Genomic DNA, 144,179 nt, shown 5'->3' with positions numbered 1-144,179 from the left:
GTTCCCGAAATCACACACAGGGTTTTCTCCAGAGAAAAGGAGGGCAGTGATACAAAGTAAGTATAGGATGACGTGATTGGTTAGGTTTGGCTGACAGGACGAGGGGAGGAGAGCGCTAGGAGAGGGGCTGGGCCAGAACAGACATTCTGGGTAGGGCTTGGAACCTGTCTGATAACTGTTTGTCGTTCTAGTTTAGATTTGATGTTTTTTGTTGTTTAGATACAATTTTGAGAGGCACTGAGGAATCCAAGATGGCTTCTGGATTTATTCCTCATTTTTTCTGACTTCCATGCATTTTTTTAATAGAGCCATGTAAAATCACATGGTGCAAACTTTACTAATACATTGCTGAGGAAGACGACTGCTGTCCTAACATGTCTCCTCTGATGTTACCTGATGGTAAACACTCTTCTATCTTTCAGATACCTTACATAGTACAGCATTTATTAAGTACTGTAATAAGGAATGGTAGTATTATAACGTAGCAAAGAGCATTAAAAGCTTTCATATAGTTCATTCATCCCCTCATCAGCTTTCTCTTGTTCAAGTTGAAAAAGTTTCCTATGTTAATGAAAAGTCTGACTTAGTATAAAACGTCTCTTGGTTTTTCTTGACTGCAATGATCGACAGTTGCCTTCTGAACTTTTTCCATCACGACCTTGTGAAATTTCAATTTACAGGATAAGCCTCTGTTTGCTGTCAAGAAGTTCTACTAACAAGATCCTCTGAGGATGCTGTCAAATATTTCACTATGCTTAGTCGAAGTGCTTTCACTCAGAGACAGGATTTGCTTGAGTGAGAAACGTGTTTCAAAACTGTGAAAGGCATTTCCTTATGTCTACAAGGCCCTAAATCTAACCCACAAACTCTCCCTGTCACTACTTTTTTCCTCATTCTTTGTTTTTGGGATGATTTAGCTGGAGTTTGAATGAACCCTGTAGAACTTTTTTACATGTTTGGAAGGTCATTCTGCCATTTGGTTGAGGTGTTTGGGAGCCTTGGAGATTCTACACGTTCGGGACATCGACCTTCAACACTGAACTTTGAGACTTCTGTCTTAGACAAAGGCAACAAACCAGGTGAGTAGTTTTATACATACATGATGATAGCAGTAGCGGCTGGTGCTAAAAAAACTGAGGGGGGCGCACACAAACAAACAAATGAAAAACAAACAAAACAAATCTTAAAAAATAGCACTATTTGAACATGAATTTTGCCCTCCTTTCCTTCTGCCCTGCAAATTTCTCAATTACATTCTTGTTAAAGTCAGTCATCTCTGTGACTAGTCTTTTCTCCATTGACAACATGGCCAATGCATCCAGCCTGTCCTGAGTCATTGAGTTTCTCAGAAAAGTCTTGATTCTTTTCAGAGTTGAAAAGCACCTTTCAGCTATGCTAAGTTTCCCCCAAAAACTTAGCTTCATTGCATTGTCTAGGTGGCTGCGGCTGTTTTCGTGCCGTTTGCATTTTTCTGAAAGATGTTTTAAGTCTCTTACCCCAGTTGTTGTCCACATTGCCTCCGTGCCAGAACTTTGAAATAGCAAACACGGAAAGCAGTAAAATGCATTGCTTAATGCAAACGTAACCGTGAATCGACCTAACGAACTGCAGCTGCGCTAATGAGTCGAATCGGGGATTGTCCAATCACACAATGTTTTTAAAAAAATTAGCCAGTACTGACGCTCTACCAGTAATGACACAACAAAATGGGTGTGTCCGGGACGCAGAGCGCTGCGCCCTGTGGAAAACCTTAAACAACCAATTAAAAGTCAGCCTCAGATCACCTGCTTGCCAAAAGTTGATGCGCCTACATACACACTCATTAGGACGGCGCCCTGCACATAGGAAGTGTGTACAATGTGAGCAATTAGAATTATGTATTTACTATTTTAATAAATTCTAACATGTCTATTGGACACACAGTATGAATAAATACATTTCTAAGTATTTTGCAGTTCAGAATAGAAATAATTTATTATCTAAACAATTTAAAGGGGGCGGCGCCCAAGCGCCCCCTACTGGCCAGCCGCCACTGGATGATAGTGACTTAAACACACTAATTTCATCCAATCATTCATAGAGCTATGATCAACAGTCAACCAGTTCCTACTGGAAATGTCAGCCACATCTAAATTATTGAATTTCTATATTGTCTCTGCATTGTTTCCTCCTGTTTATGACATCAAACAGTTAATCAGACTCAAAAATATTCAAAAAGCAATAAACTGGCCATGTAGGAAAGTAACTACAAGTCAAAGAATGTGTATTAAACTATGATCATGAGGCTTTAGAATTTGATAAGGATGCAGAGTAGTGCTGTCATGTTTGGAGCATCGTGCTCTGCTCTTGGAAGTCCACTTTCTGCTTTCAAAGAGTTACAGTCATCTAACAATGTTAGAAGGAAATACGACTGTTGTGAAGAGCAACACATCTTGTCAGTAAGAATCCATCTCTCTTTACAGTGGCCTTGTACTGGATACTAAGAAGTCACACTTTAGCCGGGCAAACCCAGACATGACCTCATAAAAAATGACCACATAGACCTTGTGTGGTCAATCTTTTATATCTACAGTCTGAGGATCCATATATTCATCCCCTTAATCAGTCAAGAGTGTCTGATTTATCTTTTTTCAATCTAAGGCAGAGAACTGAACAAAGAATGAAACCGATTCCTGAGTTATGAAGCTTGCAGCTGAACTTCAGCATTTAAACTGGATGTGACCTTTTGTCACAAACAGCTAATCATTTTACTGTCCACCTATAAACAATGCCTTACTTACTTTAGCAAATGTACTAGTAGAGGGTGAGGTGCGTATTATAAGGTGTGCTCATACTATGCACAATGTGTACAGGAGAGACAGAATTAAAGCCTATTATTTTTTTAATAAGAGAAAAAAAGCATGGATTCTCAAAATGAGAAAAATGACCATTCAGTGAGCATTTGATCTTTTTATTGGATAAAGTTACAAAAACAACAATAAAAAAAAGTAGTTTGAAGAAGAAATAGACAAGTGAAGCACATGATTTACTTGTTCTGTTCAGCTAAATACATACCGTATATAGAAATGTGTTTTTCTTCGTGCCTGATGTTAAACCAGGCTGAGCATTTCCTGTTATAACAGAAAAATGCCAGAAATTGTTTTTTTCCCAATACTTTCTTTAAATTCAAAAGTGCACATATTGCCATGCCTTTCCACAAATCTAGAAAGCCTTGATGATGACATCATAGATGTACTTAATGCAACACCAGAAACACACTGCTTCCTTGTGTGACATCATGAGAAAATGTTTAAAAATTTGTTCTTTAAAAAGAACAACCAAAACAGAAATCACAAGAGTCATAAACTGTCTCTTAGGTCTGTACTTGCAAACTTCCTGGCAAGACAAAAATGCAATGAGTTACAGTTAGTAAGTCATAGGATTCTCTAACAAACAACTGAATCGATCTGGCCGAACTGCACTTCCTACACACAGATGAGAGCTGGGTGTTTTGTAACCCTGCAAAAACACTTAGAAACAACAGAACCTCATCTAACAAACAGTCCTCGTCTCAAACTGGACATTTACTTACAAACTTAATCTTTCTACATAGCATAAATGCTGCAATGTGTAAATTTCATCGTCATTAAGCCACGTTATTCTGACACTATACTATTAGCATGGGATAAGCACAATAAATGGATGACTGTCGACTGCTTATGTGGTGCATTCAATCAATAACCAAAGCCTGAGATTTTGCTGAAATTTATGGACATCACGACTCATTGTGATTTTATTTTGATAATATGAAAAATCCAGATGGCAACAGGAAATACAGCTGAGAGAGATTGTACATATGTACTTCATACATATTGGTTTACATTCATTTCCATACAGAGTGACGACACTGTAAACCATCACAATTCCAGTAGTAAGCAACTTCTAACAGAGGAGCAGTTTTACCATGTACAATGAATCTATTTGGAGGGTTATTCAGCAAAACATATAATAAGTTGTTAAAATAATTAACCTCACACAGAAAACAGCTTTCAAATCCACCAGAGTTCTCAGCCCTAAAAAACAGACAAACTTTTAATCAGAATTTATCAGCACATTCTGAATCGACCAAAATTAAATATAGGAGCTTTGATGATGCTCCTTTATTTAATATATTTAAGGGTTGACTTCATAATATCAGACAACCCTTGTCTGATATTTATTTATTCATATCCACCTGTGTGTTTTACAAGAATCGCTGTATAAAAGGCTGTCATTTTGACAGTTCTCCTTTTGTTTATGTTGGATTGTTAGGATATTGTTTTGTATTCACTCCATAATACATATGAATTTCTTTTGTCACACTTAACTGTTTCAGATCATCAAACACAATTAATTGTCAAATGAGATGTGAAACTATTTTCCCATCAATAAGAGCCACTGGTCAAACATTTTGTCCATTGCAAAGCTTGTGTTTGTAGTTCAGAGTTCAGTCGCTGCTGTTCCAGAACTGGAAGCACAGCAGTGACTTTGCATAACCAAAGCTTAAAATCACCGCCTGGCTACTTTGTCATTCAGGATTTAATTTGCCAAATTATATCTGTCTATTAAATATTAATAAGACTTATTCACCTCTAGCAACAGACACGTTTGTGAGTCCAAGCTCAACCATTCAACAGATTAAATGGAAAAAAGTTAAGTTAGAGGTGAAATTTGTAAAGAATTCTCAACCAATATGGTTTCTACGGGATAGGAGTCAGACAGAGCTTCTGTTTTTTACATTCTGTGTAAGAAACTCAGACTTATGTGGTATACTTGCAGCATTTCATTTCTAATCACAGACTCAGTGGCCCACAATGGGACTGAGAGGAAGAACCAGCAGTGTTTTCAGTCTGAAGCAGCTCAATGAGAACCCTCACCATCTCCTCCCTTTATTGACCCACCATACAGAACATTGGGGGATTGCTCCTCTCATGCATCACTGCTCTGCCTCAGTTGCTCTCAGGAAAACATCGGGTATGTGTCCCCCCAGATTCAGGTGGGGAGTCCATCCCCAAAAACATGGAGCTTAAACAGACCAACCCGTTCATCTCAATAATCCCGGCAGTCTAAACAATGACAGTTAGCTTCCTCCAAAATTGTCTCACATTAGAGCCCATCTGTCTTTATTGGACCTGCAGGATGGATCCTCAGCATGCCAAGACAGGACAGAGACTTCAGCCATCTATCTTAATCTGTCAGCAGAAGAGACTTTCGGTCTCTGGATATTATGACTGGTTACCAAGGACAGAGTCTCTCCCATGGCCTTCATGCCTCTGAAGTCGTGTATGAGGGATGGTGATTGCTGTAAACCTCCAAGGTCCAGCTTGACCTCAATGGTTATCTATTAAAAGGGTAAAATGAAAGGAAACACGAGTTGAATTCAACAATCCAGAGACACACAGGAAGTGAAATGGGCAGGAAAAACAACATTCATGTTAGCATCTTTTACAGCAGCAAGGCAGTTTCCAAGTTTTACTTTGAACTGACATCAAATGCGTTACTCCAATTGGATTAATCCTCGAAGGCAGAAACTGGGTTTTTATAAACAGTTGTCATTTACATGCTGCTTGTAACACAAAATGTCTTGAGTTACAATCAAATTAAGCAATTCATCTGGGCTTTGGTTCACCCTTTCATTTCTTCTATCTAAATGACCCTGCCCCAGTAGTGGGCTATCTGCCTTCTTCTCTTCTCCTCTTTCCCTCAGGCTGCCTGCCTGGTCTTTTCTCACAGCTGCACCCGTTACCAATCGCCCACCTGCTCCACATCTGGTAATTGCTACAACATATTGCTGAATTCTCCTGGTTTGCCGTTTCCTCATGTCCTGCTCATGTTGTCTGATGGTTCCTGTTTCCTTCCAAGGCCTCCTCAAAATCTTTCTATTACCTTTTGTAAAAGCTTTAGTCCTGCCTCTGACTATGCATTCGCTTGAGTCCTACTTCAACTACAGTCTCACATGACACAACAAGCATAAATTGAATCCTTTATTGTTTGAAGATGCAAAGAATAAACAGATTAAAACCCGAGAGGAAAGGTTTTGAATGAATTCTTTGTTCTTGTCCGTGGCTGTAAATTGATTTCCTGGTGTCCAGGCGAGTGCGTGATTTTGAAATAATGGCTGGTAGATGGAGAGGATTTCATTTGCGAGCTCCTCTCATCCAGATGAAGGCCAAGGAGGGTCACAGTTCCCCCACAAAGAGGCCCTGCCAAATGACGCTCTCTTCCCATAAGAGGGAAAGACGGAGAAGGTAATTTCATACTTGTTTATACCCCACATTTCCTGGCTCTCCTCACATCACAGCAAATTGATTTCACTCCTCATATTGCACCGATCCTCCAGTTTCATCCACTTGATCCTGAAATTAATCATGTTAATGTCTCCTTTAAGTGAAAAGACAATTAATCTCCACTGCCACACTGATCAAACTAATAACGGGGTACAAGTATGGAGAAAATTGGAAATCATTACTAAGCAAACATTATCTTTATTATTTGTAGCTATTTTTGAGCAGAAATGAAGCGGCAGCAGTGAAGGCAGAGACATTGAAGTGTGTTTGACTTTTAGTGAGATCCTGGAGAAGGCATTGAAAAGGCAAGAGGCCATTGATTCCTGACAAACAGCAGAAAGAGGAGAGGAGGGGAAGGAAAAGCTCCAACAACTTTCTTTAAAAAAAGCCCAACCATCCATGCATGTTATTAAAGTCATTGAGCTGAAATCCCTCATTGAAAGACACGGGACAGGGAAGACAGGATCAGGACACCAAACTCACAAAGTCGCAACTTATTAATGTGTATTTGACTTCCATAAATCAAAATGACAACCAAAGGAAATCCTTATTTATGACCTAAAACGATATCTGTCTAGTCACATGCTGAGCTCCTGCTGCTCCTGGTGGCAAACAACCTTTCATCTGTTGTTTCTGTCTTTTATAAGATTTTTCTCCCCCATTTCATTTCAATTTGATCCATATTTAATATGGTGAAAAAAGAGAATAGAGATCTGACTTTAAAAAAAATTACTTAATTTGTTTTATGTTTAAGTTTGTCAAAGTTAATTTATTTAACTTCATTTGACATGAAAACTTAAGAAACTTAACACATTTACTTGGATAAACTTAATTTGATTACTTGTAACAAATTAACTCAAATTCTTTGTAAGTTGGATCACCTGTTTTCTGTTTTCAGTGTAGTTTGTAAAGGAATGTCAGAGATAAAGACTTCAGACTTCAGATCTGAACAAAACCCTGATATCAGTAAATAAATATTGGTATTTCTTTCTGATGGATCATAAGCTATCATAAGTAGAGGTTTAAAATGCAAACAGAAGAAACGGGAGCAGGAGAAAAAAAACATTAAATATGTTGAACTGTAAACATCAGTATCTGCAGATTAATCGGACTTTCATAAGGCAAAAACAAAAAGGCTCTCTGAGGCAGCATGGCCTCGGTCACTGCAACGGTCAACACATGGTGAGAGAGTCAGTTTAAGGAAACATTCAAGGCAGAATCAAATCAGAGGCTCACTCACAAATGTCCGTTTCAATGCTTTACTTGATCCAGGAGACAATGAGGTACAATATATAAGGCATCAAACTTCTAACACAGAGATGCTCTCATGTTTTAGCCTGTGTATAGGTACATTGGGTCGGTGGTCTGTTCAGCTCACAAAACCCCCAAAACATCCTAATCTTGTGCATCCAGTTCCCACCTCATGACAGGAAACAACCCGTGAACTTTAACCTTTTCACAAACCATGAAGTCTCATGTGTCAGCTTTCACTTCAACCATCTACACGTCCATTGCTCTAAACCATATTATGTCTAGAACAGCAACAAATGAGTAAATGTTGATTCATATCAATGAATTCAATTAATGGAAAATAATTCTTAGCTTAATAAACCAAAGTAAATGAGTCTATATTGTAGAAGTCAACTAAACACTAGATGAGTAAAACGAAGATGATAATGCAATGAGTAAATATATAATAACATAATAATAACATTTTTCTAACAGAGTTTCATTGTTTTAGTAAAAGATCCTGATAGGATTCATACAGAAGAGCCAGTTGGGAGACCCCCCCCCCCACACACACACACAAAATATCTGAATTGTGCCACTAAATCAGATACATATCTGTTTGTTTTCAAAGCGTCTGCAATCAGAACGATCATGTTGCACTTTATCCAACTGTTACGTCAATGACGTGAGACCCGCGTCGTTATTCTGCACCAGCAGAAACCAGACGCAGTAAATCTGGAAGTAAACAATGGCTGAAAAATTCTGAATGTATGAAAGAAATCTGCGTCACATCACATGCCACCGGTCCTGGTTCTGACTCCGCTTCCACACAGAACGCTCTGCAGTCAAGGCTTCACAAAAGGCCGTTAGTTTTGGTTGCGCTTTTTGTTATGTTCTTTTGTTTTGTTATCATCTTGAGCTCCATTTCTGAATAATTTTAAAATGGATCCATAGACGGTGTGATCTATCATAACCTCCTTCAACAGTGAGCTGATGTGTGACGGCTACATTCTTCTTCTGCAGGTCACTTTGGGCTCACAAACCGTTCACACAGAAGTCTGACACCTTTAACTATGAATGACCATGCAAAAAAAATGGATTTCAGCTAAAAGCTTTACTTAAGTTTAACTTACAAGGTATTTTTTCAGCATGATATAGGAGCTTGTTTAAAGTAAACAACTCTTGAATAAAGAAAATAAAAGACCTTCTGGTTCAATTGGGAGATTTTTTTTCACTAAAAACAAAACATTTTTGACATGTGATGAGTAAAATAATCTGCCAGAAGAACTTGTACTTTTTAATCTATACTCAGTGACTATTAACTTAAAATAAGCTCCTGTGTTTTGCTGAAAGTTACTTGTAAGTTAATTTTATCTTACTTCAACTATGACTAAGATATTTTCACTAGAAACTAAACAAAAAATACTTGGTAAGAATTTGAGTTTTTGCACTACTTGAAAACTAACCATTTAACCACAACATAACTGGAAATTGTTTTTAAAGATCTCCTCTAATGTAGAGAAGATTTCCTGTTTCCTTATTAAAGGCTGATATATTTGCTACCTCCTCCGTCAGATTGACTCCACCAGCATGTTTGAATGAACACACAGGGCAATTAAAGGTTCTGGGCAGCGTGAGACAAATGGCTGGCAGAGGATAATACTGGATTTCTTCATCAAGTGAACAAACAAGCCGCGGTCTTTGTCTACCAAACCTCTCACCTGGACACAAACCACATATCATGAAACAGGGCCACACAGTAGCTCATATTATATGTCATATAGTCTTTCCGGTTCAGACTCATCATTTGCAATGCAGGAAGGTGTTATTACCCATATATAAACATATGTACTGTGTGCACTGAGTGGCAGTGAATACAGCTTCTTCTCATTTTATTGAATTGTTCTTCTGAAAGATGTGTACAAAGGTTTTCTGAGGGTAACTATGTGGGCCTGATACTGGTCAGTATCTCTGGTAATTATTGCCACAAGAACCAGAACTTGTGAGCGATGCTTATGCACACTGAGGTGGAGCTAAGAACACACATATTTTATTCTAAGCGTGAATCACCAGGAGAGCTGAGGGCAAACAATCCATTTCCTCAACAACCTGTCAGACTGCATCTTGTATTGTTTTCAATACAGTAAATATTTATGGTAGAACGTGACAATGTTCAAATTATTGTCGGCTCACTTTGCTTATAGAAGCTGTGGTTTCTCAGAGGACTGGTGATACGTTCAGTACTACAAAATATTACAGGATCAACTCGAATCCAAATGGCTCACCCAGACATTTTTATCATGTTGATTAAAAAAACATGAACTCAGAGTGTCTCTGATGCACTGCAATGTTACTGATGAGCTGAACATTAGTTAGTGGACCTGTGGTATGCAGAGTGTGGGAAAGCATAGTAATGGCAGCTAAATGGCTTCTATGTTTGTTCTTGGATTGAGGTTCCATTTAATTCCTGTTTCTTTTGTAGAAAATCTTCCTTCTCTCATTGGGTAATATCTGAGGTTTGGTCAGACAGTCCCTCTTGCTTAGAGAGGATACTAGCAGAGAGAAATGAGCCGTAAGTATCTTAATAGCAGCCAAGATGAGAGTTGGGTTCATTATCCGGATCTTAAGGACGGGGGCTGCAGTGAGTTCGTTATGAACTCCTGTCTTAGAAAACACTGAACAAGAGGAGAAGACACTATCCCACCAATAACTGAGCAACACTCAGTCACTCTTACTGTGCTCCTGATATTTGGGATTCATGTGAACATCTGCAGCCTCAGAGACTTTTCTGTTCTTAAACCACAATTTGTGAAAATCAATATAATAAAGGTTCTGTAATAAGGGTGGGTTGTTTTTGTCAGTCTTGTTGACGCCCAGATGAATGACCTGGTTTTCCGTTTTAACACATTTACTTTTCATAACTAGATCAGTGACGGAGTTGGATACTTTGTTTCGTATTCCTTGTTTCCTAAGTCTTGAAAACAAAAAACATGAAAAATTGTTAATCATCTCAAAATGATCAACCTGGCAACATTTCTAGAAATTTGCAAAATCATGTCTAAAGTTATGCAAAATTAAAATGCAAAAGAAAAAAAAACTCTATGCTTATCCTCTCAGACTTCATGTCAACCTATTTTGTTTCCACCGTGACTCAACTGTGAACAAATGAGTACATGGAGATGTCGTTAATGTCTGTACTCTATAAAGATTCTCAAACTAAGTTAGAGTTTAAACTTCAGTGTTTTGAGTATCTTTAGATGTGACTTAGGAACTGAAACCAGCTAAAGTTACACAACACTTTGTATTTACACTGATCATTTAAAGAGCATTACACAAAGCCACATTCATCCAGCAGACACATACCTTCATGTTTAACATCAGTAGGCCTGAAAAGAATAGAATAGATCTACAGTATACCTATTGCTCTTCAGTGGGGAAATTCAGATGTAACAGCAGCAAAGGGAATGGAAGCATCCAGATTCACTGAAACAATGAAAACACACTGCAAGAAAAGAAGACTGAAAGATAATACTGAACAGTTATTAAAAGTAGTATAAAAATGTACAATTTAGTAAAGTCATTAAAAAATAGACTAAATTTGCATTTTATATTTGTACATAAAAAACCAAGAACAGACTATCAACAAGAAGTAGAAAGTTTGCAGCTGCATGATGATGTCTCCAGTGGAGAAGTGTTGTGACAGCAGTGAGTATCCATGTGTTTCTTTCAAGCATGAAACTTATTGGTTGAAAGCTGTGAGTAGCCAAACAGCCTGTATGTCAATCAGCTGTTTACTCAGTGAACATGTTAAAAAAATTCAGTTTGTTTACAATTTCAAAACCACTGAAACTGCTATTTGCAACATGAAGTGGTTTCTTCATGATCTCAATGAGTTTATTTGGCAAAAGAACAAAAATCATCATTATCTCATAAATTGATTATTTGTATCTTTTTTCTCAGTCTCTGCTCTGGTTCTTGATTTTGCCGTAGCACTACAGAAATGTTAGAAATGCTACTCAAACCAAGAGCTTGAAATTCCATGCAGGAGTATGTCTTCCAATGTGGTTGGATGAACGATAAAAGACATAAAAGCTAAATGTTTTGGTCATCAGGATGCTACTGGATACTCTCTGAGTGGACGTCTAAGGACGGCGCTCTTCACTTAACTGAGGGCAGACAGAGTGATCACTGGGCGTGAATGTCATGTATGAGAGATCAATGGAGTGACAGGAGCCAGCAGACAAGTCCAGCATGAATATTTATGTCCTTGCCCTTCTCTATGTCTGCGGGGGCCAAGTTCACCCTTTTCACTTTCAGTTTGACATGTACGGATCACTCTGTGTGCAGATGCCACTGTGTTTCCTGACAAGCAAAACTGACTGCTGTTTACATGCTCAGCTAATGAATCAGAGATCAGCTTCTATATGAGCTGGGATTTAATCTCCAGCAGTCATTGGGGAATAGGGGCGGGGCTAAACTTCGGACGGGTCAGCATATCGTTCAGCTGAGCTTAAGGCCTTTCAAATGAACCTTGGTCCAATCCTTCAACTGAACCCAACTTGCCATTGTGGCCAGAATCTAAGCCAAAGTCCCATCAACCAAGCCTTATCTGGTTTGGTTCACTGTCAGACTGCAGCAGCATTGATGGCAGATTGAACTGCAGAAACTGTCAAACAGTTACAGCTGCTACTGTAGGGGTAAAACCCTGAGCAGCAAGCATTTATGGAAAGCTGTTTTAACACTTTCAAAAAAACACACACACACTTAGCTCAAAGTCTAATTTGAATTCTAGAAGTGAAAGTTTCTCTAAGTAGAAATATTTTCCAGTGTTTATTCCAGATATAATGAATGTATTTGTTGATAAAGGTAGCTGCAAATCCATAACACATAAATAAGTGTAATATCAATAGTCTCAAAATGACTGGCATTAAATGTGACTCAAATGTTCATTATGAATAGGAAGAATTTCTGTATAATTATTAAAATATCAATCTGAATCTGAATAATAAATTTGTACAAGGAAGAATTAATGGATAATTAAAAATGCTCTTTGGCTGTTTAATATGAAATCAGCTTGAGATCAGAAAAAAGACAAATAGTGAGAGACTACATAATACTGGGTTTAAAAGCTTTTATGCTCATAAATCCTTTACTTTTTATATTAATATTGAGGAATATTAACCTTCAATATTACACCATTCTAAATAAAATGATAAAATCGTACATCTGAACAGTTCAACTACAGCATTCATTCATTTAGCTGCATATTGAGCAAATATGATGGCATCTGGAGCAATTGTGTTTTCAGTACCTCCTGCACTGGGGAACGAATAATTAACCTTTTTATTTAACACACACCCTGGACGGTTAACCAGTCCATCACAGCGCCAGCACAGAGACAAATGAGGGAAACAACCTTTGAATCCATAAACTCACAAAGGTCATGGTGGAATCACCAATAAGCCTAACATGTTTTTCCCTGTAGAGAGCTGTAACCCAGAGGTGACACCATGCAGCTGGTATGATGTCATGGGATCCAGCTGTGTGGGAATACCTCCTTCATATGTCATGAAAATGGACTGCTGCAGTGCATTCTGGGATTCAGCCTTGACCAGTCTCTTCCAGTTCAGTTCTTGTTCCCCATGAGGCTGAGGTGGAAATCCAACACGGCCTACAGTCACAATTTAGTCCTATAGACTGTGAAAGTAAAACTATTATAGTTACCAGGTTTTATAGATTTAGTAATCTCTTGTGTTTTTTTTACTTTGTTATTTATTCATTATTTGGATCAATTGTAGTTAAATCTGTTTCCTGATGAGGAGAGTATAGTAGTTAACCAAACAGAAAACTTTGTATTGAACCTACAGTTGTCATGGTGATGCTGAATATGACCGGAAATCTGCTATTTCCTCCGGGTCCCTGCAATTTAACAGATGTTATATCACCAAAGGTATCGCTTGCATTTAACTCTCAATTATTAGCTTTAAAATTTTATCAGAAAACATTTCTTAACATTTATTAGCTCTGTTTTTTGTTGAAAAATGTTCAACAAAAACAGAAGCATTAGTGGAGCAGTGAGAGCGCCATCAGTCACACAAACAAAGGTATAATCATAAGATAAGAGATGCTATGGAGTTGCAAGGAATTGAATGCACTTGGAAAATTTATCTTTATCCAGTAAATGATCTCGAAGGCATTTTTTTTTTTACAAATGAGTGTAAGAAAGTAACTTTTTCAAAAAAAGAATATTTTAATGTAACACAAATTGTACTCATGAGTATTTTTATAGATCTAGATATATATATAAACTCGATCTAGTTATATCTAGCTATATATAGATCTAGTTATATATATGTATATATATAACTAGTTATATATGAAGGTAGAGAGTTTATATATCTTTAACTTTAAAGAGATAAAGGATCATTTATATTTGATGGTATTGTCCACGTTACCTGCAAAAGAAAATGATTAGTAACTAAATGATCGCAGAGGGCCTACATTCAAAGACTCTGGTTCAGTCGGTCAGTGACGTCAATCTGTGACGTGTGATTCGGGCTTCCAGTTCGTCACAGAATTGTCACGTGACCAATGACCAGCTGAACCAATCAGGTGCAGGCAACCGAACAGTCCTTATTACGTACAGTATTTGAATGTGGTCCCTTTCATTTTTTCGTCTTAAAGTTTAATTCTTTTCAAAGTGAAGCATTTCAAATAAAATAATAAAATAATTATTATTTAATAATTACATTAAATATTGTATTTACTTAATTGTGTATACAATGTATATATATAACTAGATATACATATATAAATAAAGATATATATATATATATATATATATATATATATAGAAAGATATATATATATATCTTTCTATATATATATATATATATATAAATAAAGATATATATATATATATAAAGATATATATATATATATATATATATATATATAGATATATATCTCTCTCTCTACTATATCTCTCTATCGCCAAAGATATATATCTATATAACTAACGCTATCATATATCTATATATCTAACTCGTTATATATGAAGGTAGAGAGTTTATATATCTTTAACTTTAAAGAGATAAAGGATCATTTATATTTGGATGGTATTGTCCACGTTACCTGCAAAAGAAAATGATTAGTAACTAAATGATCGCAGAGGGCCTACATTCAAAGACTCTGGTTCAGTCGGTCAGTGACGTCAATCTGTGACGTGTGATTCGGGCTTCCAATTCGTCACAGAATTGTCACGTGACCAATGACCAGCTGAACCAATCAGGTGCAGGCAACCGAACAGTCCTTATTACGTACAGTATTTGAATGTGGTCCCTTTCATTTTTTCGTCTTAAAGTTTAATTCTTTTCAAATTGAAGCATTTCAAATAAAATAATAAAATAATTATTATTTAATAATTACATTAAATACTGTTTTTGCTTAATTGTACATACATTGTATAGGTATTATAATATATATATATATATATATATATATATATATATATATATATATATATATATATATATATATATATATATATTTATATATCTTTTTTTGTTTGTAGGCCATGTTACCAAGTTTTTTATACATAATTTTTTTATTATGTAGTTAAAAATTTAATAAGCTGGCATAATATTTCACTTTATGTTTTTACAAATACATAAATACATGTGACCATTAAACCTTAGTCACATGACAAAGATTTCGTGAGTAAAGCCAATAACCTTCTGAGCCAATCAGGGGCAGGCGACCCATATCATAAACAGGCCTTTAAATACAACAGCTTCCCGATTCAGCCACCAGTTTAATTGCAATTCTTTGCTGTTTTGTCAAACGTGTCTTCTTGTGTAAATAAAAAATATATACATTTTACATTCTCCTTTGTATGGAAACTTATTTCCCACCCCGTATGTGTCCCCCCTCTAACGTGTCATGTGATCATAATCACATGACACGGACCCCCTAACAGGCCTTTAGATGAAGATCTGGCACTAAAAATTGCCTTGTAGGCTACTAAATGTAATAATTATCTTGGGCAAATTTTTCATTCACAAATGTCGTTTTCTTAAAGCCAAACCGTCTTTCTTCACTTTTCACAAGGAACTCTGGCACCTCTTCTTATCTCTAAAATTCATGGACAAAGAACAAGATGCAGGACTGAATAATATGATAAACAATTTGAAACTGATGGAAAACCCCTAATGTTTTGGGGTTTTTAGTTGTTGTTTTTTGTTTTGTTTTGTTCTTTCTGTAAGTATGGAAGCAATCTGAGTCTGCTTCTTCAAGTTTTTCAGGTTTGTGTACATCTGATGCCGATATCATGTTTGTTGTACATGATGATAATAATAATAATAAAAATAATTTTAAAAATTCCTTGTACTCTGCAGTAGCAACGCTTGTCCATTTAAGAAAGGATAACCAGTCTTTAATGGACTTTGTGTTTGCAAGCGTTTCTTGCAAGACAAAGACAATGATCAGTGACTGATCAGTGAAATGATGGCAGAGGGCCTACATTCAAAGACTCTGGTTCAGTTGGTCATTGACGTGATTCTGTGACCTGTGAGTCGGGGTTAGAGTTCACCACTTGAGAGTCACGTGACCAATGACCAGCTGAGCCAATCAGGTGTTAGTACGTACGAACGTACTTAGTTACATTGAAATACTGTTGTATGACAAGCTTTACACAACAAGATGAGAAAGTAAAAGGGCCTACATTCAAATACTGTATGTAAATAGAACTGTGCGTCACAGATTGACGTCAGTGGCCGGCTGAAGCGGAGTCTTTGAATGTAGGCCCTCTGCAATCATTTGGTCACTAATCTTTTTATTTTTGTCTTGCAGGCTGACGTTTGTAAGAACGAACCAGTTAGGTAGCCTAGATGATCATTTCTGTCTTTTGCCTCTCTCTCCGTCTGTCCCTTTATCTTTTTAGATGGAGGTTTTAGCACAGACTGAAACTGAGAGTTCGTTCACAAGTGTTGCCACGTGAGACGGAAAAGAAAAGTATTAGTGCCGGGGATCTTTTAAAAAGACTTAGTCTTTAAAAAAGTCTTTGTTTAAAAAAACAAACAAAAAAAAAACCTTACGCAAGAAACGTAAGGTACGATGTTGGCACCCTGCGAGAAGTAGCTCCTGTAATGAGCTCAGTAGATGCCCAGTTCTACCAGTTCTACCAGTCTGAAGGAGCTGAGTGGCGGAGTGGTGAGAGGGCTGCTCTGTGAGCCAGAAGCTTGGGAGACTGCAGCTCCAAGGGAAAAGAGGAGGATCTGTACCTCTGTCCAACCAGACCTTTGCACAGCTGAATGGTTGCCATGGAGATTAAAGGATTTCTCAAACATGCATGAAAGAATCAAAGCAACACTGTAGGAGTGTTTTTGATGAGGGAATAACATTATAACATTATGTAAAGCTGATTCAAGTTGAGTTTACATAATTCTGACCCTGACTGTAACTTAATCAAGCATTTTCTTTAGCAACTGTAAGAGTTTAGTTAGTTTTATTTTGTCATTAATTTATTTTGAATGTATGTAGATGAACTCCAAACCTGTTTACAATTGTGTTCATGTGAAAAGCCACAACAGTGCACTCTAAAAACAGATGTGTTAAAAAATAACACAAAAAATGTGTTATTAAATTAAAAGCATATTTTGTGTTAATTGTACACATTGTGTGTTAAAATGAATATAATATGACACGCAGTATGTGTTGAATATTTATTTGAATATTTCAACACATAATTGTGTTAGTTTGTGTTTGTCAGGTACACAACCATGAATCTGATTAATCTGCCATTCAAATGGTAATTCATCTCAATAAATTTTCCTTTTAATTAATTTATTTTCTTTTAATTTATTTTTAAACTGTGGTTGTTAATTTAGGGTTGTGATGAGATTTAATAATTTTTAAAATGATGCAGAGGTATTTTCGGGGGGAGTAAATCAACACATAATGATTGATTATCACTTTTCATTAAATTACTACTATTCTTACATAATTTTAATACATGGTTATTATTTTTTAATTTTTTATTATTTATTAATTTTTATTCATTTTTAATTTTTTAACATTTACAATAAATAACAATTATTACATATATTAATTAGAAAATATATTTGAGCAAAGAAAGTTGATCAAATCAAACAGCAATCAACTACAACTTTGTTGAATAGTTTGCAAGTACCTGGTGACAGTAATACTTTGATGAAAGAGTTTGAAGATGCCAAGCACATATTTGATGATCTTGACACACAATATAAAATAAAAAAATGTTTTGCGAAGTTTTCACTTGTCAAACCAAAGGAAATATTTTTAGGTCACAGATCTGATACAGCAAGAAAAAATGGTCAAATAAACCAAGTTTTAGTCGCAGACACATTCCAGTACATATCAATAATTGAAACCTTAATGTTTTTATTTGAACATGAAGAAATGCAGGCCCTCTTTCTTTTGGAGAACAAGAGCACAGACAATAATCTGCGTGACTATTGTGATGGCTCACATTTCTCTACACATCCACTGTTTCAAAAGTCTCCCAATGCTTTGCAAATACAACTTTACTATGACGATCTGGAGACAGCAAACCCTTTGGGATCAAAAACAAAAATACATAAGCTTGGAGCTATGTATTTTACCATAAGGAATTTACCAACCAGCTGCAATTCAACACTTGCAAATATTCATTTATGTCTTCTGTTCAACTCAATTGACAGAGAAGTATACGGATTTGACAAGATTTTGCAGCCACTTTTAGAGGACTTGAAACTTCTTGAAGATGATGGTATAACATTAAAGTTAAATGGACAAAACCATCACATTTATGGGACTGTCTGCTTGTTAACAGCAGATAACCTTGCACTGCATACTCTTGGTGGTTATTTGGAAAGTTTTTCTTCAAATAAATTTTGTCACTTTTGTATGATTGACAAAGCAGATGCACAGGGTATCTTTGATGAGGATAAAGTGGAGCTGCGAACAAAACAAAATTATCAGGACCATGTTGAACTACATGAACCTAGCAAAACAGGTGTGAAAGGAGACTCTTGTTTGAATAAGCTGCGGTATTTTCATGTAACAGAAAACTCAAGTGTTGATGTCATGCATGATGTTCTTGAAGGTGTAGCCCCCCTAGAGGTTAAACTAATGCTGCAACATTTCATTCACGTGGAAAAGTTAATTACATTGGAAGAACTGAATGACAGAATTTCAGGTTTTCATTATGGAAGTGCAAATGTAAAAAATAAGCCAAGTGTCATATTGAATCTGAGAGCTAGCGAGAATCCTGTAAAACAGTCGGCTTCTCAAATGTGGTGTCTTTTGCTCGCCTTACCCTTTTTACTTGGAGATCTTGTGAACAGAAAGAGTCAACACTGGAAATTACTTGTTTTATTAAATGAGATCTGCAGCATTATTTTTGCACCAGTGGTTACCAAAGGGCTTGCTGTGTTTCTAAAACAATTGATAATTGAGCATCATACTCTTTTCAAGCAGCTGTATGAGAAAAATCTCACACCGAAACATCATTTTATGATACATTATCCAAGGATAATGGCTCGTTTTGGACCTCTGTCTAAACTTTGGTGCATGCGATTTGAAGCAAAGCATAATCCATTCAAAAGACTTGCACATGTTATGTGCAACTTTAAAAACGTTTCAAAGACATTGGCTTTCAAACACCAGGTACAACAAATGTATAAACATTGCTCTCTCATCTCTAAGAAAGTCAGTGTGACCAATGCCTATCTTGTCATTCTGGGGTCACTGGACAAATCTGAGCTCTTGTTAAATCAGTTAATGTTAACTCTAAAAACTGACATGTCTTTAGCCACGAAAATATATCTGTCTCACAGTCTTAATGTGTATAGTCAAATCTACATAACTGGCTCCATTTTGTCATTGAGAGCAGATTACCGAAAAGAACCTGTATTTGGTGAAGTTGTTCATTTTCTGGCACATAATGACTCAATTTTTATCTTTGTTCAAATACTAAATGTAATATACTTTGATGATCATTTTTATGCATATGTAGTACAAAAAACTAGTGATTATGAATTGATCACGCTTGCAGATATTTGTGATTTCCATCCTTTAGATGTTATGACGAGTTTTGGTAACAGAAAGCTGTATGTGGCACCAAGATACAAAATATTGTATTTTGATCCATGATGGTTCGGTATTGAAAATGGAAGTTTAAATTTGAGTGGGATTGAAAATCTCACGAATGTTGAAAGGGACAGGAATTTATTTTCATTTCTTTTTCATGATGTTTGTCATTATTTTCATCCATGTTCTCTTTTGCACATGTTATTGTATTTAAAAGTGCTATTTTGTTAGCTTGGTGATTTCAATTTCAATTTTAATTTTTTAATATTTGAACTATAAATTGTAGCTGTGTCAACTTTGCTATTTGCATGATTGTAATAAAAAAACTCTAATATCCACAATTTGAAATGTCAATTTTTATAAGCTCTAATCTATAAAAAGTACATTCTACACATTTGTGTTTCAAAATAACACATCTTGACACATATTTTGTGTTGATTTAAGTGACACAATACTTGTGTTAAAATGACAGACACAAAAATTGTGTTACAAATAACACGTCATGTGTTGTCCTTGAGCTGATGCGGCACATGTGTTAAAATTTAACACATCATGCGTTGTTTTTAACACATCTGTTCTAAGAGAGTGGTCGTTCAATATTTTTTGACAAGGGTCGATTAAAACTCAGACCCTACAGTGTCAAATTAGAGGGCATTAGAGGGTCTCTGGAAGGTTCCTGAGTAGAGCACATACTGTAAGTAGCTTATTTACATTATCTGAAGAGGCCACCTCTGATACCGCAGCACAATTTAAAATGTAAGCAACACCTACAGGTGATATGAACCTCTTGTCTGAAGATGCACAGTGAGACTATTTGTAAAATTTGAGTGACTCTTAACAGAAGAGGCAAGTTAAGAGCTTTACTGTAGAGCCTCTCAGCTAGAGACCAAAGTGGATTAATGCTAGGCTCTCGTAGTGAACACATTCCTTCATCTCCTCCTGAGTAGAAACACACACACACACACACACATGTCTGGACATTAATGCATTTGACTGTAAACATTAGAACATGTCTGTGTCGGTCAGGTCAGATCAACTCCACCTTGACAAAGTGGGAAACGTTTCAATTGAGGGCAAGTGGGGGAGGAGCTAAAATACAGATCATAAATAATTTCTAAAGTGACCATATATGACATGAGGATATTTTGTAATGGCATGTATTCATAGTGTCAATGGCTCTGTAAAAGTGACAGACGTTATCCTGGGAAATTATAGCTCCAATCATGATCCCTGCCATTAGTAAAGCTTCACTCTAATATCACTAATGGCCACTATGGTAATTGTAGCACATTAAAGGAGGCACGTTATGTCTTTCTGAAAATTTATGACAATGTTTTGGTTTATAGCGTTTCATACGTTCCTGTCTAACTCCAGTCATTTCCATAATTGTGCTTGACACAGGCTGACTTAATGTGATGCATTAAAGAGTGGCATAAACAGACACTGTGTATCTATTAAAAAGCTTAACTGCTTGCTCTGCGATGAGCTGCTGGAAGCTTGGCTTTCGCACATAAAAGCTGGATCAGGTGAATAATTTATCATTCTCATCCCTCTCTGTGAAAGCAGAACACATTCTGCATCTGATCAGAGGAAGACGAGCGTTAAAAAACAACAACAAAAGACACAGGAAAAAAACTCCAGCCATGCAGTAAATTGTGAACCAGGCCTAAATTGTGAGTCAGTTTAAATTTGAATGAGGAGTTATGCAACCTGCTTGTGTTTCTGCAGTGGCGGCCCCATCTGCTGGGGTTCCCTGTTGCAGGCAGAGGCCAGTCAAGCTGTCTAACACATGACGGCTTCAGTCTGCTGTGGGTCGGCTGAATAATTCAGAATTCCTGCTCAGGACCGGCTGGCAGCCAGATGCAGGCATCCGAGACACCACCGAGGTTTTACAAATATAGGCTGGAAAACTATCACTGGATATCACAGGCTGTCTGCACGGCTCACCGTCAACCCAATGTGCTGAGTCAGCTTTCTGCTTTATTCCAGGCAAGGTTATTATAGTTAACTAAAACTTACAAAATAAGGAGATCGAATCAAAAATATTTTAGTTAGCTGAAATTAATAGAAATAGAAGTATATATGTATTGTTTACTATATACAGTATATACAGTATATACTGTATATACTGTATATATATATATATATATATATATATATATATATATATATATATATATATATATATATATATAACATAATATGCTCATGTTTTACAGTAGCCCAAAATGACATAAAGTGTTTGTTGTTTTTCAATTAATATATCTGGTCTGTGTCACAGATTTATATAGCACCAATAAATCTAGGTTTATTGGTGGTTGGCAAAAAACTTTAAGTAAGCATTACCACCACCAACTGGTAAGGAGTGTGCACCACATGACAAAAAAAGAGAAATAGATCAACAATGTCCAATTCTATTTTTATATTACTAAGGTTCTTAATTTGGTAATTCCTGTAATACAAAATAACATGCTCTATTGTCTCAACTTCCCCACAGTCACATTTCCCTGTCTGATGTTCCCCTAACAAAAATAATGAGCTTTTCAATCCAGTGTGTCGAAAGTCTTGAAATAATTATCTCTTCTCTCCTGTTTCTTTCTGTTCTTCTCATTACTTTAATTTTCTTTCAGATTTTTTAAAACCACTGTCCTTTCCTTCCTTCTACTCTTAACTTTTGCCACCTCTCTTTCATTTATTGTTTAATTATATCCTTTATTTCTGCTTTACTAAAACTAACATTAATATCTATCCTTACCTGATTGGTGTTCTCTTTAGCCATCCTGTCTGCCATTTCCTTCCCCTTAAACCTGTGATGTGCTGGAACCCATCTAACATGTACTGTTACCCTCATCACATTGATTTTATAAAGTGTTTGTTGTTTTTCAATTAATATATCTGGTCTGTGTCACTTTCTCTCCCCTCTCCTCAGCCTGGCTCCTGCTCCAATTACTCACACTTACCATGAATTAGTTCATCAGCCCAGCTCTTCAGTGTAGCTTTCCATTATTTAAGCTCCTCATAGTCTGTCATTACTCGCCGGTTCGTCTTATTACTCCACGTCACCTCTCCTCATCTCGTCTCTCGTCAATCAATAAAGTCCCCCCCGTAACAAACTTAAAAATTGCATGTTATGCTGCCAGCACTTAGCAATTAGCAACAACTCAGAGGTGGAAGTGAGAGCGTGGAGTAACATAACCAATCACTCAGCTGGAACACGGTGCGCTAAATAATAAAACATTATTTAACGAAGCTTTGAGACAGGTACTTTTCCTCAAAGACTTTTAAAAATCGAAGTACTCGAATCATTCGAGGAATCGTTACAGCCCTACACTAAACCAGCAGCAAGGACGGCCGAAGCATCTGATATCTCTCTGAAGGAGTTCAGCAGAGGTATTGACATTTTTCAGATGCCTTATACATCTTTTGAAGTACCTGTGTTTACTCCCTAATCCTAAAATCTGATGAAAGGACAAATTTTAGGATTAGCCCTTGATAAGGTAAGTAGTAGTGTTTAGGTCTTAAGTTGACATTAGGAAACAGTGCCTTTCTGGTTTCCAAATATTCCTGGATAAGAGCATCCAAGTAAGTAACCTGTTCCTTGGAAACTTGCTGAGAATAAATTAGGTCAACAATGTCCTTGAGATGCAAAGTTAACTGCCAGACTCAATCTTGAGGATTCTGCACTTTACCTCCTGTTAGATTTAAAATCTCAAGAAATTCCCATTTTGAGCAGCTTGCCCACTAAGTTTCAATGTTTTTGGACCTCACAAGGCTTGGTGAAGCGTCTGTTCCTTTGTATTTAAGTTGCGAGATGAGTTTGTTCAGAACTGTGTGAGTGAACCATTTATTTGTGCTGATGAAATAGCACAAACTATTTTGCTCTTGAGGTATAGAGTAAGATTGTATGAGACAACACTCTTGAAGATGTCATAGCCGAGATATGCCAGGTGGGCAAACATCAAAGTTTTATATAGAATCAAACACAGACCTGAACCATCCTGGTATTTCTGCCACGCCTTTTCTTTCCAGCTGTTTAGTGGCAGATCTGTCAGTTTCTGTGCTCCTCGGAGGTCCGCAAACTGCTGATTCAGCACCTTGAAATTCAGGTTGAGTTAACAGATAATATCTGAAATTTTTCTAAAACTCCCAATACAATGAGAGCCTATGGTTGTCTCCAGCAAAACAGTGTTATTTGCTGTTCTCCTGCAGCACTTTCAAATTGATCAGGTGTTCTGAAAAAACGTTGTCATGGCCAAATTCCTTAAAATCCTTCTTCTCCAGTGAAACTGGAGCATTCGACCCGGCATGGGGAGGAATGTCGAGTAGCAGGAAGTACACAGCCAAAACCTTCTGCTTGTTTTCTGCACAACAAAGTGTGTGGGCTGCTTTAAATGCATTTTGGTATAAAACCAGTCAGTCTCAGTCACTGATAACACTGTGACTGAGACCATCTGATCTTGAAACATCAGGATCAGCTAAGAGGAGACTTTGCCAAAGACTAAATTCCACAATACTTTTAAATGTAATTAGCACAAGAACATAATAGGAAAATCCCTCAGTTCTCATCTCTGCCTCATACTCTCTCTTTTGGCTCAACATACTTGAACACATCTTTAAAGCGCTGAACTTTTTAGTAAGCAGTTCTCAGTGGCCCAGTGTGAACCATAAACATGATCATATCTGATGTGTATTGATGACTTTAAGATGACACAATGGAATGTTTGTTATTGGTTTTCACAACTGTTGACAATATGATGCCTTTTATATTTTCATGATGTAAAGATCTTTATGTTGCTGAAACGTGTAATGCAAATAAATAAAGATTGATTGATTGATCGATCGATCGATCGATCAATTGATTGATTGAGTATCGTAAGGGTCAGATCTTCTTCTAGTTCTCCGGTTTCAGTGTGAGCAGAATGAAACAGAATATTAGATCATACATCAGGTCTACCGATAGGCTCAGCACAAGCCATCACCCTGTTCTTTGTCCAGAAACAAAGCTGACCATCTCTCCCAAACTTTTCTTTCTCACTCTGGAGCATCTTTGCGCATCCTCTGTCCGTCCTCCTCCTCCTCCTTGAAGAACACGCCCCAGCAGCCTCCAGCCTCCAGCACACAGCAGCAGCAGCAGCAGCAGCAGCAGTGAATCTCCGCTCCGCCACGGTGTCGCTCTTGGAGAGCGATCCAGTCCGACTGGACTTCCCGAACAACTTCTGTCAGAGTTCCGTGGACCTTCGGAGGAAGCAGAGACAACAGAGCCGGGAAGAAACACTCTCTGCCTCCTTGCCTGTGGTTTTCTTTAGCGCTTCTTTCTGACATCCCGAATTGACTTTTCATTTCCTCATCTGTCCTCCAATCCGCTCCCGACCTGCGGGGAGCCGCGGCGGTCCGGGTGGTCGGTCTGGACGGGAAGAACAGCCGCCCGGTCCGGGGAAGGATGCCGTACAGGTAAGGAGAGACTCCGACGTTTAACCCCGGAGTTAGCGGGGAAATGTGTGTAAGTAGGCGGTTCGGCTTGTTCTGGGTCACTTCTGAAGAAATCTGCAACATCAGTGCTGAGAATAAAAGAAACAGGTGAAGGTTCCGGGTGAAGTTGAGTTGGATCTTTCTCTGACTTCCTCCCCTGACTCAGAGCCATCAGTCCCACCTCAGCTGAACAACTCAGCTGGGTTCATTGTTGTTTCAGAGGACAGTCTTATCATCATCACCTCTCATATGGTGCTCTGGTATAGTCAAAGCTCTGGAGCAGAGAGGGACAGCGGAGGCGGGTGTGCAGGGATAGAAGATGATTTTTTTTTTTTTAGTTTTGATTTCATAAGGATAAATAACCAGTTATTTGAATGAAAAGAACCAACAAGCAGGAACCTGGTCTGCACATGTGCAGTGATACGTTGGACTACTGAATGTTTTATCAATCACAGAGACTCCAAAAGTGGTCATGATGACTGATCAGCCTGATGCCTCTGCATGCTGTGTCTTCTGTGTACTTCAGTACTCAACAAACACCGTTTAGAGATATGGAGACATTTTTGTTCCGCAGCACAAAGCCAAACACTTTAGTATTGGAAAATGAAACAGAGGCTGACGGGAGGCTCTGAGAGTTTTGTTCAAAATAAGCCCTGCAGCATCAGAAAGTTTGAGGGAAGGTGAGAATAAAAAAGCAAAAATAAAAAAGATTGAAATCAATATACATTTTAATAATAATTTTTCATTTCAAATGTTTATTTAATCATAAAATCTAATATGTTTTCAATTATTATTATAAAATCTAAATATATAAAATATTTTTTTGGAAATGTTATTTGCCATGCTCACCTGTCCGATTGGTTCCCAGTCAAATTTAAATGGAAAATGGGAAGGTTTCTATTACGAAAAGACAGAAGGGAGTCCATAAAAGAAACAAATGAATTTAATAGTTAATAAGTTAGTCTTTGATCCAAAGCTGCTGTCAGTAGAATGTTTTCAGTCCTGGTTTAAACCAACAGTGTGTGTACATCTCAGGTTTTCAGGGAGTTTGTTTCAGAGCTGAGGAGCAAAGAAACTAAATGCTGCCTGACTGTTTAGATTTGGTTCTAGAAACTCTGAAGAGCTGAGGCATCAACATGGTTCATAAATGACAGGCAGCTCAGAAATGGACTTCAGACCCTTTAGCTCTTTATAATTCTGATGTTTATAAGGAACTTAAAAAAGACCAGTTACATTCCTGCACTTACAAATAATTATTTCGTGCATATTGTAGAAATCCTATAATCTCCATAGCAACCATTCAGCTGTGGAAGACACCTGGTTGGACCTAGCTCTGCCTTCAAGCTGCAGCTTCCAGCTTTGGCCTCACAGGCCAGGCCCTCACCACTCAGAGAGGGAGTGGAGCACAACTCACATTATATGAGTTCAGATTTCAACAGCAATATATTTATTTACTCCGAGGGAATGAAGAACTGAATCTATGATGAAGTTCTATACATATTTTATAGAATATTTACCAAACCAGACGCTCTCCTATCCTGACTCATCAGCTCCTTCAAACTACCAACACCTGGTGGAACTGCACATCTGCTGGGCTCATTAAATGAACTACTTCTCAGTGAAACCCTGGTAAATGTTAAATGGTTAACAGAAGAACCATGTTGTGTGATGAGTTTCAGAAAGATCAGAAGTTTTACAAAGACAGAGGCCCATTTTTAAGGCATTAAATTGCAAAATCAAATTTCTTTTAAGCCATATTTGATAATCAAAGCATTTTTATAACAACTGCATATAAAATTGTTAGTTGTGTGTACTATAAAATGGCACTATTTACCTGGAAAACACACAATACTGTCCCTTAGTTCTGGGCCTTAGTTCTGTGTGGATCAGTGGATCCTCAGTCCTGTTTATTCATATTGTCACCTTCCTAAAATAAAAGTGATTTTGGCAAAAACATCACTTATACCAAAAAGAGAACGACTCCTTCCATTATTCTAGAAAGCTGTAACATGTGCTACATGTGTGACCCCTGACATGACCACCCTCCCTCCTGTCCATGACATCATAATGACATTAAAATATGTGTCAGCAGGAAAACACCTGAACAGTGTCAGAGGGTCTGGATAGGAGAGCGTCTGGTTTGGTAAAGATTCTATAAAATATCACTGTACAGAACTTCATCACAGATTCAGGTCTTCATCGCCTCAGAGTAAATAAACATATTGTTGTTGAAGTCTGAACTCATAAAGGTCTGCCAGAGGTCTGAATGAAGGTTGTGATGACACAGAGGTCCCAGCAGCTCGGACTTCTTACTGCCCCATTCATCATAGTGACCGTTGTTGGCGCTTCTACAGCTGTTGGCTGTGGGGCGGATCTGTAAACTCTGTCCTGAGCTATAGCTAACAGGGCAGCTCACGCCCTGAGCCGCTCCACTTGCTGCCTTCTGGAAACTGTGAGGACTGGGACAGGGTGGGAGGTAGTGTTTTTCAAAGTGGGGGGCGGGAGGGGGGTCCACCTGGGAGGCCACCTGGGGGCACTGTGGTGACCTCAGAAAGGTGAAGGGAAGATGAGAAAAAGAAAATGCAAAAATAAATAAAAATGTGAATCCCATCAAATCTTTAATTTTTTATTATAATTTTTGTTTTCTGTTATTGAATCCTTTTTTCAAATATAAAATATAAGTTCAAATAATTGATTTAAATGTTATTTCTGATGCTCATAATCTGATTGGCTGCCAGTCAGATTGATCAAGTTGCTTTGCTCCTCAAGCTAGCATAACAAACCAGAAACAGAAAAGTTTGTGACAAGAAAGAGACCAAAGGAAGCAGCGCCGCTGTGGAGGACTCTGCTGCAAAACAATAAAATAACATTTGATGTGATTAATATAAAATACTGCATATTTTCTTACAAGCAAAAGGGGGATTGTAATCAAAAATTGTGTGGTCTGGTAATATAGTTTTTAAAAAGAATTTTCTGTGGTGGAAAATTATCAAATTTTGCACCACATGAAACCCATGGCCATCTAAAATCAGATGGCGTGAGGCAGCATTTATGCTAAATGAATGTAATAATTATTGAATAGTGAATAAAAAACATCCTAAAAGTTGATGTTTCTTTACATATTTTGTTGCATTGCCTGTGGGCCAGAAGTCAATGCTCTTTGAGGAACCATGACATGTGGTAGAGATAGAGGCGGGATGTAGGAGTCTGATTCCTGCTCGGTGTGAACACTCTTCCCGGTTTTGAAATGCTAAATGAGTTCCAAGCTCCACCCACTGGGCCACCTTGACCTTGGCTACCTGCTCCTGGTGCCTTTACGAAGCATCACCTCTCAGAGAGAGTTTGGCCCTGCAGCTTGCTGTGTCATCACTCAACTCTCCCAATGGTCGACCTACTGTGTCCGATTTACAAAGACATGTTTGGGTCGCTGCAGCGTGGATTCATTTCTGCCCCAGCCAGCGATTATGGAGGCAGGAGGGGATGAGGGGAGAGAATGGAGGGGTGAAATCTGAAGAGGGTGCAGAAATTTGTCAGCTCTCAGCACTGACACCCTCATCCAAGTCGTCTTCTAACGGATGGTGATATATGACTAAGGTGACCATATTCATTATTCACACAGCCGTCCTCTTTGTTTTCCTCGGCATCGCTCTCTCCCGGGTCTGATCAAGTGTGTTCCGGTCTGCGGCAGTAATGATATGAGGAGATGTGTGCTGCCGTAACATTTGAAGGACGGCATGTTGCAGAGCCTTCCAAAACAATATCATAACCCAAATCCATTAGCCATATGGGTTCCATTGGCCAGATTTGCTTGATGCAATTTGGGTGTCCTCCCACTGCAGAGCCACAGTGCAAGGCTGGGATTCATTTCATTAGCTGCTGTTTTTATCCCCTCCTTCTAGAGCCTTTCACACCCACTGCCAAGGACAGCTTCCACTTCAGATCTGCTCTAATGCTAGGACAACAGAACTGCTAATGGGAATGGTTACATAACACATCGTTTTATTTTAATAACATAACCTCACTGACATGCACACCTCCCGCCTCTACCCCCAGCCCCCCCCAAAAACTGAGTAAAATAATGTAAAATGTTGACGAAAAGCATTTGAATAACTAAGATGTCATAGGGAAAGTGGACAGAATATTTTATTAGTTATGGGTAATAATGTGATTAAGAAGATCAATCAATGCTCTGATGATCAACTGATTCGATAAATTAGTTTTACATTAACAATCAACGTTCCAGAGCTCTTAGTCACTTTCATGAGGATAAAACTTAACGTCTCAAGAAGATGTGAGTTGGTTCCTGATACCAAGCTTTGCCCATGTTTAACTCCTGGGACTCCCTTCATTATGTCCATTGGACACAAATAGATGCGCCTTTAAAGATAGCAGTGAATTATTATGCATGGATGACATAAGTGTAAATCTGGGCTTTGTGTAGATTTAATACGATCTAATATGTTCTCACTAAAACAGAACACATCATCCCATTTTTAGTCATTCCACTGGCTCCCTGGAGATGGCTTAGATGGTTTAGCACCACAATACATTAATGATCTGCTGTTGCTGTATCAACCTTCCAGACCTCTCAGGTTTTCCAGAAGACCTGAGAGGTCTGGAACATAGAGAAGCAGCATTCAGCTTCTATTCTCCACAAATCTGGAACAAACTCCCAGAAAACTGCAAAACAGCTGAAACATAGAGTTCCTTTAAATCCAGACCAAAAACCCATCTGTTTAGAGTTTAGTAGTAAACTCTAAACTACGATGATACATATTTGCATAATATGCAAATATGCAATTATGCATGACATATGCATAATTGCTTGATAATTTTGATGATATTTGACAAAATGTAATGTTTATTGCTTGTTTCATAACTGATGACTGTATGATGTTTTTATGATGTAAAACACTTTGAACTGCCTAGTTGTTGAAAATGTGCTTTACAAGTAACGTTGACTTAACATAATGAGGTTTATGATGAGACTCAACACTGACATCAGGTCTGCCAGGAACAGGTGCTGGAACCACAACTCAGAAAACAGAGTTCCATCAGGAAATCTTGCAGAACATATGAGATGCTCCCAAATGTGATCATATGCTCATATATGTGTAAATATAATAGAGAACCACACATTCTCCTCCTGAATAACAGTGCAGTAGCAGAGAGGCATTCTTTAGCACAGCTCAGAAAATGGAGTCAAACTGTTGGCTGATGATGTTAATGAATGATCTGGGCAGGACAAACATTACAGGCTGGAGGTGACAGAATGGGAGAGTATGTTCGCACAAGAACAAGCTCTGGAATTTGTAATTGTGATTATAATTAGAATATATGATGTAATTATTACTCTACTTAAATAAAGTAACTGATTAACTGGATATGTGTGTGTGGGGGGGGTGGAGGTGTGTGTGTGTGTGTGTGTATGTGTGCCGGTGATTGGGTCTGTGTGTTTGTGTGTGGTCACTGGGAAAGCAACTTGCAGCATTGTGTTTTCTGTCTGGTTTTATTGTTGTGTTGTATATTTTGTGACCAGCTTTGTCTACAATCTGGTACGGAGCTTCAAATGGTGACATTTATGTTTGACTTGTTCATTGTCCCTTTTTAAATAAAGTTCATTATTCTTATTTTCTGTGGTCCTGCATCCAAACCAGCTCAGGGGGGAGAATTCTCCAGCTCTGCTGTAAAATGTTATTAATGGGTAAATATTTAATCATGTTGTTTTTTCCTTGCTGGGACTTTAAAAAAGTAAACCGATGTTTTGTTTCAGACGGCTGTGTGTTGTTTGTCTCTCCATCTCAGTGTGCGGAGCAGCAGAAAACACTCTGTGTGTTGGGAGAACAGCTGTGATCCGACGCAAAGAGCTCGCAGATTTCTAACATGAAGCAACACGTGTTTCTACATGTTTATGACATCAGTGCTATGTGAATAAAAAAGCTAATAGGGAGCAGGTGAATGATGTGCAATAAATACTGATTTCTTCCTGAGGAAATGTGATGATCATTAGCTTTAGATGTTGTCGAATTCATTTGGAACCAGAGTATCTTGGTGTGATCAGGTCACTGGTTCTGTATGCAGTGAGTGGAGAATGTTGTGGCTCAGGTTAATGTGGTCGGTCTCTATAATGCTTCCGTATGAAAGCCTTCTGATTTTTTTTTTTTTCCATCTTTTTTCTCCGAAGAGTTTTTGCGGCACTAGTGGCTCGTATTTTTTTGTACAGTAGGCAGACAGGAAGGAGGGTGAGGAGAGGGGGGAAGACATGCGGTAAAGGTCATCGGGACCGGGAGTCGAACCCACGACGTCCGCGTCGAGGACTAAGGCCTCCAAACGTGGGGCGTGCTAACCCCCTGCGCCACCACAGCACGCCCTGAAAGCCTTCTGATTAAAGTTGTTCTGGTTTTGTATAGATCCATATTTATTAGCCCTGCTGTGCTGGCTATGGAATGGACCTCTGAACACATAAATTATAGGAGCAGCTATGACTCCTCTCTCTGAATGTCTGTCCTCTGCCACCCCCCACACACACACACACATACACACACCACCTCTGTTCTCATACAGTGATAGGCAGGAAGTAAACAACAACTGTAGTCCAGGTGGAGGAAGTGTCTGGATAATAACACATCAAGTAGCCGGAGGGCCCCCACTCCACCAGGGGCCACTCTGCTTTGTTTGGGTCTTATCAGTTACATCTGATAGAGTTTACATCATAACTTTACAAGATCACAGCTTAGCAGAACTACAGAGTTCTGCTAAGCTGAAACATTTTCACCTTAGTGACGGATATTCATAGAAGAATTGCTGTGTTTACAGAAATCTCAGTCGTTCATTTAAGTCGCAGTCAAAGCAAACAGCTTTGCGTTCTCACAGGCCAGAGCAGTTCGCTTTACGACAGAACCACCAGGAACGGTGGAATGATGAAACAGACACAGAATGCATTCTCTCTCCTTGTGAGGTCAGAATGGTTATTTAGCATTTCATTTTTTTAAACCAGATGTTTAAAATCATCTTGTTGCTTTTATGAATACAGGATAGAAACTTTAAAACTGTGTTTTTACTGCTTTCGTTTTTATAGCACCGTTTGAGTAAGCAGTGTTACTTTTACTGTTTTTATCTTTTGTTTAACATCTTCCAGCTGCAGTTTGTCTCTTGTTGTAACCTCAGGCTGAGTTAAGTGCAGACCTTCTGGGATGTGTCACTGAAAGGATCCTGTCCTCTGTTGCTGCTTTAATGGAGCAGGGCAGAGCACTGTGCTTGGGAATCTAATGGTTTTTTTCTTAAACAAGGTGAACTGCCCACTCCTCTATTTAGACTATAAACACATTAACACATCATAGTATTCTCCTTAGCTTCCTCTGTTCTCTATGTGCTGTCGACTCATTAAGTCGTCACTTCAGCAAAACGTTGCACTTTCGAACCAGACATGCTCCAAAGTGTTTGCTCCTGATCAGTAAGATGCATCTGGTCAGTGTCCATGTCAGAGACGATATTCAGAAGGAACCTTTCTTAATATTATCGATTTATTTAGTTATTGCTGCGTTCTAGTCTGTGCGTAAAAAAAACACATCCGTGCATCTGCACCTGTATTCAGGAGTGTAAATTGTAATGTTTTCACCTCTAATGCTGTAAGAAGACAAACGCTAAGGTAACAAATAGTTTTCTCTCCAAAACTTTAAACACTGAGAAAGCAGCAGATATTCTTTCTCTGGGATGTAAGGAGGTTCAGTCCTCATGCAGTCCAGATATAAACTGTACTTTACACCAAGATCTCACTGAGATAGGAGCAGCATCAGTCGACAGACTGTCTACTGGATGACGATCCACTCTGTGCCAAGTGTTGCATCAAATGCAACAACTTTAGAGTCACTCGTTTGAACTTCATTGGATTTCATCACCATTCCAGGATTCACTCTGATTGAATTATTCTGCATTTCTGCTACATCTTGTCATGCTTCAGTGTAAGCCTTTCTTCACCGCAGCCAGCTGTTTTGACAGGAAGGTTAAAATCTGTCTGCTCCTGCAAATGTGCCAATAGACAGTAATTAGGCAGCTTTAGTTTCTGTTGCATCATGGCTCTGTACGATCTCTGATAGCGTTAGCCTTGCTGCTGCTGCTTCTGGTAAAATGCAGCCATAAAATAGATTTAACGCTCAAAATTTAATAAGTTGCAAGGACATATTGCAGCTAGTCCAAATGCAAAAATCATTTTTAATTATATTTGTTGCCAGAAGCTTTAGTAAACAGAAGTCTGGCTCATCTCATTTTCTTTCCTCTGGAAGAATTCAAAGACAGTGAAAAGTCTTAATATCTGACTTTTTCCACTCTGAGGATAATAATTCCTCATCTTAGCTTGTATGAAACAATGAGAAGAAAATGAAGGTTATTCCAACAGATTTTGGTTTAATTCATGAGCAAAAAATGACAGCAAATGACTGAGAAGATTTGCCTCCATGTTACCCAACCGGCTGCGTCGTAGATCTCCTGTTGAACCAGTGACTGGGATGCGATGTTTAATTTTCTGCAACTATCAGCCGCTATCAATTAGGGCTTTTATGGGGAGGTGCTGTCAGTTGCCATAGCAATCAATATGGTTGGCAGTCCATAGCATCCCCTGCAGGGCTGTGAATGGAGCGCTTGTGAGTGTCGCTGCTCTGAACGTTTAAAAGATTCAAAATCTCCCCAAAGCAGGACAGAAACAATGAGCAAGAAATACTGTTCACACTGCCAGACCTGAGCTGTGCATGCAGCTTCATGACTTGGTTAGAATTACACTAATACTCACAATGTTAAAACATAGCTTTGAAATTTGAAAGAAAATTGTTAATCTGGTGAAAGAAATAATTTACTAGTGAGCTCACAGTTCCACAGCGTCATAATTTACCTGCTGCACATTTACAAGCTGCTTTAGATCGCTGTCCAATGAAAAAGTCTCTGATAACAACTTGCTATTTTTCTACGACATACTTTACTGGCTGTGATGTTATGATTTGACCTATCAAAGAGCTTTACAGGTGCTGTTATCGAATGCCTGGAGATGTTGACTCAGTGAAGTCAGGACCAGACCTCCATCTGAACCAGCGGGTCCCGATGGTAGAGAGCCGTGGTAAAAGGAGAGAACATGCTCTTTATGTCTGGGAGTTTCTATCCCAGGACATAAAAGGATCTGGTCTCTCAAACTAACTCAATTCAGTTCAGTTTATTCCTGTAGTGCCAATTTACAACAAATGTCATCTTGAGGCACTTTACAGAGAAAATATTTTCGATTCAATCAAAAACATACATTCTAACTACTCCTAAAAGCATACTGAGCTCAGTTAATTATTCAAAGACGCTTAGAAAGTTTGTATCTAAGGAAACCCAGCAGTTCGCGCTGAGTCATTCACTTGCAACATTCACTCCTCCTGGACCAGCAGGGGGCGACACTAGAAATTTGCTTGGGTTGTGTCGTTGACTTTAGAGAAATCCTTTACTAGGGTGACCAGACGTCCTCTTTTTCCCGGACATGTCCTACTTTTCAGACCTAAAAAGATGTCCGGGGGGAATTTAAAAATCGTCCGGGATTTTGGTAAATTGCCTCAAAACACATTACATAGCTTACCCCCCGCTGCAGGTTGTCCGGGTTTTCCCAAAGTCAGATATGGTCACCCTACCTTTACACTATTGGTCCCAAAGTGGGTCCTGAAGGGCCAGCATCCTGCATGTTTTAGTTCTCCAACAGTAACAACCTCTTCACCAAGTCAGTGTTCCTCATAGACTTTTTAACGAGCCTTTTCAACATGAGTGTCGCTTCATTCAACACCCATGTTGAATGAAGCAACAGTGGAGAGAAATTGGAGAAGAATGGGAATGTTTAGTGGATGTCAGCTGATGAACCGCAGATTCAACTCCGTCATTCATTTTTTAAACAAAAATGAAGCAAAAGTGGAAGAGCTATCTGTTCATTCCATGTTTTGGTTGTATTTACCCAGAATGCCCTGTGCTGTAGTCAGTGACGTGCGGTGAGGTTCATAGCTGGTGAGGCACTGACGTCATCAGAATCAGATTTGCAAATAGATGCATAGATTGACAGCAGTTTACAGGTTGTTTCACTTCTGCATTCTTACACATACAAACCTTTCAGCTCCGGCGTTGGTCTTCCTTTGGTTATTATCTCCTGCTTCGATTGAAAGTCCACTTGAGAAAACTTTTTTAGTGTTGTAATGTAGTCATCCATGTCGAAAGTCGGGATAAGCGAGAGGAAAAAAATCACTATCTCTATTATAATCTATCGCTGCACTTGACTTGCTTCCCGAATCGTTTAGCCTAGCTCGCTGTCACTTACTCGGCAGTTGAGGAGTGAACAAGACGAACGTCTGGGATCTTGAGCGCCCCCTGCCATGAGGCAAGAGAACTGCCTGCCTCACCTCGAACCTGTTCTCTGCCGTTTATAATCGCTCATTACACGAAACACGTTACACAAACACAGTTGGTGACAAAAAGCACTGTACATTATATACATAAGCTAAATTATTGGAAATAAGTTCACATATTAAATTTGTTTAAACCATTTTATTGACGCCGTACAGCAACATGCTCTCTCCGCTTAGCAGCCAGCGCAGAGCCAGGGGTTGCGCAATCCAAGGTGAGGCAGAGCTCGCTGCTGCCTCACCGGCATCGCTTCCAAGCATTTGAATGGGAAAATAAGAAAATTCAGCGATTTTGAACAAATAAAAATCGAAATTGGTGAAGCTACATGAAAAATAAATATTTTTTAGTACAAACCACCGGATGAATATAACAATTTAAATTACTTTATGATTATATATTTTCTTTCTTTCCATGATGGCTGGTGAGGCACTGCCTCACCTGCCTCCCCTGACCGCACGTCACTGGCTGTAGTCCACTTCCTGCTTTTGGAGCTGTCTCTGATGTGCTTGACATTCACATAATCTTTCGATTATGAACACCAGAGTTAGGGTGACCAGACGTCCTCTTTATCCCGGACATGTCCTACTTTTCAGACCTAAAAAGATGTCCGGGGGGAATTTAAAAATCGTCCGGGATTTTGGACGGGATTTAATATTGTTAGGGTGACCAAACTTCCGTATTTCCCGGGACATGTCTGTATTTTACGTCCTGTCCCGGGCGTCCCGGGTTCTTTTTAGAAAGTGAGGAAATGTCCTGTTTTTTTTAATTTCCTTCATTGAACCATTAAATTTACAGGCACTAGGGCACTGCGCACGGCGCTGCGTGTCACATAATCCCTGAGCCGCGTCAGTGCGGGCAGCCATGTTCTTAATCAGAAGATAGTCAGTACGCCAACAACATGCCAAAGCGCAAATGTATGGAGTTTTCCCACCTTTAGAGCCCCCCCTGCAGGTTGTCCTGGAATTCCCAAAGTTAAATATGGTCACCCTAACCAGAGCTCACTTCAACCAACGGAGGCAGGCGTTTGTAGGGGGACCAGAGTTTGGTTGCACTTTCACACTTCCCCAAACGAACTGGACTTTCTCCACAAACAAACTGGAGTTTGATTAAAGCTGGTGTGGATGCTCCCTGTTGACTGCTGAGACATGCAGCAATATCCAATATGGAGCCTAACCTGGATTAAACATGGGTAGGAACTGATGGATGACGTATTGTCTGTGTCTGTGTTTGTTGATGCTGAATAGTAGTAATTAGAATTTTCTCCATGGATGTGAAAGGCTCAGCGTCTGCTCAGAGTTATGACCCTGCTTATCTGATGGAGCACTTAGTCTCCCGCTCTGCCTCGTTGTCAGGTATTCTTTACACTTGTGCTCGATCGATGGCTGTTGCCAAGTGTTAATGATGAGTCATACTATTAAATGTGATGACCTGCGGCCGTATTCTATTACCTTTTGTTTTCTGCTCCTGCAGACTTCTGTAATCAAAGTTTAAAGTAGATGCTGTCTGAGACGAGAATTGGTGACAGAACTCAATTATAAATGGCCTTTGCACACATACCACAGAAGAAGAAGTGTTCAGTGCGGTTTAAAAGTTTGAATGCCTTATTGGTTCCTGTCCCCTGAGGAGATGAATGTTTTCTTTAAAGCGATGCCGAGATAAAATAGTGCTGTACAAGTGGCAGCATAATCATTTACAGTAATGAACCACCGGCTCCGGCCCCTTCACATACACACTGCTTTGGGCTTTTTATGGACTCAGCTGGAAAAGTGCGATGCAGATCAAATTTGGTGGGCTCCAGCTGTACTGGGAGAGTTTTCTGCTCATTAATAATACAGCGTGACAAAGCTAGATGTTACATTGTTGCGTAATATTAAGCCTCCTCACCCCGAGACTCATTCTTTAACTGTCAAGTGTGTAAAAAGAATTGCAAGCGACTTCATGATTTTATTCGCCTTTCATCATCTTCATGTCAAAGGTCGGCGGTTCCTCTCAGATCGGCTGCCATGGGGGATAATAAAAGCGGCATGGAGCCATTTCTGCTGCTCACCAGGGTCGTCCCACACGTGACCTCACCCACTTTCATATGATGCTGAATTATTCATCATAAGAGAAAATCAAATAAGTCCACAAAAATTGGTGATGTCTGCATGTTTTCCGCCCAGTGGTCTTCAGATGGATGTCTGTCCCGTTGGATTGTCTAATTAAGGCTTTATGACACCAAGTCATAATTTAATCATTTGACCAGACCAATGACAACACTGTACATAGAGTTGGGAAAAAACAAACACTCAAGTAATATAAGGGCTCTTATTTAGTTTTCTGAGTGAAGAATAAATGTTTTCTAATCACTTGTTTTCTGTCAGATAGTTTGTTATAGCTACAGGAACTCAGACCTGCTCTTTTGGTCTCTATTGAACATGTGGACAAGGTTTTCTCACATTGGAGACATTTCAGTGGCCAGCCTTCCAGTGTGATGGAGCCCCAGCTCCTCAGGTGTGGCAGCATTTTCTGCATGTGGCCGATTCTACACATCTGCATTCAGTTCAGCTCTCTAGAGGTCAAAGGAATTCAATACAGAATGTGTCAAAGACCACAGAGGCTGTAAAACTGAACAGTAGCAACAGGAACATCATATCCATATTAAGAAGCACTCAGCTGTAAAAGAGCACACATATTTTATTTTTTTCATTTATTGTTTTTTACCTATTAAGCTTTGTCAATAGAAATCAGATAAAACAGTTACTCATCTGTCAGATATCAGAGAAGACGTCAGTGTCTTACTAAGGCGTGGAGTTATAAGCTCCCTTACGCAGCACCTTATGTAATCAGCCTTTTTACAGCAGAGTTCTGAATTCAATATTTTAGAATGACATAACTTTTTATGAACTGAGAGCTCTGGTGGAGCCAACTTCACATTCTCTAAAAAAGCAAAACAAACCATCATCCTGCCACTTTCTGTCGTCTTCGTTGACATTTCCTCCTGTAGAAACATCCGTCTGTTGATCATGTGACTTGTGTGATGTGAAAAAAGTGTTTCCACTGCAGGTTTTATTTCGACACGGCTGAAAAACAACCACAAAAACCTATGTCATGAAGACTTGATGTCAAGAAGAGGCCGACGACATGAGGCTGAGAACAAAACGACGCGATCTTCGTCATGCTGCTGCAACAATGAGAACTGATTTCACATGTTGGCCTTTTATTAAAGACCACTAGTGGCAAAGAAAGTCTTTTTTTAAAAAGTAAAACAACAATGTACGTCCTGTGCAACTTATCAGAAGTGATAGAAGAAACAGAAGGAAAATGTCTCTGCACCCCGTAAGGATGAGGTCTTCTCCTCAGAAGCTCATATAACACATCCAGAGTGTTTGTCACAGGATAGAAGGAGGTGGAAACGTGTTTCAAGTCAGAGTACAGGGCATCCTCTGGGATCTAACCTAGATGTTTTTATCTGCACTGATCTGCTGCCATGCCTGCCATATCACTGTGTCTGTGCTGTTGCTCTGATGACCTCAGGGGGGAAGCAGAGGAAGAGGGTAGGCTCTATAATATCACAGAAAAAAGGAAATGTGCTAACCTCTGAGCCTTTCTGCTTCAACATGTATTTTGCTCACATGAGTGAGAGTATTTACACATCAGCTCCAGATTGTCTGCCTGGACGCAGCTCTCTGGGGGCTCTGAGTTTTGCTCCAGATCATATAACATCTCTGAAGTTGCAATTAAAGCGCTGCAGGAAACATCAAGATCTCATTCTTCACTGCTGTTCTGCTGACTCCCTCTTTCCAGCATTTTCTAACCTGCATAGAGCAGAAATGAGCCTCTGTTCCGGTTTTGCACCTTCAGCATGCACACCACACTTTATCACCTTGTTTTAATTCCCTGCAACACACACCACCAAACATACTTTCTGCTCCGATCATTATTAACGTGCCACAATGTTAATTCCTTCTCAAAAGGTAATCTTACATCAGAATGTGCACAGTTAAAATTAATGAGTCTGGGGGTTTTACGGTCCAACAAAGGAACTCATGAATCTTTGCAGCATATTTTATGAGCCGATTGCTGCTCACCAAAGCAGGAACCCAGCAAATCGGATCGGATCGCCGGGTTCTTCTGCTGATGCTCCACAGGCACCAGCATCCTCACACATACGTATTGTACAGCCAACACATTGTTATCCTCACATGTACATACGATTGCGTATTGGGGCCATTGTAGATATAAAATAAAAGGAGTAAATTTTGGCCAAAAACCTGAAATGTTTTTCAAAGCAACTGAATTTATTTAGTGTTAGGTCTAAATTACCTAAACACAGACACAAAGAAGAGACAAGAGTCAGAACTTGGTTTTACCTGCAGGGAGAGCACAGTTGAAACCCAGTTACAGATTTCTGCCTTTGCTCTGAAGCTTCAACTGAGTCTTACCCTGCTTTTATTAGCATTAGGAACTCCCTAGTTACATGACAGAGTGCAACCCTGAAGGGAGGGGGAACAGAGAACAGCTGCACACTCACATGAACACAACTCATTCCTACATTCCTCAAAGGCATATTTCAATAAGATAAGACTATAGAATTGCAGTTCCTCTGGGCAATTGGCGCTGGACTGTCTTGTTCATGGTATCCTCCTTTTTCACTCCTCAGCAGGCCACTTCCAGAGTTTCTGCAAACACTTTAAAACACTCAAAACACATCATTAAAATGTAAATGCAAAGGTAAATAAAATGGGTGATAATATAAAATAAAGGTAAAGCAAATAAATGATAATAAAATATAAACTACTTCCAACATTTAGTTTCAAAAGTTTGACATTTGCTACAAAAAACTAGGAATTAATGAGATTAATCTTGTAACTTTGAAATTTCAGAGTTTCAAAGGTCAAAAATGTTCAACTTTTGGAAATTTTCTGAATTACAAAACAAAAATCTTTTGTAAGTCGGAGGTTTCATGTCAGTTTTGAAGTTTTGCTGCACGGTGCTGCTGGGATTAGCACTGCTGACTCACAGCAAGTTCTGCTTCAATTTGCTCAAGTTCCTCTGTCTCCTCTTTGTGGTCCTACTGTCAAGTGCAGAAATATTCTGTTTGACCAGAAACAACCAATCAAAGCCAGGAGGAGGGTCTTACTGCTGTCAATCACCCTTGTGTGTGCGCTGCTCACATCCTCCTCCATGCTTTTTGCTACTCTACAGCTCCTTCACCTGCCATGAATGTGTAGGCTAGTTAGCATAGTCGCTCATGACGGCCATCAATCTTGAGCTTGTACTGTGAGAGGGAGGGTGTGAGCAACTCGTACCCAGGCATGATTGACAGCACTAAGACCCTCCCCTGGCTCTGATTGGCTGTAGGGACTGCTGTTTTAGAAATCCAGCCTTTCTAAAACACTGTTAGTGTGAACAAAGACAGCAGGAGAGATTAAAATGATCTTTGTATTTTTTAAGTTTTATTTCAGACACAATGAAACAAATGAACTGTTACAGTCCTGGTGTTTAGCTTTTGGCTTTCATCTGTTTTTGTGGTTTATATTTATGTTTGAGTTTCTTACTGTGACCTAATCGGTCTTGCCATATTGTTTCATTAGTAATGATTAAAATCATTATGATTTTAATCATTACTAATTATGTCTACATGGATACAGTTAGACATAAGGTCTAACTGTATCCATTCCATGGATTCCGTGTATTTAGCCTCTGGGTTTATTCCTGCTTGTATTTTTGTATTGATTTCCACTAGATTATGTCTCAGGCTTTCCCCTTTCAATCCGGTCCATCTTCAGCCTCTTCTGTCTTCATTTTTCATCTTCTACCCGTTTGCCTTCCCTCCAGTTGCACTCTCTGTGTAATCAACCACCTGCATCTTCTCAGTAACCGCACTCCTCAGCGTTTAGGCCTCTGTCTCTGTCACTCCCTGCTGGATTCCTCCTGTTTCATAAGCTGTTAAATTGATCCCCGTTTCTTGTCCTGATCCCTTCATGCCACATTGTTTTCATGGTGTCATTGTTTAAAGCCCTTCACTTTACCTTTCTGCCTCTGGTGCTGCCTGTATTTAATAAAATGAAATAAATATGTTCTCAGTAAGTTCGTCTGGAACTGTAAAACATAATCTAATTGTAATACGTTCTTTAATGTCTGGTTGCTTGGCAGGGCTTTGTCAATGAAATCAGAAAATAACTCAACATGCCAAATTAAAAAAAACCAAACAAACCATAGATAGGTTACTGACCTGAATGTTAATCGATGCCTCCACAGGTCTCTGGTGTCCTTTGCTGCCTCCATCAATCTGACAGCCAGTCAGCCTGTATCATGATTAGATACAGCTCCAGTCTCACAACTACATGAAATGGGGTAGGTGGGGGAGATAAGTCCAGCAGAGGGATGCTCACTGTGATATCAGATGGAGCTTCAATAAAAACATCTGAAAACTGGATGAAGGTTCCAACCTTCAGTGGTTTGGTTTCATAGAGGTCAGTGACACAGCACACCAATCATTCCTCTGCTCTAACAGTAAAGAACAGACCTGTTGTAGTAAACTGGGTGGAAGTCCTGATAGAAATCAGAATTCTCTTTGATTTCCATCATCACTTATGGAACAATGAACCAGTCACATGTTAACACAAGTGAAAGGTCAGAATGAAAAGTATTCAGAATAAAAAAATCTTTTGATTGTGACATCAAACATACAAGTGTTAAAATTGGGTGTACAACAAAGACAAAAAAAAGAAAAAAGAAATGATGTTGGTATGATAGAGAAAAAAAAACAAAGAGGAAAATAATAATAATAATAATAATAATAATAGTAAAGTAATATCAATATTAGCAATAATAAATTGAAGCTGTCTGCCCCTGAGCAGGCTCTTCATTTTGTGTAATGCTAAATTAAAGAGCTCACTTTCCGTAACTTGTGCCAAAATAGGGAGTGAAATTTCAGATTTATTTAAGATGTGAAGGACAGTTTTATTGTATACATTGGAATGAATCCTCATCATACTGTAACTGTTCATAATGTCACTTGAAAAGCAGGAAGTCTCTTGTCAGACTGTTAATATCTAAAATCACAAAACCTTGAGAGTAAATTCTGTGATCATCACAGCCTCTCTTCATCCATGTTTGTTTCAGTCATTTTGGGTTTAAACTTTACTAATGTCCTTGTGTCTGTTGAAAGGCACCAGTGAAAAGTTCAGTGTTATGGCCATCATTACAGACGAGGTGTGATCATTCTAATGATCTTCAGCTCTTTACAAGAGTGGTCTTGGAGCAGTTGTTGCTTTTTGACAGAGTCCAGAACCCAGGTTTCTCAGTGTGGGCAGATGAGTCCATTACTGAGACCAGTGTGATGCAAAATAAATACTGATGAGCTCCAGTCTGATGGCTCCAGCGTTGTTGCATTAACCACTTCTCCATGTCCTTGGACTTCCTTTTAAATGTGATGTGTATGCTGGTGTGTGCCTTGCATGTTAAATTTCCGCCTCTCATCGTTGTTAGCATCAGCGCCGCGGCCTTGAATGTCTGCTCTGCCTCTGCAGAACAGCCTCAAACCGACAACGCGGCCGAACTCGTTTTGTTTTGTGTGAAGTTAACGAGCGCGCTCTCTTTGGCTCGTCTCGGGGCACATGTTGCATATCGGACCGCGACAGTCCCAGCGGTACGATCATCCTCCTCTGCAGATCTGACTTCTGTTTAATGAGGCCGACACCTTCACGCTCCACTTGATGAACCCACCTGTGACTCTCCCAACATGTGCAGCCTCAGCCTTCACATGGCACAGAGAAACGACTTCTACTGACTGTTGGTGCACCTGGATATGTCTGTCTGTTGTTTTTACCAGTTTATCGATGTGAATGGTGTGTGTGTAAAACCTCACACCCACCTCAGAGGTGGAGGGGACTTCTCCTTCCTTCTCACTGTTAGCTGCTGACAGAATGCAACCATGAACTTCTTAGACTTTAATGCATGCTGGCTACAATGTGTTTCACCACACACTGACATAAACCAAGCTGGCACTGGGAAAGCTGTGAAAGACAGCTGGGCTGTATGTTATAATGCAGGGCCAGTTTAGCTCTGTAACTTCATCTCTTTATAAATCGTTTTTTGACCAGAATCTAATTTTTCCTTTAGATTACGTTTTCTTTTCCTGAAACCGCTCGCTGAGCCGTACCTATTCTAATCTGTAGAGTTTATAACCTTTCTTTTTTACCTCTTGTCTAGTGGTACTAGATGACAGAAAGATGGATGGATGCTTTCCATGTTTCATTCTCTAAGATTGCTTCAGCTTTCTGCTTTATGTGGGGAAATATCCAGGTGATAACAAGGATTCCAGCTTTTAGACCGGTGTTTATAAAACTAATATAAGCAGTGATGACCAGAAGCACAAAATAAAGTTTAAGCTAAATTTCTCACAAATTGTTTCCATTACATCCATCCATTAATTTTCTAACACTCTTGTCCCTAATGGGGTCAGGAGGGCTGCTGGTGTCTATCTCCAGCTACGTTCCAGGCGAGAGGCGGGGTCACCCTGGACAGGTTGCCAGTCTGTCACAGGTTTCTATTACAAATGTATGCACATTTTCCCCCCAAAAAAGATAATTTTGCAATTGCAGTGTTTCCATTTCATAAGAAATTCCATTAAAATTACATATGAATAATTTTGGTGACATGATAAGTCATTAAAAATCACGACAGCGACGTGTAATAAGATATATTCATAATTTAGTCATGGTCATCGTCTGTAAATCTGAGGCATATTGTGCAGTCCTCCTCTAAAGACAAACATACTGACGATAAAAACCAAAGACTGACATTTCAGCAGAGCCATTTCTATTTATCCTGATTTGGGAAAAACATTCTCCTGAAAGAATGAGGCTAAAGACATTAGACAACATTGAATAAATGTACAGTTTGTTGAGATCTGAGTTTTTCAGTGTTTATTCTGAGTTTTTCTGTCCCCCAGTCTCTTTGTTGTCCTGTCTCCCCTTGATTACTCAAAGGTGTGTCTCGTTCCCTGATTACCTCCTGTGTATTTAGTGTCACCTGTGTCTCTGTGTCTTTGTCGGGTCCTTGTCGCACTTGGCGTCTAGTCGTCCGTTTCTGTGTGCTCTGTCAGTCTGATCCTTGGTTTAACCGGTTGCTACTGACGTCGAGCCCTGGTTTCTGCTCAGCTGTGCTGCCCTGCAGTTATTTTCTGGATTTACTTTATTAAACCATCATTTCTCCTCTCATCCTGAGCCTGCTGTGTTTTCCCTCGCCACCATTCACCACTACCTCATGACACAGTTAGCAAGAACAGCAACAACCAACCATCAAAGTCTGAAAAGCATTAAAACAGGAAGAGAATAGAGGATAAGAGAAATCAGCATAAATTCCAGGTTTTATACAACATATAGGAAAAACATACTGACGTGAAACAATTAAAAAAATCCTCAAGAAGTTAGTATTAAGGATCAAAAGAAGAAAAGAGGTGATGTTTTCCAATTATGCGTTTTTCTTGGTACAGAATTCTATTGTTTTATTCTTAACAGACATCATCCTGAATGAAATATTTAGCTTTATTTTACTCTTGGTTGATGAATAATCTCTTCTTCTTCTTGATCTTGAACAACACACCCCACTTTTAAAGTCCAATCTGAACCTTTCTCAGTAGTTTTCTTTTTGTTGAGTTCTGCAGCTTCACATTAGAACGTAATGAGAACAGGCCAGCCAAACGCAACGCTGGCTCAAATCAGGAGGATTGCAGTTTATTTATGTAACTTTGTCATAATTTACAGTTAAATTCCTACAGTGTTTCTTTTTTTTCTTACAACATTTTCACCCCACCCTCCTCCACCCCCATCCAGGTGGCACAAGTGAAACATAACACCAATAGTACGCAATATAACTCAGGAACAGGATGAAAAATTAAATGACTAAGAATAAATGCCAACAAAAGACTAAAATAATTATAAAATGTTATATGAATGTTAGGATTTGAATATTCTGATGCAGGACAAAAAAAGAAAAAGTCTAATCTTCACAGTCTGTATGCAAGAAAACTGAAATAAAAACCTTAAGAAATAAAAGCAGCTGCAACGGGTCAGATTACTGGTTCTCTGACAGCAGGCGTCCCAGTCAGACGGGGGAACGTTGGTACCTGGACAGCTTGGTTCGACTTTATACTATAATTTTAGACAATCATTAGAAAAGTGTGGACTCTTAAACTGAATTAAGTCTGACACAAAAAGAGAAAGTATGCATAGGATATGTAGCTAAGGAAGAGCGTTGAAGTTAAAAGAATATTTGCCAGAATTCAAACTCTTATATTCCCCACTTTGTTCCCCGTCCTCCATCTTCCATCCTATTGGACAATCAGCTCAGACTATCACATGTTATTGTGACTAGTCAGTGTGTAACATGAAGAATCCTTGCAGAGCTCAGAATGGACGAATTTAAAAGTTGACCAGTTGTTGCCAGAGCTCAGAGGAGGCTGAGCTTTTTCTGACAGGAGTCTTCAGTATCTGAGTTAAAACCTTTATTTACTGTAATTTCATGTCAATTTCATGGTTGTTGTTTCCATTTTATTTTAAATGTTTGTTTGGTTTTTTTTTTTTTTATCTTAAAGCGATTTTATTTAATTCCTGCCAGTTTCTGTTCTCTTTTGTTGTTTACCATCATATTTATTATTACTGTCTGGATTATTGTTGCCTTGAACATCACTTTGTTCCCTTCAAGGAGTTTTAAGAGTATTTACAAAAATAATTGGACTGAAGATTATATCTGACTAAGCTATAAAATCATAGAACAAAGACTTTTTGACAAATGAGCTGAAAGCAGAGTTTTAATTTGCTATAATTTAGAGACTCTGATGCCTCATATCAGCTGTAGAGCACGCTGGTGAAAGGCTGGTAAACCAGCCACAGGACCAACAGATACCTTCACTGAGTTGATTCATCAGGAAAGATTCCAGTTACAGTCAATGTGAAACTTTGCCATAGTTTCTGCAAACACTGAAAAAAAACCCAGTAAAGTAGATTCAATTGAATTTATCCAAAATGATGAGAGATAAACCTCAAAATCTTTCTGTGTTTTGTATTTTTGAGGTTAAAATTAAGCATTTGTAAAACAAGGCAATGACTTGGTCTTTCTTTTGGAAGATTTTAATGGAAGATTCTAGAATTAAGGCCAGTGTTCTTTCTTCAACCCATCACTGGGATATTAAAGGGCCATAGAGCTGTTTTTAGAGCGCAATCCAGTAACTACAATATGTCAGCTTCAGTTGACATAATTAACTTAACTTAAATTTTAAAGTCATGCTTGACTTAAAAAGTTTTACTTTAAGTCAAACGTGATTTAAAAATAAAATCTTATTCAATAATTTTTACCTTGAAATTGGGCCTGTCTCTTTAAAAACTCCTGCTCTTTCTGAAAGTCTGCCTTCAGGAAAACGGCTCCTTTATTAACCCTTTAACAATGTTTTACCAGTGTTGCACTCAAACACAGCTTGTATAGTAATGCACAGTTCCACCAGGTGTTTGCTAATTGCTGCTGGCTAGTCTGAAGGAGCTGAATGGGGGAGTTGCTGTTGAGTGTTTCTTTGGGAGGCAGAATCTTGGAAACTGCAGCTTTGAGGAGGAACTGCATCTCAAAGATCTCACCAAGTGTTTTGTGCAGTTGAGTGGTTGCCATGGAGATTAAAGGATTTCTCAAACATACATGTAAGAATCAAAGTAAACTCCATGTATGTTTTGGTTGAGGGAATAACATTATAACATGATGTAAAGCTCAAAAAAGTTGATTTTGCATCATATTTCCTCTTTAAGAGGTTTTCTTCACAAATGTCTGCTTGGTTATTCTGAGATAATAAAACCTGAGTACACTCTGAGCCCTGTGACCGCAGCCTGAGGGGCCATGCTGACACCCAGGGGAGAGGCCGAGGTTTGTGCTGCGTGTGCAGCAGCTGCTGGAGGATCATGTGAGCCGGTGGCGTTGCTGAATCAGGCCCTCCAGCTGCATCACACACAGCTGAGCAGGTCGCTTCGCTCAGGCTGCAGTCACAGTGACGCTCTCTCTGGTTAGGAAACTTCATGTGGCAGATCGTCACATTGCTTTGGTGTCAGAAAGCAGTTTATGCAGTCAGTTAAACGGCGGTCACCACAAACCCTCAGTGCATTCACAAAGCTGGACAAATACATTGCACTTGTCATTTTTTTCTGCAATAACAGTTACACATCTTTTGTCCATTCTTATTTGCAAAACACATGTAGCTATGTGTCTGTGCCTGTGAACATTACTGCGGTGTTGTCAAAGGGACTGGGTTTTAACTAGGCCACTGTTCTAATGGCGGGTGCCTCCACACTGCCTCAGGAACTGATCTGGATTCATCTCCATCCATCCAGCAGCAGCCGAGTTTCCTTCAGCAATTTTAAATCATGTTTGTAAGTAGAATATGTTGCTGTTCACTGCAAAATGCAAAATAACTTCTTCATTTTCACATAAAAGATTTTATGCTTGTTGAGGTGGTTTTTAGCTTTTCCATAAAAAGGTTGATGCATAAAGGGGAGATGGGAACTCATTTACTGAATACGTTCAGAGGAATCAAACCTGGAAACATTCGAACCTTCAGCTCAGAGGGGACGACTCTCTCAACTGTTTTTGAGATGTGTGGTCAGTGCTAGTTGGGAACCTCTGCATCTTGTTTACTACAATCATTCATAGCATCAACATGTGATGAAATCAGGCTCTGGTCAGCCTGGTTGACTCCAAACCAGCAGATGGAAATATTCCTCTTCACTTTTCCTTATTGCATTTTAAAAACTCCCTTAAAAACCTTTTCCATCCCTCCTGAGGGAAAGCATAACCACAGCATAATGCTGCCACTACCGTGTTTAACAGCAGCTTTGCTCCTGGCCTGTCTGCTGTGTTTCTTGGTCTTCCTGATGCCGTTTGCTCCTCTGAGATCCTTGAAGAACGTCACATCAATGCTACTTATCAATCAGCCACAGAACATTTGTTAATACATTTGCTACTCTGTAGCAAGAAAACTGCTCCAACTCAGATAAACCTGAGCTCTTCTAAAGTTTTTGTTCTAATAAGCAGTGTATGCAGGAGCTTCAGCTCTCCATCATCCGTCCTGTCAGCCGTTTCTTCAGGATGCGCCCCGGGCAAGAAGAGAAATTATAAATCAATCTGTGAATGTGTGACAGGGCTGCGATATGTGGCACAGTGACGAATGGATGAAAACCTGCCCTGAGTTATGAGGAACAGTTTATGAAATGTTTTAATTCTCTACTGTAACAAACTAAAACCATGTTGCCCACGGGTTGATGTGCTGATGAAAAACGACCAGAACTCATTTATATTTTTTCTAACTCTTTCATGCTGCTTTGCTTTGGATTTACAGGGAGGTACCTGCTCACAACAATATTCTACAATCTTTTCTCTTCTTCAGTTCAGTCGTTTTATGAGCTTTATTTTATTTTATCGCTGTATGCTAATACACACAGGCTTATTTTTGCCAGTTGGTTGACTTCCAGTAGACGTGCTAAACGTAAAATAATCCTTGTTCTGGATAAATGAAATAGAACCTTGACTGCACATTGAACTGGTTCCTCCAACCTTCAGCAGCCACTTTACTTCACATGTCGTCTGCAGAAAGCAGGCAAGAATATATTCCAACTATTTCAACTATTTACAGTTAGACCTATAAAATAATTTGCAATCCGCTCTTCACCCAGTGAAATTCCCGCACACAGCTTTGTGGCATCTGCGGATGTCAGAGGTTTTATTTTTAACACAGTGTCTCTCCATATATGTATATATATTTTTCATGAAAGCTTACAGGGAAAAGCCTGTTCTGGTGCTCTTGCTCACTATGAATTTGTTTGTCTTGATTAGAGATGATAATCTCTAATCAAGAGATTAGAGATTATCATTATCATCATAGAGATGATAATGATCAGCGATCATTATCATCTCTAATGATTATCATCATTAGAGATGATAATCTCTAATCAAGACAGGCGTCTTGAACAAAATTCTCTTTAGGACTGGTAGTGATGATGTCACTGACGTTTGGGTCATTTCCTCATTGATCCTCTCACCTGTGTGAAGTGAAATGCTGTGAATACTTTCCAAACGTTCAGTACTTTCGTGTAGATGGATGCGGTTCTGACATCAATATCCATCTAAATGATGGAATTCTGTTTATGCAAAACACATCCCCATATTTCTTTTGCCATTGTTCATCTTCAGAGAAATTTGCCTGTGGATTTTAACCCAAAAAAAGCAGTTTACTGCATTGTTCTTTGGTTTAATCTTCCAGGAAACAATGCAAATGATGTAAATTGTTTAAATCTGAACTCTTGTATGAACAAAACAAATCAATTTTATAATGTCCTTATTTTAAAACTGTCATTACGATGTCAGCGTCTTCATGCAAACTAATGTAAGCCTATGGAGGGTGGCAGGTAATGAAAACTGGAAGGAAAATGGAGAACCGTCGACTTCAAGTAAGAAATGTGGGAAAACATCCTGAATGACCGGTGGTCACTAAAACATTTGGTGAAATAAAATCCAAGAAAATCAACAGCAGAACTCAGGGCTGTTTAATGGAGAACATAGAAACATTGTGAAGAGAAGTCAGGGGGTTGAGACTGGACAAAAAATCCACTGATGTTGGAGAAAAATGAAAGCAGAGCTGGGTGGAAATAAATCTGGTGACATTGCAGAAGTTCATTGAAACAATGCTGCCATAATCAAAGCTAAAGGAGAGTCAGTAACTCCTTATGACCAGACAGTGTGGTCGGCAAAAACCTGTCATTCTAAGAGCCACGATGTTATAAATTATTGTTTCAGCTGCTTCATGCCTCTCGCATTGTTGAGCTGATCCTCCTGTACATGTCCTGCTTTCATTGATCAATTATGGTCAAGCTTTAGGTCAACCATTTTCTACAGATAAGAAGCTTTCTCTTGGCAGTGTTTTCCCCTACTGTCATAATCTTTAATGATGTTTAATGACATCTGAGGGTTGAGGGATGGAGATCTGTGGATCTCACCTGCATGTCCGCATAGTTTGACCAGTGAATTTGTTCCCAGGTACTTTACCACTAGTGAATAATTTCTCTGTAAAATTATGAACTTCAAGCAGTTAGGAAATATTGGGCTGATTAGCTTGTGGATCCTATTTTCCTTCTTAAATTGCAAAGATGCAACAATAGGAAACTTTTCACACCATTATTTTTTGTTTTGTTTTGTTTTGTTTCTTTGCTTAAATCAATAATCAGTGGTGTATTTCTTGTTGTCGTTGTTTTTTATAGGTTACATTCTTACCTATAAACCCCGGCCCCGGCCGATTCCCGGCCGGGGTCTTTCTGCATGGAGTTTGCATGTTCTCCCTGTGCATGCGTGGGTTCTCTCCGGGTACTCCGGCTTCCTCCCACAGTCCAAAAACATGACTGTAAGGTCAATTGGTTTCTCTAAATTCTCCCTAGGTGTGAGTGTGTGTGTGCATGGTTGTTTGTCCTGTATGTCTCTGTGTTGCCCTGCGACAGACTGGCGACCTGTCCAGGGTGACCCCGCCTCTCGCCCGGAACGTAGCTGGAGATAGGCACCAGCAACCCTCCCGACCCCATTAGGGACAAGGGTGAACAGAAAATGGATGGATGGATGGACATTCTTAATTCAGTACCTAAACCCAGTCAGACTGGGTTTAGATGTGCTTTCCTGCATCCAGGACTGTATGATCTGGTGAATAAAAGTGGGTGAAACATCGGAACACATTTGGGTTGTCTATTCAGAAACATAGAGCATGGCGGCGTTGGATTTCCATAGTTATTGTCGTCCCAGCAGGAAGTGAAACAGAGCTGTCTTCCTGCCGGGCCTCATGAGGATTCAGAGAGTTTTTCCTCTGCATGCAGCGGGCCGGCTGAGCCTCAGCTGCTGGAGCAGATCCCGCTTCACGTTCACTGACTGGATGTTCACTTGCCTGTGCTGATGTGATTTACTCTGAGCCTCCAGCTGCTCCTCGCATTATTTGTCAACACAGCCAGCCATTACCTATTAATGACTTCTTCATGCTTTATTAAACGCACCGTCACGTCAACTCATCTGGGACTGTGCAGGGAGCAGGAAAATGCTGAAAGCTCCAGTTGTTTATGTCTCATTTTCTCCTGGTTTTGCTCTCAGAATGTGACAAACTCTTGGTCAGATCAGACATGAAAGGACGGAGCTGTTCTCCATCAGCAGTGTTTGATGTGAGCCGAACGTCACAGAGGAGACCACTGAGGTGTGGGTTTCACCAGACAGATCAGCTGGAAAGCACAGATCAAAATCTTATGATTCCTCTTTGCAGGGTTGACTTGATGAATGGTGGATAAACACTTATTCACAACATCAAAAGTTTTTTTTATTTGTATTTGTAAGTTTTTGTACCAAAATCAGAAAATCTGGTGCTGGTCTCGTGTTTTAACTTTATAGTCCCACAACTAGCTTCAGATTACCAAAGACATTTTAAAACCAGTCAGATTTAACCTCACATAACTGCTACATTACTGTGCTTAACTCTCCATTGATTAAAATACATGTCTGCTTTTTCGTTACTTTTGATGTTTTCTGTTATAATACAGTTTTTATGCACAAACTCAGGTTGACAGTCTGATGGTCTCCAATCAGCTCCAGCATGAGGTAATCCAGAATGGCTGGGTTTTCGATTTCTCCCTAGAATGGCTGAACAGGGCCAAAAGGCCCTGAGTCCACCCTGACGACTCTGATGGCTCAAATTAGCATTCTTCTTCAATTGTAAATGTGGCCGTTGACCGTCAGGCCAGAATGTAGGAATGTGAATAGTCCATGTTGGGGATGGGTATCTATGATACCTGCAGGAGATCAGATCTCCTGTAGGTAATGCTCTTCAGTTTAGTTTTGAAGCATACATGAAGTGTTTTTGGAGAGATGTGACCTTTTGCAGCTGATCCATGATGTTGTGCTGCATTATCCAGGTCATTTTGCCAAATGTACATAGAGTTTGCAAAACATACAATCTGTTTCAAAAAATATGCAAAGGTTTTTCTAAAAGAAATGAGTAATGTTTCTCTTTGAAATAAAGCTAAGAGGGTATTAATTGTGTTGATCCACCTCAAAAAAATCATGCAAAAAGTGTAAGCAAAAGAAATCTGGGAGACTTAGCACATGCAAATTTGCATGCAGCCTTTTGTGCTGTGGAGGATAAATAGGTGACTGCTTCACCTATTTAGTTCACAAGAACTAATGGCATTTATTTCAGTCATAATCTTGCGGGGGGTGACCAAGGTTCCATCACTATGTGACAGCTGGTCAGCAAACCTGGCAAACATGATTGACATGGCAGCACTGAATGCACATGTGCTTTATCAGGCATGCATTGGGGTGCAGGAGAGACGGGTGGACTTCTATTTTACTGTCAGTCCTGCACTTTATATTTTATATTTAGATTTATATTCATATTTTATACTGTATTTTATTTTACTCACAACATTGGAACCTCAAACATTATCCTGAGCCGTATGCAACGAAATTTCGTTCTGTATACACCCTGTGCATTGAAAATGACAACAAAGTCAGTCTAAGTCGAAGTCGAAGTCTAAGGAACAATTGTGCAACTGTGAGATGCGTTGAGGCCATTACCAGGGTACTTGGCCTAGGTAATGGCCCTATTTACTGAACAAAAGGGCTTCACTCCAACGGGCTTCAGGCCAGTTGGACTATCTCTAGCCTGAATAGGTATATGTCCAAATGGCCTAACTCCAGCCATTCTAGTGTTTAGCAGGGCAAACATCTGCTTTTCTATACTGATGAAAGTTCTAGTTGTTCCACCTGATGCACTCCGTTTCAGTTTTATACAATAATTAGTATTCAGAATTAAACTAAACACTGATATTACAGATCCATGTCAGCTGAAACACTGTATTTACAGATTCTGCTCCCCAAACTCCACTGGGTATCTGGCATGAAACAGTCTAATAATAAGGAAAATACCAAAGTGCAGATCAAAAACTACCTGAGTAAATACAGACAGACTTGACCCTGTGTGAGAATATGATTGCTATGATTGCTTTGTGAACTACTAAAATTAGTTTGATTTTATTATGTTCTAAAACCTAAAAAAATAAATAGAAAGTTCACAATTGATTGAAGATTTTGGTGTTTTTTTAATTCAATAAATAAAGTAAGCTTGACCAATGCCTGGATAGATGGACTAAGCAACAATATAACAGGTCAATGTTAACATATATGATGTAAAGCTTAAAAAAGTATGTTTTGCGTAACACACCCCTTCTTAAAATGCATCATGCTCGGCTTTAAAGAAAATCAAGAGTCTTTCAGTCTTGTTTGATTTGAAATGAGTCATTTGAAATGAGATGACAAAGTCAATTCTAAAGCTTTGGGGTCTCCAGTGAACCACAGTGAGAGTCAATATTTAATGGAGAACATAGAACAGTGGGGAACGTTCAGGAGACATGATTTAAGTATTTATTTCTGCTAATATGCCTCACAGTGGAAAGGTTCTCTAACTGAGAGCCTAACTGAGGTTTCAAGGACAGACGTTCTCCAACAGTTTCAGGATTTTCTCATGTGTTGCTGTTGTTACATTTATGTGTCTCTCCTACAATTAACAGTCCAACTGTATGCAGTCATTCTTCAGGCTCTGGTTTAGGAGACACTTATCAAACTCTAGATGTCCACTAAACTCTGGTTGTGCTCTGTTTGACAGCAATCAGAGCAGCTGCACATGTCGCTAAGCAACAGCTGGGAAGGAGAGGAACAGGCAGAATCTCCACAATGACTTTACTGTTGTAGACAAAAAAAAACCAACATAGCAAAGCAAACTTTTATATGCAGTTATTCAGTACTGAAGCAACACTAAGCGCTTCTGAAAAAGGATAAAAGCAACAAAGACTTGAGAAATGACCTGGCCTGCTACATCTGTCTTGCTTCAGAAATGATTTATCCTGAACAGCAGTGTTTAAGTCTGGTAATCTAAAATAATATGTGAAACAGTTCTGGAGTGACTTTTTTCCCCCAAAATTTCTTTGGTGCATTTGTCACTATTATGATTTGCACAACAGCTAGTCCATTCCTCAAAACAATTAGAACAAACTGGAAAACCTAGTTGTTAACCTGCATACCTTACAGCATGTGGCTGATTGAAGAAACCCACTGGTTGTATTCATTGTTCTGCTACTTTTTCTTTAACTTCCTCTGTTATTTTTAAATTTGTATTGCTCCTCTTCTTTTCTTACAAGTAGGACTAAGTTTCTTCTTATTTAGAGTGTTGATGTTTCTTATATTTTCAGCTAAATATTTAATAAACTGCATCCTTAACAAGGACAGTATGACTCCTAGACTGAAGGAAATGTTCTAGGAGTTTTTGTAGGGGATTGATCCTCAGAGAACAGCCATGTTTTTAAAAGCTTCCTCAGACACACTGAAGCTCAGATTGGGAAGAACATCCTGACTCCATTAATTTGTCTTCTTGTCAAGGGAAAATGGGTAAACTCCAAATTACTAGCTTCTCTGTTTTGATGAGCCTAACTGGGCTTAAATGTCAGGGAAGAAGAACCTGACAGAATGCTGTCATACAGGAAGCAGAGTAGTGGTACATCCAGTCTCCCACTGAAGCTGGGCAATTACGTGGGCAGGCAAACTCCCTTATCTCTAATGAACACTTGCAGTCCCTTTAAAAAGCTTCCACAAAGATCCTGGCAAAGAACATGGCTGCTTGGAGACGGCCCAGGGTTGCTGTTGTCTCTAACAGTCATCCAGATTCTTTTTTAGGTGTTCACAAACACTGACGGCTTTCTAGGCTTTTCTCCTTGAGCAGACGCTTGAAGAAAAAAAATTTACTTTTTCTTTCTTGAAGCACATATTTAAAACACAAAAGGGAGACAGACAACTCAATATGAAAACTGGCCAATCAGAGCAGAAACACAGTTTTACCTTTTGGTTAATAAATATGGTATAAATGGGCCCTAACAGCTGATAGTCCTCAGCAATAGATTATGAAAACATAAAAGGAACAGACTGGACATAAATCCCAAAGTCTATGGAGCCGATGTGACGGATAGTAAGGGACAAATGATGTTTGAACAACCAACGCTCAAGGCATTAATTCAGCAGTTATCCCTTTATGAAATATAATGATGTTGTGCTCAATAGAAGGATGAGTTCAGAGCATATAGATTCAACGTGGTGGTCACCAAGTTTGACTGAAAACATTCTTTTTTTCTTTCATCTCTTTAATTGGCATTTTTAGCAAACAAAGTTTCGTTTTTTAAGAGAAACACCAAAGTTAATTGTTTTCGACAGCAACACTGATTCTGAGGACTTAATATTTTCTGTTTCCAGGTCATTTATATAAACAGATTATTAAAGTCATTGATTACGATGACTGTAATCATCACTCATGATCTTTGTGTTTGATGTTTGGAGCTAGATTCATTCCCTGCTCCAGCTGCCAACCACCAGAGATGCTTTTTGTAAGTGGAAGAAGAAACACATAATTAACACACATCCCTTTAAATCAGACCGCAGGCTTTGTCAGTCACTAAGTAGATTAGAGCAGTATTGATTACTGAGTTCATTTGCTGTCACATTCTAATTATTCTTGTCCTTGCATGGAGCTCTGAGTTTAACCTGCAAACAAAACTCCTGAGAACGAACCATAAGTAAAGCAACAGGAAAAAAAACATCCGTCTGCAACTCCAAATGACATCAGCCAAGGTCATTAGCATGAATGAGAGTGGAAGCCTGACACAGCACACCGAGAGGCCGAACCAGAGGGTGATTATGGAAAATCTGTGAGCAACCCTATCTGTGGCACACAGACACTATTGTTGATTGCTGCTCTTCCACAGCAGCAGTCAGTCAGCAGAGTGTGGAGACAGCAAAAAGATGGAGAGTGGGTGGTGTTTATTCACTACGAAGGAGGCGCAGTCCATCCAAACCCCAGGCAGCGGGGCGGCCTGATTGACGGCCCACCCGGTACCAATGATCTCTCAAGGAAGGAGCTGAAGAAGTTCGGTGCTATCGCATGTCACCGGCCTCCGTGCGGAGGAGCACACACGTCAGCGCATGACGACGGGCTGTCAGGGCAAATGTAACTGGGCTGGAGGAGATAGCAAAGCAAAGGATTCCATTTTTCAGTGATGCTACAGGGAGCCGGGTGGAAGCTTTGCAGTTTCACACATCACTGACAGGTCAGACTCAGTTTCAATTCAGTGAACTGCAAATACAGAGTTCACGTTCATACAATCAGCCGCTCAGCGTGGAACGCAAAGGGAGCGGGGTAAGAGGTCAGATGCTGGTCAGCGGTGTTTTTTACAGTATTGTACCGTCTGAATATGTCATACTGATTTATTGTGTGGAGAAATGGGAACAAAATGTATCTCTGCAGCATGATGTCAACACCAAACGCTGCTGACTTTCTGTTGATGCAACACCGAGTGAGTGATCCCATTTACTGTTTCAATAAGACGAGTCAGTGTTAATCAAAACATGGTAATAATAACAGTAATATTCCACTTGTGAGCATAAGTCAGTTGGACCTTTCCCATGACCTTTAGACAAGAATCCTGAGCCTTTAAAAGTTCAGCAAGCAGAAGTTTATAAAATGTTGTTTTATCTTGAGTTTGATAAAATGAAATCAAGTTAGCATTGAGCTCGTGCTCTCTCCTCAGATGGACGTGCCTTGAAAACCTCCAGTGGGAGTTTATCTGGGAATGGTTCTGATGTTCAAACCATCAGCCGGCTCCTCTCCATGCAGAGGAGCAGTGACTCTTCTTGGGTTTTACTCAGAGTGACGGCGGTCCTCATCCTGTCTCTGAGTGAGACAGTATCATTCCACCCTTAATCCCAATTAGTTGATTCACCATTTTAGTTTTTACACATTGATGAAACTAAACAAGTTTAGAACCTTGATACAATTTAGCAAACACATTTATTTGTCTTTACTAAAACTGATTAACTCACACATATTTCTTCCTAGCTGTAAAAAACCCATTATTTTAAACTAAACTTACAATTTTTAGTTAGCAAATAACTAATAGGTTATTATTTAAACATATCTATAATAGCATTCTCTCAATACGTAATTGATTTTATCTTCAAATTGTAACATCAAATTGCTATACCAACATGCTTGTTATCTAGGTGTTGAGTATTGTTACATCTGTTGCTATTTCTACTGGCAGGCTGTAGCTCCACACCAAGGCATTATGGGTATAGAATAAATGTCATTTTCTGCACTGCATCATGGGTAGAGAACATGAAGAGGCTCTCAACAAGTCATACATCTGAATTTTTCCATGTGTTTATATGTTAACCCTCCTGGCTGTTTGTTTATGCAAGTGCTGTTCTTCTCATGAAGTTATCGAAGAAAAAAAGTAGAGGTGAACAGAGCTTCAATAGACTCCGCCTCTTCACTTCAAAAATTTAATATCCTCCATTTTCTTGACTTAATATTATTACATTCTATGTCTTAGTAGAAAAGTACATTCAACTAATTTTATTTAGTAATGAAACAACTTTTTACCAAACATAAGACTGGCTGGACGTCGAGGTACACTGAGCTACATCACATTCACAGCAAACGCTGTCAATAGCAACGGAAATGTTTTACTGTAGACCAACACATAGTTGAAGCATTTTCCTATTGGATGAAGAGATTCAGAAAATCAGAAAAAGAAAAACATCCGTTTGTTGAGTTTGTGGCAAAATCTATAAGAATAGAGGATAAAACCCTTTTTGCAGTATAAATTTGAACTTTTAAGTTTTCTTTCAGGCAATATGAGAAAATCTTCCATTCTCATTCTCCTGAACTCAGTATTGTGTTTTGTCCCATCTTGTGAGTTTTATGTATCCATACACTCCTAGTGCGTAGGCAGTAGAGTAAAGAGGATACCACAGTATCTTTGAATCTGCCCAGTAATCTACAGTCATTGTGAGATCTGCACTGAAAGCACAATAAGGATCAATAAACCCAACAACATCTTTTGCAAAACACCAAATCAGAGCAAATCAAATTCTAACTTAAACCTTTGAGTTTTTATAGTGCCTACCATTTAACTGTCTCTGGTTCCGACTCTTCTATGCCTCTGCTTGTGGTCAGACGTCTCCTTATGTTGGCCAACATGTAAAGGACTTTATATAAGCCAGCCTTCTGATCTGTTCTCTGACAGGACCGGCGCCATGACAGGCAGATGAATCTGGACTTCGGATGAAGCCTGCCATTTTTACAGCTGACCTTGACTAGAGGTCCTTTTAGTAATTTATAGCAAATAATGTTCAAAGGAGTCCCATTTCCAAGATTCACTGTCACTTTGTGTTCTACCATCTCTCTGCCTCCAAAGCCAATGTGCTCTCCTGACATGAACATCCCATAAAAAATATTAGCAGCCGCGTTGGTGTCCTACCCAATTATGTGAAGAGTGAATTAATGCTTCTGAAAGCAATGAGGTTTTAACTGTTGCTGCAACTCCAGACTTTGCAGTCTTATTGCTCTCCATGCGTTAGTCCAAATGACAGCAAGCTGTTTCAAAAGAGTTTTAATTTGTCTATTGTTGGTACTTTATAGGAACACATGAATCCATTTGAGCTTTTAATGAATGTTGATGTTCTCTGTTAAAATGCAGACATGTTTTTATGCACACATTCAGGATGACAACAGCCATACGGGCTTCCAGTAGGCTTTAGGCACGAGGTACAAAATGTGTTGTTGTTTTGTTAGCAGGGCAAACATCTGCTTTCTATGTTATTGATGAAAGTTTTAGCAGCAGAGTGTTGTGTGTAGAGAGTGCTCCCCCCTAAAACACTGTTTCATCTTTATACAGTAATTAATATTAAGAAGAAACCCAAAGTGTTCCTCAAAGCCACTGGGCAGAAGGCTTGGTATAGTACTGTTTAAGGAAATGTGACAAAATTGGTCAGTAGTTACAGTAGTTTCAAAATTATTCTGCACTACTTTGTATTCTATGGGGTAATAAAGAAGAACTGAGTACATAGTACACTCATTTGGCAGCTGTCCTGAGAAGTAGCCTGATGTGAATTCGTGTGGGGCTAATTGCTGAACGGGGCAAAAATTCCCTTTTTATGGAGTTTATGTGAATTTTTTTATTCATTTTTGCATATGAACCATCTGTAAATGTCTTCCACATTCATGAAGTCTCAATTTTGAGTCTGCAAAGTGATTTTAACAGAATTTAAATAATTTATCTGTCCAGAAAATTTTAATTCCTTCTGTACCAAAATTCCAATCTGATTTCAGCAGATGGTATTTTTTTAGAGCACAAAACACACAGCTTTGGTCTTTGAGAATAAAAAACAAATATATCTGGCAGTAATTTACACTGATTTGTAAGAATGCAAAATTGACCTCGACTTTGGCTGATGTTAGTTATTGTTTTAGCATATTGGTCAACTAAGCCAATATTCATCCATCCATTTTCTTACACCCTTGTCCCTACTGGGGTCGGGAGGTGCTGGTGTCTATCTCCAGTTAACGTTCCGGGCGAGAGGCGGGGTCACCCTGGACAGGTCACCAGTCTGTCGCAGGGCAAATAAGCCAGTATGAATAAAATAATTATTTTGATCTTGTTGCTGTTTCTGGTTGGTCTGTGTTTGGTCATGTAACGGTGAGGGTGAAGCGGTGCAGGATTCTGAGTGTGTTTTAACAGAAGCAGAGAAGCAATGTCACTAGAGGGTTTTTTGTTGTGGTGAAAGAATAAAGAAATAAATACATAATGTCTGTAAATATCAGTTAGTGATGTCACAGCAATATTATTATTATTGTATATTGATGTCAGCCCAAATTTTCACATTGGTGCATCTCTATAGATTTAAAATACTAAATATAGTAAAAGTAAGTACATGTGTAATGCATCACATTCAGCTACTGTAAGTGTCAGTCGGATTATATTTGTGGTTTAGTTCTAAAACAGGCATGAAGGTATTTCTTAAGACACCAAGTTAAATTAAACACAAAATTTAAATCAACTGTTAAAAACATTACGAAAAGACAAAGTCTTTTTGATAGGGAAGTTTCGTACATACCCTTATAAGCAAGGCTTAATTTCTTTATGTGTAGCATTTGATCCTGTTGATTGTATCTTTTTAAAATAATCAGATTTGAATTTCTCCGTGTCTGCACGGACCAGCTTTGTGCTCCGCCTTGATGGATCATGGTATTAACCAGTACTTAGGACTGCCTCACTGAGGACTCAGCTGCTGCTGCTGGTTGGTTTTACACCTCAGGCTTTGATGAAACCAGCAAGTTTCACCTGCTAATAATTGCAGCTGTCACACAAGGACATCGGTTTCCTGAGGCTGCGTCAGCTCTTCCTCTGTAACGCCGTGCCTAAATTGGACTCGTGGTGATGCTGCAGTTTTGTATTTTTTACATAACAAGCTTTCTCACTTTCTCTTTCTCTCTAAGCCTGATGCCAGCTCATGTTATGCATATCACATTAGCAGTGTTGGTTAGGCTACTGTGGCCTAATAAAACCAGGTTGCAGAGCAGCCACAACCTCACAGCTGTAGAAGAGAGATAAAAGATTGTGGACATGCTAGGTTTTTGTCATGAATAATTATTTCATTGCCAATTTAAAAAAAAAAACACAACAAGGAGTGCAGCAGCTAGCAAATGGAATTGTGTTTAGGAAAAACACACTTCATGAATCAATTGCTGGAGAAGCAGAATTCATTTCTTGTTTTCAGTCATTTGTGCGTTTGCTAAAGTTCACAGTCATGTTGGTTCACAGATACAGAGTTCATATTGAGGTCGAGCTCATTTTATCTGTCCAGTGAGATGATTTCATCTATCAATAGTCAACCGGTAGGTTACATGGTAAACTTGGTAATCACAGCTAATATTCCAGAGGGCATTGCAGCAGCTACATGTGGCTTAGTCACAGCTTTCTGAAAGGTTAGATGCAACAAGGAAGTTTGGAAGGTTTTAAGGGTGCATTCACACTAGACCTATTTAGTCTGCTTCAGTCGAGTTCTGGTTAGTTTACCTAAAAGTCTGTTTCATTTGCAGAGGTGTGAATCTGTAATCGAACTCTGATCCACCTAAAAACGTAGATCTTAGTTCAGTTGACGTGAACTGTGATGGGGTGTGGATGCATATGAACGCCAATCAGAGCAGGATCTCAACAGATTACATGTGATTACATGTAATCAAGTTTCCTATTCTGAATGGTGAGATCCTTTTTTGTCATAATCCAAGATGTCAACCACACAATAAACCAAGTTGAACCACTCCTTTTAATAAAGTGCTGTTGTGCCACAGGGGAGGTAATCCAGCTAATGCTCCTCATAGTAACAGCAGGCCTGTTATTTGTTTTGTTTGTTTTTTTTCCACTGTAACTGTGATTGCATGTTTGTCACATGTTTTGGGCATGAGAATCAGTTTGTCCTCCCACTGACTGCTCAGACTTGGTGGTGAACCTCTTTTCTCCTTTGTCTCTCGTTTCCTGTTCTGCTCCAATCATGTTTTGTTAGCTGTGGTTATGAAAAGCATAACTTTGAGTGAAAGTATATGATTTTATTCCAATAGTCTTTTACACAGTAAAAATTTTACTTACTTTGTTAAAACAATTAAGGAGGAAGTTTCATAACCCACATGCAGAACCAGTCAGTGAATGAGAACGTAGACATGACAACAATGGTTTATTCACTATATTTACCAGGTGAGTGTACAACACGGGAGGAAGGAATGCCTGGAAGAGAGACTGGATCAGTTTGATCACTATTGGAATAATAGATTGTCTACATTCTGTTGAAGTGAGTAACATCTTGGAGGAGAAGTTGGAACCAGATCACTCCAAATCAGTATCATGCAGCGCTTCACTCACTCATCAAAGACTCTGTCCATCACATTCATCCTGATTGGTAATTGTTAAGTGAAATAGAACAATGGCTGTCAGAAATGCAAAAGTGAAAATCAAAAAAACGTCCAGCGAAAATAGAATAATTACCAGCACTTCATCCAGATTAATGTTTTACTGCCTATTGATGCTAGGCTTGTCCCAGATGAGCAGAAGTTTTAGTGCAGCTTCGTGCTGGAGCAGATTTGAATTTTCTCTGTGTAAATTAAATTGTACTGGAAAACTTCATATCTGACTTCTATCATCAGTTCTCTGAGATTAAAATATGTATTGATGCAGCTTTTTGCAGCTGTCCTTGCAGTCCACTCTGATGTGGTAAACCCTTTAACAGTATGAATTAAGACAGCATTCTCCACTTTGATTAGTGGGGGTCAAAGGGTCAGGGGGGTTCTGATGGGGGGAAACATGCAGGAGGGAAGGAATGAGAGAGAGGAAACAGACCTGGATGTCAGCACAGCATCAGAGAACATCATTTCTCTGTTGACTCCGTCTTCCTGATCCAAACAACTGGAGATAACGACAGAGGAGTGAGACTCCACTGATGCACCAACAGAGAAATCTAAGACAAAGTTCCTGAAAGAAGTGGCAGATTGTCCATAAGGGGGCGCTGGGGCGCCTGCAGTCAGGAGTTAATTCATTCTTTTAAAGTTCAGTTTTGATAGAATTCAGCCTGTTTGTTCAGAGTTGCATTTAGTTTGGATCTTTTCACTGTTTTTAGTCTGATTCAGTGTTAGCTATGGAAACTGATTTAGATTTAGATTTTATTTATTGTCATTGAGCAAAGATACAGAAGTAATATTTGGCAACGAAATGTTGTTGCTACTGGGATACCCAGAAAAAAACACTAAAAACTGTAAGCGTGACTGTGACTGCATATAGGTATTAAAAAGTTTTATTGATGGAGGTAAGAAATAACAAAAATGATTAAATTGTTTATTTTGCAAGTTAGTGAACATATCTTTTACTTTTACCTGATTTAGCCATTCATGTTATTTGTGTGGAGTTGAAGTTCTTTAATATGAATCCTTATAGATATATTTTGATCCTTTAGAAGTGAGTTTTAATTATTTTCAGATTGATTTTGTGTATTTTGTGATAATTTGTTTGTCTTTTAGCTGGATGCCGATCATTTTAGGCTATATGAAATGGATCTATTTTCAATAAAATCGAATGGATATTTTTTACTATTTTGTATTGATCAGTAATACAGAATGAAGCTAGATTGTATTTCTATGTAGATGCAGAGATATTTTCTTTCAGATGTACACCATGTAATCACAGCTGGAAGCAGAGCAGCAGAGGTTATGGGAGAACCCTGAGGGCGTAAGGTTGGTCCCACATGTCATTCAGTCTCCATAGTAACCAGCTGGTGCACCGGTTGGTGGATGGTGGCGGTCCATACAACCTCCAGTAACACTGAGGATTTTAACTCAGAAATGCACCACAGCATCAGGATGTGGGGTCAGAAACAGAAACACAGAAGTTTCATAAGGACACAAACTGTAAACAAAAAACCTCGACTTTCTTCACAAAGGGCAACCTGCTGCAAACATAAGTGTTGCCATCATTGAGGAAAACTTAATGAATTTAATATCAACAAAACTGACTGCAAACAATGACATCAGTTTCATATTAGACCTGTTTACATGTCAATAGATTTTTGTAGTTTTGAGTATTTATTGTTTTTTGTAACTGATCTTTGGAATAAATGACTTTAGCTTAGTGTGCTCCTTGTTTATGCCTACAGACCAATTCTTGAAACCTTCTTCATTGGTATTATTGTTGAAGAGTTGTGTATTCTTTCTATGGTAGAATTGTGTGTGTGTGTGTGAGTGCATTTGTGTGTGTGTGCTGTAGCTTGAAGTCTGCATGGTTAATTAAATGGGAACATTATCTGCTGAACTTTGTGGTTTACTATAAAAACATTTTAAATGCCATTGGCAAGTGGAAAAGGCCTGATCCATCCTAATTACTGAAAGGGTAAATACTTAGTCATGAAGCATAAGTCAAGATAAAACTTTACTTTAAGTTTAAAGAAGTTTGTTATATCTTATCTGCTTCACTGAACCTGCACCAGCTCATAGTTTCAGCATCATGTGACCAGAACAAAATGATGATTCATCACTGGATTACACTTTGACTGCTTTCATTCTTTTGCACATATTTTATGGAATCTTAAGGAATCTGCTTTTTTTTTTTTTGGAGGCATCCTAACCCACCACTCTGCTCCTCCAAACCAGCAGCAGCAATTAGCAAACACCTGGTGGAGCTGAGAGTCTGCTGAGCTCAGGATACAAACTACTTCAGAGAGCGAAACAGGAGCATTGTTCTGATGATGTGATCAAAAGCAGAGGGTAAGAGCTTCTTAAAGAGACAGGGGCCAATTTTAAGATGTCAGATAATAGAAAGTCTAATTTCTGTTATGGTAGTTTAGATATATGCAGCATCTCATAACAATTTAAGGTAACATATTTGTTGTGGTATAAAGTGGCATTATATGTCAGAAAAATACAAAATACAGACAATTAAAATTATCAATCATTAATGCCTGGATGAACCAGCTTCTTTACTGTGAATAAGTGCTTAAAGTGCTGAAATATTGTTTTCTTTTAAATATATACTATAGGGAACTCTTATCTACACTTCTAGAACCCTATTAGAGTGGATTACATGTGGAGCATTAAAATATGCATGCCTATTTGGCCGTGTGTACATCAATATGACATTTAACACACCAGAACTCTTTCCAGTGTTTGTATCTCCCCTCTACACACTGATGGAGTTTTTGTGACAAGAGCTGAGACTTTAATAAACATATTCCAGTTTGTGATGTATAAATGTAGACTGTACACCTGGAACCTTTTAGCAATAATGACATAGAGAGCTGTTACTATGTTTTGTTTATAATTTTCTATCTTTATCTCACATCGTCCAGACTGTGTTATATTTGAACTGTAAGGTCAGGAAGGTATATGACAGAAAACTGGAGCTGTAACTATTTTGGAAGAATTCTTTGACCCATAGCTTGACTTCACTGATTTTGAGGTTTTCAACTCCTGCAGTTTGATATTACAGCCTTTCAGAGAATGTGTAGACGTCTATAGTTTTTTCTAACATGTAGCCAGGGCCTTGGAGACCAATTCTACACCTTGAGTTCACACTCAACCTACAGTGTGAGACATTTGTAACCGTAGCTAATGACTATTGGATATAGTCATTAGCTAGGAAAATGGCTAATGACTATCACCAGCGCTACTTCTAAATGTAGCGCTGGTGATTACTCTCAACCCTAAACCCTGATAGCTTGATCCATGGGACTCGCTGTGTTTCACATATTCCTGCTGAGCCGTTTTAACTTTAGAACATAAAAGTCTCACTCAGATGATGGGAAGTTACTGATGAACTGAGATGTGGGACAATTCCACCTAGATGAGATGGGTTTCATTTTCATCAGTGTGTGTGGTTGTCTTCTGGTTTCTATGTCAAATCCGTTTTGCACATTGGAACACAAATGAACCACAACTCATTCAGGGAGAATGTACACCGTCCGCTCTGCTGTTACTAAAACATGGTTGCTGTTAGCGATTGCCTTTGACTGTAATTTTCTCTTTATTACACAGATACTGGATCCACAGGTGTGCTTAAACAAGCATCCAGGTTCAAACCACCCCTCTGGCAGACATGAGGATCAAAGGGTATGTTCTAACCTCTCCCATCACCATGCCCATCTATGACTGAGAAACCTGGCCAAAAAAACTTAAACAGTGGCAAAGCAACGTTTGGCCACATGTAACAGGTCAAAGCAAGTCAATTGTTATTCTCTGATATTTGTTTTTTGCTCACATATTGGTATTGATCTGATAAATTAAACTGGGTTGATATTAAGCGATATTTGTTTGTTTCTGGAGGCTGGTCATGTGGTGTTTGTTTGGTCATGTGACAGTGATGGTAATGCAGTGCAGAATTGTGGGAAATTTAGCTGAAGCAGAAAAGCTTTTTATTCAACGTGTTGAAATTGAAATGAAGTACATATGATATAAACAATATTGGTACAGTAAGTATCAGTTATAAGTCATAATAGCAATATTAAAACTGGATATCGATATTGGCTTAAAGTTTCACATTGGTTGTATTTGGATTTGAAACATTATTGCGCACCAATAATGTTGCATTAAGGTCATATGTTTGAGCCTGGCTGAGCTCACATGAGCAGGATTTTCCCCACTAAGCCTGGAGGGCCACCAGACTTTACTTGCCCCACCCCTGCCCCCACCACCAGGCTAAGCATTGTTTGTTTATTTGAAATAGAGCTGGCAAACTGTCCTAGCGCCCCCTACCAGTAGCAGGTTTTCTGGGGGAAACGCTGCCTGTAGATCATTTGAAATTTTCCACCTCAGCCTGCCTCATCTACAGCAGTTCACAGGGAACCTGAACTCTGGTCAGGTCCTTTAGATACTGGTCCTGTTTGCTCCTTCAGTCTCTAAAGAGGAAGATGTTCATTCTAGTTGCCTCCATATGACTCCATAGAGCATTAGCAGAGAAATGGAAGCACAAAGAACCAAATGAGAACAGGCAACAGTTTTCACAGCCATTGAGTTGTGGCCATGTCTTAAAGCTGACTGAAGACAGAAGATGTTTTTCTCCAATTTGACCTTAGCTGTCCCCAAATCCTGCCAAGATGGGAGACCGACTGCTGCTTCTTATGGCTCATGTTGTTAGCCAGGCGCAAACCTCAGTAGGATAGAGGTGGTGTTGAGTGTAGGTAGGTCCAGTAGTAAATTTGCACCAGGCGCATCCATCACCACGGCCACGGCTCTGCCTCCGCCTTTTCCTTCAGCTGAGCTAAGCTACGTTTCTTCTTACACACGTTCTCTGGCACATAATTAATTCTGCCTTTCATATCTCTTCCTGTGTGTCAGCACCTCTGCTGCTTTTAGGCTCCTTCTGGAATGAACTGACAGGTCTGCTTTGAAATATCACCAAATTAAGACTGCTGGCATGTGTAAGCAACGCAAATAAACACAAAAATCCACAAATCAAACGGAGGGCGCCGCCGATGCCTTCTATTAAAACTTTGTCCACCCTGTGATCTGCAGAGGTTTGTTTTGTGGGCTGGAACGTTTGAACTGATTCCACATTCATCATGTCTGTGTTTCATTCAGCTTCTGCTTGCTGCTCATCACTGATGTGTTGGATGCTGGGTTCCTTCAGTCCTAAAACCGTCTGTCATTAATCCAGGTCAAAGTGGGTGTGTTCTGTCAGTTATAAACGTTTTCAGTGTTTACCGGCTTCCTGCTCGTTCATTCCAGTTGTTTTTTCTTAACAAAATTCACTCATTTTTGCTCCTCAAGCAGCTGGGAGGTTTGCCCAAGAACTCAGTGTAATCCTTGGTCAGCAATATTGTCTGTCCATCTGTTAGGTTTCCATAGTGACAAACGTTTGTACATGCTTATGGGTGGGTGTAGTCTTATGGTGTTTTCACACCGTATGGTTCAGTAGACTTGGCTTGGTCTGGGACCAAAATTACAATTTTTTTACATTTCACCTGATGTGGTTTGCTTTCACGCTGCACTGCATCAAATGAACCAAACCTGCCCCCCCCCCCCCCCCCCCCCACTCCCCACCCGACTGTGGGGGCCCTGCACCAAGAACCACTGAAGGAAACGACTTGGAAACCTCTGAAAACTCTGAGCACAAGTTTGTTTTTCGTAGTAATGGAGTTTAGCTGTGGTTGGATTTCTCTTTGTCTTTGACTAAAAACAATGAGCCATTTCTCCCCTTGCTTTAGACTTGTGTGTTTGATTATGTTTACCCAGGATGCCATAAATTGTAGTCCACGTCCTGCTTTTGTCTCTGGTCCACTTGGTGTTCACATGCACATTCAAACTGCACCAGAGTTCAACTTTTTTTAATTAATCAATTTTACTTAATAAAGCTGAAGGTTAAAAAACTTTCCATCTGCATGTGGATGGAACATGTGCATGTGAACATGTGCATGTGAAGGTGGCCATGTGCAGCTCTAGTTTAATCCTGTTGTATTTCCCTCACTTCCGTCTGGGTGAAGCTAAACACCGTGAACTGACGGAAATCACTGCAAGGAAATATGACAAGCTTTATTATAAGAGGTTTCACTTACAGATGGAAAATATCCATGTACACACACAGTCCACTCAAGTCTGAGGCACAGCTTGGCAAACAGCTGTTCCTCTGTGTTTAAATTATCACCTGTCAACCTAAATTTAGCTTGCAAGAGCTAGAATGTAAATTTTCTGTTCAGCCATTGTGGAGAAATCACCCACCACACCTCCTTCCGCTGTCATCCATCATAAAGTAGTCAGTGTGGTCCAGCGATTAATTTTTCTCATTTTCAAAGCTCCTGTCAGGAAGCTCTGAAAATAGCTCCGGTTTTATACAGTTATGGACTTGGGGGGGGGGAGTTCAGTTATCTACTAGAGGTCATGACAAATTTGATTTGTGAGAATGCATTTTATCTTTATGTCTTGGATTACCAATAACAACATCTACTTGTTTTCTGCACAAGATTTTGTATTGTCCTTCAGTCTCAGAAGAAGCAGGCGTCACTAAAAGGCTGTAAAGCCTCTGAAAACCTTCATTTAGGTGAAGAAAACACCAAAATGTGCCTTTGTAATGAATTACTGTGATGCTGCACCAAACTCTGTACCAATCAGAGCTCCAATTGACTTGAATAATACAGGAGTGATGAATGTTGAAGCTACTTGTTTGTTGCTGTGTTGCCATTGATCATATAATTGCTCTAATGGGAATTACAGAAATATATTTGTCATAATTAAAGTAAACTGAAGTTTAAAAAAAACTTCTGTTTTTTGTACTATGATGAGCTGGTTTTTAATCGCGTCAAAAATTGTGTATTTCACAAACTGCAATGGATAAAAAAACGTTTGCACTTGAACTCTTTGATTCTTTTCTTTTGCAATCTGTTCTGCTAACCTGTTTATTTCCATCTGTTAATGCACAGACGATGTTGGCGGCAAACCTGCCCCCTCCATCCATTTCCTGCTTCCAATAAGTGGCCACACATTCATTCAACATGTTCCAATTTAAAAGGGCAAGAAAATAATTTGTTCTTTGATTAGCATGCAAGACTTTCAGATGGAGCACTACATCATCGTGCAAAAGAAAATGATTTATCCACTTAATTGATTTCTAGGGTTTCCAGCTCCTTCATGTATTTTTTTAAATGAAACTCAAGAGATGATTTTCATTCCATGAAGTGATTAAATAAACTAGAAAAAAGAAAATACTGCAGCTAAACCCTGTGAAGCGATATTCAGGGTCATTACCTTCAGACTCCATGGTCTTGTATAGTTTCATAATGCCGCCCTGACATGCTGCTGATGCCCAGCCATAAAGGAGAATAATAAAAGACAGTAGCAATGCTTATGTCAAAAGGCAGACGTGGTGAGGTCGTCCCAGGCCACTGACATCGCCACGTAACTTCTCCTCATCCAGATACTTGACAGAGACTCCAGAACACATCCAGCATCAAACAGGCGTATAAACCTCCGTCCTTCATGCTGGGTCTTTCTTAATTGCTTTCTCATCATGGCCACTTAAGACGTGATCAGATGAGAGAGCGCAGAAGGACAGAGGAAATGCAGATTGGCATCAGCCTGGTCTGGAGCAGAACAGCTGCATTACAGAAACACCTGTCAGGCATTAAAGCCTCCACCCATTATTTTTCTGCAACATTAGCTTCTGATGGCTTTGTGTCTGCAGCATCAGGACGATGCAGAGTGTAGGAGAAGGGAAAAGGGTAAAAAATCCTCACAATGTCTTTGATTTTATTATGTTTTAGTTTATTTTTAGTCTCTTTATTGTCACAGCCGCAGGGGGGAAAAGAGGGTAAAAAAAAACAATCTCTTTAGTTTAAGAGTTGTTCGGTGCTCTGACTTGTTCTATTTCTGGGTTTATGTAGTGTGAGAGGTGGAGCAGGTTCACTGTCATATGTCTTAGTGGGCTACTAATGTCACTTGGATCCAGCTCAACATTTTCCAACTAGAAGCCTTTGTATTAAATATGCACTATGCCGATGTTTTATTTCACAAATACATTAAACTAAGCAAACTCTTAATGGAGTTTCTTTGTCTAAAAAAATAATAGTTTTGAGTTTTGTTCATAATTAAAGTTGGGGATTGAAAATCAAATGGAAGTCCTCGATTCCATAAGTGGTTTGAAAATGTGATTAAAGTAAATTTTGGGAGAATTCTGCACTCCAAATGGCAAACCTAATCAGATTTTAAACTGGAAGCACTTAAAGCATCGAGCTGGTTGTATGCAAATTATTAGCTTTACCTTGCTACATAAAATGCATTTGAAACCTATTTATTACCTGAATACGCAGTATGCTTAACACACAGGCTGGAAAGACAGTTAAAAGTTTTTTCTCACTCTCTGACAGTAAATCACACTCAGCTCTTCCTGTTTCAGTGCAGTCAGGATGACCAGAATGATCTCTATTTGCTCAATGCTCAGATAATAGGGCATGTTTTATAGAAGTGCTTTTTTTTAAAAATTATTTCAAATTTAAAAGTTTTAACTCACTAAAAGATTGTGACTGTAGATCTTTAAACAATTTGGGAAAACTCAGACGATGATATGGTTTTTGCAATTCTAATTCTGTTGAGTTAAACTGAGGCACACATATGAGGGCATTTTCAAGGTGAATGTGTAAGGATTAGTTTTCTTTTCTGTGAGTTTATTTAGGTTTCTGTGTTCTGTGGAGTCTCTTGTTGTCCCGTCTACCCCTTGATTAGTTACACCAGTTCCTTGATTCCCCTGATTGTCTCCCTGTGTATTTAAACCCACCTGTGTTTCTTGTTGGGTTCTGGTCAAGTCTTGTCTAGTCTGTTGCTTTGTCTGCCCCCATCTGATGTTTTTCCAGTTGCTACCAGTTTTAGCCTTCCACTCTTCTGTGCTGCCTGGATTATTGTGTTTGTTCTTCATTAATTTCATCATTTCTCTCTCTACAGCCTGGGTTCATTGCAACTTCCTCACCTCCTATAACCACAAATCATGACAGAAAGAACGCTTCAGCATTTATTTGCTCAGTCCATGAAGTAAGCATAAACATTGAAGGAAACAGGTTTGTGGTGAGATGAAACTTTTGTGGTTCCAGAGTTCTGCCAAAGCCCCTGCAGGCTGAAAACTGGACAAGGTTAATAGGCACTGTGGAAGTAGTTTAGTTTTGATGTGGGCTTAAAAGACACTCATAGAAGAAGTACATAAAAAACCAACTTATAGCTTGCAAATGCAGAAATAAACTACATGTGATCTGATGGAACTGAAATTAATGTTAGCCCATTGCATATTGTTACATTTGGAGAAAATCAGGATTTGATGGAACATTGATGGTTTACGGCTAATTTGTAAAACCTCATTTCAGCGTCTGATATGTGTTCAGAAGATGGTTGTCATGTTGCAGTTATTCTGTGTTTTGCCACAATTTTGTGAAAAAGGCTTTGAGATCACTAAGATTTGAAACCCCTGGTGTTCAGACAGCAGATGAAGAATTATGCTTATTATAAATAGTAGATTTTATAAAAACAAACTGCATAGTCACATATTTTTTTCACACTGGTCAACACCTTTTTATGAGCCTCCATGCATTGGGCAGTGACTTGATTTTGCAGCAACAGGCTCTGTGGTTCCAAACCCTCAGCCACACTACATGCCTGCCATGTAAGACCGGGGTTTCCGCCTGGTTAATGCACTGGTATGAATTATTAATTGTAATAAGTGAAGCTTCCAGGCTCTGTTCTTTATTGCGTCTTCCTTCACTGCTCTGTGGCATTAAAGAAATGGCAAAAGTGTCCCAGACAGATTGAGCCCATTAATAACAAAGCTCTGCTTTGGCTCTTTCAGGACTTCTGACCTCTCAGCTCAAATGGCCTTTTCAGTGTCTGGCTGTCTGGAATGTAAAGCAGTTAAACTTCTCCAAACCTTGCACTAGATCTTCCTCTAGCTTCTTCATGTGAGGGCATCATCTCTGCTTTAATGCAAATATTTGTATCTAATAGAGACCCTATAAATAGAAACTAAGCATTGTGTTTGCTGTATTTAAATGTATAGATCAGTTTTCATCTACATTATCAGATTTGGTGTATTAAACGGAGGCCATTTTGATTCTTGTTTCTGTTGCATTTTTAAAAAGAGGGAATTAGACTGTCTTGTTCTGTATTTATGGCCATTTGTCCTTTTAATTGAGCCACTGTCACATATTCTGTTGTCTCTAATGTTAGATGGGAAGTGGGCGAGAAGGCAGATAGAGCTCTTATAACTGTTTATGTACCAAACTTGATTACAGAGTCTACTAGAAAAGCATTTCTGGAGGGAAAATGGTAAGCTGGTAGTAAATTATTAAAGAATTTCAGCATACATTCTTCTAAACCTGGCTCATCTATTCCATGTTTTCTCATTTGTGGAAAATACTGTGAAAAATCTACTTATAAACTTAAATATTTTATTAAATGTATTGCTTAAATATATACTTCTGTGTGTAGAATGGGCATTTCTGTACATCCCACAACTGCCCTCTGACATACAGTTGCAAAATGAGGAATCATTCAGTATCATTAAGAAGAGTGTATAGATAGTTCTAAACTAGAGCATATCATCAGGGTGTCGTGCATTCAACTCACAGAATGAGGATAATCAAGTACATCAGTTTGAAGATTTGCACTGTTTTTGACACAGCTCCTTTGTTTAACTGAACAAGAGCCCAACAGATGAGCAAGCAAGTCCAAGTGGTGAATTTCTGAACTACAGTGGATCCCCACACAAACCTCCATCTGCGGTTCAGTATTCAGAAATAGTTTTTGTCTAACGTAACTGTAAATTATTCAGGAAATCCTGCCTCTTCATGGATGTTTTTTGCAGAGCTTATCTAAATATTCAAAAGAAACTGCAGCTTGGGAAGCTGAACTACTTGCCGCGTTGTTGGGGTTGGCAAAGCAGCCAATCCAGGAGCACCATTTGTTTTCCTTGGCATTAATTGGCTGTACCTTTAAGAATGAATCTAATGGTGCGTTCAATCCGAACGAGTTCCGTGAGTCAAAAATGCGCCCAACACTTCAAGTTCGACACGTGTGACATTGAAAACTTCAAAACTTACAAGACTTAGATGATTTAGTTTACAAGACAGATAAGTACATTAGTGCTGTAGAATTTACCTGGAAACCTGGAATTGATTTAGGGGAATATAATTGTTTCAATGTTAGCATTAAGCTGTCGCTAATGCACTGATGGCAGAGTAGTGGGAGTGTCCCACTGCATATCAGCTAGGTGAACTATTGGTGATTTGAAAACAATGGCAACCCACTGACCTCTGCTGTAATAAAAAGTGTCTGAGAGGAGACACAAAAAGACTAAACAAATTCTCGCTGGAATGGAACTTCTAATCTTCATCCTAAAAATAGGCATTTTCTTTTTCAGGGTTAAAGGTTGCATTGGGATCTTAAAAACAGTTAATGATTAAGGGCTGTAAGCCAATTACAAGTTGCTTACTTTTCATATGAGGTTTTGTACTTTTCTTGCTTGCTCCCTCATTTTAAACCATAATCAGCCGAAGTGGTTGCAAATGTAATCCTAAAGCACAGCTGACCACAATTTAAAGCTCTATTGGTCTCTTTGTGCTCGACAGTTGCAATTACCTCAGAAAATCTCCTGAGGTCTGATTTTTGAATCCAATCCACTTGAAGAATCTTCTAGGTCCGATTGACAAATATACAAAAGCTAAAAACCAAACTGTGATCCCTACTGCAGTTTGGACCAGAGCAGCCAAACATCCACAGTCACTGTGTGCTTTTGTCCAAATCACATTTGGTCAGCAGAACTTGTCCCACGCTGAAACATAGTGTCTTCAATTACAAGTGTTTGTTCCACAGGTAGTACGACCACTCAATAGCCATGCTGGCTATCAAGTACCAAGCTGGTGATCTAATATTAAAACAGACAGGGGCTCATAACAGGAAGGTCAGAGATTTGATTGCCGTCGCAGACGTCCCATCTATCAGCAGCTGTGTGTGCTGTCAGGATGTCCTTGAGTGAGACGCTGCTCCGCTCCTGTTCTCTTTACCGCCTGTCCCTCTGGATCAGTGTCAGTGGAATAATAGCTCTACAGACGGATGGTGGTTAGACATGGCAAACTGTGACTGACGTCAGTCCGTGTCGTTACATGACACAATATGAAAAGGATGGAATGTGTCAGAACTGGAAAAAGCTATCAATTTGTGAAAAAACAAGTTAGTCCCTGTGTCAGCATGTGTAATGCTGGGTTCCCAGTATGATCAATATTTCATCATCACCATGAAGGTGTGCTTGTGTGTATGGACACAGCGTTGATGTTTGGGAGTTTTGTACCTGGCTCTTCGGCTATGGAATGCTGCCTTCTGCCACACAGCATTTCATGTCAGTTCAGACCTGCCAGTGGGACATTTTGTACTTTGAGAAGTCTGCTCAGTTCTCATCTATCTTCAGGATTTCTCTTACTGAGCTGGATTCTTCTGGTTGAGTTTCAACCAACCAGTGAACAAATAGAAGGAGGAGTTGTGAATGATTCTTTTTTTTTTTTTTTTTTAGGATTGTAGTTTGTCTATCCTTGTTTGGTAGTAGGATTGGAGGAAGTGAACAAAGCCATTCAGTCTATGTTGGCCACACTTCCGAATATTGAGCAACTAAAGGCGGAGCAAAAGGAATGTTTATGATCTGTCATTGTGAGCCTTCTCCACATGGAGTTGTTTACTGCGCATGTCATTTCCTGTTAGCTTCATGAGTCCATGCTTCCAGAAAGCAGTCGTTTCTGAATATCCAAGGGTCCAGACTGTCTGCACGAAGCAAAATGTAGAACAAAGGCCTGGTTTTATCAGGAGTCTAAACTCAATCCCTAATGAGAATTTTTTCCTTCACTCTACAATGATGCACTCCTTTGTGTTGGTTGATTATATACTAAACGCCCAAGGAAACTTGCAGTGGGCAAGTTGAAGGGATATGAATGACACCAACATTTACTTCCTCATGGTTGTCAGTCTGAATCCTGTCTGATGGGCAGCGTTAAGTGAAGACTCCAAAACTGTATGATTTGTGATTCTGAAGGAAAAGGGTTTTACTATCTATCATAAAGTAATATGACAATGAGTTAATGCAGCACATCCTGAAGGGTTTTACTCTGTGCTACTACTTGGTGGCAACTGTGACATTATCCAGGCAGCCATGACAGCGATGATGATCATCAAGAAAGAGGATCCATTTTTCAACATGCACACTGGTGTCTTTACTCAAAGCAGAGCTGTCAGTGGGAATCAGGGGTTACCTGATGGCTGGAAAAACTTTGAAAGTTTTTTGCATAACTTATTACCCCCTGCACATGCTGCCTCCTGCTGCAAGCCTACCCCCTTACCTGCAGCGACCCCCTGGTCTCCCTCACAGCTCCACAATCGTGAACAATCTCCAGGACGTTCACACAGGCTGTCAGACCCCTGCGAACATCCTATCTGCATCAACGGAAGCTGAGTGGGTTGGGAAAGAAGCATCTCCTCCTTTGATGTAGTGTCTGAAGGCTGCATTTATATTGCACTGCAACTGATTAGAACTGGAAGGATGTCCCAAGGTTGCTGCATTACCAGCCAGTGAAGACAAACTGATAACAGCCTAATCTGACTGTCAGGGAGGTGAATCATAAAGCAGATATAACAGTTAACCCTGCAGTGTTTGTCATGAATTAGATGCTCATCATCTCCAGTGCACATTACTCAGCTTTAACCTCTGCTGGCCTGTTTAATATCTCCATGCGTCTCCCAGAGGCTCTTGGACAGGCCGGATATGAGATGACATAACAAGGTTTTCTCTCTGTGCACGGACATGTCCTTGGATGTTTGCTGTTCAAATCGGTTGCATCTTCCTGTCAGGTGGCAATCATGCAATGCTGTAAAAACTCTGATCCTTGCATTACTCTAGAGTGTTACCAAAATCAAATGTAATGCTTCTCTAATCCTAGGCACTGGTGCATTGCTCTTTGACCAAATCATCTGCACAAAGTTAGCTGCCTGAAGCAAATTAACAGCCTGAAATGTGCAGATGAAAAACTCTGCTGCATGGCCGGATTGACAAATACACATACTAGCCACATTAACTATGTTGTTTAAAGGAGCAGTTTGATGTGTTTTACAGACAGTGTCATTTTATAGCACAATTAAGTAACTATATCATCTTAGATTGTTATAATAAGGCTGTATATATCAAAAATGACTTCAAAATTGGGTCTTAAGAAACTCCTGCTCTTTCTGAAACTCTGCCTTCAGGAAATCATCACAACATGGCTCCTCTATTAACCCTTTAACAATGTTCTTACTAGCGTTGCTCTGAAAGGTAGCTCAGTAGATGCACAGTTCCAGCAGGTGTTTGCTAATTGCTGTTAGCCAGTCTGAAGGAGATGAGAGGGAGAGGAGTGGGGGGGGGGGAAGGAGGCGGAAGTGGGAAGTTTGGAAACTGCAAGCTTAGCCCGGCCTAGAAGGCAGGCCTAGGTCTACCCAGTAGAGATGGGTCAGTCGCAAACGTTTCAGCTTTTAGAGTTTCAGCTTATGTTGAAGCACAGCGAGAGCCGTGCTTCAACATAAGGGGCAGGGCTACGAGCAGCACACCACATGAGAGGTGGACAGAGAGAGGACGAGAAGGAGAGGGAGAGACAAACAAAGACAGAAGGAGGAAACTGCCCCACCACATTTTTTACCTTTTGCTGCTCAGTTTTCACTCAGTACAAGCTCTCTGCTCACAGCAGAAATTTGCTTTGATTAGTATGGCGACCTTGTGGCCAATCACGTGTGAGCTTGTGAGATCAAGTCATTATGTGAAATCATAGAGGGGGACAGTCAGGTGGGTCCATCCTAATAGGGTGTGGAGGAGAGTTTGTTGGAAAAACCTGTAAGAGAAGTAGCATTTGGCTGGAGATTAAGGGTATTACACAATAAAAGAATATTATTATAGGTCTGTTTGGTGGATTTGTTTGCAGTGATTTCTTCATTTGCTTTTGTTAATTAAAATTCTGATTAAAATGCTTTACAAAAGTAAGAATGTGTGCTTTCATAACAGAGTACATAAAATTAAAGAAATAAAAAGCTTCTCTTGCAGGAAACAGTGACTGCAAAATGATTATATGAGGCTGCAGTTGACAATAAATTAAGATCCGTTTGGGAGCCGAAAGAACCGACTCTGTGAAAAGTACATTTCCGTCACTCCTACCCAGGTGTTTCACACAGTTAAATGGTTGCTACGGGAAACTCAGGGATTTTTCAATCAAGCATGAAAAGATTAAAGCAACACTCCAGGTTTGTTTTTGACATTATGACATGATGGAAAGCTCAACAAAGTTGACTTTGAAATTTTATCGCAGTGTTAATGGAAAAGATTTTCTGGATTATAGTCCAAGTTCATTAATTTCCAATATAAAACCTCAAATATTTTCTAACAATCCATATTTTCTTCTTACGTTTGATTGAAGTGACAGTCACATAGCTAGCTTCACTAGATATATCTGAAGCAGCTTTAGTAGCTGGTTGCTTCAAAAATCTTGTGGCAGTTTTTTTCTGTGGATTTGTCCTGTTTTGTGTCTACAGTTTTGTCATCTTGTCACTTGAATCCAGACAGACACACAACAGAGAGCTCAGCGCTCTGCAGGGGGCACGCCATCTGCTGCACAACGATTTTCTGTTCCCTCTGAGGTTGAGAGCAGCGTTGCAGTTCTTTGACAGCAGAGTAGAGGAGAGCTGATCCGATAACTGAAGAATTCAAACATCTGAAGTGGCAAAAATTGTTTCTGTGGCACTTTCACATGAGGAAACTCGTCAATGAAGGGTGTGTCCCCATCTGTCAAACCAACTGTGCCTCTGAAAATGGCCTTTCGGTTTCCCCATTGGTTTCCTAATGTCTGCTCGATTTATTGACTTTGAAACTAATGGCTTCAGATGCAAGAGAAAATAACACAAGGTTTTCTAATGTATCACATTAAGTGATGTATTCAGCATTCCATCTTTATCTTAATTCGGTGCTTAAAATTTCACAAGTTGGAATTACGAAAATAAATTTGTTGATGGACACAGGCCAGTTTTGAAATAAGTCTCGTTTTTCAATAAAAGGTTTTTGCCCTGGGTTGAGGTGGTTTTTCAGCCATATCAAAATTTGTGTATTTCACAGAACTAAACTGTAAAAACATTTTCCGCATCATGAGTATAAAGTGGTAACATACTGCTGGCCCCAGCGTGAAGCTGGCTCCAGACAGTTCAGCCAAAGTTGAGTTTTTCATGAAGTTCTTCTGTAAAATCGCTGGCTGTAATTTCCCCAAATGCCGTATATGTAGACGCTCTCAAGTAGGCGAGGCTTGCAGCTCTAACGACTGAATAAGATGCCGACGTCTCCTCTGATTGATAGATTATGAGCGCTAGCACCATGTCTGAATTATGAAAATACACCACTATAACTCTTTGCATCCGTCAATACCATGATTTTTAATGACTTAATCACATGTGATGTTAATTCAATTACTTATTTATTGGAATCATAGAAATAGCAGAATTTATTGATTTTTTACATTAGCAGAATATGTACAAAGTTTTGTGCTGATGGAAATGCAGCTGCTGCTGCTGCATGCTGACCCCTCCTGAGCCTGTCCTGCTCCGTACATCAGGCTTCAGAGATGATTTCAGCTGCAGGAAGAATTCAGAAAGACCTTTTCCTCCATCTCACCCCAACACGAGGAGCAGAAAGCGTTGGACAGCATGTCAGGGTAACCGAACAAACCCCACAGAGACAGGCTGTGGCAGAGAGTTCTGGGAATGGAGCACAGACATGACAGGTGGCGCCTGGAGGCCCAGTAACGCTGCCTGTCTGTCTGGAAGGCCAGAGCCAGGCCCCAGCAGAGATCTGGACGGCTGGTCGGGCAGCCGAGCCTCCTCTGTCCTCTGTGGAGTTCTCTCTGCTTCCAGGTGTTTTTACCTGATGTTCAGGGTTCTCTCAGATGTTAAAGCGGTCTCCTGTAACACACACACGCACTCACACAAACACACTCTGCATCATGCTTTTCACATGTCCTCTAACAAATCCTATTAGTGCACTTCACTCGAAAGCTAAAAACAGGCCTTCATACTTAATCCTGTTAGTTTTGACAGTGTACAGTGAAGATGTGGCATGAAGCACACAATCATATCAGCCTCATGGTGGAGGAAGTCAGATCTGCTGTCAGTAATGGATTAGATCTGATGTGTGACTGTCCAGAGCAGGTCAAAGCTCCTACTTCAAACCAGGTCATGTTTTTGGCTTCCAAACCTCTGACTCAGTTTCCTATACAGCAGTGGTTCCCAAAGATTTTCTGGGCCCCTCTATGGATTACAATAAATTCCCCCTGAAAAAAGAAAAAAAAAAAATCAACTGGGCACACACATCGTTCAACCAGACATAAACCTATACACATATTTTGTTTTCAAACTCCACTGAAGCTTATTTCACACTTCAGGTTGAAACAAAACAAACTACAAACTATCTTGACAGTGAAACACTTTCGTGTAGCTGTTTTTTTTTTTTTCATTCATCCATACTGCTTCCCGCGACCCCCCTGCAATGGCACTGCGCCCCCCATAGGGAGCGCGCCCCACACTTTAGTAACCACTGCTACAGGAACAAGAGAATTCTTGAATGCAGAATTCAAGGCCTTGTCCACAAACAGCTGGGTCTTTATAAAAATGAATATTTCCGCCTCATCTGTTGAAAGCATAATATACACATGAGGTCGGTTTCAGAAACATTTTCATCCACATGAACCTGCACAAATCTGTCCTGTAGTGTTGTTTTAAATGTTCCAAACCCATAGGGGGCAGTGCAGAGCAAAACTTTGTGAAAACAATTATGATCCCCAGGGGGGCATGACAGAAAATAGTTGAGAAACACTGCATTAAGTCAAGTGCCTTAGTAAAGTTAATAAAACACAAGGCGATGGCGTTTGGGAATCAGGTCAAAGTAAGTATGTGGATATTTACTTGCTTTATATACAGTATATCCACATTGCTTACTATTGGTGCATTATTGTGACTGTAATACTGTAATGTGCGGCACCATAAATCTCTGTTTTCTCATGTACAAACACAAATATGGAGTTTTATCAAATCTCCACTTTGGCCAAAGTTTTTAATAAATAATAGTTTATAGTAATATAAAATGGAATCTTTGAGTGGATGAACGACCAAAGAACATACAAGTGTATTTATTTTCCCACATATCCTGCATCCTAGTTATATTTGTATGAACCACACTATGCATATTCAGTAATACAATCAAGTTACATTTCTCTTTGATAATTGTTTCTTATCCTATTGTCTCTCATAAATGAATAAAGTTTTATGTATTTATTTTCGAATCTCCTTTTTATCTTATAAAATTCATTCAGTTAAATCTATCGATTACAGATGCACAGATCAGAGGTTTTGTTCTTGCTCTAGCCAGCTAAGGTAAACAAACACATTTCTCTGTTCCTGCAGAGTATGTTGGTCTTAAAAATGAACTAAATATGCTAATTAAAGAATAACCAAAATCCCAAAGACCATGCAGCAGTGCGGCAGGTTGCCTTTCTCTTCCTTCGCGTTCACATCAGGAGTCGCCAGCCCTGGAGAAGCACTGTGCTGTGACTTTTACATGGATTGCTCCCTACACCTGCATCAGAAAGCTGAATTATCAATTAGCTCTTCTGATTTACTTACACATTTGTCGGCGTTCAACTAAGTGGATGCATAATGCTTAATTTAAATGTAGACCAGCTGTTCCAGCCCAGAGAGACACTGATAGCTGTGTGAAGCTATTTCAGGAGCAGATCTGTGTTTGTGTCTATTTTCTGAATTAGGAGCACAAGCAAACTCAGGTCTGCTAACATTCAGCACCTGCAGATACAGGAGCTGTGAGCAGTTGCTCCTCGAATAATATCTTTTTGAACATCTTGTTTATCCGAACATCTTGGAGAAGTGTTTTCTGCTGTTTGTGTTCACTCTTTCTCCTCCACTATGAAGCCAAGCTCTTCATCCTGGGTCTTCTTTACTGAGCGGTCCTGACAGAGAATGGAGTTTTCTGGATTTTACGTCATTTAAATTAAAAGATTTCTGAGATATTCAAATACATTCTGCTTCCTGTACTCTATGAAACTGTACAGCAGATCATGACAAATTCATCAACGGGTGCATGATAATTATTGGCCCAATATAAAGAAAGTGTGACTTCATTCTTATCTGTCTGACATCATAACAAATTGCCTTAACTTCTCCCTTCTGCATGGACACAGATCAGCAACACAAAGGAATGAGTGTCTGACTTCTCTCATGGGTTGAGTTCTGTTTGTGTCGGCTGTTTCCAAAGAGCTTTGGAGATTCATTTTCACATCAGAGGCAGAGCTTGGTCTTAGCAGTGTGAGCCAGTTCTGTTACTGGCTAACATCTAGAGTCTGTGTGAAGGTCACCATGGCGACTGCTGTTTGTAGTCTCTGCCCTACAAGAGGCAGAAAGAAAGAAGCTAATCTCATTCAGGAGCTGATCTGTTTGGTTTTATGTTCAAGATGATGGTTTTTAAAAGAGCTCATTCATTCATTTATTTATTTATTTATTTATTTATTTATTTATTTATTTATTTATTTATTTATACCTGAGATGAATCAAACAAACTGTTTGACAGGCACAGAGTAAACATAAAGTTCATATTACATGTTATTCCACAACATGATATATTTCTGACACAATATTGATATTTTATAAATATAGAGGAGCCATATGTTGTCTCCTTGAACATTTTTTTGACATAAACCCAAACATAAAAATGATGCCCATTTTGTGAAACTTGGTCCTCTGATGTTTATCGCCTTTTATACTCTTTCATATTGTGTATTGCATGTGTTAGTATGAAGGGTGTGTAAAATGTATAGTTTTTATGTTTTGTATTTTTCATTGTTACAGAGTCAAAATCACTTTATTTAGATGCTTCACCATCAACCTTGAACACTACAATCTTTTTAGCAGATAGCAAAAAAAAAAAAAAAAGTCATTTGACAATTTTTTGTTTTTGAAATCTAATATTAAATATTTTTTCTGGGTCTGCATGGAAAAGAATTGAATGAGAAATAAATCAGTAGGGCTGTATCTCCTTTCAAGTAAAGTTTTGAAGCTTTCAAATTAAACATTTAAAGTAATACAGTAGGTGCTGACGTTCCTTGGCATCTGCTTGAATATTTTTTTGCCATGAAAGCAACAACTCACTGAACGCTTGCTGAAAATGGGTCAATAAATCAGCAGAAGTTTGATGAATTAAGTGAAGGAAAGGAAAAGGCAATCCTTTAAAATGATAGATATCGGCACCGCATGGCTTTCGTCCCCATGATAGTTGTTCTGTCACACCAGCCAGCTGCTGTTCACAGGCGTAATTCTCCAGTTTGTGGTGAGACGAGCAGCATGAGGGCGGAGGTCTCCTGCTTTTCCTACAGCAGTAATACTTTAGTATTACCACATAGAGCATCATGGAAAAGACTAATGAGATCTCTGTTCTAGTTGTCTATTTCTAGTACTGCTGATCTGGGCTTCTTCAGCAGAGGACACACTGCTTGCATTGCATAATGTGGGACTCACCAAGCGCTTGAATGCATCCTCACCATAAACTGACACTTTAATTAATGAAGACTTTAAACTCCATGTTCCAGTTTTTAAAAACTAATTAAAATAGTAATTTTGTTTACAAACAGCAATCATTTTCATTGCTTCAGTTATTATAAAAATGCCAGACAGCAGTTTAAATTTCAATCTTAACTACTCATCAGTCAATGCTTTCTAAGCACTAACTAAAGTGGGATTTGTTTTCTCTGCCTCATTTGCGCCAAAGTTGCAATAAAGACACAGTTCTGACCTAGTATCACATTTTTGAACACATACAGCAAATCAGAGAACAGATTAGGTTACAGGTAAAAAAGAAAACTGAAATTAATGGAAATAAATATCAACACATAAATTTAGGAAATATTTTGTGGAAAAGTCTTTTTTTAAAGACAACTTTCACACACCTCCTCCTTGGAGAAAGAAGGCACAAATTACTCTGGTGTGTTTTTGACCCAGTCTTTAAAAAATGTTGTCTTCAAGCTTCTACCTCACAGAGCAGCACTCTCTGTCAACTCCCCCACTCAGTTCCTTCAGACTAGCCAGAAGCAGTTAACAAACACCTGGTGGAACAGCAGAGCTCATCATATGAGCTGCTTCTGAGTGCAAAGCTGGTTGACAGAGGAGCCATGTTGTGATGACTTCCTGAAGGCTGCGTTTCAGAAAGAGTTTTTTAAAGAGACAGAGGTCCAATTTCAAGGCGTTAAATTGCAAAGTCAGATTTCTTTAAAATCATATTTGATATACAGTATACAGCATTTCTATAACAACTGAAGGTAACACAGTTACTTGATTGTGTTATAAAATGGCACTATGTGCCTGGAAAGCACACAATACTGCCGCTTTTGTGTCTCGCTATCCATTTGTGTCAAAACACAAGGATGGACAATAATTATGGACTAACCAGCACACACTGAGCTAACAAGTTGTGCCCAGTTGGATTAACTGAGCCTGGATGCACTTGTTCCAAACAGGAACAGCCTGTCATTGTGGTCTGATGCTAATGACCCTTTTTAGCCTAAAGCTAAAAGCCTAAAAGAGATGACAGAACCTGGATGAGAAGCCCAGGCTGGTTTAGAGACAGTCCAGCTGGAGACTCTCTCTCCTGTTCATGTTCAGTCCATCGTTAGAGTGTTTAGAATAAAAAGAGTTATAAAGTGTAGCAGTATACTGTCAAATCACAGCTTTGAATTCCAGAATGAAAGCTTCTTTCTCCCACTGTCAGCCTCTGAGTGGGACCTTGGTCACCATGACTGCAGTGGGAGGAGTTACAGTTCAGTTCAGCCCTGATTGCGAGCAAACAGTGGCAATGCTCAGAAAGAAAGACAGCCAGGGGAAAAATGGGAAAAATGTTCTGGGAAAGAATATAGTGAGTCTCACAGTACTAGACTGAAACCTTATATGTCCGTCTGGTCTCCCTTCTAGTTATTTGTTACTCCTGCTTCCAGGAGTCTTGGAGACTCTACCTCCCTTATGAACCCGGTAGAGTGTTTTATCAGACATGTCACCAGCAGCTCCCATTCATTACGTCTGTGGATAACATTTCTACCATCTGATCTAACACAGGTCTGACTAATGAAACGGCACTTCTGGTCATCTGCTAGGTCTTGTAGGTAATGTTCTTGTAAAATTGAGACAGTTTCAACACCAGGTGATTTCTTCTTCCTAGACAGCATTGGGAGACAGATTCACATCCTACAGTTGTGCTGTTTAAATAAAGTTGTATCACCATCTCATATTTTGTATGTAACTTGTTTAAATTTCTAAGAATAATCTTTTTTCATAATAAAATGAGGTCAAAACTGTGTTTAATTCCCATGTTCTCTGAGTGAATGGGCCTCCTGCAGGTACTCTGCTTTCCTCCCAGACTCATTTGTCACTAGTTGTTTTTTGGACAAAAAAAAACTTGCTACAGGAATTTGGAAAGTTGCTAAATATAGCAACAAGGTAGTTATGAATAAGTTGGCAAGACCTTCTTTTTCCTGATGACTATGAAGGAATTATTTATTTTTTTTTTTGTCTGGGGCTGGGGTTATTACAATGATGTATCTCCGCAAATTTCCATCAAAAAAACTTCCAGAAATTTCTTAGATTAATCTCATGATTTAAAAAACGAGAAAATATCTGAATTTGAAAAGACAAAAATTTGTAATTTTCGAAACATCCGAGTTGTTTCTAAAAAAAATTCTGAGATTAATCTAGTTTTTTCTAGAAAATATTAACATTTTCCAAAAGAAAACAAATTGAGATTTAGAGAATTGAATCCTCTTTTCTTTTTTCTGTCTACAATGGCCTGTTGTATTTTCTGCGTTCATAGCTGTTAGTTTCACTTTAAGTTTGAGTGTGTGCATAAAATCCACTGTGTCTCTGTGCTGCTCTAGGATAAAGTTAACAGGATTAATTATCATTAGAAAATGAATGAATACATACATACACAGCATTTCCTGAATTGAATCATTTCTGCTTAGTTTGCATGTGGGGTTGTGGTGGGTAATTGTTAGGTTTTGTTTGTTTTAATTGATCCGTAGAGCACTTTGAGCTGTTTTTAGCATGAAGGATGCTTTATAAATAAAATTATTTGATTGATTGATGGAAAAATACTTTCTGCTTACTCTTTGCTTGCTCCTCACCATTGGTTGTAAAGATTGTCAGAACTTTCCTTTTCCCTGTGTGATTGTTAAAAATATCCTCAAAAGAGGTTGTGGAAAATGCATAGTTAATGAAAATAAAACGCTTTATAATTAATAATTCTCTCTGGGCACCTTCTGGTGCTCCCTGGCAAGAACAGCTGTTCTAGTTGCAGCTCCTTGTCAGGGCAAAACACTCATTTGTGAGTGTGTAGGCGTGTGTGTGTGTGTGGGGTGTGTGTGTGTGTGTGTGTGTGTGTGTGTGTGTGTGTGTGTGTGTGTGTGTGTGTGTGTGTGTGTGTGTATCATGTGGGTTATAAATGAGTCCTGAAGAACGTGGCGCATGCTATTCAATAGGGCGATGTACTACTTGCTGCTCAAACTCTTTGTCAAGCTAGAATTCTTTCACAGCATTTATAGCAATTCAATATTTTGCCATTATAAATGACTTTGACTATGCTGTTGCTTTTAAGGAAGCTTGTGTAACCTAACAGTTCTTAGACTGAAGATAAATCCAGGTTCCGATTCTGGAACACTTCACTGCACCCTGCATTCATACCACTGAAGTTCTCCATGTTGTGGCCTTAAAACCTCAAAGAATTTTTACATGAGACCAAAACACGGAAGGAATAATTGTGAAATGGAAAAAAATAATATTTTTCCTCAGCCTGCACAGATAATCTGGTTAAAGTTAAAGGAAAGGGTGATTGTTGGAGTCTGGGCAGAACTCACCTTCCAGCTGAAAGTAAATGTAAATAGCCAGAGCTGAAACAGACTAGCCTATATATAGATCCAACTGAATATGTGACAATACATAAAATTATAAACTGTTTTTTTCTTTTAAGTACAAACCGCACCAGTAACAGCAAATGACATAAAATACATGATTTATTCTTAACTCTATGAAAACCAATTTACTGACAATAAGTTTACCATACAGATGTAAAATACAAACTAATTTAACATAAAAAAGCATGGATACTTTAACAGAGCTGTAGTGCAATAAGTTCACTTGAAGTAATAACTAACAGCAACCTTTAGCTACACAAACCTGACATTCTTGCAATCATTTCCTATGTTGAACATTTCCACATTTTGGATGTAACTCCCGAGATATTATTTACTGAAGATGTGTCTAGTAATTTTTAAACATAAATGGTTTCAATAGCTGTTTTCTAACTGTTATATTTGTTGTTCCTTACTTATTATGTTTTCTATTGAAATTCACAATTATTCCTCTCAAAACATGTTCATTATTAATTCCACGGCCGTCATCATTCCTGTGTTATCCCCATACCTGTCAAGTCTCCCGTTTTTCCTGGGAAACTACTGTATTTTACATCACATCTGGTTGGTTTATTGACTTATTCAACCAAGTCAAGATGAAACAGAAAGCATTTTTTTATTATTATTAAAGCAAACAAATGTACAGATGGACTTTGACTACTGACTTTATTCTTGTGCTTTTCTTCAGACACTGATGAAATCACAGAGGCTCTTCAAAATCCACATTGGGGAATAAATTAAAAATGTTTCCAGTCTCAGCAGACAAACATTCCCTGCACTTGTGCTCTATTTTGGACAGAGTTATCTAATTTAGTCTTTAGTCGAATTAGAGAGCATCATTCTTTTTAATAGTTCTGTGACTCGTGTCACTCTCTGTTTTGATTTATGCATGTATACTTGTTACTAAGATGATACAGAATGAGTTGTGGACGGACATTTTTTAATTATGTCCTTCGACAATAATTAAAAGATTAATTACTCTTTTTATACTTCCTCTGAGACCCAGTTTACAAATCCCTTCAACCCAAATCCCATTGGGTTGAAGGAATTTGGTGCCCTCTGTTGGTTAATCTGCCAAATTACAGTCTAAATCAAAACGTTTTTCAGATGATTTGTGAGATTTAGAAGGGAAACGAGGGCAGTCCTATGAAGGCTAATTTTAAAGACATACTTGAGGTTAAATGTTAACATAATATTAACAACACAGTGAACACCAGCTAATATTTAGCGGAGAATGAGTCTTTTGCAGGTCAAAGGATTGTTCCTGTTTCATTGCATGAAACAGGAACAATCCTGGAATCCAATCCCATAATTTGGACTATAATAGGGTTATTGGAAGTAGTTGGAAAAATATATATTTTGGCTAAAAGATGTCTGCTGGATAAAATGAGGTGTGTTTTGATATTATAGCTTAGATGTATTTCATAAGATATATTGTTTGACTTGGAAATACAACATGAATAGTGGATCACTACCTTTGACAAAGTAAAATGTTTATATTGATGTTTAGATATGAAACGGTTTCTTTCAACTTCCAGTTAAATTTAAAATATTCCCACATTTCACTTACATTTGTACTTTTTCAACCCTCTTTGCAACTCTGTGTCAACATTCATTTTCAAAACCAAACTGCATAAAGTCATTTATTCATTAAATAGGTGTAATATTCCCCTTATGTTCCTGTTTTAATCTATATAAATTAGTCCAACAGCCTTCTTTTTTCTTCCTGAATTGGAGCAAGGTCACAGTTTTACACAGTGATGCTGCACATCAGATTAAATTTGATTCTCGGCTTGTCCAAAATAAATAAATTGATGCAAGCAAAGTGGTGGTGGTGCATTTCCTCTGATCATCTCTAATGATGATCTAATGGCGCTGCAGTGTATTGCGGGCGCGGGCAAGTGTGGCTTAATCACTTGTAAAACTTGACTGAGTGTGTGTTAATAAACATTAGGCTGTCTCTCTTTCCCTGCTGATTAGTGGTTCATGTGCTCGCCTCTCTGCAGGCTGAAGACGCAGTCCTGAAGATTGATGGAGGGCCATGCTATTCAAACAGCAGGCACTGCTGAGACAGAAGCTCTTCGTTCTGGGCAGCCTCGTGATTGGAAGTGTCCTCTATCTTGTGGCCAGAGTTGGGACTTTGGATAGGTGAGTTATCACTGTGGCATCAGAAACATGCATCACAGACTTAAGGGCATCTTGTAATATCTTAAATCTACCGTAGCTCTCCACGGGACGGGTTCTGTAAGCTGTCTTAATGGGAAAGAATTTATTCTGTACTTCGAGAGAGAAAATACTTCCTCTGAGACCCAGTTTACAGCAACACTTCCCCAAGGCAGGAGCAGAAAGAACATGAAGGTCTAGTAGTTAAGAATGATTTTCTCTAACACCTTCAAATGTTGGCAGCCGACCAACAGGCCTTCAGCTGAAGCATTTTCTACATAAGTTCTGCGTAAACAGGTTTTGTGTAAAAAGCCAGATTAGTTGACATGTATTGTTGGAAAACCAAGTCAAGTCTTAAAAAGTTTTTCCTCACTGTAGCTCCGAAATCAGACTTTAAACTACTTCTGTTAGTTTATATTTAACTGAATGTCATTGCACCAAAATGCATGAAAGACCTGTTATCAGTGTGGAATAAAATAATTATTCACAGTGTGTTTACTTTTATTGGAAGTTTATTTAATATTAATCTTACAATGTTTAATCAGTTTATTATGTCTCACTCAGTCTTACAGAGTCATTGTTTCTCTTTTTAGCCTTCACAGTTTGCCTCAGTGTGTCAGAAGCTTAGCAACAGGCGATAAGTAAATAGTTGTCATACCTTGCGGAGGGACAAGACCAGACCGACGGCGGAGCGATTATTATTAGGCACAGAATATTCTGTCTGAAACCCATTTTTAACTGAAGGTTGCATTTTTCTCTGTGTGTGTATTAATCTGATTAGCTCCTTGGGAATGTTGGTGATGACACTCTGTCTGTGGGAGAAGGACAATATACAGTATATTTAGAGAGGTGATTCCTTTGTCTAGTTAGATCTCTTCGGAGTTCTCCATCTGCGCAGATGTGAAACAAAGCTGTGTTTTGTTCTTTCTCTTTAACAAGGTTTGGACTTTCTTAATTTTTCTCGCTCCACATCAGCATTCCAGACCAGAACAAGAAGACCTGAGTCTCCAGGTCTTCCGATTCTGGTCTGAACCAAACATGGAGAAGCAGCATGCAGTTTTCACTGAACAAATGTCTGGAAAAGTGCAAAAATTCAGAAAGACTGAGTTCCTTTAAATCAAGGCTTTAAGTCTCGGCTAACTGCTGGTTTTTCAACAGCGCAGAACCGGGCTTCCAGTTCTGACATCCTCACTTCCAAAGCTATAAAATGCCACCTTTATCACACGTACCATTATCACTAAAGGAAGCAGCAAAATAACATCCAACAGAGACATAGAGACAGCAGGTGAAACAGGAGGAGTAACCATATTGGCTCTACTGCTAAGCTAGTGCAAATTTAACTAAGCCCTTACCATGCCAAAAATAAAAAAGCATGTGCAACACAAAAGGTTCGCAAAAAGTAAGGTGTAGCAACAGAAAACGTGTTTTAATATAGACTACTTATGTGTTAGAATTACTCAGTCAAGTCTCAGGGCAGAAAATATATGGAATCAAGAAAATCTCAAACACCAGCAAATCCATGAAGTGCAACAGCAACAACAGGAAGTAGAGCAATACGTCTCCATTCCTAGAGCAGCGGGACTCAAAACTTCATGCTAAGGATTCCCAATGACTAGCTTCAACTTATAAATACATAGATTGTCATTATCTTACAAATACTCGATGGAATACATTATTCTCTCTGGTGTCATTTCAGAGCTGTTTCTGTAACACGTCAGCACATATGAAAAGCAAAGACTTCTGGCTTAAGTCACTCTGTCATTTAGTCAATTGTTCGCTGAGTACAGCATGCAGCATATTATGTTACCAGATTGTGAAGCATTCTTTCCAAAATCATTGGCATCAAGCTAGTCCTCAGTGGGTGATGCACTGCCTGAAGCCAAAGAGTTAAAATAATGAAATTGCATCATATATCTTAAGCATATTTGAGAATGGTGTGGAATGAAAAACATTGTTCTGTTGAATGTATATATTTTTGTTTTTCAGGTTACAACCCATTTGCCCCATTGAGAGCAGATTTCACCCATCTGAGCCGGAGCAAATCCCTCTTCGTACGCTGCAGTTTAAACGCGGGTTGCTCCACGAACTACGCAAGGGCAATGCCTCCAAAGAGCAAATCCGCCTGCACAACCTGGTCCAGCAGCTGCCTCGGGCCATCATCATCGGCGTTCGCAAGGGGGGCACCCGCGCCCTGCTGGAAATGCTCAACCTGCACCCAGCCGTGGTCAAGGCTTCGCAGGAGATTCACTTCTTCGACAACGACAAAAACTACGCCCGTGGCATTGACTGGTACAGGGGCAAAATGCCCTTATCCCTCCCTCACCAGATCACCATTGAGAAGAGCCCTGCCTACTTCATCACAGAGGAGGTTCCCGAGCGCATCTTCAAGATGAACTCTTCCATCAAGCTGCTGATTATTGTCCGAGAGCCCACCACCAGAGCCGTGTCCGACTACACCCAAGTGCTTGAGGGCAAGGAGCGCAAGAACAAGACTTACCACAAGTTTGAAAATCTAGCCATTGACGCCAACACGTGTGAAGTGAACACCAAATACAAAGCCGTCCGCACCAGCATCTACACAAAACACCTGGAGCGCTGGCTCAAGTATTTCCCTGTGGAGCAGTTCCACATAGTGGACGGGGATCGGCTCATTACGGACCCGCTGCCGGAGCTGCAGCTGGTCGAGCGCTTCCTGAACCTCCCCTCCAGGATTAGTCAGTATAACCTGTACTTTAACGCCACCAGGGGATTTTACTGTCTGCGATTCAACATCATCTTCAACAAGTGCCTGGCCGGCAGCAAGGGCCGCATCCATCCTGAGGTGGACCCGTCTGTAGTGACTAAGCTGCAGACGTTCTTCCACCCTTTTAATCAGAAGTTTTACCAGGTCACTGGAAGAACATTTAACTGGCAATGAAATTTGTCTTTCATACAAAAAAGATTTAAAAAATGATCTCACAAGGTATGAACAGCACTTTGTTTAGTTTAATACAAGTATATTGTGACCAAATAATACTTGATGTAAGTTTGCTCTATGTGTGTAAAATGCAACACAATAGTTTGATGTTTTCAAGTCAGTTTACATGTCTGTCTGTGTTTCTCCTCCTAAAAAAAGAACATTTTCATGCAGTGTGTTTACAATTACTTGCAAAGTAAGAGTTAGAGAAGCATAACTTCTTGAGCTCTTCTAGATTTTGTCATGTCCCAACCTGTGAAATGAGTGAAATCTGAAAATGTTGGAGTGCATCTGTAATCAGAATCCTTTTTAAACCCCTGAACAGATTAAAGTGGAACTAATTATGCATAACAACCCTTATAGAGATCTGAGAACAAACAGCATTATGAGGCCCAACGGACACAGCAGACTAGTCAGGGAGAAAGCACTAATGGAGTCTAAAGCAGAATTAGGTTCCAATAAAGAGAACCTAGGCTTTGAACATCTCAAATCTCTGTTCAATCTATCATCTGAATACGGAGAGAGAACGGCCCAACTGCCTTCCTACCAAAACTACCAAGACCTGAACATTCACCTATACCAAGAAACCACGCAGGGAGAGCATTGGTCAGAGGAGCAGCCCAGGTAGATCTGGAGAAACTGCAAAGATCCAGAAATCAGGCGGGAGAATCTCTCATCCATTAGTTGTCAACTAAGGTCAGATCTGACCTCAATGAAACAGATGCAAGAAAGAAGTCATTGAATGAAAGCCATCAGAAGTTCAGTTAGACTCCCTGATATTAAACACTTGATTATCCACCCAGCAGTATGTTGCATATGATTTGCAGCATAGTGTATTATGCTGCAGTAATTGTGAAGCATACTTTCTCCAGTCAGATAGCACTGATCTAAAAGTCGCGACAGTCTGAATGCAAAGCACTGTGGGTAAGATCACAACTACTGATATGCCTTCCTGGCAGATTTAGAACAGGGAGTGAGATGGACGTCGGATTATCACTTGAAGTAAATAAGTTATTTGTTTTTATTTCAATGTAATTAAAAAGTAGCATACTGAAAATTATTTTTGCTTTTCAGTAGAAAAATACTTGGCAACCGTTAAACCCTTGTTCAAATTGCTGACCAGCTCTTTGGACATTTTCACTGGAGTTTTAGCAGTTTGTTTTTTTTAGCTCAGACTAAAATAAATTAAATCTGTCATGTTTTTATATCAAATACAATTTCTGATTTGAATCAATTTTGTATTTTGTAAAAGAAATTGCAAATGACAGCATATATTTTCAAAAACTTTTTTTATTTTGGTCATTTCTTCTAGTAGTTGACCTGAATTCAAAGTCCAAACAAATACAAGCTATATGAAACACTATGGAGACACTCACTCGCTCTGATCTATGGAAGCACAAGGAGAGTATTGGTGAAACAAATATGACAAATTAAATATTCATAAACAACTAACTTGATTAACCACATAAATAATCAAGCACAGCATATTTCAATTCGGAAGGTCTCCTTGCCATTACCCTATTTAACTCGCTCCACAGATTCTCTGTCAAATTCAAAATGGGACAGTGAAAATTACCTCAAAATCACAAGAAACGTGTTGGAAAAATAAAATGTAATTTCAGTTTATGTACATTGTCCTGATTCACAATAAATTTCTCAATTCACTTTACAATAAAACCAATATTTTGCAGCAATCCCTAATAGTGAGCATGCATGTTCTGACAGTGGGGAGCAGAATCTTCCTTTTATAGGACTGATCCTTTGCAGAACAAGAGGAGTGTGAGCATCCACTCGATCTGACACAAACAACAAATCCAGATTCCAATCCAACTGAAAACCTGTGACAAGATTTAAAAATTATTATTCAGACATTCTGAGTCCAAACATTTTTATCTTTTTCTTTTTCAAAGAAAAGACATTTAGTTTGAGAGCTTTGTTCTATAAAGCCCTCCGGGGGGGGATTCCCCCGGAGGAGCTGGAACAAGTGGCTGGGGAGAGGGAAGTCTGGGCCTCCCTTCTGAAGCTGCTACCCAACCCCGGATAAGCGGAAGAAAATGGATGGATGGATGAATGGATGGTTCTATAAAGCACTGACCCTGCAGAGCTGAATACACACGCACAACACAGTTTTCAGATTTTAGTTGTAAATAAAAATTGAGAAGAGTGTTTGATTTTCTTTATTCAGTAAAATGTTGTGTTGGTCTATCACATACAATCCCAACAAAACACACTGAAGTTGGGTTGTAACATGACAATATGTGTGTGCTTGCAAGGCCCTGTACCTACAAATGTTTTGTTTTTTTTAACCCCTCCAGAGGTTCTTTTTGTGGGCTTCTAGAGTCCCTTTTTACGAAGTAGGCTGACAGGAAAGGGGGAAGGAGTGGAGGGAAGACATGCGGTAAACGTCGCCGGGTCCAGGAGTCGAACCCACAACAGCCGTGTTGAGGACTTGAGGCCTCCAAATGTGGGTTGCGCTAACCCCTATGCCACCACGGCACGCCCCAAACGGTTGTTTTTAAGACCACCCTCACAGACACTCATAGTGTTAAGATAAACTTTAAATGAATCAAGATAAAGCAGATGTAAGATGACAAAGAAAAACCCGTTTTTTGTTATTGCTTTGACCCAAATAGCATGTTCAGTTCAGGTGCCATAACACCATGGTGAAATGGTTTAAATATTATCCACTAGTTTTCAGTCTTTAATTTAATATTACCTTAGGCTAACCTGTTAGCCTGTAGCATCCTTTGGTTTTCAGCAGAGGTTAATCTGTCCTGTTGCAGAGTTAGAATTAGCCTGGCTTATTCAGATTCAACTGGACAGCTTTTAGGACAGCTGTTCTAAGGCGGGATATGTTGTTAAAATGAGATGTACTTTTTGTATGCTTCCTTACAACAGAGGTCTTGATAATAAGACTGTTTTTGACACAGTGTAAAAATGGGTTTAACCCATTCTCAAACTTGGAATAATCACACGTGTATTTCGCATCACTAACTGCTATCAGGTAGCCTAGAAAGCTCTAAATTCATCATAGCTTTCACAACCTGATCTTGTAGTTTTAATTTAATGATGTATTGTCATGTCCCACAGACGTTTCTTTTCCCAAATTCACCAAGCCATGCTGCAAAAGGCCACAGTAGGTAAAATAATGTTGTCCTCTAATGATTCCTGTCAAATTAAGTTAAATAGATTAAGATCAGCAACATTTGTCTGTTTCAATGGGAACATGCATTGTGTATCATAATTGTGTTGTTAAAAATATTAAATTAAAAGTACATGTGAAAAATTTTCTGACCAGTTGTTGTGTATTGTGTCACCTCATTGTGTATTGTGCAAGTGAAAGTAAAATTAGAGTTTTACAATTAAGTAGATGCAGTGCTATTTGGCACACTCTTGGTTGGTGATTGCAAAGCAGCCAACCCAGGAACATCACTCTTTTGCCTTGGAGATATGCAAGACTGTAGATGTTTGCTTTTGTGGTAGACAGATATGTGCATATTGTGCATGCATGCCTGCTGTTTGAACCATTAAAATACAGTGTTAAAGGCCAGATGCATATATTTGTTGAGTTCAACTATTTATAGATTGCTTTAGTCCCTAACTCCCGTGAATATCAGAGGTTCATTGTAGTCTCCATTCTTTTTGTTTCATATAAAAAATGGTGAAATACTAACAATTTAAAAGTGGTTAGGCCTTTGTCTTTAACCAATGTCTTTACTAAAGGCATCTGGCAAATGAAGATCTGATAGAAGGCATGGAAGAGAGGACTAAAATTAAAAGACCCTTCCCAGTTGCATAAAATCAGTAATCCTTTAATATAGTTTCCGCTCAGTACACAGAAGTCCAAGCCAAACCAAAGAATCCAAAACAAAGGTACTTGGATGAAAATCCAGAATACAATCTAGGTCAAAATCACTGGAAGACAAGGTTTGGATAAAGGCTGGAGCACATGACACAGGGGATGGGGACAGTGTGAGGTATGAAGTGACAAACAAAGGAAGGAATGGTTACAATGACACAACAATGAGGCCCATATTTGACTTGATCTCATTGTTGACCAATAGGTCCATTGATAGACAACTGGACAATTGGGCCAGACAATTTGACAATTCCAACTGTTGGTCCAATTCCAATCATTTCACCCCACAAAAAAAATCTGAATTGCCTGGCCCCAAATGTGGTCCTAAATCAGTTATGTATCTGTCACATATTGTTTTTAAAGCATCTGCTGTCTGAACAGTCACATCAAATTTTTCCAACTTTTAAGTCATTGATTGAAGGGTTCAGAATTATGATTCTGCCCCACAAGAAGCCAGACTCCATAAATCTATCCAGGCATAAAAAATGGCTGAAAATTATAACTAAGAAATTATGAGACAATTCTGTGTCAGTGGAGCGCATCATATACCAATTCCACCACTCATCCAAACAGATTTCTCTATAGAAGTTGCCATCAATGCTCCACAAGAGGCCATTGATGTAATTTGTGCTTTCTTCATATTAGCTTCCTGTTGGAGGCTGGTGGTCTGGTGGGGAGCAGTCTTTTTCCACCAGGGGGAGCCATGAGGTCGCGGTTTGGTGGAGGGCGGCTCCTGCGCACCTGTGCGTAATGGGCACAATCATCACCCGCATAAGAGGAGCGGACGACGGGTTCTCCAGCGCCAGAGTGTTATACCAGTAATGGTGCATCTTTGTGACGCTGAGTAGTCGGCTTATGAGAACCCGGTTCTGGCCTTGGATACCCTCCTTCGTGACGCCGGTACTCCCCTGTCCGCCCTCTACGTCTCTCCCTTCGCTAAAACCACCTCCCCCGGCGGACGAACCTCACCTCACCCACACTTAGACGATCCTGATCCAGCTCCTTCCAGAAGACGTTTCCCCGCCCAAAAAGACTCATTTGTTTTCTTTGAGAAGAAAAAACAATAAACTTACTTTATCTGATTCATTGTGTTTCTGCATGTGGGTCAAGCGCGTAGCTTCAGGCATGACACTTCCTTTGTTTTGTTATGATTTTTGTGACAATGCTGTTGTTTCCGCAGAACTTTAGAATTAATTTATAGACGGTTACATTGATCATAAAGCACTGACCTTCATAACCTGGGTCAATAATAGTGACAGCCTTTTTATTAACCACAAAATTCATGGTAATGTATGGCATGGTGGTGGCGGCTCTCCTTCCATGTGAAAAACACATTGCAAACTAAAACACTGTTATTTTTAATGCTTTACTTTTAAAACTACTAGATACTACAGCTGAACACGCTTAGCTTGTTCTGTTTTATAGTAGGTGTTTCCAGTGGGAAAGTCATTTTGCAGATCATAAAATCAAAAATGTTGGACTTTTTTACTCCAGACAAAGCAATAAAATATGGTGGGATGGCAGCATATTAAACACATTGCATCAACTGATTCATTTTAGAGATCAAACAATATTGTCATAAGACTTAATTCAACAAAGGTGCTGAGGATCCGTTGATCCCCAACAAAAGAGAAACTGTTGTCAAGTTAGCAGACAATACAGGAAAGTCTGGATGTGCAAACTCCAATTAGAGAAAAGTTTTTAGTTTTTTCCAAGTCGCACTTTGAGTGGTTTAACAAGAGTGCCGATAACACATCAATCAAAAGTGTCATCTGAATGATCTGAATTAAACATTGAGACTAAATGAAACGCCGTTGCTGGCTTGCAGTGAGTGGGAAACAGTGACTGTGTGAAAGGAGAGGAAATCATATTACAGGAAAATGAAATATCTGATTCCACCTTCCTAATCAGGTTCAATTTTCACAAATGTTTTTAAAAAATGGGCCCAGACTATGCAGAATGGATTAAAAATCATTTGCTGCAGTACAAAAGTATTAAGCACAGGGGAATGGGGGGTAAATGGGAATCATTTATGAGCCACTTCAATCAATACTGCATACAAACTAAGCTTATTACTGGTAAACTTTATTTCCTTCTTTCTGTTCAAGCAGAGAAGCTGTAATAAAATATGGAATAAAAGAAAGCCATCTCCTTCAAAGTAATTGGAGAAATCAGCAGAATATGATAGAATAAATGATAAAAAAACAGGAGTCTTGGCTCAGTGTTCATTTCTATCTAGCTCATAATTGACTGACTATAAGAGGAGGATAGTGCCCTGAGGATCAGGGGTTAAAAACACAGCCTCAGACAACATTTTTATTAATTAACTGATCAGATATCAAAAGAAAGAGGTTCATAAATCCTACAGAAAATCTGTGGGTATGATGGAGGAGACAGACATCTGGATGATTTAAAGAGGTCAACGCTTCCTCTCACTTTGGGTTCAAACCATGTGACATGTTTCAGAAGAAAACTCAACCCTGTCCTGCTGGTGAAAATGGATTTGAATATTGTAATAGTTGTGCAATCACAATCCTGTTTAAAACAATTATTTTTCAATTTTCTTTTTAATCTCGATGAATAGATGCACTGAAGTTAAAAGTTAGATTTTTCCACAGTTAGATTTTACAACTAAACATAACGTTTATTTTATTTTAAAAGCTTATTAACAAATATTAGCAACATTTAATCTATGATCTTAAAAAATTGTGGCTCTTAAAATTTCCGTCGCTGAGACGGTCCCGGTGCCACCGGGCCTGTCAGCGGGTCGCCTGGCCTCGCCTCTCCGCCCCGTCCAGAAGTTGCTCCTCCTACCAAGCAGCGTCGTGTTGATGTCGCCCATCCTCTTTGCCGTTTGATAAAATAAATTCTAAACTTTTTGGTCCAAAAGAGCTGCTTCTAACATGGCTTACACCACAGCAGGTGGGACCAAGAAGAAGGTCTGCTACTACTACGACGGTATGTGACGAATTACTGCTGCATCTGGCAGGCTAACATTAGCCATGAAGCTAATAGCTGCTGCAGGTGATTGTAGCGACAGCTAACTAGCAACACGCAAGTAGCCTGATTAACGATGGCTCAATGGCGTCCACGGAGCTCAGTCACCCAGCGTTCTACATTTCAACTAACTTACAGCCTAACTACGAAAATGGCTACCAAAATATTTCAAACATGCTGGAATTAAGTGTGAGATAATAAATACGTGTATACTAGTAATTATTTAAAAAATATAACTTGATACGATGAAGGCAGCTAATGGAATCCAGAAATTATCCTAATTCAGTTACATGAGTTGTATTTGCCCTGGGGATTTTATCTCCATGCTGTTTAGTCGTTGCTGTTTTCAAATGAGTTCAATCAAATTGATGAGGAACTCTGCAAGCTGATGCTTTAACGAAGTTGGTGAAGAAAGTAAAATAAAATGTATTACAGACTTTCTGCACTCATATCTGATTGCTTTGTGTTGTCTTGTATCTTTGGGAAATGTTCTTGTATCATAACTATTGGTTTGTTTAAACGGAAGTGATTATGTCAACAGATGTATTTCAATTTATTATATCTTTAAAAAAGTTCTTGCGCCTCTTGAAAACATTCATGGGCAAAATCCAAAAGATGTGCGTCCACAGAGTTTGAAATTCACGTTTAGTAAATGCCTTGACAAGAAATGCAGAGATACATCTGCCTTCATTTATTAGCCATACAGTTGGATATTATTATATCAAGCTTTCCTTTCTCTTTGGATGGATGACAGGATGGATGTTACTGAACTGTTTTCTCTTGTTCTATTACTACCAGGGTAAAACATGTCCTTTATGAAAAGTATTCACCAACCCCCTCCTCCATTTCTCATATCTTGCATTTCAGCCACAAACCTTCATATATATTCTTGGGATTTCACAACATAAATTGGAGGAAAAACTGTCTTCTTTATGCGAAGAACACCAAAATCTGAAGCGTAGTGTAGGGTGCATATGTATTCAGAAAAACCGCCATTCACCTCAGTTATACCTGGCAGTTTGTTGGCATTTATTGGCACTTGGAGAGCAGTGACTGATCAACTCTACCTCTCCTAATTTGTGGCTGACTGGCGAACATTTTTAGCACGGTTTTGATTAACTATGTAATAATTAATCAAAATTAACTCATTTAAGTCCCGGTCCTAAAAAATACATAGATAAACTAAATGAGTGCACTTACAATGAGAACAAATTATTTAAACCAATCAACAAACATTTATTGCAAACTGACATGTCATTGTGTTTGGATGAATGACAAAATGTTCAAAATGCATAATAGTATATTACCAGCACATCTGCAAAATAGTTTTATTAAAATAGGCATTTGTAATTTGAGAGGATCAGAGATAAAAAAAAAAGAGTCAGAATTAAACAGATGGAAAGTTGTATTTCTGTTTATTGAGCAAATCTGTGGAACAATCTGTCTAAAAGAAAGCAAAGAGAGTAGTTGGATTTTTACTTTTAAGAAAATGATAAAATATGTTATCAAGGTATAATGGAGTATATTAATTCAATAGAGTGCTGTATTATTACAAAGAGCGTTTTTATTTATTTTCTTTATATATATACACACATTGGGTTAAAATACAAGATTTATTTTTCTTCAAGTGACTCCTTTTCATTGAACATTTTTTTGTTAACATGACATGTTCATTTTAAACTGCAAATGAATGAAATAAAGAAACTGAAAAAAGGAAATGAAGTTGCATGAGGGCTGTTTTGGGTTTAACCATCACACAGACCGGTTAAGTAACTTGCTAATTTTAAATCAGTTTGGATCAAATGTCTATATAATGCTGTTAAATAAACTCGTTTTTGGCTCTAGCTAATTAATTTATTATTTGAACAGTTTTCTTAAACATTGACATTACGATAACATTTTTATGCTCTGAACTGAACAAAGAACATGACAAAGTCAGAAGCTTAACTTTAAACTGATCCCCTATTTGCTTTGCAGGTGACATAGGAAATTATTACTATGGACAAGGTCATCCCATGAAGCCGCACCGCATCCGGATGACCCACAACCTTCTTCTGAACTACGGGCTGTACAGAAAGATGGAGGTCTATGTATGTTGTCTGTGTACGACTCAACAGTTCTGTCTCACATTGCTTAATTGAAACTAAAGTCTGTCACCTCATGTCTGAGTTCTCATTGAGTGTGTGTGTTTGGCCCTCAGCGACCACACAAAGCCACTGCAGACGAGATGACCAAGTACCACAGTGACGACTACATCAAGTTCCTCAGATCCATCCGGCCGGACAACATGTCTGAGTTCAGCAAGCAGATGCAGCGATGTGAGCTTTCACTGTCTCTTTTAGAGCATTTTTAGAATGCAGGTGAAAGTTTGGATACCTTAACTATTTTGAGTATAGTTGACAAAGTTTTTTATGACTTCCTTCCAGTCAACGTTGGGGAGGACTGCCCTGTGTTTGACGGCTTGTTTGAGTTCTGCCAGCTGTCTGCAGGGGGCTCTGCTGGTGAGTGAGTCCCAATTATAATGGGCTGCATGCATAGAGACATTATGGATTTTGTCATTAAAATGCATTAATTTCTTCAATCCACGGGTAACTCTGCTGGTAATTTGAGCCCTTTATTCCAGAGGGGCATATTTCTGCTAATTCTCAGATTGACACGTGATGTTGACAGCTTGCTCATGTTACATCTCTGTGTAAATGGAGATACAATGTACTTGGATGGGAATTCAGTCCGAGTCGTTGTCCAGTTGGAACTAAAACAACTGGACAACGATGACCTGGTCACCCAGCCTGGTCAAAGCAGTCCCTTGTTCTACACTTGGCTTCATCCAGAGGATCTGGACCAACATATTTAACTTGCCAGCTCAATCGTGAAGAAAGCTATGCTAGATGGTTGTTAATTAAACCTAACCCAAACCCCATAGGGAATAGGGCCATCATTTCTTTTCCAGCAATAAAATATCTTATACATTCCTATTCCTCTGACTTTAATTGCTCCGCATTTTGAAACATATCCAACATGGACTGAACAGCTTCGTTCACTTCCTCCACTGCCTTTGCCACACTACAAACACAAGCAGACTTCAGTCATAAAACAGCACAGAAAATCAAATTCATCTTTCACAACTCCTTCATTGGGTCGGTTGAAACTCAAATCAAACTCGATGGGAGAAATCCCACATGGAGCACTGAAGAGAGATGAGAATTGCAAGGAGATAACTGCCATGCTGCCATTTACCTGGTTCTCTAGGAAATTATTGTTGGTGTTGATACTAAATAATGCATTAAAATATTAACTAATGCCTGTTGTTGGTCGTGAATTATTATGATGTATAGATGAATCGATATGGAGTGGTGTGCTGGTGCAGCGATGATTACTTTATCAGTGCAACACTTTTTCTGTTGACTGACCAGCGTCTCCTGCTTTGAGAAATTGGGATGAAAAAATTAAATTTCCGGTCTATGTTTTGGATTTTTTTCAATGGTGTTTAAAACCTTTTGGATTTTTATCTATTAAATTTGTTGACAGGAGTGGAAACAAGCATCTAAAAAAAAAGTCTTAAAATGCTAAAAGCCAAAACGATTCAAAAGCCAATCAGTAAACTGATTGTAATGGCAAGAAGGATGCTTCACTGTTTCAGATACAAATAGTTCTCATCAGATCTGACCTGCACACCAGTTGATACAAGCTTCTATGTAGAAGATTTACCATAAGTTACTTCCTGGAAATAGAGCAGTTAGAGACATTTGTACCTCAGATCTTTCTCTTTAATGAAGCACCTTCTGTTCTGCGTAGCTGGCTCGGTGAAGTTGAACCGGCAGCAGACGGACATTGCAGTGAACTGGGCCGGAGGACTGCACCACGCCAAGAAGTCTGAAGCTTCAGGCTTCTGCTACGTCAATGACATTGTGTTGGCCATCTTGGAGCTGCTCAAGTGAGATTATCAACCAGCATTTTTAGAAAGGAAACAAACCTCCAGCTGTTGTGCTTATCCAGACCTGGTTATGTCTTGTTGTTTCCCCCAGGTACCACCAGAGGGTGCTCTATATTGATATTGACATCCATCATGGCGATGGAGTAGAGGAGGCATTCTACACCACAGACAGAGTCATGACCGTGTCCTTTCATAAATACGGGGAGTACTTCCCTGGAACCGGAGACCTCAGGGTGAGGAGTTGACAGAAAACATTCGGCCTCAGGATAGAGGCAGGAAAACATCGGCTCCAGCTGGGAGCTGGTTAATGTAGGAAAGGATGTTTGGAGCAAGATCATGATGGAAGCATACTGTTTCTGAAAATTACAAGCTGATCAGGTGTTTGTGTTGCGTTTCAGGACATCGGAGCTGGAAAAGGCAAATATTACGCTGTCAACTTCCCACTGAGGGACGGCATCGACGACGAGTCCTACGGGCAAATCTTCAAACCTGTTCGTAGAAACCTGGACATTTTTCTACCTTCCACTACTATTAGTTATGTCTTCAAAACTTTGTCTGATGTTTGTCTAAGAAATTGCTAATGACCAGCACTCTGACTGGGTGAGATAATCTCTGGGCTCTGAGTGGAGGTGGCCATTTTGAAGTGGAAAAAACTAAAGGGTTAACAAGCGACACATTGGCTTCATTTTCATTAAAAATGTGCGCAAACTTTTGAAAAATATTTCTTGTTGTGAAATTGTTTCTTGACCCAACAAGAAATATTTTAATGATATTTCTGATATTTCTTGTGTTTGTGTTGTTGTTTTTTTGCACCAGTGGCAACATAATGATTGTTGATCATGTGACTCGTGTGACACAAAAAAAGTGTTTCCATTGCAGTTTTACAAAATAAACCAATTTCTTTATAGGTTTCTTTATAACCTTATCCTAGCGCCAAAACGTTTGAAAATGGTGTTTCTCCACTAAGCTAATTCATTTTCAGAATGTCAAATTGCTCAATTATACGGTCAATGCAAGCATAAGTACTGATAGTGAGCACACAGTTGGCACCGTAACACAACCAATATCAAAGGCTCTTTTTTCATTGAGTAAAGCAGGAAATAATGGTGGTCAGAAAAGAGTTTGTCACTTTCCTGAAATGTATCAAAAATCTCTCCATACTGTTTTACTATCCAAGAGTTTATTAATTTAAATCACTGCTAGTTGGTAGAACACGTGCACCAAGAGCAGAGACTCTTAAATTCACTTTAAAAAATGTATGTTGGCATTTAATATGTTAATCACAAGTCTTACATTTTGTTGTGGTAGGACTATTTAATGTCTTATACATTATATATTGAGTTGTGTGCCAACATCCAGCTAGCTAGTTAGCAATATGCAATTTTCTTTTGTTACTGTTGCGATACAGATCTTAAATTTCATTCATAATGATCTTAAAAAGTCTTACATTTCAGCTGGTGAAACCTGCAGAAACTGTTACAATCTATAGCTGTGCTTTTCAAACATTTATATTACCCACAAAGTCGTCTGTGTTTGTTTCTCTCTGTTAGAGATGTTTATATGGAGGGAAGGCCTTCAGTACTCTCCACAAACACTGACTCCTGTCTTCAGCAGAAATTGGAAACCAGAAGCATAAAATTCCTCTCTGAAAGGAATTGTGCCCTGTGATCCTGCAGGTGATGGCCAAGGTGATGGAGATGTACCAGCCCAGCGCCGTGGTGCTCCAGTGTGGCGCCGACTCTCTGTCTGGAGACCGCCTCGGCTGCTTCAACCTCACCATCCGAGGTCCAGAGACACACCACACACTGTCCAAGCTGGTGAAGCTTCCAGGACGTTTTTGACGTTTGTCCCCGTGTCCAACCAGGTCACGCCAAGTGTGTGGAGTACATTAAGTCGTTTAACCTCCCACTGCTGATGTTGGGTGGAGGAGGATACACGATCCGGAATGTGGCTCGCTGCTGGACCTATGAGACGGCCGTCGCTCTGGATACAGACATCCCTGATGGTTTGTTGCTGGTCACTCATCAGTTACTGTGAAAATGACCTAAAGCACTTCCTGTCAGCTTTGAACAGCCATTATGGTGTCGAACTTCTCTAGTGTCAGTTTTCAAATTTCATTCTTACCATGACGTGTGTGTGTGTGTGTGTGTGTGTGTGTGTGTGTGTGTGTGTGTGTGTGTGTGTGTGTGTACTGATGACCTCTGGTAGCTCTGTGCCAAGTCATTCTTTCAGAGAGAAATGAAGAAGCTTTCTGTATTTTAGGAGACATGTTCTGAGAACATTTTGCGCTGGACAAATAATTGGCGCAGCTAAAACATGCAAGCTAATCAGAATAGTTAGCTAGTGGGGTACTGTGGGATAAAGCACAACCCTGCTTAAGGTTAGTCCTCAACGCGGCTGTCACAGGTTCGAGTCCTGGCCTGGTGACCTTTGTCACATAACTTGCCTCAACAGCGTTTGCTCTGTGGTGCTTGGCAGAACGTTCTAGAATGCTATGTCTGTTGGTTTACCTTGCCAACAATCGTTACATCAGGATGATGGACAGCGCTAATACCTTTCTCTTGGCTCTGATTGGTTGTTTTTTTTTCTCAAGCTTTGCATTTGTTCAGACTGTAATAGCAGCATAGGGAAGAGATCTTTTATGAGAGATTTTTTAGATTATTTGTCTCGTACTTTCACAACATGGTGACAGTCTTAACAAATATTCTTTATCAAAGTTACATACTGCACCTTTAAAGTAGCAGTATTATGTTTTTGCTAGGCACACAGTGCCTTTTATAGCATAATCAAATAACTGTGTTACCCTTCAGATGTTGTAATGTATTATGTTAAAATATATGTCAAGTATGACTTAAAATAAATTTTACTTGCTGATTTAACATGTTGAAATTGGGCCTGTTTCTCTTTAAGAAGCTCTTGTTCTTTCTGAGACTCTGCCTTCAGGAAATCATCTCAACATGGCTCCGCTATTAATTCTTTAACAGTGTTTTTATCAGCATTTCTCTGAGAAGTAGTTTGTATGATGAGCTCAGCAGCTGCTCACTTCCAGGTGTTACAAGGCTGGTCAGGGTATCACCACAATCTGATCTTTTTTTTCTTCCAGTTCTGACAAAACTGTGAAATTCTGTAAGGTTTTCCAGGACAATCAGCACTAACACTAGAGAGCAAGATGAAGCAAGTTCAGGAGGTGATTGAATGGATCGGTTCTTCTCCCTCTGTTTCTCGTATTTTTATTGTGGCTTCTTTTTCTCTGCCTCTCCTGTTGCAGAACTTCCATACAATGACTATTTTGAGTACTTTGGACCTGACTTCAAGCTGCACATCAGCCCCTCCAACATGACAAACCAGAACACAATGGAGTACATGGACAAGATCAAGTATGTGTGGTTGATTTCTGCACTGGCAGCCCTTCTAGAGATCAGTAATAACATTCATACCGCTGTTGACCGTTTGATCAGAGAGCATGTTTGTCAGTGTTGAACTATGACCTTTCAGACAGCGGCTGTTTGAGAACCTGCGGATGCTGCCTCACGCCCCTGGGGTCCAGATGCAGGCCATCCCAGAGGACGCTGTCCCAGAGGACACGGTGGACGAGGACACTGAGGACCCTGACAAACGCTTGTCCAGTAAGGCTGTCCTCTGCTTCAGTCACAAGCTTGGATAAATCGCCTTGATAAAAACCAGGGATGGGCATTTAATAGTATTATTTATTGTGAAAAATGTCTTATCATGATAAGAAGTTTGATATATTGTCTCAATTAATGTAAAAAAAAATCTGACAGTATTATCGGAAGTGTTATTTTTACTACTTTTTCTGCCAGTCGTTCCACCAGAGCATCAATAGATATCAGTTTATTCACATGTGCTGTCACATGGGATCATAAAATGATTTAAAGATTAAATCACTCAAATTTTAGACCCTTGGTTCTGCTGGAGTTCTTCCTCTCTACTGTCACTACATGCATGTTCAGAATGAAGAATTGCTCTGAAATCAATGACACAAGAGACAGTCTACTGTCGCCCCCTGCTGGTTCAGGAGGAGCAAATGCCTCAAGCCAATGACTCAATGCAGTCCTCTGGGTGTCCTTAGAAACTTTTTGAAGCAATTTGAATTCTAAACTGACCTTAATGTGCTGTTTGATAACCAGAACCAGTTGGAATGTATGAGACAAATGACTTGTGCTGTAATGTGCCTTGAGACGACATTTGTTGTGATTTGATTCTATAGAAATAGACCAAATAGAGTCTGTGACAGATGTATTTACTGGGTCTTTGTAGTCAGAATTTATGTAAGTGGCTTATGAAAGTATTCTTTGTGTGATTGCAGTTCGTGCCACAGATAAGAGGATAGCCTGTGATGAAGAGTTCTCTGACTCTGAGGATGAGGGGCAGGGCGGCAGGAGGAACACAGCCAATCACAAGAAGAGTGCCAAAAGACCAAAAGTGGACGAGGAGAAGGAGAGAGAGGAGAAGAAAGCAGGTCACTAACTGGATGCATAGACAAGAATGAAATGTAGTTGTATGTGATTTAATAGCTGATAATAAATATTTCTGTTTCCTCATGTTTTAGATGTGAAAGAAGAGGATAAGACAAAAGACAGCGGCTCAGAAAAGGCTGAATCCAAAGGGTAACAATGGCCTTTTTCAAAAAAAAAATCCTGAAGTGAAAAATCAGAAAAGCTCTAGAAGAGTCTAAACAGTGTAATTATGCAGCAGACCTTGTGTGGAAGTCCTGTTGAACACTCTGTTTGCACATTTAACTTAAGTGCATCAAATGTTTACTTCTGCTCATTGACATGTTAATGTATTCTTCCCATCGCCCTGCAGAACGGTGAAGACCGAGCAGACCAGCAGCACCTGAAGTCTCCAGGTACTACTGGACCTGGACTCCATCTTAACCATGTTTGACCCAACCAGTACTGTCCGTTGTCATGGATCTGTCTATTTGCTGAGATGTTTTCTAGAGCGTTATATTTATTGTGAATCTCATGTTTTTTGATACGTAAATCTCAGCATTCTCCGTTTTATTTTTGCCAGAAATCCTTTCATGTATATTTTAGTCTGTCTTCTGTTACCTCATGTTTTAGATGTAAGTATGTAAAACTGTATACTTATATACTGCATAGTGTTCCAGGGCGGAATCTGAGAATGAACATTTCCTACTTTTGATTGAAATTTTCATATTTTAAATTTGTCAATAAAACGTTTTATACTGTTTGTGTGATGTTGAATTTTTTGTTGCAACTTTGTGTAGTGACAGCATTAAGTCGCACGGGGGCGCGCTGTCCAAAGGGAAAAGTGGCACTGGCATCTCAATCTTAAACACTCCCTGGGTCAAATTGACCCATGAACATTATTGCTGTACCTCAGAAACTAACATGACAGGAGGTTTAAGTATAAACATCAGAGTGCATTTGTTGGCTAGCATTGCTTTTAGCAATGTGCATGCATTTTAGATATCTAGAATCTAATGTAAGACGAAACCGATTGCATGTTAAAAAGACATGTCTTTTTAACATGTCTTTTTAACATGCCTTTACCTGTTCAGCTGATGAATAGAGAGTAAAAGTACCCGGGAAAATTGGTCAGATTTGACTTAAAGAATGTTAAAGAGCTGGTCAGTAAAGTTGAATAATTTGTCTCATAAATTTGTTGTAATTTAATAATAAATTACAACAAATTTAATAACTGGTAAACACCTGTTTATCTGCGTGAAACTAGGTTGGGTTTAAACTGCAAAACTTATTAAAATGTAACAATTTTATGTGTGTATATATATATATATATAGTTGAGTCCTCCGAGCTTCTGTGTTGTACCCCCAGAGCTTCTTAGTAAACCTTTATTTCAGTGGTCCCCAACCACCGGTCCGCGGACCAATTGGTACCGGGCCGCGCAAGAAATAATGAACTACTTCTGGATCTTTTATTTTGAAAATCCTAAACCGGTTTTTACCGGTTATGTCTTGCGAGTCAAAATTGAGCCAACTTGCAGCACAATGAGTAACAAAACAACATCAGAGTGCTGTGGTACCCCCCCTCCCCCCTCCCTCACTGCCCCAGTGTAACAACGATTCATTTTCATGAAATGAAAATTAAACAATTTCATTTGAATAACAAATATGTGGCGATTATTTGTTTTCAGCCTAAGTTAGTCCATGTGATGTAGAACTACCCTTCGCTCCTCTACTAGCTTAAAACATCTAGAGATAGACATGTTCACACTTTCTTCAAATTTTTATTTTTTTCATTTAAAGTTTTGACATTTGTAAACACCACTTTAATATCTCCCCTGAATTGGACTGGGCTGTTTTAACACATTGATATGTTTTAATGCAAACCTCTCCATTGTAACTGTGGCTTAGGGTCGCCATCTTCCTAGAAGGTGAACACTGACACACATTCAGGTCTCCTGCAACCTCCAACAAGTTTCCTGTCAGTACTGTCCTGGTTGTAACACCAGTTATTTCTCTGTCAGCTCACCAGATGGATTTACTGCCAATAAATAACTCATGGTTGCTCACAGCTTGTTGGATGTTTTGTCACATGGACCAGAATCATCAAGGCCAAAAACTATGACATTTTTAAAAGCTAACACAACAAAATACCTCTCTATTTTTTATATCTGCTCAACAATAAATGATGTGTTTAATGAAATGAAGCAGTTAAACTTTTTGTAGATGAGCAATGTGTAGATTAATATTGAGCTTAAACCTGCAAAGGAGTTTTGCCAGTTTTGTCGGGCTGAATCAGATCAATCATGATGAATCTATAATTGAAATAATCAACTACTTAGTCATTGATTATCTGGAGAATAAAAACTCTAAAACATGCCACTTGCTGAACAAACAACATACACTTGTATATATTTTGTAAAATTTGAGCCTAACTGTACAAACGACATACATTAAAATGAAAAACCTCTATAAATGTTCAAATCCCCAAGCGACAGAGTTTTTCTCTGTCAAGCATCTTTTACTATCTAATTATTAATCGGTTAGTTTAAAAAAATAGTCACCAGATCATCTACACTGTGTTGATGTTAAGTCAAGCAGAAATGACTGAACTGTTCACATGTAGATGTTTTTTTTTTTAGCTGCAGACGCATCCTTCACTACAAATGAGCAAGCGTTCACAAAGGCTACTAGCGCTAAGGATTGCTAATTGATATCACATTTTAGGTTAGAAAATGTGTATTTTCTTTTTTTTTTATGAATTCTATAATGTATTTGCATTTTCTTCTGTATTGCTAATACTGTATAAAATAAGCTTAAGTGGATTAACTGAAAAATCTGCAGAATGTGCCTTTTTTTAATCCCATTACTTAAAAGGTCCCACGAGAAAAAACAACTACATATGAGACAAAATTTAAGAGCTATGAGCAATATAAGGTCAACTAACATTGATTAATCGGTAGCTGCAGGTAATGTTTTGCCATGATGTTTTTTGGGGAAAAAAAACAACAAAATTTGTTGAGTTTAATAAATCAATCAAATGTGTTAAGATCTGCTTTAGAGTAAAAATCACTGGGAAAATCAGGTAAGATTTGAATTAAAGAATGCTAATGTGCTGCTTAATAAGGTTGAGTCATTTGTGTTGTGCCTAACTTGTTTTATCTCATAATTTTGTTGTAAGTGGATAATGACCATTTCTGTCACTCCTGGTGTAAAGCATGTGTTCATTCATCACTATGTGGATGAATGAACACATGAACACAGTTAGAAATTCTGACAAAATAAATTGAAGTTTTGTGGCTAAAACAGAACAAAATGTTGGAGGGTTGAATACTTTAAGAAGGTATTTATTCTAGAAGTGCCAGTCTTATGTTTGCTGCTCTTCTCAGTAAATATGTGGTGTGAACTTCATCTTCTTGATTCCTCTTTTTTTTTACTTGGTGTGGTCAAAACTAAAATGTTTGTTCCCTTAATAAGTCAGAGACCAACAAAGTGTCACATTTCAATAACCAGAGATCCAGCTCACTTTTTCTTCACATTTATTATTGCTTTTAGTGTGCTCACAGGAAATTAGAACACCTTAAGCAGGAGGGTTTTAATAGCAACTGTTTCGTAGACAAAAGTTACATTCCATCTCTAAGTCAAATTGAAGCTTCTCCAGTATTTACAAAAGAGAGAGAGAGAGAAAAGGAAGTAGATAAGAAAGACGAGATGCTACACAAACATTGCATCTGATAAGGTCGATAAACTGAAGTGATAAGGCGACCAGAAAAAGAACTGTCTGCTGCAGGAGAACATACCACAGTATAGAAACGGTTACCACTCATCACAGCTTGGTTTTCAGTTCACAACTGCTTAAAAAGAGATCAGAGTGTGTAAGTGTGTGTAGGTATCTTACAAAAAAGGAGGAGGTGGAATAAAAGAGCTGCAAACCTTTATGTGCTTCTTGAGATCAAGATTTCTTTTGTACAATAATCACAGTTAAAAACACCCTGCCTATACATACTTACATGGGTTTCTTTTATACCAACAATTAACAATAAAGCCTATACAACTCATATCCCTACTGAATCTGACTGGTACAGCTAATGAGGAGTGGACAGCTTCCTATGGGTTTACTGTATATCAGGCCCTAACTACCTCTGGGGTCGGGAATCTGGTAGAAAACAAAGTCTTAGTGTTCCAAACTGAGCGCAGTTTCTAAAAGTTGCCCTCAGTTTTCTTTCTTAAAAGCTACTCATTGTATAATAGTCAGTGGCACATATTCCCAGCCCCCCTCCCCCACGCTTACAATTCCACCCCCACATCTCCATCACACCCTGGACAGTCCGTTACTATTTTTGTTTACATTTTGTATAAAAATAAGAAGAAACAAACCAAATAAAAAGGTAATACTGATGTAAAAATATATGGCAGAGCGTGGATCAGCTGGGCTGAAGCCACCCACCTCCCGGGTTGTATCAGACTGAGATGGGTTTTGTATGGGGAGAGAGGGAAAGAGGGACAGTGGGAACCAAAAATGAAATCTTAAGAAAGCTTTTAAATCTCCCTGGTTGCAGTTCTCCACAGCCAGCAGGTGGCGTCGCTCGGACAGGGAATGTTCTTTGATTATCTTGGTTTGGGATTTTCTTCCGTTGTTACTCTGAAGCCTCGGGTTCAGCGGCCGGGGTCTCTGCTGACGCCGCTTCCTGTAGGGCCTCCTCCTCCTCTGCCGCTGCCGGGGCCTCGGCCGCTTTCTCCTCTGCCTTGGGCTCCTCCGGGGCTGCAGCCTCCTCAGTGGGTTTCTCCGGTTCTGTCGCCGCCGCCGTCGCCTCCTCCTCGGGCTTCTTCTCTACCTCCTCCTTGACCTGCTCCGCAGCTGGGGTCGCCTCTCCCTCCACGGGCTTGGCTTCCTCGGGGGCGGCCGCCGTCTCCTCCTTGCCTTCCTCCTTGGCAGGTGCTGCCGACTCGGCTGCTGCCTCCTGGGTCTCAGCCCCGTCGCCGGTCTCCTTCTTGGTCTTCTTGAAGGAGAAGCCGCTGAGTTTAAAAGACTTCTTGAAGGAGAACTTCTTCTTCTTCTTCTTGGGGGTCTCGTTGCTGGTGGAAGGTGTCGCTCCATCCTCCGGCTTGGCTGCGGCTTCTCCGTCGGCGGGCGCCGGAGACGCTGCTCCTACTTTCTCCTCGCCTCCGGCGTCCTTCTCGGCCGGGGAGGCCTCGGCCTTCTCCCCGTCCTCTTTGGGGCTCTCCTCGGCCGCCGCGCTGCCGTTCACCTGCACCTCCTCCTTGCCGTTCTCAGCCGCAGCGGGAGAGGCATCTCCGTTTGCTTTCACGTGCCCGTTTTCCTGTGAAGGAGGAACAGAGAGAGGGGGGGTCAGCGGCTCGGTGGCGGACAGTGCCACCAGCGGACACAAGGGGGCAGCAAACTCCATCAGATCAGCACAAACAAAAGCCACTCGAACACACAAAACACACATTTGTTCTGCTTTTAGGAGCAGGTCGCTACTTATGTGGAAATGAGACAAAAAAGGCAGCATAGTTCCTCTTTTTCCGCTCAGACTGAGGCGTCCAGTGAAGCAGCAGATGCTCATTAACCCAGCAGATCGCTGGAGGAAGCGCCCGCAGGAAATGTCCATACGGGTGGCCAGTAAACATTTCAAATGGTTAGTGAAGGCTTCAGAGGGGCACAACCAAAAATAAAAATAATACTTATTATTATTGCAAGCGCCAAAGCCTGATAATGTGTTAATCACCAACAGTAAACAAATAGAATGTGAAAGGATCGGTAGCGCCTGCAGGACCCGCCGCCTCCTCTGCGGGGCGCTCGACCCCCGCCTTCCCACCCCTCCTCCGGGGTGATAACAGGCTGCCATCTCCGCTTTCCAGCCAAGCATCTGCAACAAAAGGCGTGGTGCTCCGAGCGCGCACTGCTTTTGTTGGCTCTGCCTGCATTTGAGTAGACTTCCACTGACTAACATCTTCATTCTCATTAAATCAGCTCGGTCTGCTCCAGAATCAACCCTCCGCCCCCAACAGCAGAAACGACCAGTTCATGTTTAATTCACATCTTTTCATTCACTTTCCAACAGGATCCATCAGGGGCTACCTTCGAACCACAGTTTTTTGGTTAGAATTAAAGCTATTCTAATCCGACTCAGACACATCTGAACATTGATTATATCAAACTGTTGCACGGAAAGCGCAATCTCTCCAAAGAAGTGGCCTTTTCTATCAGTTTCTCCACATTTACGCACAGATTGCGCATCCATCCCCCTCCCTCCGCAACCAGCAGCTTCTACCCAGACGCCTGTTAAAACCTCGTTTACCTGTCCGTTGGTCTTGTTGGGTGAAGCAGCAGCCTCCCCGGCCTTTTCAGCCACAGTTTCAGCGTTTCCAGGCGCTTTAGACAGTTGCGCTCCCATGTTTTATCCTCCAACAAAGAAACCCAAATCGATCCAGAAAAAAAAAAAAGAAAGATAACCCAGAACAAAGACCCACAGGCTTCTTTGTTCAAATGCTCTCGGTCCCCCTCTGTCTTTTTGTCCGTTTCTTTCTTTGCAGAGGGGAAAAAAAACAATTTCGAGGAAAAATGATGAGCAGAGTCCAGAGAGAGTGAAGAGGGGTTTCAGTGCAGCAGGAGAAAGCTTGCTCAGGGAGGCGAAGCAATAAAATCCCAGATTGGTGGCCGTCTCGCTGTAGACGGTCTGCAAAATGGAGAAATGTCCCTTGTTGTTAATAAGATGCACAGCCCAACGCCCAATTGCAGAGATGAATGGGCGCCCCGAGCGATGACGGCACCTTAGTCTGAGTCAGCCAATCACAGCGCCCATGTAAATGACGAGGCGGGGTTTGTGAGAAAGGCGTGAACAAAAGGTCTCCGCTTTGCTCCAGCCCATTTGTTTCTACTGTAAACATATATACTGTATATATATTTTCTAAAACATATAAAAGGCACAAAATGATAATAATAAAACCATGAAAGGTTTACAGGTGTTAGTTTTCTAGTCACATGAAAGAAACTGAAGTTTTTCCCAGTTCAAAGCAGATTAGCAGAAAAAACAAAACTTTCTTGCACTAATGTATCATATCAGGCTGAAATAATATCTAAAAACTCCATAATTCAAAACATCAGTCTTAAAATTGTACTTAAAACCGTTTAATCATTAAAATGATCACAACTAGGATGACTGGTCACATGGGCGGTTTTAGGCAGAGGCCGACGGGGGCCAGTACCCTTGTAGATTTTTTCACTGTCTATGCCCCTTGTACCTAAGAGGAAATAATACATATTTTTTTCATGATAAGCATTAACACAAAACTGCATCTAAGTGTTCCCGCGATTAAACTTATTTTTTTTACTTTTGGAGTTTTCTTTAGCAGTGAAGGTGTTGAATTTATAGCTTGAGTCATATTGAGATAGGATCCGAGATTTAGACAACTTTTTAAAATAATTTTTGTATCTAGTGGCCTTTAGTGAACAGTGAGTCGACACAGAACAATAACATTGAGGACTATAAGCTCTGTACATGTTGCGCAGAATTACAACATTTATTATATTTTCAGTTAGTTTGTGTTGGTTTGCTTACACACTGCACTGTGATGAATCAACCAAACTCTTTGAAAAACTTGTTTGCCCCTCGCCTGTGGTGGCGCTGCACCAAGAATCACAAAAACAACACAAAAATCTCCGAAGAAGACACTGAGAGCAACTTCCTTCTTCAAGATGTAAGAAAAAATCGAGTTGCATCAGATTTTAGCGATTATAGGATTTATTTTTGTCTTTGGTAAGAGACCACAAGCCATTTCTTGTGCTAGCACTAAACTCACTCATTTGTTTTGGTTGCCCTGCGCTGTAGCCAGCTTCCTGCATTTGGAGCGGTCTCTGTCCCACTTGGCAGTCACAAAATGCTAAATGCATTGGAACAGCACCAGAGTTCACTTCAACCGAACCAAATTAAGTTCGTAGGTGGACCAGAGATTGCTCTTCTGATTCGAATCAGAGTTGGATTCACCCTTCCCCAGATGAACCAGACTTTCTTGGCAAACAAACTTGAGTTCAATTAAAATGGACTGAACATGGCTGGTAAGAAAGCACCCTTAATATATTAAGCAATGAAATATTGCTTTCTCTTTTATTTCATGTTCTGTGTGCCCCAATAAAATTCCCTTGCCCCCCCTAAACTTGGTCTAGAACCATCACTGACTGATTATTACATCTCTATAAGGTGTTTTTTATTAGCTGGTTGGACGAGGAAGCGGTCATTTGGATTCACAGGGATTTCAACAGGATCTTGTTGTAATGCACTCATTGTCCACTCTATGCAACACTCAGGTCCGTTTAGCAGTTCCTAACAGGCTGAATATGTCATTGGCTTGCATGATGCTCTTAGTTGTCAGCTTTTACCTAGTTTGATCCTGTTTGACTCATGAAGTGTAAAAGTGAACTAAACAATTTATGGACATTCCCCATCAGACCAAAGCTCCAGCATTATCCTGGTGTGAAAACTCCCTTAGACTTACTGCTACCTGTACAGTAGAGGTTGATCTGGGTCAGATTTTAGGGATTTTCTCCCGGTTAGTTGGTTTAGTGTGGGGTAAAGGTAAATGGTACATAGATTGTACTTAAATAGAGCTTTCTGAACACCAGAGGATCCCAAAGTGCTTCACACTATATTCAGTCATTCACCCACTCCCACACAAGGTACTGGATCCTAGCTACAGCTACCTGTCTGAGAGAAGTGAGGCTGCAGTGATGCTCCAGCACCACCGGGTCCTCTGATCCCCAACAGGCAAGACGGGTGAAGTGTGTTTCCTAAGGACACATGGATGGAGACGGACATCCATGTGTAACCATCACTGGTTACATGAGCACCATCACCACAATCACCATCACCGCCATTTTGTTAATCTCTTGTGAGGGAACATGGGTGTGTAGATTCCTCATATAAATGTTAGCTCCTTTATAGACCTATGGTGACATTTGTAAGCAATCCACATGCACATTAAGGCACATTACAGCCAGCCACCAATATGTATGTGGCTGAGGTGTTATCTCTAAAGTGTCACATGTTCTCTTCTGCATTTATTACAGCATTTAGCCTGGTGCCAGTTTCACCCATATGTTATGCCTACAACAGAAAGCCAAGATGGAGACTCGAAACAAGAGGCTCCAGACTTTTAGAGATGACTATCTGCTTTGACTTGTTGCAGGAAGTTGACCAATATGCCAGCCTCTGTATGGGTGTGTGTGCTAGTGTGAAATAGTCAGGAGGAGGGGATCGGATTCCCCATGTCGTCTTGTTGAGATGTGCCCCATGGGGATGTTGTGAGTTTTCCACTGCCCCTCCATTTGCAAGGCAAATCTGCTGGAGGGAGAATCAACTGTTTTCATCCAGACTGGGTGTCAGCGCTAACAAAACCAGTTCTGGGCCTGATCAGGTGGGCTTCCTGGAAACGACTCAGATTCCTGCTTTTAAATGTTATCAGGTGGAATGCAAAACAGCACAGGCCACCTTCACTCAGAGCATTCAGTCAACCATCAGAGGATCCAGGAGGAAGGGCAGTTTCTGCTTTTGTACCAGTTAGACAGAAACTAACGGGTGCATGCTGTGTTACCATGACAATTATTAGCAACAGTTGTTAATTTTACAAAAATAAAACCCAAAACGAGCTCTAATCAGAAATGAATATTTCTATCTTTAAAACAACCATTTCTGAAAATAGTTGGGCAATATTTTGCATGATTGGCCAATCAATTTAATCTGCTTAGTGGTCACATTCACCTAATTTTGATTTCATCTGTCCAGCCATTATCTAACATGATTGTTCTTGCAGGGTCGCTGGTCTCCAGCAGTCAACGGAGGGCAGGCGGGGTCACCCTGGACAGGTCACCAGTCCATCACAGGGCAACACACAGACAGAAAAGACACACAATCATGCACACATAGTTACACCTAAGGAGAATTTAGAAATCTCACTGTACCTGACAGTCACATTTTCCTGTGGGAGGAAGCTGGAGTACCTGGACAGAACTCATAAATGAACAGGGAGAATATGCAAACTCTATGCAGAAAGACCCCAGACTGGGGTTCGAACCCAGTACCTTGTAGCCGCAAGGCAACTGTGCTACCAATTGCAATTGTTAGCAAATTTAAAATCTTTTAAAGAAAAACAAAATTTCTTGCTCTCCCCTTGCAACTAACTACTACGATTAAATGTGAATTGTACTAATGGTATTCTCAGTGTAGTAAAATAATCTGGATTACTTGCAGTATTGACATTTTTTCATGTAATGTTTCACTTATGCTGTGATTAATTAATGATCATAGTTTTCTCCTCCAGGCCACAGACTTATGAAAGAACTCAGAGGGAGAAACTAATTGTAATTCCACTAATATATAGTTACAACAGGTTTTTTTAATGTGTTGTGTTTTTCCAGTCCCAGCAGTCTGACTGGTTCTGAGTAGAACTGTAGAAATGAACTGGCTAGAGCCACCGCACACACTCTGTGTCATGTTCTGTGTTGTCTGTGTATTTATTTATTGTTTTCTGTGTCCTTAAGTCTCTTCGTTGTCCTGTCCTCCCCTTGATTGTTCCTAGGTGTGTCTCGTTTCTGTGATTACCCTCCCGTGTATTTAATGCCACCTGTGTGTCTGCGTCGCTGTCGGATCCTTGTCGTTTGTTCGCGTCATACTGTCTAGCTGTCGTCTCATTGTGGCGTCTAGTCCCTTCGTGTAACCGGTTGCTACCGGCGTCGAGCCCTGGCTTCCGCTCGGCCGTGCTGCCCGGTGTTTGTGGACTGTTTGGATTTTATGTTCATTAAATCATCATCGTTCATCTACCTGGTTCCATCTGCGTCTGCCTCACCACCAACACCGCACCATTTCATGACACTCTGGTGATCTGAAGAATCAATTCTTAATGCGTTTTGCTATTTTAGATCAGCTTGACAGTTGATCATTAACCTGTTTAATCCCACTGGCAACAATTGCTGCCAGACATTTTTTCTAACTTCTGGGAGCTCTAAAATAATAGTTTTGACTTTGGCCAGCTAATTGAAGTTTTAAAATAAAAGAATAATGTGTCTACTCTAAGCAATATCAATTTCCTGTAGTGTGAAAGGTCACATGATCAGACCTCTTTACTTCCTGCCTGTAATGCTGGAGGTCAAAGTCTGTCACACACCTGTACAAGAGAAGGTCAGACAAATATTTAAATGAACAAATATAAATACAATATTTTGAACATATGTTCTTTGAAGTGTCTTCTACTCATATATAAAGAAAATTGTATCCCTTCATTCATCTTTTGATCAGAAGAAAAGTGAATGTAAGCATGGCAACAATTGTTGCCGCTAGCATAATGCATAGACAGCACTATGCTAGGTCATAGCTTTGCTGTTTATTCTATATGCCTTGCTGTTCCCACCCTGCTTAAAACTATCAGATGTTTTAGATCTTATAGCTATAGATCTTCACTAACATAACCAACATAAATAATAATTAATAATATAATAATAATAATTCAAAAATATCATGTGTTAGAAAGGTGCAAGGATTGAAATACATGCACTTATTTTGCAGGAAATAATTTGGGATTAAACGGGTTAATTATGAGAACCATGGACAATAACATATTTATGATCATGGCATAAATCCATGTAGGATCACAGAGGTGAGTCCTGCTGGTTTCTGTCTGGACACTCCAACACCTGCTCCAGGTGTTTGGATGTGTGTTTGTCCTGGCTGACCTCTGTTATTCTCTATGCGCCTCCATCTTTCTTCTCACATTTACTGCTCAGCATTACTCTGACTATTATGGTAAAGACATTTTTACAGCTACTTTACAGGAGGAATGAGAGGACTAGTGTGAAACTGACTCTGTCAAACTGAAATCAGCCAAACAAGCACATTTTCTGCATTTATTTTTGCTATTTTATAAATGTGGCTTAAACTCGATGAAAACCCCAATTCTGTTATTCAAATAAATGGAATATTATATCAGTGTTTAATACTGAAGTGTGGGTCTATGAAGAAGTATTTCTATGTACAGTACAGTATGTGCACTCAGTATGTGGATGAATTAGTGTGTGAATGCATGGAGACGATCAGCCTGTGTTTCAGCTGGGATGTTCAGGAAGCATGAGTTGCCATGGCAGTGGCCTTTAGACTGTCTGCATCATCAACTCGGCTGTTTCTCATCTTCCTCTTAACGACAGCTCACAAATTACCCATGAATCTGTAGGTCAGCTCATTGTATCGGTCAGTTACATACAGTGTTACTATGACGATCAGAGCAGGTATTGGTAGCATTGGCAGGGTGGGAAGGTGTGGAGTCCTGCTGGAAAATGAAACCAGCATCTCCATAAAGCTGGTCAGCAGGAGGAAGATGCCTGCGCTGACTTTGGGCTTTAAAGCTTTGGATTTATTCTCTGTTTCTAAAGTGGATTTAATAAAAAAATGTGACAAATGTCCAAGTCCTGGAGATGGCTGTGAGGTTCTGGCAGTCTCCTCTAAGGCTGTCAACTAGTTTTGCTTTGCAGTCCTCTCAAAGCTGCGGTTAACTGTTTTGCACTTTTTCTAAACCAAACTTTCTCCTTCCTTTTAACTTTCATTATATAATCAGCCTCTCCAACTTCACCAGATAGGAAATTGCAGTTGTAACAACTAAAGCCACCCTGGTATTCAGAAAAAGATAAGTTAAGGTGTAAAGTTGGATGTAATTTTTTTCAAAGTTGTTCTAACAGAAGGAAAAAGGTCAGATTTTCCCAAACTGCAGCCGATGTAATTGCTAAAAGTGGCAGAGATGGTGACTGGGTTTCAACAGCTGCTGGTTAATCATAACTGAACCACAGCAGAGCTAAAGGAGAAAGATAAACCTTCATGTTTCTTATCAGATCTCGCCCCCACCCCCACCTGGCCAAACAGCCCTGCTCTGTTCAAACACGTGGTCTATGCAAATACAACCGACCTGCGGAGCATAAAGTCACAGCCAGTGAAGTCACCGCTAACGATAAGCCCAGAGAGGTGCTGGTCACACCGGGCGCCTCAATCACCATCTGTGTGGATACAGAGGCACACCCAAAGCAGAAGGAGATATTCCCTGAACGCTCCCAGCCAGGGCGGGGGACGCCAGCCGAGGAAGAAACAAAAGCGGCAGGAGCCGGAGCAGGGGCCAGGGCCACTGTGGGGAACGCAGACCTACAATTATACATGCCAGCGGAAACGGCCAGCTCTCCTCTCCTCCACAAAACTCATCCTCATGAAAAGAAGATCAGATATCCACAGCTTTTGTATGCGCCCCGGTGTTTGGTTCCTACATCTATTGTGGAAGAGGAATGTAGAAAAATCTCAAGTCTTTAGCAGCCAAGTTGAGTCAGAGTATTCCCACAGGGCACAATGGATCGGGTTAATAGCATTCCTCTAATGGCAGCAGAAAAGCTGTGGACAAACATTTATGTTTGGATGGATTGAGTTTTAAGGAGCCTCTTTTCTAAGCCCGGTCCACGTCTCTTTCAGGCAGGTCAGCCAGCTCCTCCCTGGGCTATTCACTGAGCTCCATCACTTTCTACCACAGGCTCCAGGCCTTGTTCTCTACTCACAGAGTCCGGCAGCATTGACCCAAATGCTCTCAGCATTCCTCAGCGTGCTTTCAGTGATGGCTGAGAACACGAAAAAGCTACACATAGAGAGAATGACAGGAAGTGATAAAAAAAAAACTCATCACAGTTTAGGATTTATTTCAGCTTATTATCAGTTTAGCCAAAGAGTCTAAAGCAACACTTCTGGTAGTTACAGTGTATTCAACCCTACATAACCACAATATTCAATCATATTTAGTGGGATTTTTATGTGACCGACCATCATAAAGTGGTGAATAATTATAAAGTGAAACAATATTTACACCTTTGGAGAACCTTTGGGCTACTATTATGTTGGGCTGCAGAGCGGTGCAGTTAGTAGTTCACTGATTTGAACATTTGGACTAACTTGACTGAATCTGAACCTTACATGTTCATAACAATATGAACATGGACTGATGACTGTGATTTTTATTTGAATATTATATCCTTTGATGTCAATCAGAGTGTGAATGGGTTCTCATGTTAAGGACACAAATATAATATTTTTAAAGCTTCAACAAGGAAATCTGAGAAGTTATTTATTTCCATAAACATCAAAATCCCCTCACCAGGACTGACCAGATGCTTTTCACTTCCACATATTTATTTGCTTTTGTGAAACCAAAAGTAGGCTGGCAGTCCCCTTTGGAAAATCCCAGACTGCTTTATTGGTCAAGTCTAACCTGACACCACGCACCCTTCACTTCGAATGAAATGTAAAATATTTGCAAAGCATTTCATCAGATGCAAAGTTTGAGTGCAGGGCGTGTAAACATCCAACAAAGAGACTTGTCCATACCTTGGTGGAATACATAGGAAGATATGTGGAGTAAAACTCCATTACTCAACACTTGATTGAGTTTTAAGTGGTCTGACGTTCTAATAAAAGGAAAAAATCTGATAAACTACACTGGGGAAAATGTTAAGGTTAACTTCACCATAATGGGAATTTTATTTCATTAATCAAAGGAGATCCAGTGTCCTGAATAATTTAATAGAATGCCAGAAAAAAAACTATGAGAATGCTAATAAGAGCCATAGTTTTGTTCAGTTGAAACATAATTCTATTAAAGTTCTTTTATCACATAGCTGCAGTGTACAGTTGTTGATGGACATTAGAGAACAAGCAGCACCATGACGACCAAAGCCCAAAAGGATGTTAGGTTACAAGCAACATCCCAAACTTTCAACATTTCCCAGAGTTCTGTTCAATCCATCAGCAGAACAGGGAGAGTAGATGGAGCAACTGCAGACCAACTAAAGGGACAGGCGCAGCAAGGAGAGAAGGAGTCCGGGAAACAGCTTAGAGGAGGAAATGTTAATTTATCACAGCAAATACAGAAAGCTTTTAAAGTTTCTGTACAGTGCAGTCTTTTCTAAAACAAAAGCCAGTCCAGAATTATTTGTCCTGTAGATCAATGTCTGCAGATGTTGTTTTATGTGTTGGATCATTAGCCGTGTTTCCATTACAAATGTAAGCAAAACATTGTCAGTATTCTGCTAATGTCAAACTAAATATTTCTTTTTGTGAACAGTAAATAAGAAACACAAAGCAAATAAGTTTTGCCACCAATAAATAAGTTTGTTCACATGATAAGTCATTAAAAAAGTGCTGCTCCATGATGGTTCTACTTCTTCTTTGCCATTTTCGTCTTCGTGGTTTGCACCAGTGACACCATCACTTGATCAGGTGACTCTTGTGACACAAAAACTGTTTCTATTGCAGGTTTGCGAAATAAACTCATTTTGAGCCAAAATATGTTTATTAGAACAATATATATATATATATTCAATTATTGTGTTTCTGTTAGGCAAATTTATTTTCAAAATGTGAAGTTGTGCAATTATATGGTCGATGGAAAAGCAGCTAGTGAATTTACGATAGATCAGAGGCGTAGTTTCTAGTGTCTGAGCAGGTCAGTGCTGAAAACCAGGAGGTCAGATGGAGGACAGAGTTCTGTGGCTCTGTTCCAGCTTGCAGTACTCAGAGCTGTTTTAGCTGTTTATAGCAGCTGTTATTGGACAGCTGGTCATGGTTGTACAGCCATGTTGCTTAATGGTACTTGGGATTCTAAAGAAGGGAGCTTTTGCTTTTCCATTCTACAACAAGAATGGTGAGGGGTGCTGGTATCTATCTCCAATGGTCAATGGGCGAGAGGCGGAGTCACCCTGGACAGGTCGCCAGTCCATCACAGAAACTGAGGTGTGGAAAACTGAGATTTTCAAAATATATTTAGCAAATGCTAGTTTTTTTCCCCCATTTGCTTTTAAGTGCTGGAATCATCTTAATGAGTTGTGTAACTACTGTTTTTTTAATTTCCAGATATTTTATTATCTTCTGCTGACTTGTAGCATCAATGTGTTTTCTAGCAGCATTATAACAACATCCTGACCGTCTGATTGGTCATTAACAGCAGGCTTCCTGATTTCTATTTGTAGACACGCAATTTGTCACAGTTTGACCAACAGAGAGCTCAAACAGAACCTTGTAGTGAAGTATATAATCCTGGTCTCTTCAGCACAATTTATCACAGTTTATAGTGATGTTGACTATTATAAACTGTACTCAATATTACAGTTCAGTTTAAAAGACAGTTATCTCTGACACTGACCAAACGAATGTACATTTTTGAATTCAAGAAAAGTAAAAAAAAAAATCTCTAAAAATGTTCTTGCTCTGTTTTCTGGTATTTAAGAACTAGAAATAAATTGGGTAATTCTATATTGAGGGAAGACAATAGAGGTTTGGTCAGAAGTAACTTCATAATAGGACTTATTTTTATTTTTAGATCTTAACCTTTGTTCTAATGTGTTTTGATAGTGCATGTTAGAGGTAAATGTATTGTCTGGACCAATAATATTGAATTCCTGGCTTTTGATTTCTAGCGTATAGACCAGTTCTATAGATCTATAGAACTATAGATCTATAGAACTATAGATCTATAGAACTGGTCTATACACTATAGCTGTGCACTATAGCCAGAGTACAGCCAGTGTACAGTGACTGTACACTGAACGGCCACACTACCTGAGGAAAATACAAAATATTTACAAAACTAAAAATATTGACTTAACATAAATGCAGACTTTACAGAAATAATAGAGCGAATTCCAGAAAATCCCAACATAACCAGAGAACAAGACCCATTAAAGAAATCACGCAAAATGTAAACGAGCTGAACATTCCTACAAAGCAACATTTTGACTTTTGATATCAGGACTATTTTTATCAGATGCGGCTCTTCATCTGTAGTTTGTTTCTTTTTGTGCTCAGGATGTTTTGAGGCTGCAGTCTTTGGGTGGTTGGTGTTTAGTTACCAGCAATCACTGAACAAAGCGTACACCGACTAATAAAACAAAGCAGTAAATGACGTCTTCTTCACTGGCTTTTCCTTTCTGGGAACCAGTCACACTCACTCAGCACTGTTACATAAAGTCTGTTTGGATCCTTGGGTTTCTACTAGGACCTAACTTGGCTGTTGCCTTCGTATGTAATCCTGGTCAACTCTTATCTCACTTCAGCGCTCCGTCTCCATCTTCATTTCATAAATCATGATTGGTTTGATCTGTTCCTCATTTCATACCTGATGGATTAGTGTTAGCGCTCCATCACATAGTAAATGATCTGTACTTGTACAGCAGTTTATCAAGTCCAGAGGACTTGAAACATTCAGTCATTCATACACACATTCACATGGCAGAATCAAGGCTGCTATATTGCATCATCAACTCTTCCATCCACCAGCAGCCAAGTGTCTTGGAGCGGGGATTGAACCATCGCCACCAGTCAGACATCTCATTTCTTTACACTGAGATTTGTGTGAATATGCTCTAACAGGATGTGCTGTCCATGGCTTGAGACACCACACAGTCGTCTTTACATCAAACTTTCACTGGTCCGTTTCAGTGTCACCTGAAAACAGCTGGAGACTTCAGTCTGCTCAGGATGGGATATGACATCACAGACGGCACATCATATCCTGTCACAGTCATAGTACTCTTGGACTAATGGAAGGAAATGCACAGCTTTATGCGTCTGGATTTAATCCTTCTTTTTTTTTTTTTTGAAAAACGCTTATGGGAAAGCGACTCTGTGCCCCCACACCACAGACCCAGCCCCATTCTGCTGACCACAATTAAACTGTTAACCTCAATTGGGCTTTTTAGTTCGTCCACAACAACAGGACCTCTTAGACCACTTTCTGCTGTACTTCATCAGTGGCTAATTGTGAGCCCTCCCTCTCCTCGCTCTAGGGCATATGTACATGTTCTCTGAGGAATGTCAGGACGCCATTGTACCCCGTTGGAAAGTTCCTCACAGGCCTGTGGATGTTATGTTCCCAAGCCCCCATGTACAATACCAGTCTAATTACTATAGATGAGTCTTTCAAGGAAAAATGGTAAGAATGTAGACAGAGCAGAGCTGCTTGGGAACTGGTTGAAAAGATAAAAGAAGCAGACAAAAGAAGCACTGAATTAGGGACTTTTACATTAAAACATGGACTGCTAAGCTTTTCAGAAATAATTCTGTATTCCCTGTAAACGGTCAATATTTCATAAAAGATGATAAAATTGGGAAATATTTTCTTTATTTAAGTAACCCGCTGGCCTATGGAGAGCTAGTTCATTCAAAACTTAAGTGAATAAATACTGTTAACAATAAATGCTCCATCAAATAAATACAGTAAACGTTCACATGAAATAAATAAAACAATAATATTTTATCAACACTATTTCATAATAGTTTTTTTTATTTTGTGACACTTTTATTTTGTAAAGCTACATTATGTGTTTCATGGTCTTTTATTTTTTTAACTTGTTTTTATGTTGCTATGTTTAAGCAATTGGTTTGAATATATTTAAAGTTTCACTGCATAACAACATCTTTGGTACTTTTTGATTTGACAATGTTTTTGTGCTGAATCCTTGACAACGGCAGTTTGCATTTTTACTTATGCTTGGCATATTCAAATATTATACTACATCTATTGTTTCCTCCAGTGCAAATGCCTCTGCTGCCGTGAACATATCTACTGTTTTGCATGTTTCGTCAACGAACTGCAAATCACCTCCTATTTACTTCACAGATGGTGCAGGTGGAGCATGCAGTGGGTGTGTGAAGTCAAACTAGATCATGTTAATGCATCACTGATGTGTTCAGTCAGTGTGAGCTGCTTCAAATGATTTGACAACACAATGCTGTGGTAACTTTGTTTGGTAAAATATAAATTCAGAATGCAGTGAAACTGTGCAAGGGTGTTTTTGTTCATATGTTTAGGAATATTTACTTGTCTCATTAGTAATTTTACGAGCAGAATCTGATCTTTTCCAGAACTTATCAACATTTTCTGAAACTATCTGAAAACAGATACAAAAAGAAATCTCAGGAACTTGAAAGCCTATTGCATATTCAGATGTTTGTAATGTTATGGCTTATTGGTGTGTTGTCCTACAGTCATTAATAAGGCCTGATCTGTTGTCTGCTGATCAACAGGGGTCCCTCCACAAATTATTTATTTAGTTTTTGTTCATAGAAATGAAAAAAAAAATAAAATTAGGGTCCTGTCAAAACTTACAAAACTAATCATATTGTGTTTTCGAAGGACGATTGTTTTTAGCAGTAAAAATTTAATGTTCCCACTGCAGCTTGAATAAAATGCAACTACATAGCATTTTTTGAGAAGTCTGGATTGCTTTATGTGTATTGTGCACGTTGCCTATGACTTGCTCGTGGGGAGAGACATTTCAGTAATCTAAAACTAACAGAAAAAAGTTAAGCAACCTTCTTGCATACTGTATGTGGACTGTTGGATGTAAAATTCATGAGCAGTAAATATTGTCCTAGTATCAGTATTGGACCAAAGAAAGAAAGGCAGTTGCAAGCCTTTAAAATTGTGACGCTTTTGATGGGTCAGATAGACTCAAGAAATTGTAACAGCAGCTGCATGGGGGGGGGCAATTTCATTTTTGTCAGGGGGCCCAAGATTCCTGGTGGTGCCCCTGTTTGGAGGACTTGCATGGGTTCAAATTCTATCTCTCTCATTATACAGTCCTAAACTTTTAGGCAGGTCCCATAATTAAAATAAAAAAACTCAGGAGAGATAGCAGCAAATGTGAGCTTGTAGCAAAAGCCACAAATGATTTCATCAGCTCACACCTATTTGCTTTCATAGTACGTGACAATGGTACGTGACTTTGACAATGTTTTTTATAGTATATATTTATTAAAACTGGCATTATATTGTAACAGAATGAGACAAGTAATCTGTGAAAAAAAGTCAAGCTCCTCCACCTCTTCACCCGAACTACTACTGCTGTCTGAAGGTCAAAAAACCCCAATCAGAGCCAGGAGGCGGGGCTTAGCGCCATCAAGCAACTGGTGTATATGCTGCAGCTGTGTGCACGGTGGAGAAACAACCTTTTATCTGCCGTCATCAGTGGCCACAGTCGTAAACAACCTTTTTTTACATTATGAAATATGTATAAAAAATAAAAATAAAAACACATTGTTTTTAAAAGCTCCATACAGCCATTCTAAGATTACTAAGAGTTTTGGCTCTTAAAATGCAATATTATTGTCTGAACTAGTGGCTACTGGGAGATGAATGCATGTCATTGCTAGACCTTTTTATGTCCTTTATCTTGTTCATCTGACAGTCCCCTACGTGAGCTGACTCCATGTTGATTTGCATGGATATCAGGCAACTGAGATCTAATGATTCAAATCAGATTTAACTGCCAGGTGTGAACACTCACACTGAAGCCTGTCCACTTGTGACAGGATTAGCCAGGAGACATGTTATATCCAAGTCCAAACCAAATCAAAGAAAAATAAGACAGAAGGTTTCTTTTTTTTTCTTCAAATTATTCTTAAGGTAAATAACAGTCATCAAGGAGAAATTATTTATCAACCTTTGAGTGATTACATAACATAACATAATTTTTCAAGAGAAGAATTTAATGCATAAGTTTGATTTAGGCTACACTATCAGAAACAGCTTCCTGCTGAATGTCTAGAACACTTTTATATTTAGAATGGTAAATTAGTAAAATGTACTGGTTTTTTAACACAGACCTATATTTAAGTTATATAATTACCTGTTTTAACAGAGTTCAGGGTTGAGGCCAGCTTAAGGTCACACAGCTTTATTTTGGACAGGTGGTTTGTCCAGGTTGTACTTCCCACCCAATAACCACTGGAGATGGGCACCAGTCTGGCATTGACAAGCAAAGGCAAGTGAGAAAACAAGAAATTAGGATGTTAGGAACCTAGAAAGGCTCAGTCCTCCATCGAGTCGAAGATGTTTGAACACCAGTGTGATTTTCCACCCGGCAGGATTTCTTATTGTCATACCATCTTACTTGCTTGTGGTACGAACTTCAGACTCAGGTCCCAGATTGAGACATTTACTACACAAAAAATAGATACATAAACAACAAAGTAATTATGTGATATAGATATATGTGTGTATGTAAATAATGGAATATTGTAGTAACATGTCCTGAGATGATGCCAACCAAGAAATAAGCCTCAGCAACACAACTGACTCTGTCAAACTGACTTGCCTTAATAGCATGAAGAGTTCTTGGGGAAATCAATGTGAGGCTTTTAGACCCACAACACTGTAAGTGTCATGGTTTGAGTTTTCTGTGTATTTATTTTGAGTTTTCTGTGTCTCTGAGTCTCCTGTTGTCCTGTTTACCCCTTGATTGTTCCCAGGTGTGTCTCATTCCCTGATTACCTCTTGTGTATTTACCCCACCTGTGTTCTTTGTTCCTCGTCGGGTCCTCGTCTAGTCTCAGCGTCATTTCTGTCTAGCCTGTCGTTCTGTCCACTCGCTTTGCCAGTTGCTACCGGCGTTGAGCCCTGGCCTTTGCTCAGCTGTGCTGCCTGGTTTTTGTGGACTTTTGGATTGTGCTTTGGACTATTTGGACTTTTTTCATCATTAAAATATATTTTCTCATTTCAATCTGGGTCTACCACATCTGCCTCACCACCTCACACCGCAACTCTTGACAGTAAGACTGTCAGGCAAGGTGGTGGCAGTATTATGGAAAGGGTTTGTTTAGCTGCTGCTGGTGAAGTTACTTTGCACAAATTGGGTGGAATAATAAAAACGAAGATTACCTCCAAGTTATTAAACTTTACCAGAAATGAACAGATGAAACTTAGAGATCAGTTTGCATTGCAACTTGATAGTTTAATTCAAATTTAGTTAAGAAATACTCCGATGTGCTGTCACCCTGAGGGGCCCAATTCTAGAACCCCAAACACACACGCATGTGGTGTTGGTGGTTTTATGGAAATGCAGACTAACATTAAGCCTTCTCTAAGCTCCAGCCTGGATACGGCTGAAAATGTCTGCTTTTTTATGTTAATGCTGTAAAAACATGAAGACTTCAGAGTTTTTACTTCCTTGGTCATATTTTTGACATACTTAACAGATTCCGCCACACTACAGAGAAAGATAACACTGGGCTACAAAAACTATTTTTTGGAAGCTGTCTTTGTTTTTTCAACTGAATTAGGATTATTTTGCACCGCTGAATCAAAAAATGATCCATTTTTCTCAGTCAGGTTTTTATTATAATTTGACTTAGAGAAATCTGAGCTTCTGACTAATTTAATTAGATTTTTGTGACATTATCAGTTCATTTCCGTTAATATTTCTCATCCAAAAAAAGGTTTTAGGAGAAAGAAAATGTTTTCTAACAAAGTGTATTAATTAAATGTTACAAACTTGGATTTCTGTAAATTGTATAATAAACACTGATAAGGGTAAGTACATGTAAATTGAACATTATGTCTCTGTCTCTTTTCTGTCCTGATGGCGTCTCTCCTCCTGTTCATCATTGATCCAGATTCTCTAGATGTGAGAACAAGTCCTGCATTTTGATGCTCATGTTGCATCTATAGTTCAGAAAGTTGACCTGATGGAGCAAAACCAATGTGATATTTGGTTTCAGCTCATCAACATGACCTTAGCTGAGAAACCCCAGATATATTTTTTGCTATTGACCAGTATTATGAGGCCATTCTGTATCAGCACCAATTTTTTGTTTGTCATTTAGGCATATTTAACTTCAGCATTGTATTCATGCTTTGGCTGGTGTTCCCCCACACCGTCATGGCATTCCCTCTTCCTCACTGCCTCACTCCCCTTCTCTCCACAGCTACCTCAGTTCTGCCTCTGGTCTTGAGAATCCCACTGACCTAGATTCAGCTGGAGTTTACTGCCGGCTCTAATTCTGTACAGTCAGCACTCTGCTGCCAGCAACAAATCCATGCTACGCTCCCACATCAGTACTATGACCCACATCTCCATGGCAATGCCACAGCCATCCATATGCAGTTTCATCACAAGGCGTAGAACATTCTAGGCCTCCCTGTGCTGTGGGATAGAGAATAGTGATTTTATAATCCCACTTTCATATTGTCATCTCTAACTCTTCTTTGTTTTATCTCTATGTACTCTGACAAGGTAATGGCCAAGTAAACATGAGTTCTTCACCTTTTTTCCCTTTAAGCACCTGTCTTGTGCCATATGCTCCCACATCCCACTCACAGTCGCTCTCTTTGTGTTCAGTCTCCCGTGTTTTGTGAAAGTGAGTGGTCAGAGTGCTGAGCTCTCCTGCTTCGACAGCAGCTTATCATCTCAGACAAAAACAAGCAGGTAGTTTAGATTCAGCTTGCATTACCAGCTTGGCTCACTTCACTGTGTTCCTGTGTCTCTCTCCTAGGGAACCCCGCTGAATGAGATCGGCTCCTGCTCGATTTTATCACAATAACGGACTGTCACTTCGCATTCACGCTGGGTGAAACGTATCCTGCCAACCGCCACCGCTGGACTCGGATAACACTGGTGACAATCAGCACTCTGTCCGTCCGTCTGTACCTGCTGCGGCACTCTGAGACACGGCTGACGGTCACACAGTGGCTGCCAGACAGACTCCCAGGACCAGCAGGTCCCTCAGCCTGTGGAAAGTCAGCTCCCACGGTTGTTTCCTGGAGGAATCACCTCTGACAGTCCTGACTTTTCTGGAAGTCAACCAAAAAACAAAAACTCAATCATCCAAGCCTGCCTGTGAATATCAAGAATATTTGACTATCCAGCAAAATAATATTTTAGTAATATGGAGGTTCATGACAATTCACTAGAAGTCATCATTGCTGGACATTTCCCACCCATTATTCTGTAAAGTGTCTTGACAGAACATGTGTTTCATGTTTAACAGAATTAGTTTTTGCTTTATATCTGGGCTGATGGAGAATGTGATGATTGTACTGTGAAAAAAAGTGTGGTGGGACTCAATTCAAAATATTTAACTGAGTTTGTTGCAGAGTTTGTATTTAGTTCATAACAACTGCATTTTAATCAAACTATGTTTTGAATTTGAATTGAAAATAAGCAACATTTTCAACTCAAACCTCCTTTTTGCTACTAAATTATTGAGTAAATGGATTTAATGTGTTATTCAGGATCTTCAACTTTCAGATTGGTGCTCCGTGACATTTTACCCATTGAGCCCTGATCAGACCTGGAACTGCTTTGAAATGCCGACCATTGATGCTGACATTGGGGACGTCTGTCCTGCTGCAGTATGTTTAGCATTGAAGTGCTACTTTAGGCCTGAGTAGCTTCTCTGATAGGCTAACTCCCTTTAGCACAACATGTAGGTAGCCTCCTCCAAAAACAAACAAAGAAAAGCCCAATGGATTCCATTAATGTTTTTAATGCTTTAAAATTTATGTAATTAATTCATAAAAAAGAATGAATTAAAGACAACTTGTCTTGTGAATAAGAGACACAGAGAGAAGATATGTATGTACAAAAGTACAATATGAAATAGAATTGATAAAACTAAGTGAATATTGCTAGATGTATTCCTCTCTTACAGCATATATGTATGATACACTTAGTTTGAAGATTAACAGGAAGTCATGTTTCAGTAAGCTGTTGACTCTTTTGGACAAACCAGGCACATTTAAACTGCTTTGGACATCAGACTGTTACTTTGAAAGTCCTGCAGAGTGTAAACAGACTCTTATCTATTTTTTTGTCCCAGTAGTCAAAGAAATCTGAAAAAGCTGCTTTCATGTGAAAAAATAAAGAATTTGAAGATCAGATGTTGTACATCCAGCTAAAAGATTAGCTGGTTACCTTTGGCTGCAAGGCGACATATCGACCCACAAACAGTGGAAATAAAGAGCTGCTAGTGTGACAGCTGACCAGATACTGTTTATATGAGCTGGCTGAGAACACAAACCTTGCAGCTGTTTTCTCCTGTTAGTCAAAAACGCAGCTAAATCTCTTCCAAAAAGCACTTCTTCCTCTTTGTTCCAGTCAACACCTGTTTTTTTCCACCTCCATGCAGCGGGGCATTCACAATGAGTCAGTGTTAGACATCCCACCCCCTGTTGGCCTTGGGTCTGTTAGTCTGATATTTCACCTCAGACTCTTCTTTCTCCATGGAAAACCAGCTTTTCCTGTCTATTATCTTTGCTCTGTAGCAACTAAACAAAGAGAGAGGAGTAAAAAAAAACACTCCAACAAACAAATGGGTCAGGTACAAACAATACTTTTCTTCCACATGTATTTCTTTTAAAATTTAAGTGAATGAATAACAGTTTAACCGCCTAAGCAAAACTACTAGTTTCCATTTGAAGAGGTGTGGCAAGCAAATTTAATGCAACTGAGTCAAAAAAAGAATCTTCTTGTCAAAAGGTCTAAGCAAGACGCTCCAGTCTGCAGTCTGACTCTACCAGCACCAGAAGGGGAACATAAACGGTGAAAAGGGGAAACTATGCAGTCAGTTACTAAAAACACAATGCTGGATGTTTGGGCTGAGACGATTCAGTTGTGTTTACAGTGAACTAGTTCCACTATTGTCAAATGTCTTGAGACAAACAGAACTGAATTCATATAACCTCATAAACAATACTGACAGCAAAGACACCTGGATGTACGTGTTTAGTGAAGTTTCCTTATTTCATGGCAGGCATGAGCAAGTAATTATTTCTTATATTCACAATAATTATGAGCAATTCATAAATGTTTATTTAGGTGAACACAAATGATTGATTTTTTGTTTCCTCTGGTGAACCAGTGATCTGCTCAGGTTGTCCTCCACCGCTCACCAACTGGCCCCTGGGGCCCCCGTCCACCTTTCACTCCCTGCTGCTGCTGCAGATCATCACGAAGCCCAAACATTTCAAAACCCAACAGGCAGATGATCAAGCTACCAGAGACGGTTGCATTGCTTTGGTGTGGCATTATATGAATGCAGGCAGCTGCTCATTATCTATTATGACGTATTTAATGCTGTTCCTTGACTCTTTTCTGCTTGTCAAACAAAAACCAGTTGTTTTCTTCTGCTGCTGTCTCTGAGAAACCAGAAAGTTCATACTGCTGATTCAAACAAAGCAGGCAGGTGACTGCCAACACATGGATTACTGTAGTGCTTTGGAGTGGAGTGCTTTCAGCAGCGTTCACATTGTGTACCTCATGCCTTTTGTGTTAAGTTTAAATTGACAGTCTACAGTTTTTCAGTGTGATAGACTCAGTCTATTTAGCCTTTTCATATGACAAATAAATAAGCATATGCAGACATTTAGTAGAAAAATTAGGCAGTGTGACCATTTTTTTCCCTCCTCTTTTCTGTAACGTTGACACCAAAACTGTACTGGAAAACATCTATTAAATCTCATGCAGTTATACTTCAGTTAGAATTAAAATTTCATCATTTTTGAAGTTGCTCATAATGTTCTGGTTGTCACGTGTTTCATGTTGACACAGCATGTGAGTAGCCTTTTCTATAAGACAGTGACTATCACTGCTAGCATAGTTTCTCTCTGATTCCATGCAGCAGACTGGGACATCTGTACCGTGACCGCATCCCCCTGTCTACTCCCCTCTTCGTCTCCACTGCACCTCTAAGCCTTTAATAAGTCCTGAATAACCAATTATAGCCCAGCTGTTGCATGTAAGCTCCATAATCGTCCACTGATGTGTAATCTGATATGAGCACAGGCTAGGTGTCAAATACACACACAGAAATCCCCAGGCTCTCTAAGACCTAGGTCTCTAACTCAACATTAGGCTGCTTGTGTGACAGTTGTGAGCGGCGTTGACCAGTCTGGTACAGTTACCAAGGTAACACTGTTTGTGCCCTGGAAATGTTGGAATCTTTCATCCTGTATTGTTTTTCCAATGGTGGGAGTCTCGGTTGACGTGACTCCCAGTAGTGGTCCTCCACTGCCAGATTCGCTTTGAAACTGTCTTTTGAGTAACTTCAGGGCGCAGAGCTCTAAATGATCTAAAATGTCGCCTGAAGATTTGCTTAACCTCTGAATGACACTTTGCCATCTTTCCTCCGCGAAGTTATACGTTCCAAGAGGAGCTCACTGTGTTGGTTGGGTTAAGATTACCTCTTCTCACATTTTTCAAATGATCTTCAATGATCTTGACCTAGTCAGAGTTTGTTGCCTTGGATCTGAGCCCAGGAACATCAAAGTTTTTATTAAATTATTGAGCAGAAATATTTCTAGAGCAATTCTTAAGTTATTTCTGAAACTGTCCAACTTATTTCTTGTCACTATGTCAGATAAAGTATTTTCTCACTGGCTAAACCCTAAACTCTCTCTTTGTCCATTAAACTACCTCACAGCCTCTGTGGAGAGAAATTTGAGAGGACGCTGAATGGATTTGAATCACTTAAAGAACTTGCAGCCTTGATGTTTCTACCATAGCGCAGTTTTGGCTCAGACCCTCAGCTCCGTCAGCATGGCATGTGGCAGATGGCAACCTGTTGGTCACAACAGCAAATGTCTTGGGTGATTTTCTGCCCCTGTCCTTTATTTGTATTTGTATGATCCCAGGCCTTTAATCAAAGTATCTGAACTGATATCTTTTCATCCATTCTGTGATCCAAGAACTGAATTTTTGTTGTAGGACTTTTCTGTTGAGAAGTTGTAACAGAAAATGACTGACCTACAGTTATTGTCACTCTGTAAAACATATCTTTTTAATGGTGTTTGTGCTGCCATTGGTTCATCCAACCGCCAGCTCTCAGACATCTCCCACAACATTTTATAATGTTGGAGCGTACATTGAGGGAGATCTTCAGCCTTTCCTCTATTCTCAGTGTCATCAAGTTGTTTAAAGAACGTGGTTCTCTTTTGCAGTCTTCTGTTCAGCATACCACACAGATGTTCTGTTCACTTGACCTTTGGAAAAGATTGAGGTTCAACATTGTGAAACATTTCTGTGTTGATTTAACTTTATCGCCCTGTCTGTCAAAAGAGCTATTTTGTTTCTTGACAGAAGCCACCACATAGTAAGAATTCTGTTCAGCCGTCAACAGAATTCTGTTCAAGGCTGAACAGAATTCAACCTTCTGGAACAGTAGATTACTATCTACTGTCCCAATAGATAGTCATCTATTGGGACTATTGGCTAAGTCCCAATAGATTTAGCCAAATATTACCTTTCTGTTTGTGATGGTAGGACAGAAAAGGCTGTTTCTGGATCTCTTCCCAATTCCCAAACAAGTAACTCACAGTTTAGATAGTTATTGTGAAGTCTTGGTATCTCTAAGATGCCCCTTTCTTTCTGGATTTACAATAGCACTCTTCTTATATATTAATAATAAGTAATTGTAATTAATTATTTCAGTCATTATAATTAATATATTATAATTATTATAAGGTAAATTAAACAATTCTTCTAAGATTTTAGTCAAAGATCTTCATATTTAGGAATAATTTAATTCAAGCTGAATAAAAATTCTTAAGTGTTTACTCACTCTGATATATGTGCATCAATACAGTATATGAACTTTAAATAACAGACAACTGAAAAGGAGCATTTTAAACCATAAAAACAATAAAAACCCAGAAGTTGTGGGCGACAGAAGCAGACCAGTTTCAGGCTTTACTTTCACTTCTTCTTGTTCCAGTATTGCTTTGCTCAGCAAGCTTCTGGGTTTTACTTCTGCTATTTGTTGCCCTTCTTCAATCTTTAAAGTGAAGATGAAAGTCTGTCTGCCTCAGTCATGCAGGACTGGCTGCGAATGAAGCTGATTTTGGTTTTTGCTGATCTACCTGAAGTCAGACAGCCGAGCCGTGAGGAGAGGCTGGATCTGTAATCAACTGTCTGAACCATTTTATAAACTGCTAACACCAGTTTGGGCTCAAGAAACCTTATATATTCAAAAAGGAAACTTTCCAGGAAATGGAAGGAAAAAAAAACTTTTTTGTGGTCACAAAATTTGAATATCATGTAAAACCTGCTACTGTGTAAGGCAACAACATCCTGGTTTATAAATGTTCTGCTGGAACAGTGTGACGCAGAAATTATTTTTGTGTTTGACCCCAGAAAAAGTACAGAGTTCTAAAGAAACCAGAGGTGAGAAATAGATAAAGTGTTTCAGTGAAAAGTATTTTAATTTTACAGATGTTTAAAATGTGTTTTCCTTCTCTCACATAACATATCTAATTTTAGCATCAGAGAAAGATCTTGTGTAAAGAAAGCATATCTATATCAAGTTGTAATTATAATTTGGTTAAATCCTAAGTGAACATCCTGTGGCTCAGCTCCACTGACCTGGCCTGATCAACGTTTGACCTGAAGAATCAAGACATGGTTTGAACTACGCCACAGCTAGTTCACCACAGCCCAGCCTGCAATGAATGCTAAGGCTAGTTAGCATAGCCACCCATGACAGCAGGTAAACAGTTTCCCTGGAATGGTAAGTTGTTTCTCCGCCATTAGCACAATGAGCAGCTTGTACATGAATGTAATTGACACTACTAAGCCCCTCCTCCTGGCTCTGATAGGTTGGTTGTGACCAAGCGGGGCTTTTCTGCTCATGGCAGTAGCACAACAGGGAAGAGGCAGAGGACTTCAATTTTTTCAATGTTGTACCATGTTGTACTTTCACAACATGGTGACAGTTTTAACAAATATGTGAAAGACATTTTGTTTATAAAAGTTTAATGAATGAAATTGTTATTTAAAAACTGCTTTCTATATTTACTCAGGTAATTTTTGACAATGAAACTGGTTTGATGAACTGCAGTAATTCTTACTTAAAAATGTCAAAACAATAGAAATCTATACAGGGACAAAAACTTTGAATGCTGCATGCAGACCGAGATATAATCACTGGATAAAGTTGATATATTTCAGTTTGCTTTTTACTCCCACATAGGGCTGACATATTTTTTTTATCCAAACAAACTTCACTTTATTTTTACCGAGCAACAAAAAAAGAAGTGAAAAGAAGAAGTGAATTCAAAGATACTAATTCCTCAGCATAATGTGTGTTTCTAAACTCGGCTGCATCATTTCACTGCTCAGAGTAAACAAGTCTAAGATGGCCTATTGCAAGCAACTGCTAGTCGGTGACTTGATGCGATTTGCTGGGTTTCCTTAGACAGAAAACTTTAACCAATTTGGACAATAGATCAAAACTGAGTGAATTGAATTTCTTTGGTAAAGTCCCTTTAGTTGATATTTGTGAATAAAGTGAACTGAATTGAAACTGAACCTAACCAATGGCAGTGCATTAATTTACTCATGGTGACGGAGCAGGAGTTTCTGGTTAGTGAAGATCTCTTACTCTCCCATAGCTGAGGGTGAGCAATTCATTTCTTGATATCCATCTAAGGATCTGGGGTTTTGTGTGTTATTTCTAATTGATCTAGTTCCTGTGTTGTCTTGTCTACCCCATTATTGGTTCCAGCTGTTTTGTGTTTCCTTAATTATTTGCTCCTGTGTATTTATACTCACCTGTGTCTTAGTTTCCCTGCTGGATCCTTGTCATAGTCTGTAGTTATTTGTATCTGGTACTTGTTGCTTATCTGAGCTTCCTGGTTTTGTTACTTGTGAGACATCATTAAACTCACTTATTTCCACTTCATCCTGAGTCTGATTGCTGCCTAAATCCTCATGTAAAAACCACATCATGACACATGTAACCTAACGACAAACGCAACAGAAATAAAAACAAACAGGCACAAACATAATGAATGCATATCTAAGTTTAGATAATGCATTTCAAAAGTTGAATTTAAAAATATTGCATTTAAAAATGCCCTGCTTCTGCTCAAACCGTCTTGTTTATGAATATGCCAGAATTTGCCCGTGCCCTGCTGGTGTCTGCTGTCGGCTCCAGCTCTGACTCACCTTGGAAGCAGCAAAACTGGATTTTTACTTGCAGCTTTATCTTATTTCAGTTTTCATCTGGAATTTGTTGTGTGTTTGAGGTTAAATGTATATAACTTCTGAATCTGGCACAGACCAGATCAATCTTATTGTGACATAAAACCTAAAACTGAAACAGGAAGTACTTTTCATTATCCATGACTGGTTTATTAAAAAAAAACGCACTGAAGGCAGTGGTGGTCCCTGATTCTGGAGGGTTTTTCCAGACCAGTCTCAAAGAACCAAATATTTGACCTATTATTAAGGCTACATTCACACTTTAGCCTGAAATGACACAAATCAGATTTTTTTTTGCCCTTATATGACCTGTATATGATTGTTTCATTACAGTCTGAGCAACACAGACCAGACTTGGACATGTGTCGCTAAATCTGAAATGCATTTGATCTTCTCAAATGTGACCTGAGTCTGCACAGCCAGATTCATCTGACCTGAACCTGAAAACGCCACTGTTCTGTGTCTCGATGCGTGGAAATGGGAACAACAACAACAATGGTGATGATAATGTACTGGGTTCATTTGGACAACAACTTTAAAATCCCAAGATACGCTACACCACTAGCATCCATGTTTACTTCCTCAAACACTGAGCTACACTACGTGTGATGTTACTGCGTCCTGTACTGCACATGTGGGACACTTTTAGGACATTTGCAGTTCACACAGGAGATTACATACAAGCTGGATATGGAAACGTGAATGACCACACAAAAAAAATCAGATTTCACAAATTCTTAATTAAGCGTTAAGGCCTGCTGTGTGACTGTAGACTAATTTAGTTACAGAGCTGCTGATACAGAATTATCCCACTCTACAGCATCAGTGGCTGTGACTCACAACTGGCTTTCTCAAGGAGAAATGCCACAATAAAGCATTTATAAAGTATTAATAGGAGCTGAATGAAACTTGTCACACAATAATTAAGAGTCTTTACACTGAACACCCAGGATCATCCTAGAGGCAATTCTTTGTGCTAAAAACCAACTCAGTGAAATCGAACAACTGGCAAGTAAGAACAAGCGAATTCAAGTCTACCAGGAGGATTTCCAGAGAGCAGTCGGCCACGTTGTTCATGTTTGGACTGTGCAGCTACATAAAGCCTAAAGGGAAGGCCAATTACCAGATGACTAGTTACTGCTGGCTGCTGCTGCTTTAAAACATGCAGCACAAAAAGGAAGTTCAACTGAGGGAAAGGACTTCCTAAATATTTCCCTTGTTTTGTTTCAGATTTGATTAACTTTAAAATAAGTTCAGTTTAGCTACAAAACTGAATGTAAGCTGCTCCATTGTGAAATGTCTTTCTTTAGTAGCTACTTTACATTATAAGTTGTTTTTTTTTTTTTAAATCAATTTCCTGAACGTTTGCGACCTTGTGTTTGACCTTCGGTTGTCTGGACTGAACAATGAAAATTGATAACACAATTGTTTCACGAAAATTAACATTTCAGAAAAGTTTTTTAAAAAATATTAAATGTATGGAATGTCTCTGTCCTGCATTTGGCCACACAAAGAATATGTGAACAATATTCTCCTATTCTCTCTAACATCTTTTAAAATGTTAGAGACCAAAAGCAGAAATAAGCATGTTGAAGATTTTATTTTTTTTAAAACAAAATTGTGAGGAAATCATACATTTCTCACTATCTTATGATAATTCTAATCCATCTACTCAGTTTGCTCTGTCTCCCTAATCCTCTATGTGTTTTGACACATGTACACGTTGCAGGACATTGTGGGGCAAAAAGTTAGAAAGGAAAAAGAGTTAAGGACACAAGAGAATAGAATAAAAGCCCCCAGAAGTCTGCAGTCTGCTTCTAGTCCTACAAAAAGCAAAAACAGAGAACTGAGAAAGCCACACCGACAAACAACACACACACACATACATTACAATAACAACATCACTAAAAATACATACAGAACTCATTAATTCAAGATGCATTTAGAGGCAACTGCAGCCCAAGATATAGTGGACCTGAATCCAAACACAGTGGCTAATTTTAATTAGTATTTTTATTTATTTTATTAGTATTTAATTTAATATTAGTTAATTAAGTTTAATTAGTTTCTTCATTTATGACGAAAACTTTTTGAATCAATGTTGAAAGTTAAATGTTAATTTTAAGATTCTACTTGTGACTTCTAGAATCCTGCGCCCAAATTTCTTCACAGTGTTTTCAAGAATTGCCCTTGTTGCTTCACATTCTCTCAGTGTTAATGTGAAGTTGCAGAAAGACAGAAAGACGGAGTGTGTAGGTGGTGTATGTATATTTCTAGGGCCTACCACAGATAGAGGCCACCGGGTTGTGACTGTGAACTGATACGCTCCGTGTTGAGTCCAGAGGCCCAGCTCTCCGTTCTGAATGCTGCTGCTCCTCCTGCTCAGGCAGGCAACAAGAGTTGACAAGAACATTGTGCTTTGAATGAAATGGAGGGTCAAGAGGAAGAGCTGCACTATGATGTCAAAGGTCAACTTGTGTTGGATGAAGAATTGAGCATGTTAGAGAAACATTAATGGCATTCTGAAAAAATTCTGGCATTCTGGATGCTCTCCTGGTTCAGGAAAAGTTGTGAAAAAGCCAAACAGTTTTTCTGTGCATTATGAGGCACAAAACATAACAGTTAGTGAACATGCCGCAACCTTTAGATTCATTCCTTGTCCAATACACCTGAATCCAATGGACAGCTCTGTACCAGGCCTCATGACATGGTGAGGAGGTAACTGAGTTATTTGATTCAGGTGTGTTGGACATAAAATTCCAGTAGTTGTCATTATGGAAGTGAAACGAGTCACTAAGACTCAGAGCACAGAGCACAACCCAGGAAACGTACAGCAGGCTCGTCTTCAGGTTCTTAGTCAGATTCACAAGAAATACAGGCAGATGATTGACTGTGTGTTTCCACCTCTGTGTGTTTCACAGAGGTGGTTTCCAAGATCCTCTTTGGCAACTCAGAAAATGCTTCTACTGGGGATTGTTTCCCTCACAGGATTTACGTAAAATCTTAATAAAACCTAAATAAAATACAATGTGCTTGTAAAATGTGAAAAAAGAAAAATCATGTAGGGTAAATATTTGTACCAATATTTCTTGTAAAGGGGATCACTCTATATTCAGGTTTGCAGCATATAATGGAGAATAAATAAAAAAAAGTAATATTCCCCATATCAACAAGTAACTGAGAGCTTTACCCAATGTGTTTAAAGACAGGGACAGACATTGATTTGGTTCTGGAATCTAATTGGTCGCCAGTACAGCAATTCAGTTTGCTTTTCAAAACAATGGAACAAACTTATGATGAGTTCACACCAAATGCGTTTTGAGCGTCAGGCGCGTCTGGTTTACATTCAAAGTCTATGTGGAGCGTCAGACGAGTTTGGACATTCTTGACGCGTCAATCGCTCAAAACAATCCAAATGGTTCAAATAGCTAGAAACGCGCCGCAACGGCCCTCAACGGCCCTCAACGGCCCTCAACGAGCCTCCACATAGATTCTGAATGTCTATGCTAGATGTTCAAAATGCGTTTGGTGTGAACACACCAATAGCCTTTAACTTGAACGTCAAGCAGTTTTGAAACAATTTTGATGTAAGCTCCAATAAAGTCAAAGTGGAAAGTGTTTCATATTGTAATACCTTCAACTGGCAATTCTTGTTTTTCTGAGCTGGCACAAGAAGCTTGGCAGCAGTGGAAAGAAACAGCTGTGTCTCTGGTGCCTGGCATCTGTAATTACATCCCACACTCTGATCTGAAGCACATCTGCACAAGGAGCCTTTAACAAGATGTACAAAAGCCAGCAGCAACCGCTGTTCACTGAATGTGCTTAGTTTGCAGGAAACGTCCTCCACAGCTCCTGGGTCGGTAACAAGGTTGAGCCTGGCTCTCTCTTTCTGCTCTTCAGTTTGGTTATCCACCACAACTTCACAACAGACGTATTCTGAAGGCACTACAGGACATACACAATTCAAACAAACTCTATACAAAATGTATGGAGTTGAATAGATTTGTTTCAATTCAATCTTGTGATGACATAAATGCAAATCGGTAAATTGCAGACGACCATTGAGAAAAAACAAGGAAGCCACAAACTAAAGGATGAAAAAGATGGAGGAAACGTTTTGTTTGTGGCAGGAGAGAGAAGCTCTGCAGTGTTAATGAGAACACATAAAAGTTCATTGTGCCAAGCCGTCCACACCGAGGCCGTCCATCAGCTCATGTTTACTGCCATCTTCACGGAATGGAGCGCGGTTTTGTGTTCCCGTTTACCACTTTTAAACTTTTCAATCACTTGGTGTTGACAAGGAATGCTGGGAAGTCAGCGTTTCCACAGAGGAACCAACTCAGCCATCTGTGGTGGCACAGTAAGACTGGCTGTGTTGACTCCTTACAAAACCACAGCTATGCAGACATGGCTTTCATTTTCCCAGGCAGCCCAGGCAGGCAGTGTGTCACTGACAGGCTGCAGAGAACCAGTCAGAGAAGCTTTAACTCAAACAGGAAAAGAGCAGCTTTTGCACAAAAACAACCACAACACACACTGTCACATAGTCAAATAAGAAAAAGTGTAAATGATGCTATAAATCACTTTCTGACCCAGAAGCCTAAGTGTCTGGCTCTTCCCAGATATGTCGAACTCCTAACAGAAATCCAAAGTCATGAATCAACAGAATTACCTTTGAAAATCCGATTCCTTATGCATGTTTGATGTCTTGTTTGTCAGATTAAAAGAGCCTTTCAATAATAACTACCTTTAAGAATCTATTGAACATACTTTTCATTAAACCCACATTCCTTTTATTTAAAAATACTTTATTTTATTGGTCTGATGTAATATTCACCAAGAATATTAACATTACATTACATTAATAAGTGGAAAATCATGATAGTAAACAGAAATAGAGGCTTTCAAAACATCCATTTGTGTGTAATTATTTTATATACTTAGTGCTAAAGTTCCTAAAATGAATGTATTGAATGTGTCTGTATTTCAGTCAACCGCCTATTGAAGAGAAGTGGAAACATTTGTGAGTGATTCAGGTGAGACTGTCAGTTTTATCCAGCATTAGATCATTAGAAAAGGTTTTTAAAAGGGGGCGGGGCTTATTTGCTCATTTTGCCCCTGAGATGTGCTGTCTGTGTCTTACACATAAAGTGTCAGTAAAGTTAAAAATCATCCTGTCTGCTTCACCCTTTACATTTGTGCTGAGTTGAAAACTTACCTTTGTTCATACACAATCACCCACTGCATGAGGAAAAGTGTGTAACAAGGCAGGTGTTTTATGTAGGTCGTGAAACTTTCCCTCGCCCCCTCTGGCCCTCCAGAATGTGGAAAACTGGGACTTCTTCCCCTGATAATCCCATGCCCAGCATGCCCTCAGCTGAACTGGTGAGAGGACTCCTTCCTGTCCTTCATCTCCTTCCTCTTCTCTCCGTCCTCTCTGATTGAGCATGGTGTCGTGTTTCCCTCTGTTCAGCCTCCTGAGCTTTCTGCATGGAAACTGTGGTGGCGCATTGGAATTCCATTTATGCTTACAAAAATGTTAATGTAAGGAGATGATGGTGAAGAACCTCAACTTTTTATCAGCATTTTCCAAGAAGTACAACAAATTAAATTCACTGACATTGAAGGTTGAACATTGTTAGGTGACATAAAGGTGTTTAAAGTGACACCAACACAATAAATCCTCTTACATGATTTAAAAAGATGAACACAAAAGCTTTTGATAATAAATATTTCTCAAAGAATACTATAAATAGAGAGGCTCGCTGTTTTAATCTGTAGCGACTGGGTCAAATGTCAGCGCCATCCTGTGACGTAACCAGGGAAAGTGAAACCGTGGACAACTACGGACACACGAGTACGTAGCAGTGGGAGATTTCAGTGAAGATTTGAGGAATTTCATCTACAGCTTTGAAGGAAGAAGCCAGATGGAGTGATGAAGAGGAGGAAGGTGGTTCTGCTGAAGGACTGATATTTACTGAGCCATGTAGTTTAGGAAGCGACGATGACTCCAATGTTTCTGGGGAGGAAGGGTCTGACGGTGAAGGGCTGGAGCTGGACGTCTGTCGCCTCCTGATCACTGAGTGGTTATAAACAGATTCATACATATGATAGTTAATTCTTGTTTAATTCAAATAATTCTGGTTCAAGTTCTGTGTGTGCTCCAACATGTGGATGTTCTGATCAAGGCCTTCATTATTCAGCTTTTCCAATCTTCCTATTTCCACATCCTGAGTTTGATTTTCTACCTCTGATAACTATAATATTTCTCTTGTCTTTTCAGTATAGAGGGATGATCAGTCGACGTCTCACAGCGTCTGCACACAGAGTGTACTGCTGCCTGCAGAAAGAAAGCAAGCGTATATTATTCTAACTGTTTTCAATTAGGCTAATATAATCATTTACTGGCAGTCAGCACAGGTCTTCTGTCTTTCCCTTGTGCTAACTTTGTGTCAGCCAAATACCAGACCCCTGACACAATGGA

At 39.4% G+C, this 144,179-nt stretch overlaps 3 protein-coding genes and 1 long non-coding RNA gene across 5 annotated transcripts; 2 read left to right on the top strand and 2 right to left on the bottom strand.

Annotated features, from left to right (window-relative positions):
- The first annotated feature begins 24,574 nt into the window (after positions 1–24,574).
- Positions 24,575–92,113, top strand: LOC114158130 (heparan sulfate glucosamine 3-O-sulfotransferase 5). Its single transcript, XM_028039400.1, has 4 exons — positions 24,575–25,094; positions 66,022–66,096; positions 88,520–88,661; positions 90,663–92,113. Exons 3-4 carry the CDS (start codon positions 88,555–88,557, stop codon positions 91,591–91,593), a joined length of 1,038 nt encoding a protein of 345 aa, XP_027895201.1. The 5' UTR covers positions 24,575–25,094; positions 66,022–66,096; positions 88,520–88,554; the 3' UTR covers positions 91,594–92,113.
- A 6,162-nt stretch (positions 92,114–98,275) lies between these two features.
- LOC114159004 (histone deacetylase 2) lies at positions 98,276–107,639 on the top strand. 2 transcript variants are annotated; one of them, XM_028041012.1, is made up of 14 exons: positions 98,276–98,449; positions 100,466–100,578; positions 100,689–100,806; positions 100,915–100,989; positions 102,284–102,422; positions 102,514–102,655; positions 102,821–102,913; positions 104,099–104,207; positions 104,287–104,427; positions 105,691–105,799; positions 105,918–106,048; positions 106,750–106,902; positions 106,993–107,050; positions 107,250–107,639. In XM_028041012.1, the coding sequence occupies exons 1-14, from the start codon at positions 98,395–98,397 to the stop codon at positions 107,281–107,283; spliced, it is 1,470 nt and encodes a 489-aa protein (XP_027896813.1). In that variant the 5' UTR covers positions 98,276–98,394; the 3' UTR covers positions 107,284–107,639. The 2 variants fall into 2 exon arrangements, 1 of the variants encoding a protein (XP_027896813.1); XR_003598523.1 differs by having other exon boundaries at positions 98,395–98,449; positions 106,993–107,123.
- Positions 107,640–110,395: 2,756 nt separating this feature from the next.
- On the bottom strand, positions 110,396–113,609 carry marcksa (myristoylated alanine-rich protein kinase C substrate a). Its single transcript, XM_028040385.1, has 2 exons — positions 113,176–113,609; positions 110,396–112,194 (listed from the first exon to the last, which is right to left on the bottom strand). The coding sequence occupies exons 1-2, from the start codon at positions 113,269–113,271 to the stop codon at positions 111,511–111,513; spliced, it is 780 nt and encodes a 259-aa protein (XP_027896186.1). The 5' UTR covers positions 113,272–113,609; the 3' UTR covers positions 110,396–111,510.
- Positions 113,610–129,216: 15,607 nt separating this feature from the next.
- LOC114158270 (uncharacterized) lies at positions 129,217–130,790 on the bottom strand. The gene is made up of 2 exons (XR_003598379.1): positions 129,983–130,790; positions 129,217–129,862 (listed from the first exon to the last, which is right to left on the bottom strand). It is a non-coding gene; the product is annotated as an uncharacterized LOC114158270 (long non-coding RNA).
- Positions 130,791–144,179: the final 13,389 nt, after the last annotated feature.

Source organism: Xiphophorus couchianus, chromosome 15 (genome assembly GCF_001444195.1).
Source record: "Xiphophorus couchianus chromosome 15, X_couchianus-1.0, whole genome shotgun sequence".
Classification (NCBI taxonomy): Eukaryota; Metazoa; Chordata; class Actinopteri; order Cyprinodontiformes; family Poeciliidae; genus Xiphophorus; species Xiphophorus couchianus.
Note: the sequence above shows the minus strand (reverse complement) of the source record. Positions and strands in the feature narration are given on the sequence as shown.

Coding starts and splice junctions, on each gene's coding strand:
- LOC114159004 (XM_028041012.1), top strand. CDS start 98,395: ATGGCTTACACCACAGCAGGTGGGACCAAGAAGAAGGTCTGCTACTAC. Junction 102,423..102,513: donor GCCATCTTGGAGCTGCTCAA/GTGAGATTATCA, acceptor TGTTTCCCCCAG/GTACCACCAGAGGGTGCTCT. Junction 106,049..106,749: donor CCCTGACAAACGCTTGTCCA/GTAAGGCTGTCC, acceptor GTGTGATTGCAG/TTCGTGCCACAGATAAGAGG.
- LOC114158130 (XM_028039400.1), top strand. CDS start 88,555: ATGCTATTCAAACAGCAGGCACTGCTGAGACAGAAGCTCTTCGTTCTG. Junction 88,662..90,662: donor AGAGTTGGGACTTTGGATAG/GTGAGTTATCAC, acceptor TTTGTTTTTCAG/GTTACAACCCATTTGCCCCA.
- marcksa (XM_028040385.1), bottom strand. CDS start 113,271: ATGGGAGCGCAACTGTCTAAAGCGCCTGGAAACGCTGAAACTGTGGCT. Junction 112,195..113,175: donor CCAACAAGACCAACGGACAG/GTAAACGAGGTT, acceptor CCTCCTTCACAG/GAAAACGGGCACGTGAAAGC.